This window comes from Phyllobates terribilis, unplaced genomic scaffold (assembly GCF_046119375.1).
Source record: "Phyllobates terribilis strain yellow unplaced genomic scaffold, ASM4611937v1 Scaffold_349__1_contigs__length_1988846, whole genome shotgun sequence".
Taxonomy (NCBI): Eukaryota; Metazoa; Chordata; class Amphibia; order Anura; family Dendrobatidae; genus Phyllobates; species Phyllobates terribilis.
This window is the reverse complement of record NW_027363109.1, coordinates 1,193,515-1,337,693: the sequence shown is the minus strand read 5'-3', so window position 1 is coordinate 1,337,693 and position 144,179 is coordinate 1,193,515. Positions and strand designations below refer to the sequence as shown.

Below are 144,179 nucleotides of genomic sequence, written 5' to 3'. Positions count from 1 at the left end.
TTGTCTGCTGCTATGACAAGGCTTTTTTGCCGCTGCTCTTTTAACCTGACGTAATTGCCTGTAGGAAAGAGTCCTCAATTTTCCCTTATCAGCACGCACACGTGTGTACTGTGAATCAGCTACATACTTCTTGATTGTGCAATGATCACGATGAAGTGTCTTGGCAATGTTGAATGACCTAAACACTCCACAATTTGTTGCTTCTCAGCAGCCGACACATCCTTTTTCTTTCCCATTTTGGCAGAAAATGTAGGCTGCTTAATAATGTGGGACAGCCTTCTTAAGTAGTCTTGCCTTTCATTGGACACACCTGCCAAACTAATTAGCACAGGTGTCTGCAATTGCTTAGAGTGATATAAAGAGCCCTGACACACATCACCATCAATGAGTTTAACTGACAAACAAAAAAATTCTTACCTTATCACTCCTAAACACTTTTTGCATAATAATTTGGAACACAGTGTACATGTGCTTTTCCACAAAGCTCCAGTGGTTCACGTAGTGAATCTTACAGTTCTAACTTGCCAACCGTGGTCTGTATGGAGTTGTTCAATAAAGGGCCCAAAATTAAGATAACATAGACGGGAGAGGTCTCTATGAATAGGAATTCCTAAGTATTTGATACCCTGTGAGGGCCAGGCATGCCAGGAGACTCTATGGAATGCTTTCTCAACATCTAACGAGAGTATCTAATTACAAAATTTTAACTGCATCTTGCCCAGGAAATACTTTGTTCCTAGTAGCAGTGTCTGCTAGTCAGCGGATTATCCCGGCTGTTAAGCAAGCTACACCACCTGTAGTTTGGACACTTAATTTTTTCTAAGGAAATGCTTTGGGCCCCCGGGACACTCAGTGAAGAGCATCGGGAGGCACCCCAAGCCACAGGGGCTGGGACTGGCGGTAGGACGCCTTGAAGTGGACCGCCAAGCTCGATCCTTATAAAAGCTTTTTAACTGCAGCAGCTTTAGTGGACGCTACTGGAGCTGTAATTCCCGCGGCTGCTGGCATCAGACTTGCCCTCCAATAGATACTTGTAAAAGGATTTAAAGTGTACTCATTCAAATTAGAGAGACAATTTAAATTAAAAAGCTTAGACCTGCCTCCACCGCAGGGGGGCTCGCTCGACCCACCAGCGGACAGGCCCCAGTATTGGGAGAAGGGGGCTGGCCATCAGGGTCCACCGCAGCTCTGGCCCAAACCCGGCGACACGGAGGTCGCATGGGCAAGAACGGACTGGCCGTGTCAGCTTCGCACTTTTTTGGTTTTAGAAGGGCATTACATGCCTATATCTGTGTCTCCCCCTCATTTTACTCCTCAACCTCTTTTCTTTTTGCATGACTATATGTACTTGTCACTTTTCCATGTGTTAGTTGTGTCTTCTGAGCAGTTTGTCAGCTTTTGGACACCTTTGAAGTGTTTTCTATGTGTTTTCTATGTGTTTCTATGGGTGGCTCAACTCTAATTATCACTTAATATTTAAGTATGCTGACATTCCCCTATTTACCGTATAAGCCTGAAAACTGCCCCTATATACAGTATGAGCCCCCACACAGCCCCCTACATATAATATAAGACCAACATAGCCCCTCTATATACAGTGTGAGTCCCCATATAGTCCCCTATATACAGTATGAGCCTCCACATAGACTTTCTACATACAATATGAGCCCTCATATAGCCTCCTATTTACATGATGAGCCCCCACATAGCCCCCTATAAACAGTATGAGCCCCCATATAGCCTCTCTATATAGAGTGTGAGCTCTCACATATCCTCCTATAAACAGTATGAGCCTGAACAATTCCTCCTATAAACAGTATGAGCCCCCACATGGACCCTATAAACAGTATGACCCTCACATAGCTTCCTATATCCAGTATGAGCCCCCATATGGCCCCCTATAAACAGTGTGAGCCCCCACATAGCCTCTCTATATAGAGGTTGAGCCTCACATATCCTCCTATAACAGTATGAGCCCTCACTTAGCCACTCTATATACAGTATGAACCCCACATAACCCCATATACTGTATACAGTATGTGCCCACACATAGCCTCCCTATATACAGTATGAGCCCTAGGTAACCTCCTATATACAGTATGAACCCCCACGCAGCCCTATATAAACAGTATGAGCCCCACATAGTCCCTTTATACAGTATGAGCCCCCACATAGCCTCCTAAATACAGTATAAGCCCCCATATAGCCTCCTATATGCAGTATAAGCCCCCACATATTTTCCCATATACAGCATAAGCCCCCCACATAGTCTCCTATATACATTGTGAGCCCCATCATAGCCTCCTACATATACTGTGAGCACCCTCATAGCCTCCTATATACAGTATGAGGCCGCACATAGCCTCCTGTATACAGTGTGAGCTCCACATAGCCTCCTAAATACAGTTTGAGCCACCACGTAGCCTTTGTATATACAGTGTGAGCCCCCACATAGACTCATATATACATGCAGAAAAAACATACTCATCTCGCTCCTGTTCCCCGGGTGTGCTGCTCCGGTCTCCAACACCCTGACTCTCCATACAGCAGACGCGATGAGGTGACGTGAATTACATTTTGCAGAGACTAGTGTTGAGCCACCCCCGTAGTGTTCGGGTTCGGTTCGGCGAACACCGGGATGTTCGAGGAACTGTTCGTCGAACTGTTCGTCGAACACCTTAGAACACCGTCGAACACCGTTAAAACCAATGGCAGGCAAACAAAAACACATAGAAACACATAGAAAACACCTTCAAAGGTGTCCAAAAGCTGACAAACTGCTCAGAAGACGCTCTCTTTAAAAAAGCCGGCCGGCAATTCAGCAGCGGCATACACCGGTACCCGACAATTTAGACAAGAAGGAATAGAGCCTCACACATAGATTAGATAGATAGAAACATGTCAGTCACACATATATGAAGTACAGTGACGGTGTTGCTTACTGTACTTGTCATTTAGTGTAAAGGATTTATTTAAAAAAATAATAGTGTTTTCATGCACCGTCTCTTTAAAAAAGCCGGCCGGCAATTCAGCAGCGGTACCCGACAATTTATAACAGAAAGAATAGAGCATCACACATAGATAGATATAAACATGCCAATCACATATATAATAAGTACAGTGATAGTGTTGGTTACTGTACTTGTCATTTAGTGTAAAGGATTTATTTAAAAAAATAATAGTGTTTTCGTGCACCGTCTCTTTAAAAAAGCCGGCCGGCAATTCAGCAGCGGTACCCGACAATTTAGAACAGAAAGAATAGAGCATCACACATAGATTAGATAGATAGAAACATGTCAGTCACATATATATGAAGTACAGTGACAGTGTTGATTACTGTACTTGTCATTTAGTGTTAAAATAAAGGATTTATTAAAAAAAAAATTGGTGTGGGGTTCCCCGTAATTTTAGGCTCTAGCGGAGGTTAAGCAGACGGCTGTGGCAGATGTTTGAAGCCTGGGAAGGGGGTAATACCCACGGAGCTTCCCTGGCTACTAATATCAGCCCCCAGCTGAATACCTAGCCTTTACTAGCTATTAAAATGGGGGACCCCCCAAAAAAAATGACGTGGGGTCCCCCCTATTTTAATAGCTAGCAAAGGCTAGGCAGACAGCTGGGGGCTGATATTAATAGCCCAGGAAGGGTACCATGAATATTGGCCCCCTCCCAGGCTAGAAACACCAGCCGTCAGCCGCCCCAGAAATGGCGCATCCATAGGATGCGCCAACTCTGGCACTTAGCCTCGCTCTTCCACGCTGCCCTGGTGCGGTGGCAGGGGGTAATAGGGCTGGGGTTCATGTCAGCTTATAATGCCAGCTGACATCAAGCCCAGGTTAGTAATGGAGAGGCGTCTATAAGACACCCCCATTACTAACCCCATAGTCAAAGTTAAAAAAAAAAAACACAAACACCCAGAATAAAGTCCTTTAATTGAAATAAACACACAATTCTTTATTGTTCTAAATTAAACCATACTTACCACCACGCCCATTCCAGCTGAAGCCAACGATCTCCTGCAATAAAAGAAAAATAATAAAGCAACCTCATCCTTACCTTTCCATGGTTCCCATGACAGCTTCAGCTCTGCTACATCGAGATGACAGGCTGGACCGCAGCAGAACGCTGCCATCCAGCCTGTCATCCCGCGGACACTGAGAAGAGCAGGCATGCTTCCGCTCCTCAGTGTCTCTCTGTGACGGCATCCAGATGAGCCGAGGTCATGTCCAATGAACTCAGCTCACCTCATGTACGTCACTGACAGCGTGGGAGAATTCTCACGCTGAAGCGCTGAGTGCAGGAGAATTTTCCCAGGCTGTCAGTGACGTGCATGAGGCTGATATTTAAATTTGGCGCACAAATCGGTGATTGGTCGTGGGCAGCGTCCGCGACCAATCAGCACGGTAGTGTTTAACTTTGGCGGCAAGATCAGTGATTGGTCGCGCGCCAAGACCGCGACCAATCACCGATTTGGGCGCCACATTTAAATATCGGCCGCGACCAATCAGCACAGCGTTGTTTAAATGTGGATCCAAGATCGGTGATTGGTCGCGGCCGATATTTAAATTTGACGCACAAATCTGTGATTGGTCGCGGGCAGTCGCTCATCTCCCGGCTTCTCGCAACGGAAGTATCCGACCAGGCAGCGGCGCTCCCCAGTCCTCACCAATACGATTAGCTGATTGGTCGCGCTCTCCGCACCCGACCAATCAGTGATCTTGGCGCCACATTTAAATAGCGGCCGCGACCAATCAGCGAGCTTGGCGCCAAATTTAAACAACGCTCTGCTGATTGGTCGCGGACGCCAGACGCGTCCAATCAGTGAGATTGGCGCCAAATTTAAACAACGCTCTGCTGATTGGTCGCGGACTCCAGCCGCGACCAATCAGCGAGATTGGCGCCAAATTTAAACCCCGCTCTGCTAATTGGTCGCGGATGCCGGCCGCGACTAATCAGCATTCTTGGCGCCAAATTTAAACACCGCTCTGCTGATTGATCGCGGTCGCCGTCCGCGACCAATCAGTAGTATTGGCGCCAAATTTAAACCCTGCTCGGCTGATTGGTCACTGTTGCCGGCCGCGACCAATCAGCAGTATCGGCGCCAAATTTAAACACCGCTCTGCTGATTGGTCACAGTTGCCTTCCGCGACCAATCAGCGATTTTGACGCCAAATTTAAACACCGCTCTGCTGATTGGTCGCGGCCGGCGGTTGCGACCAATCAGCATTATTGGCGCCAAATTTAAACCCCGCTCTGCTGATTGGTCGTGACCGCCGGCCGCGACTAATCAACATTGTTGCCGCCAAATTTAAACACCGCTCTGCTGAATTGTCGAGGTCGTGACCAATCACCATTATTGGCGCCAAATTTAAACACCGCTTTGCTGATTTGTCGCGACCACAACCTATCAGCATTATTGGCGCAAAATTTAAACCCCGCTCTGCTGATTAGTCGCGACCGCCGGCCGTGACCAATCAGTGATATAGTCGCCAAATTTCAACACCGCTTTGCTGATTGGTCGCGGTTGCTGGCCGCAACCAGTCAGCGATTTTGGCGCCAAATTTAAACACCGCTCTGCTGATTGCGCCGGGTCTGCCGCATACATATTCTAGAATACACGATGCGTTAGAATCGGGCCACCATCTAGTTTCATGAAATAATTTAAAAAAAAATTGACGTAGGCTTCGCACTATATTTGTGTCCAGCCAGGTACAGCAGGCAGGAACGGGCTGCCCCCAACCACCAGCTGCCTATTTGTACCTGGCCGGACACAACAATATAGGGAAGCCCTTTTTTTCTTAATTATTTCATGAATTTCATGAAATAATTTAAAAAAAAAAATACGTGGGGCTTCGCCCTATTTTTGTGTCCAGCCAGGTACAACTAGGCAGCTGGGGGCTGGAATCCGCAGCGCAGGGAGGCCCAAGCTTTCTGGGTCCCCCCAGCTGCAAATTGCAGTCCGCAGCCACCCCGGAAAATGGCGCGTTCATAGAAGCGCCATCTTCTGGCGCTGTACCCAACTCATCCAGGGCCCTGGTGCGGTGGCTCACTGGGTAATAAAGGGGTTAGGGCCAGCTTGGCATTATCAGCAGGCCCTAAGCCCGAAATTCATGGGGTCACGCCAATATTAGACATGACCACCATGAATTTCTAGTAAAGTATTTAAAAAAAACACAACACCCAGAAAAAAGTCCTTTAATTGAAATAAACACACAATTCTTTATTGTTCTAAATTAAACCATACTTACCACCACGCCCATTCCAGCTGAAGCCAATGATCTCCTGCAATAAAAGTAAAATAATAAAGCAACCTCATCCTTACCTTTCCATGGTTCCCAGACAGCTTCAGCTCTGCTACATCGAGATGACAGGCTGGACCGCAGCAGAACGCTGCCATCCAGCCTGTCATCCCGCAGACACTGAGAAGCGCAGGCATGCTTGCGCTCCTCAGTGTCTCGCTGTGACGGCATCCAGATGAGCCGAGGTCATGTCCAATGAACTCAGCTCACCTCATGTACGTCACTGACAGCGTGGAAGAATTCTCCTGCACTCAGCGCTTCAGCGTGAGAATTCTCCCACGCTGTCAGTGACGTACATGAGGTCAGCTGAGTTCAATGGACATGAATGAGCTCACCTCATGCACGTCACTGACAGCGTGGGAAAATTCTCCTGCACTCAGCGCTTCAGCGTGAGAATTTTCCCAGCGCCCGCGACCAATCAGCGATTTTTAACACAAATGTCCGGACCTTTGTAACACCATGCGGATACTGTGGGGACATCAGCGGCTAGGGTGTGAAGGGAGGACCGGGGAGCGGCGCTGCGGGTCGGGATACTTCTGCTGCGAGCGGCCGCTCATGTCCCGGGTTCTCGCAGCAGAAGTAGCCGCACAGGCAGCGCCGCTGAAATCCATGCGGCTAGGGTGTAAAGGGAGGACCGGGGAGCGGCGCTGACATCCAATTGGTCGCGGCCGCTATTTAAATGTGCCGCACAAATCGGTGATTGGTCGCCGTCTTGACCGCGACCAATCACTGATCTTGCCGCCAAAGTTAAACACTACTGTGCTGATTGGTCGCGGACGCTGCCCGCGACCAATCATCGATTTGTGCGCCAAATGTAAATATCAGCCTCATGCACGTCACTGACAGCGTGGGAAAATTCTCCTGCACTCAGCGCTTCAGCGTGAGAATTCTCCCACGCTGTCAGTGACGTACATGAGGTGAGATGAGTTCATTAGACATGAGCTCACCTCATGCACGTCACTGACAGCGTGGGAAAATTCTCCTGCACTCAGCGCTTCAGCGTGAGAATTTTCCCACGCTGTCAGTGACGTGCATGAGGTGAGCTCATTCATGTCCAATGAACTCGGCTCACCTCATGCACGTCACTGACAGCGTGGGAAAATTCTCACGCTGAAGCGCTGAGTGCAGGAGAATTCTCCCACGCTGTCAGTGACGTGCATGAGGTGAGCCGAGTTCATTGTCGGCTCATCTTTATGCCATCACAGCGAGACACTGAGGAGCGCAAGCATGCCTGCGCTTCTCAGTGTCTGCGGGATGACAGGCTGGATGGCAGCGTTCTGCTGCGGTCCAGCCTGTCATCTCGATGTAGCAGAGCTGAAGCTGTCTGGGAACCATGGAAAGGTAAGGATGAGGTTGCTTTATTATTTTACTTTTATTGCAGGAGATCGTTGGCTTCAGCTGGAATGGGCGTGGTGGTAAGTATGGTTTAATTTAGAACAATAAAGGATTGTGTCTTTATTTCAATTAAAGGACTTTATTCTGGGTGTTTGTGTTTTCTTTTAACTTTGACTATGGGGTTAGTAATGGGGGTGTCTTATAGACGCCTCTCCATTACTAACCTGGGCTTGATGTCAGCTGGCATTATAAGCTGACATCAACCCCAGCCCTATTACCCCACTGCCACCGCTACAGGGCAGTGGGAAGAGCGAGGCTAAGTGCCAGAATTGGCGCATCCTATGGATGCGCCATTTCTGGGGCGGCTGACGGCTGGTGTTTCTAGCCTGGGAGGGGGCCAATATTCATGGCACCCTTCCTGGGCTATTAATATCAGCCCCCAGCTGTCTGCCTAGCCTTTGCTAGCTATTAAAATAGGGGGGACCCCACGTCATTTTTTTGTGGGGTCCCCCATTTTAATAGCTAGTAAAGGCTAGGTATTCCGCTGGGGGCTGATATTAGTAGCCTGGGAAGCTCCGTGGGTATTACCCCCTTCCCAGGCTTCAAACATCTGCCCCAGCCGTCTGCTTAACCTCCGCTAGAGCCTAAAATTAGGGGGAACCCCACGCCAATTTTTTTTTAAATAAATCCTTTATTTTAACACTAAATGACAAGTACAGTAATCAACACTATCACTGTACTTCTTATATATGTGACTGACCTGTTTCTATCTATCTAATCTATGTGTGATTCTCTATTCCTTCTGTTATAAATTGTCGGGTACAGATGCTGAATTGCCAGTCGGCTTTTTTAAAGAGACAGTGCATGAAAACACTATTATTTTTTTTAATAAATCCTTTACACTAAATGACAAGTACAGTAAGCAACACTGTCACTGTACTTCATATATATGTGACTGACATGTTTCTATCTATCTAATCTATGTGTGATTCTCTATTCTTTCTATTCCAAATTGTCGGGTACCGCTGCTGAATTGCCGGCCGGCTTTTTTAAAGAGACGGTGCATGAAAACACTATTATTTTTTTTGATAAATCCTTTACACTAAATGACAAGTACAATAAGCAACACTGTCACTGTACTTCATATATATGTGGCTGACATGTTTCTATCTATCTAATCTATGTGTGAAGCTCTATTCTTTCGATTCTAAATTGTCGGGTACCGGTATATGCCGCTGCTGAATTGCCGGCTTTTCATGTTTCACTGTTGGCACTGTTCCCATCGATTTGGGCAATCACTGTAATGCCACAACCACCATGGCTGTGGCATTACAGTGAGTGGCAGACAATCCCTGCATGATTGGTGCTCTAAATAGCGCCAGACATGCAGGACACGCTTTTGGTGCACGAACAGTTATCGAACATAACCTCGAACAGCCGAATTTTTTACAAATCGTTCGGGTTCGTCGAACAACTCGAACACCGCCCAAAACAGCTCGAATTTGAGATTGGCGAACAGTTCTAGTCGAACACCGCTCATCTCTAGCAGATACAAGTCATGGATGGAAGAAGTGGTTATGGTGGTGTGGGCTGAATGAAAAAGAAAAGGGAAAGTGAACAACTATGATCAGAGAGATGGTAGATGACTTAATATACATATATTTGTACAATTACCAGCACACTATGCACATACAGTACAGACCAAAAGTTTGGACACACCTTCTCATTTAAAGATTTTTCGGTGTTTTCATGACTTTGAAAATTGTGCATTCACACTGAAGACATCAAAGCTATGAATTAACACAGTTGTTGTAGAGATGTGTTTGCTTCTAGAACTCTGTGTGGCATTGACCTGGTCTCTAATCTGAGCTGCTGTTAACCTGCGATTTCTGAGGCTTGTGACTCGGATAAACTTATCCTCAGAAGCAGAGGTGACTCTTGGTCTTCCTTTCCTGGAGTGGTACTTTTGGTGAGCCAGTTACTTTGTAGCGCTTGATGGTTTTTACAACTGTACTTGGGGACACTTTCAAAGTTTGCCCAATTTTTCGGACTGACAGACCTTCCTTTCTTAAAGTAATGATGGCCACTCGTTTTTCTTTACTTAGCTACTTTTTTCTTGCCATAATACAAATTCTAACAGTCTATTCAGTAAGACTATCATCTGTGTATCCAGCAGACTTCTGCACAACACAACTGATAGTCCCAACCCCATTTATAAGGCAAGAAATCCCACTTATTAAACCTGACAGGGCACACCTGTGAAGTGAAAACCATTTCCGGTGACTACCTCTTGAAGCTCATCAAGAGAATGACAAGTGTGCAAAGCAGTCATCAAAGCAAAAGGTGGCTACTTTGAAGAAAGTAAAATATAAGACATATTTTCAGTTGTTTCACACCTTTTTGTTAAGTATATAATTTCACATGTGTTAATTCATAGTTTTGATGCCTTCAGTGTGAATGTACAATTTTCATAGTCATGAAAATACAGAAAAATCTTTTAATGAGAAGGTGTGTCCAAACTTTTGGTCTGTACTGTATATAGTATGCAGAGCACTGGAATTGATATATACAATTATACCACTACATGGTTGCTGCACAGTGATAATATCAGTGTTTATACTGTTAATAATCAGTATGGTATATTATCACTACAGTACATGTTGGTGATATGTTGTTATGATCTGGCTGTATTTATTGATTATTGTCTCATATTGTGGTATTGATTGTAATATTGGTCTTAGTACAGTCATGATGGTAATGATCAGTATGGTGGCATTATTTTAGCATTATGTGGTGGCATTATGTGGTCATAACTTGGTAGGATTATTTACTAGTGATGGGCGGACCCGTGGATATCCGAATATCTATTAAAAGTTTGGTTCGGTTACCAGAACAGTACCTGACCCGGAACACGGACCCCATTCATATGAATGGGGCCCCCGAACATCCATGGTTTCCCACGCAGATGACAGCGTGGGAAAAAGGGGCTCTGATCGGTTAGAACTACGGGCTCACTCTGTCAGATGACAGTGTGAGCCCGCAGCTGTGACTGTGACCAGTCGTAAAAAGCTTACCACACGTCACAGGCATCAGCTGATGAGAGTACTACTCCCATCAGCCTATGCCTGCTGTTACAGAGCAGACGCCGCTGTGTAATCACTCCTGCAGTGTATAGCGCTGAGCTGCCGTGAAAGAGTTCACAGGAGTTCATCAGCTGATGAGCTCCAGTGATCTCACTTACGGCACCGCTACGGCGTGAGACAGTTCTCACGCAGCGGCGGTGCCGTAAGTGAGGTTACCGGGTTTCATCAGCTGATGAACTCCTGTGAACTCTCTCACGGCAGCTGATCGCTACACATTACTTGTGTCAGTGTGAGCCTGTTGTCATGTACAATATATTGTATGTCTATATACTGTTGACACATATATATACTGTTGTTATACACATGTAAATATATATATGATGGCTCATTATACCCGTAATATTATTTTGAGGAATGTATTAACATTGTCTGTTTCTCTGACCTAACAACCTTTGACTATATGAGCCTTTTTACTAATCGGGTCACATTGGCCTGTGTATAAATACTATGCTACTTGGATGATCACTTAATATCTACTAGGCTGTACAATTTGGGTCCTGCGTGTCCCATATAGCGGTAGAATTTTTTTACACACTGTATGTTGTTTTGCAACATTTTTTGCACCAATTATCTGCATGTGATAATTTTTAACAAAATTCAATATTTAATAAAACAATTTTTTATGATGTAGATCGGCCTTTGATCGTGGTTGCTTCGGTTGTTTATGTTTATCTTGCGATTTTGCCATTATACCGTCAATAGTTGGCACTCTTCACATTGTAGTATGTGTACATTATGGAGTGGCACCGTTTGAAAATTATACTAGTATAAGTCATCTAGATCATCGTAGGACACTATGGATTATTTCATCACTTTGGATAGGTGAGGGATATGGTTGTTTTTTATTTTTGCTGTTTTACAGTTGACAGCGGCTTCTGGGATTAGGTGTTAGGTGAGTATAAATTAGCTTATTTATTTTCTGTTTTTTACAGGGAACAATGGTGTGAAGATATTCAAGGTAATCCCCTGTCGATCACTGTGCACTGGCAGGCGGGTTTTACGAAGCTCTACATATGAAAATTTGACACTGCAGCTTGCAAAGGAAGGAGCTGAAGAAGCGAAGAGTGAGAATTCTCACAGCAGCTGCAAGCTACACAGGATGTCCCTTCCCCTGACGCCATGTGCCTATTCAAGAAACATAATTCAACAGCGAGTTATGGGGAAAAGATTCATCTCAGTGATACACAAAATAGACCTGAGGGGATGCGGATTGTAACCCTAGTTTTAAACATAGTCCAGCGTAAGGAAAGGAGATACCCAGCACAGCCTTGCAGGGGCCCCTAGGACTCCGATGTTTAGCATCCATGCGTAGCAGGGGCCCGGTTGGGTCCAATGACACCAGAACGGGCTCCCTAGGACTGTCCAGTAAGAACATATGGCCCATTTTAGTTTTGGGAGCTCTTAGCTGGGAAATAACAGGGATGGAGACTTGGGCTCCACCAGGGGTGCAGTAGGGGGAGTGACACAGAGAGTTTGAAGGTCTCTGTAGCTAGAGCCTATTGTCTTTTTCCTGAGGAGGTCGTGATATCAAGTCATCCACCTGATTGTCACTGCTGACACCCGGTGCTATGTGCAAGGAACGTTCCCGCACCGCTCCCTGCACATTAACCCCAGAAATGCTGTGATTGAAATCGATCGCAGCATTCTGGTGGCAAGAGGAGGTTAGCGCGATACTTACCTTCTCTGCCGGCATCCCGCAGTGTCTGAGTCCGGTCCCAGATGTTGTCATGGTGACCCGATGTCATCATGACAACATCCGGGTCATCAGAAGGCAGGAAGTTGCTTTGGTCATGCGCCACGCGTGACCAAAGTAACTTTTCTCTGTGCAGCGCTGACAGGCTGCATAGCACAGGGATGGTGATGAAGTTAACCCCTTTAGTGAACAGGGTAAAAAAATAAAATAAAAAACAAAACATAAAACGATGCTTTATCATCATACCACCAAACAAAAAATGGAATAAAACGAGATCAAAAAGACAAATGTAAATAAAAATGGTACCACTGAAAACGTCATCTTATCCCGCAAAAAACAAGCCACCATACAGCTCCAACGGCAGAAAAATAAAACATTTATAGCTCTCTAGCGATGCATAAACAATTCTTTTTTCTATAAAATAGTTTTCATTGAGTAAAAGTGCCATAACGTGAAAAAAAATATAACTGTGGCACCGCTGTAAACGTACTGACCCGAAGAATAAAGCTTCCTTATCAATTTGACGACACATAGAACGGCATAAAAAAACACCAAAAAACAATTCGTGAATTGTTGGTTTTTGTTTATTCTGCCTTCCAAAAATCGAAATAGAAAGCAATCAAAAAATGTAATGTGCCCAAAAATGGTACCAATAAAAACATCAACTTGTCCCACAAAAAAAAAAAAAAAAAATCACATGACTCTGTCGGCCGAAATATGGAAAAATTATAGCTCTCAAAAAATTGCGATGCAAAAACTAGTCTTTGCAAAAAAAATGGGTTTTTTAGTGTGTGACAGCTCTCAATCATAAAAACCTGATATGAATCTAGTATCCCTGTAATTGCACCGACCCGAAAAATAAAGTTGTCTAATCACTTATACCGCACGAGGAATGGCGTAAAAATAAACTTTAGGGTTAGGGATAGGGTTGTGCTAGGGTTAGGGTTAGTGTTGTGCTAGGGTTAGGGTTGGGCTAGGGTTAGGGTTGTGCTAGGGTTTGGGTTGGGCTAGGGTTAGGGTTGGGCTAGGGTGAGGGTTGAGCTAGGGTGGGGCTAGGGGTAGTGTTGGGGTAGGGTGGAGCTAGGGTTAGGGTTGGGCTAGGGGTAACATTGAGCTATGGGTAGGGTTGTGCTAGGGTTAGGGTTGTACTAGGGCTAGGGTTAGGGTTGTGCTATGGTTAGGCTAGGATTGGGTTAGGGTTGGGCAAGGGTTAGGGTTGAGCTAGGGTTAGGGTTGGGCTAGGGTTAGGGTTGAGCTAAGGTTGAGTTTGGGCTAGGGTTGTGGTTGTATTAGGATTGGGGTTGGGATTTTTTCAGAAGTAAAGAAAAAAATACCGTCTATATGGCAACTAATGTTGAGCACAAGAGCTCGCTACTTGAGTTTGCATCGGGTGCTTGGGTATGCACCGAGTATAGCGGGTGCTCGAGTGACATGCTCAAGTCTCCGCCTCAAATGTTTTGCAGCTGTTATATAGCCAAAAAAACCTTGCTGGGACTGCCTGTCATGCACAAGCGATCCCCACATGTTTTTATTTGGGTGACTAACAACCATGAAACATACGGGCGGGGACTCGAGCATGTCACTTGAGCACCCGCCATACATGGTCCATACCTGAGTACCCGATGCAAACTCAAGTAGCGAGCACTTGCACTCAAGACTAATGACAACTTATTCAATATGATGACCTAATGTTATCAAATTCTGTGTCGTACCTCTGGGTTCAAAATGTTCACTATACCCCTTGATAAAATCCTTCAGGGGTGTAGTTTCCTAAATGGAGTCACTTGGGGGGGGGGGGGGTTCCACTATTTAGGCACATCAGGGGCTCCCCAAACGCAACATGGCGTCCACTAATTCAAGCAAATTTTACATTCAAAAAGTCAAATGGCGTTCCTTCTCTTCCGAACCCTGCCGTGTGCCCAAACAGTGTTTTTTCCCCACATATGGGGTATCGGCTTACTCAGGAAAAATTGCACAACAAATCGCGTGGTGCAATTTCTCCTGTTACCCTTATGAAAATGCAAAATTGGGGTCTGCAAAACATTTTTGTTGGAAAAATGTGAAAATGTTATTTTTACAGCTCCATGATATAAACTTCTGTGAAGCACCTGGGGGTTCAAGGTGCTCACCACACACCTAGATAAGTTCCCTGAGGGGTCTAGTTTCCAAAATGGTGTCACTTGTGGGGGGTTTCCACTGTTTAGGCACATCGGGGGCTCCCCAAACGCAACATGGTGTCCGCTAATTTTTCAAGCAAATTTTACATTCAAAAAGTCGAAAATAAAGAAAATTGCGGTCTAAAGTAACATTTTTGTGAAAAAAGTTAAATGTTCATTTTTTTCTTCCACATTCCAAAAATTACTGTGAAGCACCTGAAGGGTTAATAAACTTCTGGAATGTGGTTTTGAGCACCTTGGGGGGTGCAGTATTTACAATGGTGTCACTTTTGGGTATTTTCTATCATAAAGGCCCCTCAAAGTCACGCCAGATGTGATGGGGTCTCTAAAAAAGTGTTTTTGTAAATTTTGTTGTAAAAATGAGAAATCGCTGGTCAACTTTTAACCCTTATAGCTCCCTAAAAAAAAAAAAATGTGGTTCCAAAATTGTGCTGATGTAAAGTAGACATGTGGGAAATGTTATTTATTAACTATTTAGTGTAACATATCTCTATTTAAGGGCATAAAATTAAAAATTTTGAAAATTGCAAAACTTTCTACATTTTTACCAAATTTCTGATTTTTTCACAAATAAACGCAAGTGATGTCAAAGAAATTTTACCACAATGATGAAGTACAATATGTCACGAAAAAACAGTCTCAGAATCAGCGGGATCCATTTGAAGCGTTCCAGAGTAATTACCTCATAAAGTGACAGTGGTCAGAATTGTAAAAATTGGCCTGGTCATTAACGTGCAAACCACCCTGGGGGTAAAGGGGTTAATACTAGACCTCTGAGCATAAGACGGAAAAGTCGTGGAACTATGGAAATCACAGGTCGGAGAGACGTGTTGGTGATCTGCAAATGATAAAATAATGGATACAACATTTTCAAAACATCTCAATTTATCCAGTATCGAGTATGATCCCCAAGCACAGAAATCCCCGCACTTACAGCCTCGGCTCCTGTTTTTACTTTATTGTATGGTTCGTTTATCCGCATTATCCACATTGTGGTTTTTACAGGTTTTATCTATATATTTTGTCTATGCACATTTTAACCTGAGTGTTACGAATCTGCGAACTCAGATATCCTGTGTTAAGTATTGTGGAATTTTTCAGGCTCAAACTAAGAAACGTAGAGCTCAGAAACGCGTTGCCGTCTGGTTGAAGTACGTTTTGCTGATGGCATTTGTACATTTTTCATGTGCTATTTTTGTACGAAGCCACTTAAATTTGGTTGTGTTTATATGGATTAAATAAAGTGCTGACTTTTATGGAAAAAGGGAGTGTTGGCCTGAATTTCACATTGCTATATCACTTTTCATACTTTTGCATAGACCTGGTCAGAGAGTCTGGACATGTACAGTAACTCTGCTCTACAGACTCCGGCCACAAGGTAAGTTTAGTCTTACAGAGCCGCTATCTATCACCATGCACACTCAGCTTTTATCAGCTCAAATGTCTCCCGTACCCCTAGACTGTACCTGTTATATTTCGCCATCAACTACATGATGACAATTAGCAGCCATAAACTTAATGCATTGTAGGGGTTTTCCAGGTTTACTATATTGACCTCTTCACCGGTGGGGTTCAACATCAACTGACATCCAACAATCGGAATTATTATAAAGACATTTGTAACTGTGGACCATAGCACAGTATTGGAACTCAGTGGTTGCAAAACCACAGATTGATATGGGGGATGGGGGAGGCATTTACAAAACCTAGGTGCCATAGACATTGACTGAAAATAAGTCCCCTTAAGAAATGGAAGTCTGCACATGTGTAGGAGAACAGTGGTAGGCAGGACAAAGATACCAGTCTCCTCCTGGAGGGCAATTTTACAGACTGTGTAAACTAATGGGACGTAGATTGAGAACTGGATCACTAATGATCGACTATTATTGTGATTGTGACAGGTAATCAAATTTTTCACTAGTGGCTACTAGAGGTGAAATGTAATATTGCATCCCAACCAGTTAAAGGATTAGGAACTAGGGATGTCACGGGTGTGTCAGGCTTGACATACAGTCATTCTGGATCCGGCTGTAGAAGGTCGCTGCGCTTGGCCTTGCAGACACCTTCTTGATCCTTTCATCATCCCTCCCACTCTAGCACCCAGCGGTGATCTCCACGATCGCCTGCTAATTAACACACCCTTTCTGGATCTTTAAATATACTCAGTTTCTCAAGAGAGTTGCTGGTGATAGAGTAAATTCCTCTGTTCAGGTCTGGAGTTCTAGCAGTCAGCGATATTCTTCTTGGAGTTCCTTTATGGATTGTAGTTGTGTTCTCTCTGGTGTCTCCTCAAAGCTAAGTGTATCTCCTTGTCTGTTTCCCTTCATTGTCTTTAGTTGCAGTGGGGCCGACTAGTGCTAACTCCTCCCCCTCCCTACCTAGGGCCTAGCTCTAGGGTCAGCCAGGGCTAAGGTATCCTGCTTGGCGATAGGTGTGGAACCTATTTAGGAACGATAAGGGAGTCATGGTGTTGTTAGATCTGCTTAGGGGTCTCCACTCCCCCTTTCCCTAGTTTCTGGGCTTTCCCCCTTTTCCCGTTGTCGTACGCTGGGTTCTTCCCATACCTAGCATGACAAGGGATGAGCAGACCCGTGGAAGTTCAGGTTTTGGTACCCAACTGAACTTTAGTCCAAAGTTTGGTTCGGGTACCAAAACTGTAACCGAACTTGATCCAGTACATGGACCCCATTGAAATCATTGTGAACTCCAACTTTTGAGATGGAAAAATCTCACTCTCCCTCCGCCCTCCTTCTCTTTTCTCTATCTCTCTCCTCCCGCCTCTCTCCTCCCTCTCTCTCTTTCCTCCCTCTCTCTCTCCTCCCTCTCTATCTCTCCTTCATCTCTCTCTCCTCCATCTCTCTCTCTCCTCCATCTCTCTCTCCTCCATCTCTCTCCTCTATCTCTCTCTCTCCTCCATCTCTCTCCCTCGCACTCTTCTCCATTCTGTCACTCTCTCCTCTCTCTTCTCAATCTCTCTCTCGATTGCTCTTTGTCCTCCATCTCTTTCTCTCTCCTCCCTCTATCTCTCTCCTCCCTCTCTCTCCTCCCTCTCTCTCTCTCCTCCTTTGCTCTGTCTCCTCCATCTGTCTCTCCTCCATATCTCTCTCTCATCCATCTCTCTCCCTTACCCTTTCCTCCATCTCTCTCACTCTCTCCTCTCTCTCACTTGCTCTTTCTCCTCCATCTCTTCCTCTCCCCCCCATATAATGCCCCATGCAGGATTTAACGTCTCACCCCCATATAATGCCCCATACAAGATGTCACCTCTCCCCCCATATAATGCCGCATGTAGGATGTCACCTCTCCCCCCATATAATGCCCCATGCAGGATGTCACCTCTCCCCCCCATATATTGTCCTATGCAGGAGGTCACCTCCCCCCCATATAATGCCCCATGCAGTATGTCACCTGTCCCCCCATATAATGTCCTATGCAGGAGGTCACCTATCCCCCCCCATATAATGCCCCATGCAGGATGTCACTTGTTCCCCCCATATAATGCCCCATGCAGAATGTCACTTGTTCCCCCCCCATATAATTCCCCATGACTCCATACATATAAAAAAAATAATCAAGTACTCACCTCTCCTCACTTGCTGCCGTTGCTCCAGACTCTTCAGCATCGCCGGCGTCTTCCCGCTCTGCGCTGTCATGGATCTGGAGCGAGCATGGTGTAAAGACATCACCGCATCCTCTGGCCTGAGACGTCACAGTGCAGCAGCCGCGGAAGAGACCAGAGATGGTGCGGAGGCACGGGGAGAGGGGCCCTGAACAAGCGGGGGTGGGTGGCGGGCGCTGGCACCGGCACCGCACCGCTCACGGGTCCCATAGCGCGCAGGGGTGCCCGACGGTAAGTGGGCCCATCCATCTCCTTAGAGCCCCAGCACTTGCCTGGGTTCTGACGCCAGGCCTGCATATAGGTACTTTACTCAAGCTCTACACAAGTGCACCGTCACTTTTATTATCCCCGCCTTCTTTGGCTTCTCTTATTTTACTCTAGTATTTATTTTGATTTATTTTATTCACTTATGTAGCACCATTAATTCCGCAGCGCTTTACAGACATTATCGACACTTTCCCCATCGGGGCTCACAATCTAAATTCCCTATCAGTATGTCTTTGGAGTGTAGGAAGAAACCGGAGAACCCAGGGGAAACCCACAAGAATACGGGGAAAACATACAAACTCAGTATCACATACAGTATATGGATATATAAAATAGGACTCTGAGAAATGTATCTCATTGTTTTGCAATTTTTCCTTAACGGGGCTCTCTGGGAATAGAAAAAAATAAATAACTAAATGGAATCTTAATGAATACATTTATAAATACCTTTAATTAGCAACTTTAGCTTTTTTGTTTAGGGAGGTAAACACTACACAATTAATATGGTCAGTGTCTTGTTACACAGAAAGAAACCTGTCCTAGAATATTAGCACAGAAACTTGTGAGCATGTGCCATAGGAATATTCCTGATATGACTTAGAGATAACCTATAACAGTGTGAGCAGACTTTTCGTACCTTAATAGCCCTGGTATCTCCAGTATTAGATCATATAGACAGGGTAGACATCAGTGTGAGCCGCCTCTTCTTATTTAAGCACTGCTTGTATCTCCAGCATAATATCAGATAGACATGGTGGACAGCAGTGTGAAGAGCCTCTTCTTACTTCAGCACTCCTGGTATCTCCAGTATTAGATCAGATAGATAGAGTAGACAGCACTGTGAGCAGTCTCTTCTTACCTCAGCATTCGTAGTATCTCCAGTATTAGATCAGATACACATGGTGGACAGCAGTGTGAGCAGCCTCTTCTTACCTCTGCACCCCTGGTATCTCTAGTATAAGCTCAGAAAGACATGGTGGACAGCAGTGTGAGCAGCCTCTTCTTACCTCTGCACCCCTGGTATCTCTAGTATTAGATCAGTTAGACAGGTGTACAGCAGTGTGAGCAACCTCTTCTTACCTCTGCACCCCTGGTATCTCTAGTATTAGATCAGATACACATAGTGGACTGCAGTGTGAGCAGCCTCTTCTTACCTCAACACCCCTGGTATCTCCAGTATTAGCTCAGAAAGACATGGTGAACAGCAGTGTGAGCAGCCTCTTCTTACCTCTGCACCCCTGGAATCTCTAGTATTAGATCAATTAGACAGGTGTACAGCAGTGTGAGCAGCCTCTTCATACCTCAGCAACCATGGTATCACCAGTATTAGCTCAGAAACACATGGCGGACAGCAGTGTGAACAGCCTCTTCTTACTTCAGCACCCCTAGTATCTCTAGTATTAGATCAAATACACATGGTGGACAGCAGTGTGAGCAGCCTCTTCTTACCTCAGGATCTCTGGTATCTCCAGTATTAGATCAATTAGACAGGTGGACAGCAGTGTGAGCAGCCTCTTCTTACCGCTGCACCCCTGGTATCTTCATTATTAGATCAGATAGACAGGGTGGACAGCAGTGTGAGCAGCCTCTCCTTCCCCTAGAACCCCTGGCATGGCCAATATTAGATCATGGGATCAAACGGATACCTATTATATATGTGCTCACTCATCACCTTTTTCTGATGTGGTTGAATCCTAGCCCACGTTAGTCAATGAAAAAACTGGGTAGGTGGGATTTCAAGTACATGAGTGAGTTTTGGTTGCATCTGCTGCCTAAAACGGTCAGTTTACCGCCAGTGAGAGCTATATAGTGACTATGTGGCTGTCACTGGGGTGTCTTTGGTTCGGGTTGGTTGGGTGGCTGCGTCCTTATATAGCAACGTGCACTCACAAGCAGAAGATGAGTTTGCTATAAGAAATCCCAATATAAAATACCGCTTTTATATTTTACTGACTCTAAAACTTTATTTATTTTCAGCCTTAGCTAATAACTGGAACTTTTTTTATATAAAATAAGTATATAACACCGGAGCTGGAGAAAGAACTACATAGAGGAATAATAAGTAATGGACCATTAATGATTAATGACATCAAATCTATAAATACACAAGTTTATAAAATTATAAAAAGAAGTCTACATGCCGCCCAGAGGATCGGGGAGCATCGTGCTTATTTATTTATTTTTTTTCAATAATTTATTTTCCGCTGTTACACTTGGCAATCAATAATTTCAGTAATAGCTGGTATGGGTCTACTGAATTGTGGTGAGGGGTGATGGAGAGCCGTTCCGAAGAAGGTGGCCAGCAAGTAACTGGGCCCAATCTAAACCCTGAAACAAGGCCTCCCAAAATAATAGTGCTGATGCCCTCATATGAAGCACAGACATTTCCCAGGGCATTTACACATGGGTCCCATCAGCCTCCCGCTTCTATATTGGTGCCAGGAATGATTGACAAGGTTATGACCATGACTCAGTCTAAATATTGTATTTTTAGTTAGCCATTGTATAGCACTGTTAGATTATGTATTGGGAACTGTATAGTGATAATATGTGAACAATGTCCGGTACTATTTATTTGTGCCTTGTATTTTGATAATATGTGAGCACTGTATTGTAGTATTTATTTGGGCACTGTATGGTCATAACATGTGAGAACTGTAAAGTGGTATTTATTTGGGCATTTCATAGTGTTAATATGTGAGCACTGTATGACAGTATTTATTTGGGCACTGTATGGTCATAACATGTGAGAACTGTAAAGTGGTGTTTATTTGGGCATTTCATAGTGTTTATATGTGAGCACTGTATTGTAGTATTTATTTGAGCACTGTATGGTCATAATGACGCGCCCCCTGGGCCATATTCTTTAGGGGAATACCCGGAGCCGGATCAGATGGGGGTTGTAGTCTCCGAGTGGCTGTGACCCGGTCCGTGCCCAGGGTGTCAAACTCAGTGTGTGGCAGTTCTTACTGATGTTACTAAAGTTCTTTATGTCGACTACGCCACCCGTTGTATTGCGGTCACTACGGCCGCCGCTGCAGCAGGGTCCGCTGAGGCTGGTGGTGTGTGTGCAGCTTGATAGTAGTATAACCCCCAACGGGAGGGGTATAGCCTCAGGGGGTCATTCGCAGAGGATGGGGGTTGTGGTGGTGCAGAGTAGATGGTATAAAGACTCAGAGTCGGGCTGTGCAGTTCATGGTCTTTACTTACTGCTGTTGTGCTGGCCACTCCGGCCTTGAGTGACCACCCGAGCCGTGCTGCGTCCACCAGGTCCTGGATTCGGCCAACCCCCAAGCAAGTCCGGAGCGTGGCCCTGAGCCCCCCTTCTGTCTTGTCCTTGTCTCTGGCCTTCCCCACCAGGGATCCACCTAAGTCCAGCTCCCTCGGGCCTTTTGTTGGGAAACCCTTGGCCCTGGGTTCCCTGACCCTACTCGTGGTCTGCCTTCCGGGTGGATGTGGTGGGTGGCCGTGGCAGATCCTGCCCACGGCCTCCGGTCTCTGGCTGAGGTATGCTGTAGCCCCCACCAGTTTGGGATCCGGTACCCTGTTGCCAACTCTTCACCCGATGATTTGATTTGGGATCTCAGAGTCCTTTCTTTCTCCCCCTCTGGGTCTTTCTTTCTTTTTCTCCTCTCTCTCTCTGCAGGCTCTTCTGGACCGCTCTTCAGACTCTCTGACTGGCCCTCTGACAACTGACCCTGATCTTAGATGGTTCCCACCTTTTATAACCCTCTATGTGTGAGCTCAGGTGATCAGCACCCAATGAGCTCCTAGCACTACCCAGACTGCTCCCCCTATCTGCCCCTACACTACAGGGATGTTCCACCCCCCTCCCACTCCAGCCAGGGACAGACACGGTCGTACCTGCACATTTCTAAGTGGGAGTACCGTCGGCCTGCCCCTCGGAAATGGGATGTGTGTAGTGCATGCAGCTCTCTGAGCTCAGTCCCACACTCCATCCTTACCCGGGAGTGGAATATCACACCTCTGGGTTGAGGTGCAATACTCCTGTAGCAGCCGAATCCTCAGGGTGCTACAATAACATGTGAGAACTGTAAAGTGGTGTTTATTTGGGCATTTCATAGTGTTAATATGTGAGCACTGTATGACAGTATTTATTTGAGCAATCTATTGTGCTATCTTGAGAACACTATATAGCCGTATTTATTTTGGCTCTGAGTGGCACTGTTATTTTGTTGCTAAAGAATGGCACTCTTATGTGGGCACCATCCTTTATACCTTGTATAATGTAGCACTGTATAATATCTTATTTGTATATAAATTGTTGGCGGGGGAGCTAAGAGAATAAGCCTCACACGGTACCGTGCCTCATTAGTCAGGTCGTGACCCAAGTGCAACCTTTTTCTCTGCACCCCATGTATTGCATGCCTGCTTTTAGACCAACGTATTCTGCACCACGTATCACTCTCATCCTCCCTGCGGAGGTCACGCTAGAATCTCAGATAATTGCACAGTGTGTGCCCTTATGGGCAGGGGCGTACTGGCCCACCGTATGATCGGGAAAACCCCCGGTGAGCTCCGGGTTCCGATGGCCATGCCCCTAAGCCCCGCCCTCACACCCACTGGGCCCTGTACAGAGAACAGAGGACCCCCCGGTTCGCTAATCAGATAGGCAGCACTGCCGATATGATTAGTGATGGGCTCTCTGCAGCAGCACAGCAAGGAGACCGGTCTCCCTGCTCTGCCTGCTGCCGCAGTGCCCCTCTGCCGCCTCTGCCGGCGCGTGCGCAGGAGGTGAGTCTCAGAGCGATGACATCATCGCCCTGGGACTGCTTCCTGTGCGCGCTGTGGAGAACGGATCCGCCGTCGCCCTAGGCAGCGGCTGCAGGCCTGCAGCTCATCTCAACGCTTGAGTATGAAAAGCAGGGGCCGGGAGGGGAGGAAGGGATAGGGGGGAGGAGTGACTGAGAGGACCCCTGGCCGAGGCTGTCAGTAAATGCTACTGGGCAATGGGCATGATTATCATCATGCCCATTGCCCAGCCTGTCCTGCTGCCAACCTCTCGTTACTGTTACTATGCCTAGCAGCATGTGCTACCACCAGTGGCTGGCAGGACATGCTGGGTGGGCATGAAAGTACCAAGGAGGCTGGCAGGACATACTAAGCATGAATCGGGCTATGGGCGGAGGAGAGCGGTGCCAGCGCCCGCCCTTCTCCCCCGCTTGCTCAGGGCCCAGCAGCCGGATACTTACCTCTCCTCCTGCCTCCGCAGATCCGCTGTATTTTTGCTCTGCGCTCCCTGTGACATATCAGGTCAGAGGGTGCGGTGACGTCTTTCCACCGCACCCTCCCCTGAGCCATCACAGGCAGCGCAGAGCGGGAAGACGCCGGCGACGCTGGAGTACGGACCTGAGCAGCGGCAGCAGGTAAGGAGGAGTGAGGTGAGTATTTGATTATTATTTTTTTTAATGTATGGAGGCATGGGGCATTATATGGGGGGGTGATATCCTGCATGGGGCATTATATGGGGGGGTGACATCCAGCATGGGGCATTATATGGGGGGGGTGACATCCTGCATGGGGTATTATATGGGGGGTGACATCCTGCATGGGGCATTTTAAAGAGGGGGGTGACATCCTGCATTGGGCATTTTAAAGAGAGGGGGGTGATATCCTGCATGGGGCATTATAAAGAGGGGGGGTGACATCCTGCATGGGGCATTATATGGGGGGTGACATCCTGCATGGGGCATTATATGGGGGGTGACATCCAGCATGGGGCATTATATGGGGGGGGTGACATCCTGCATGGGGCATTATATGGGGGCGGTGACATCCTGCATGGGGCATTTTAAAGAGAAGGGTGACATCCTGCATTGGGCATTATAAAAGGGGGGGTGTGACATCCTGCATGGGGCATTTTAAAGAGAGGGGGGGTGATATCCTGCATGGGGCATTATATGGGGGGTGACATCCTGCATGGGGCATTATATGGGGGGTGACATCCTGCATGGGGCGTTATATGGGGGAGGTGACATCCTGCATGGGGCATTATATGAGGGAGGTGACATCCTGCATGGGGCATTATATGGAGGGGGGTGACATCCTGCATGGGGCATTATAAGGGGGGGGAAAGCCTGCATAGGGCATTATGTGGGGGGAACAGCCTGCATGGAGCTTTATATGGGGCCAGTATCCTGTACAGAGCATTTTCTGGGGGCCAGTATTCTGTTTGGAGCGTTATATGGGGTCAGTATTCTGTATGGAGCATTATATGGGGGCCAGTATTCTGTATGGAGCATTTTTTGGGGGCCAGTATACGGTGTGGAGCGTTATATGGGGACCAGTATCCTGTATGGAGCGTTTTATGGGGGCCAGTATTCTGTACTGAGCATTTTATGGGGGCCAGTATTCTGTATGGAGCATTATATGGGGACCAATATCCTGTATGGAGCGTTATATGGGGACCAGTATTCTGTATGGAGCGTTATATGGGGACCAGTATTCTGTATGGCGCACTTTTTGGAGGCCAGTATACTGTGTGGAGCGATTCGCCGGTTTCTGAACTATTATAGAATTTACAATAGATATCACTCATGTAATATAAGAAGTGAAATCTTTGCATTGTACTATACTTATATTTCTCTGCGGTATCTGTGCATCATGAATCGTGGTATGTGTTAAAGGGGCCCACTGAGACTCTTTCTCCCAGGGCCCAGAAAAACCTGGAGCCGGCCCTTTGTGGTACTATCATGCTAGTACTACTACCACCAGTGGCTGGCTGGCAGGACATGCCATGTGAGCTTGAATGATAGTACCACAGAGGCTGGCAGTACATACTGGGCAATGGGCATAATAATACCACAAAGGCTGGGAGGACATACTGGGCAATGGGCATGATAGTACCACCAGTAGACTGACTTGGCGGTCTCCAGGGCTCCGTCTCCCCTTCTCGCTGCTGTTAGGCTGGGTTAACATTGCGTTTATACTGTGCGTTACAACGGATCCGTTGTAAATCAGCGCAGACGCAATGTACTGTAGACTTGCATTGCAAAAATAGGCATGTGTTTGAAAGTATGCATTATTTGCAACGCACAGGAAAACATGGTCGGCGGCTGGAGGCCAGCTGAGCACTTCTCTGACAACTGTGTTCTAGTGTCATTCTGTGCCTGCTCATCTCTGTCAGCAGGGGTATTTGTCTGATGGCAAAGATGTAGCAGAGCTGGAGACAGAAGATCCGTGGATTACGTCAGAGCGAGGATTTTGTTTTTTTTATTAAAGATGGAGTCCCTACATGTGTTTTTTTCTGTTTACTAGAAATTCATGGTGGCCATGTCTAGTTTGGCGTGACGCCATGAATTTCAGGCTTACTGCCAGCTGATAATACAAAGCTGGTACTAACCCCATTATTACCCAGCGTGCCACCCCCACCAGGGCCGCTGGAAGAGCCGGATAAAGCGCCTGGAAATGGTGCTATGATGAATGCGCCAGTTCCAGGGGTGGCTGCGGGCTGCCGTCTTCAGCGTGGGGGGCCCAGAATGCTTGGGCCTTACCATGCTGAGAATCCCAGCCCCCAGCTGCCTGGTTTTTACCAGGCTGGCGATCAAAATATGGCGGGAACCCACGTATTTTTTTTTTAATTATTTTTTTAAATAATTTAAAAAAACATTCGGCTTTCCTGACTTTTGATCGCCAGGCAGCTGGAGGTGGCAGCCCATAGCTGTCTGCTTTATCTGCGCTGAGAATCAAAAATTCTGCAGAGCGCTGTCATTTTTGTTTTATTATTTATTTATTTTCACACTTCTATATGTGTGACAGTCCCAACAGCTAATCACAGCCGCTAACACAGAGAACGGGCGTCTGTGATTGGCTGCTTGAGTAACCTGAAAGCAGCCCATACATAGTACCATACTAGAATGTATGGGCTGATTGTAGATTACTCAAACAGCCAATCACAGACGCCCATCCTCTTTGACAGCATCTGTGATTGGCTGTTGGGTCTGTGACATATAGAAGTGTGAAAAGAAATCATTTTTAAAAACGGTGTAGCGCTCTGCAGAATTTTTGATTCTCACCGCAGATAAAGCGGACAGCTACGTACTGCCACCCCCAGCTGCCTGGCTTTACCTTGGCTGCCGATCAAAAGACAGAGAAGCCGAATATTTGTTTTAAACTTATTTAAAATATTTTTTTTTTTAGAAAAAGGTGTGTGCTCCTGCCATATGTTGATCGCCAGCCAGATAAACAAGGCAGCTGGGGGCTGGGATTCTCAGCATGGTAAGGCCCAAGTGTTCTTGGCCCCCCACACTGAAAATCGCAGCCCGCAGCCACCCCTGAAAATTTCCAGGCGCTTTACCTGGCTCTTCCAGCGGCCCTGGTGGTGAGTGGCACCCTGGGTAATAATAGTGTTAGTACCAGGCCAGCTTTGTATTATCAGCCGGTACTAAGCCCGAAATTCATGTTGTCACGCCAAATTAGACATGGCCACCATGAATTTCTAGTAAATAGAAAAAAACACAGAAATTTTTTTTTTAATTAAAAATAAAACACAAAACCCATTTAGGCTCCGTTCATACGCGGCGCAAAAAATCTCTACTGCATGCCGACGTTGCGCTTTTCTCAGCGCGCTTTTCCCGAGGCATGTTAACATGTAGCCTATGGGGAAAGCGCGCCAAAAAAAACGCCAAGAATTGGCATGTCAATTCTTTTTGCGCGGCCGCTTTTGCAGTGAAAGCGCCCACGCAAAAATACGTGGCAAAACACGGCATCTGAACGCTTTTCAGCAAAAGCCATAGCTTTTGCTGGAAGGCGTTTCCAGCTTTCTTTGGCACTTCTTTTACGCGAGCGGTCTAAAGCGCCGCGTAAAAGCAGGAACGTAGCCTAAGGGACTCTATCTTTAATAAAAAAAATCCTCGCTCCGACGTAATCCATGGGTCTTCTTTCTTCAGCTCTGCTACATCTTTGCCATCAGAGATATATGTCTGCTGACAGATGAGCAGGCACAGAATGACACTGGAGCACTGTTACTGTGTAGTGCCGCACTATGTTGCTCTTTTGTCATTTCATGCAGTGTAGAAATCTTGGGAAAAGTGTGGATTATGCTCTGGAAGTGATCAGTTATAGCTAACTATGTTATTTTCTGCAGAGATAAGTCCTGCATAGAAGATGGGATATATCGGTCTGCAGATAAAGAACTTCACCTAGAGACATCACTGGTGAGTATGTGTATTACCTATACACACACACTGACACTATATACAGAGCTCCTGTGTATAATATTAATGGTGATCATTGCATTACCTGTACACTGACACTATATACAGAGCTTCTGTGTATAATGTCACTGGTGATGACTGATAACCTGTACACTATATACAGAGCTCCTGTGTATAATATCACTGGTGATCACTGTATAACCTGTACACTGACCCAATATACAGAGCTTTTTTACATTTTTATTATTTTAGCATTATTTGTCACTATGTTGTGGCATTATGTGCTTTGGTCATGACATGACGATATTTGTCCCTTGTATGTGGTATTATTCAGTCACTATGTGGTGGTAATATGTGGTCTCATGGTGTGTCAGTATTTATACCTTGTATCTGGTAGCATTTGATCACTATGTGGTGGTATTATGTGCTTTGGTCATGGTGTGGCGGTATTTGTGCCTTGTATGTGGCATTATTTGGGCACTATGTGGTGGTAATATGTGATCTGGTCACGGTGTGGTGGTATTTCTGCCTTCTATCTGGTAATATTGGTCTTGGTAGAGTGGATTGTGGTTGGTCATTTGTTTTATCTGATATCAATAAGGGGAAACCTCTTTATTTCCAATAGATATTAAATACTTGGATGTTTAACCCCTCCCTGCCCTGTGACTATTACACAGCAGCAGAGATGCAGTTGCAGAGGTTCACCAGAGAAAGCAAGTTGGCATTTGGTGAGATTTTCACCTCTGTATTTATAAGACAAAACCAGGAGTGGGTGAGAAATTCATAAAACATTACCTCGGATTGCTCCACTCCTGGTTTTGTCTTATAAATACAGAGGTAAAAATCTCACCAAATACTCAAAGTGCCACAATCTTCTGACAGTGCTGATTCCACCAATAAATAAGTGATCACCTTCCCAACCTGTGCATCGCTGATAACTTGTTTTCACCAATAAAAACCCTTTAATGCAAACTACAGTAATTGTACATCGCATTTCTGGTGAGCGCACAGTGATGGGCAGAAGCGGCCAATATAATGGGTATAACGGCTAACAGGTATTTGCAAATAGCTGAAGGGTGGGTGGGCCCCTGGAGTCAATGTCCCTGGTGGGCCCCAGACACCCCAGTCCGGCGCTGTTGACAGCAGTGACCTGGGGGTCTGAAATGCTTCCTGGGGCGATCCCCATGTCATTTGAGCACTGTCACTATCGTTTTGGGCACTTTTTAGGCTTTCTACAGACTGTAGGGGGTGCCGCCGCAAAAATGCTCAGGTCTCCCATAGACTAACATTGGGCTCGTTGCTCGGGCCGAGCACCCGAGTATCACGGTGAGCTCGGCCCGAGCTTCGAGCACCCGAGCATTTTAGTGCTCACTCAACACTAATTGCCACTCTTCGTAATGTGCAAACAATGTCTTCATCAGTTGGATTCCACCTGGATCCCTCATGAAAAGCACTAGATAAAAATGTAAATGATTGAACATATGCACTGCAATATAAAAACAACTTGCTGTGCATTGTGTATTTTTCAGTCTTTTTCAGCTTCTTTTCTCCGCTTCCAGCTTTGAAAATTATGAAGTGGTTAAAGAAAGTGATCGGTTCATTCTGCTGGTGGCTTCTGTTTGGAAGCCGCTCACTATTTTATATGTAGTTAACAAAAACACTGATGTTTTCCTTAAGTGTCTTCTTATAAAATAAAAAATCAGTGGTTTATGCTGGCGTCTATAAGGTGCTGTGTGTACGTACCCTTAGGAATAACAGAATCTCTGGTCATCTCCTCCATTTTTGGCCAGAGTTTAGAGGATTAATGGGAGACATAGAACCGCTATTCTCCAGTTTGGGATCTAACCCTTCAGACATACTATATATGAGGTATAGTATTAATATACCATAAAAGTCACTAATAATCAATTAAATGCGAAAAGACATTAAACAATTTTAATTTTTTATTTCTTTGAATTAAAATTGCATGGAAGGATGAAGACAAGTTCTTGGAGGAGCCTTCAACTTTTGCACGTGTCTCTTGCTGGTCAGGAGGCCACAGGTAGGTGGTACAACTCCTTCCATACAGGTACAGCATTAATGGTGGATGTGCTGTAGTTTCTTCAGAGCGCTAGATTTGGGGGTTTTCTGTCCTCGAGATGTCAATGGTGCGTTGGTGGCAGCAGCCAAAAATGCAGCTTTCTCTGACAGCACGAGCAGCCCTGGATAATCCACGCCGGCAGGATGTTATCATCCGGCGGAAGAGAGAACCTAGGAGAAAAGATGTAAAACTGATGTAAGTAATGGGACTCCATATTAGAGGACACTACTGTGGTGTCACTGTAGCATGACGTTAGAGGAATCTCATCATACAGAGGAGCAGAATCATTGTCAGCCATCATACATGTGACAATCCCACCACTGACGGATAACATCTGCTCCACATGACTTCTTCTCACTGACGTCATACAACATGGAGATTATCGTCACACTTACCTCGCCTAGTTTCCCCCTCTTCAACTTTCTCTGTTTTTAGTTGTTTTCTCAGTGTTAGAAAATATTTTCTTCTCTTCTGAACTGGAGATTCTAATCAAAAAGCCAGAAAGAAATGTTGATTATAAACTCCTAAAAGATGAGCTTTGTATCTTTATAGAGTTATGCAACTGATTAATATGAACCTGTAGCTTTTCTGGGTTCCGGTGGTGTCTCCCCAAAGAACCATGTCCCCATATTAATATGACATTACTTTCAGCAAGCCACGGTGTTATATAATCAGTTGGATAAAACTTCATTGTAACTTTAAAGAAGACCCATCACCAGGTCAAAAGTGTCCAAGATTCGCTCTTATTTTATGTCGGCTTCTCCCCTGAGTATTCTGATATTTGTTTTCCTAAAATCCACAGTACGGTTGTAGAGATATGGGACTTTTTATTTAGTGTTGATTATTATGGTCTTTATCATGTGAGCGTGGTAACCTAAGGGCACGCCCCAGAGGATCCTGTGAACACCGCCCCTTTGTAAAGAATAAAAATTACCACTAATTACAAAGGCCCATAACTCTGGAACCGTATGGGGGATTTTAACAAAACAAAAAATAGAATACTCAGGGGAGTAGAAAGAATAAAGGAAGTAATTTTAGAGCCTTAATATTTAAATTTTGGATCATAGGCTATAATTGGATGGCCTATAAACCTGTACATACCTGACAATGAGGGCGAGGATGACTCACTGTTTTTAGCAGTAAAACACTGATTGTCTCCAACAGTTTTGGAAGGGGAAGATTCTTTCTGCCTGTTGGTAGAAAAAAGACACGTAAATTACAAGGAAAAAACAATAGAATAACGGAAGAACACCTGTCTGTAAGGTCAATTAGGACAACATAGAGGAGATATCCTGCTCAAGACCACATTTTAACAGCAAGAATGGAGTCTAATTAGTAATATTGGCCTGTAGTGAGTTGGAAATGAATGGTTGGTCGCAACAATCAGCTGTTATTGAAGTTATCACAAGTAAGACCCACAGAGATTGTGTAGTCATGGGGTGGTGGATGCTAGATTTAGATTTGTGTTACTCGTATCTTGTATTTGGATCCGACATACAGTACAGACCAAAAGTTTGGACACACCTTCTCATATAAAGATTTTTCTGTATTTTCATGACTATGAAAATTGTACATTCACACTGAAGGCATCAAAACTATGAATTAACACATGTGGAATTATATACTTAACAAAAAATTGAAGGCATACTGAACCAGCATGGCTACCACAGCATCTTGCAGCGGCATGCTATTCCATCCGGTTTGCGTTTAGTCGGACCATCATTTATTTTTCCACAGGACAATGACCCCAAACACACCTCCAGGCTGTGTAAGGGCTATTTGACCAAGACGGAGAGTGATGGGGGGCTACGCCAGATGACCTGGCCTCCAGAGTCACCAGACCTGAACCCAATCGAGATGGTTTGGGGTGAGCTGGACCGCAGAGTGAAGGCAAAAGGGCCAACAAGTGCTAAGCATCTCTGGGAACTCCTTCAAGATTGTTGGAAGACCATTTCCGGTGACTACCTCTTGAAGCTCATCAAGAGAATGCCAAGAGTGTGCAAAGCAGTCATCAAAGCAAAAGGTGGCTACTTTGAAGAACCTAGATTATAAGACATATTTTCAGTTGTTTCACACTTTTTTGTTAAGTATATAATTCCACATGTGTTAATTCATAGTTTTGATGCCTTCAGTGTGAATGTACAATTTTCATAGTCAAGAAAATACAGAAAAATCTTTAAATGAGAAGGTGTGTCCAAACTTTTGGTCTGTACTGTATATCAGGACTAAATCTCATAATAATAATAATCTACTCACATTTCTGAGCGTTTTTCATTGATCTCTGGGGAACACCCTGGAGGTGACATAGGCACTTCATTGCCTTCATCACTGTTCTCTTGGGAACACTGTGGAGGTGACATAGGCTCTTCATTGCCTCCATCACTGTTCTCTTGGGAACACTGTGGAGGTGACATAGGCTCTATATTGGTCATCATCCCAGTATTGGTGATATATAGCTAAAACAGATAAAGAAATATAAAATAAATATATTTAATTTTTTTTTGTAATTATAGGTTTCATACATTTTATTAGCCACATACTTACTTTAGAAGACCTTTGATAAGTTGATGCAAAGTTTTTGATTTCTGGCCAGTCATTGTCCTCACTTGTGTCCCCCTCATCTGAATTTATATGTTTGAAGCTGCTACTTCGAGCTAAAAAATACAAGTGTTATTAGAGATTATTAGTATAATACCCAGACAGTCACCATGTTATCACTAATAATGATGGGAACTGATTTTGACATAAAATGAAAGACAAGACACTCGTCAGTTTTCTGCAGATGACGTCTCATTTTACTTACTGATAAAGTAGCGGGTGTCCTCATCTGACTTTAGGTCAGGAACGAACAGGGGCTTCTGACTTAAAAGGTTGTCAAAGTCTAAGTCACGCATAAATGGATGAATTTTGATCTCATTTGCGCCTCCTGGAAAAGGAAGACAAGAAATAAAGTGATACAGTCATTGTCAGAGAAACTGCTCCATATCTGTAGAATTTATGTTAATCTGAACTGAAGATGTAACAGAGCCGACATAAAGGAAATATATTGAACATTATAGCATGAAGAATGGGTAATAGACAAGTAGGTAGAGTACAGAACCTCAGTGCTGATCCTCATGGAACCCATCATTTGTCTGGTCACGCTGTAATAATTCATTGATAATACTATTAATATTACCTGTTCCAAGTCTCAGTGCTGGAATTTTTCTGAGCAGTTGAGTGATGATGCCTCGAGCATTAGTTGGAGGAAAGTAATTACATCTCCAAGGTATATCATCTGTTATATAAAAAGCAAATATTATAAGAAATAAAACCTCTTCATTTATTTTCATTAAAATAAAATTCCTTAACAAAGCTAGAAAAAACTACAGAACTATTCAAGTCAAATGACAGTGACATCACAAGCATTCAGATTATTTTACTTACCCTGGATGATACTGTGTAAAATATTCCTTCTGCAAGCCCCTGTAAATGGTGGATATCCAAATAGAAATTTATATAGGATGATCCCTATTGACCACCAGTCAACAGGCCTTCCATAGCCTATCTTTAGGATAACTTCTGGGGCCATGTAAGTAGGGGTGCCAGCAGTCTGGAAACCAACAGAAAAAGGAGATGATGATCAATAAATATAATTGCGACACATAACATCAGTGGAAATGTTTTTCTAGAGAAATTATAAATCAGAGAAGGAGAAAGAGATGAGATCTGTAAAGTACAAGACCCTGTAAATAAAGCCTACCTCTTTATCAAGGAACTCTTTGGTGATGTCCTTAGTTGGAGTCTTGTAGAAGTCTGAGTTTGGTCTCATGAGGCCGAGTTTTGAAACCCCAAAATCAGTGACCTTAATATGTCCTGTTGATGTTATCAGGAGGCTGTGAAAGAAAAGATGGTGTCAGCACCAAGTAATAACCCACAGACTGTATAAGAAACTCTAACTTTCTTCCCCTCTAATATGCTAGAGGGGTCACTTACTTCTCAGGCTTCAGATCTCTGTGCACCACACCATAGCTGTGCAGGTATTCCACAGCAAGGACCGTTTCCGCAATGTACATACGGGCCAAGAGGACTGGTAAAGGACCCCTGTGCTTTAGAAGGGTACCACAGTCACCTCCTACAGGAGAAAGCAAATATGAGAACTGAGGGTTTGTTACAATGTAAATTACACATGATGAGTGGGAATGTGAAAAAGGCGGAGACATTGGGACAGGATGGTCTATATATACTGTATAATGTAGTGCGTATACTGTATACTGCAGATAGACCCTATACATAGAGACAGAGCCTCATCTACGAGCCTCTAATTTTTTTCTCTGTGAACGTTCTTATCTATAAAAACTCTTCAAAAAGACCAATCTTCCTTTTACCCATAGTGGAAATTGCTGCCGTGCTCAGCGAGGACATACTGGGGGACTTTCATAGAGATCAATGGTTTTTCAGGCATCTTGGTAACAGATGACTTATAATAATTGCAAAGAGGACATGTAACCGTCCATGTGGGCACATTGTGGTCATATATAGGTGCTAGGATTAAGCAGACGTGGGCTGGATATAGATACAATGGATGTGTCCTACCTGGTACATACTCCATGACCATACATAGATGAAGTTTAGTAGGAAAGGAGCAGAACGTGGAGACCACAAAGGGACAATCTGCGAATGCTGAGATGTCCCTCTCCAGAAAGGCCCATTCAAGCCTCTTTGGCTTTTTCAGGTTCTCCTTGTCCATTTTCTTCATAGCGCAGACTTGGTTTGTGTCTTTATGGCGAACTAAGTGGACGGCCCTGGAGAGGAGAAAAAAACATGATTTACTATAAATTCTTATTAACAATCTATCTATAGATCTCATCAAATGATCTCCTGTATTAATGATTAATGTGGGGCCATCACTAGAAAACCATGTCTATAAATACATAAAATAACACTCCACAAATGATCACCAATGGGGGGTCCTCATCCACGTCACATCCTAACTGACCTGAATAGTGACAGATAGATGTGGACCGTGATGTGAACTCATAATTTGTCCATGGGAACATAACATGAGAAGGACGCAGAGACATCGTCATAAGGAGCCCTGGGAAATATATATAATACCAAAGTAAAGCTCACCCAAAGGCTCCACTGCTGATCAGTTTGATCGGTTTATAGTCGCTCTTACAAGGAATTCTCCCCAGGTTCAATGATCCGATCGTGGCCTAAAAAGGAATAAGAAATGACATTAAGACATAGAAACTGCAGGGGAATAAAAGATGAAGATGCAGGAACGTCTCTCTTCTATATTATGTCCATGATGATTACACTGCAGCAGATGTAGGGGACGTGATACAAGCCGGACCCTGCACAGACACTATTATATTATAGGAGATATCCCCCTTATACAAAGACACAGGCGGAAATACAAACTCCGCACCACTGAGTACAGACTGTCCTCACAGATGATGAAGCCACAGGGACAGGTGGCCATAAAATACCCTGTGTCTGCCTGGAGTGGACATGGAGGCCTCCACCATCATAAATCTGACCTTCTGCTAAATGGCTGGTAATCTGGAGAAGATCAGACAACAAGGACATGAGATGTAGACCTGTGTCTGCCTGGAGAGGACAGGGAGGCCTCCACCATCATGAAACTGACCTTCTGCTATATGATTGGTAATCTGGAGAAGATGAGACAAGGACATGAGATGTAGACCTGTGTCTGCCTGGAGCGGACATGGAGGCCTCCACCATCATAAATCTGAGCTTCTGCTATATGGCTGGTGATCTGGAGAAGATCAGAGAACAATGACATGAGATGGAAACCTGTGTCTGCCTGGAGAGGACAGGGAGGCCTCCACCATCATGAACCTGAGCTTCTGCTATATGGCTGGTGATCTGGAGAAGATCAGACAACAAGGACATGAGATGTAGAAGATGATAGATCCTTACCAGGCGCTCCACTGAGTAGGCCGGATACTCCAGTACAAGCAGGACATTTTGGGCCAGTTGTTTAATAAAGGCCAATTCTCCACTTTGGGATTTTTCTTCAGCCTATAGAGATGAAAACAAAGAAGAAAGGAAAATCATGAGAGAAAAAGCAAAACGGAGGAGGCCATTTATATCACCATGTTACTTATGCTATCTACACTACAAGTACTACATGACAACTGACGAGGGATCCGGTCGCTTGTAAACCTTTAAATCCCCACGTCCTCCCTCCATACCCAATGTATGTATATAAGACACATGGCTGCTTGTGACCTGTGTAAAATGGCCACAGCAGACTCCAACTCAAAACGCGGGGTGACTGCAACAATGATAGCCCCACAATTATATACAGTAGATATCTAATAGGCTTTAAACCAGAAGAAAAACAACACCTAATTAAGAGTTAGACCCTAGCCGCACCACACCGACACCACACCGACACAAGGGTTAAGGCATTAATATCCCACATTAATACCACTATCCTCACAGGACCGAAGTCCACTAGTTATATTGAGATGTAACCAAAGTCACTATTCCCCCAACAGTAACCTCTGTCCAAAGGACATCACATTTATCAAGACTCTGACCCAAACCTATCCCCCACCGCTGTGACCGTCCCAAAACCTCTACTTATCAAGTGCCAGCCTTCAAACTTTCCTCCCATCTCTTTATAAGGGCTGGTTGGATGCTGGAACGTGAAACTCCTACCTTCTTCCTTTTATTGTCCCCCTGTAACCCAGCTCCTCAACTCCTTCCCGCAAATGTACGGGTTATTAACATCCTGGAAGGGTCCTCACATGTGGAGGGGGCTCAGGAGCTGAGCTCCCCAAACATGCGTATATGAAATAGCCAGCATCTGTCCCTAAAAACCGTGGACAACGCAGAATTCTTCTGTTAACCATTTAAATAAAGCTGTCAGTCTGTGACAGTATCATTTCAATTGTGCATGCACCGATGCCTGAGCACTCTTGCTTTCATCGGCCCTCCACAAGGCGATCACAGGGGTCTAATGCATTTCTAGGACAACCAGGGGTCTGCTGAAGACCTCCGTTGCTGAAACCACGGTCCTCCTTGTGAAGCTTAGCTATAGGCTGAGCTCCAGAGGAGATCAAGATTTTCACTATATAGCGCAATACTGTAGTATTGCAATATATAGTATGAGCGATTTGCAGGATTAAGTCCCCTAAGGGAACGAAAAAAAAAAATTAAAAATAAAGAAGAAAAGATTTAAAAAAATGTTAAAATTATAAAAGTTCAAATCACTCCTCTTTTCACCATTTAAAATAAAGAAAGGAAAAAATTAATGATCATATTTGATATTGATGCGGTTGTTAAAGTCTGATCTTTTAAGATAGGGAATTAATTAATACGATCAATAAACACCGAAAAGAGGAAAAAAAATTGGATTTGTGGTTTTTTTTTGTCTTCTCATTTCACTTAAAAACATTAATAATAAACAATCAAAACACCCATAGAATCTATGATTCTATGACACTCTATGTACACAAAGTTCACTGCAAAACTCAAATCTTCACCCATCCCAATCGACAGAAAACTAAAATGTTATGGGTCCCTGAATATAGCGACACAAAGAACCATTGCATCTCACTTGGAATTTTTTTCCCTTGTTTCAGTACAATGTATGGTAAATAGAATGGAGCCACTGAAAGCTACAACTTGTCCTGCAAAAGAATCAAGCCCTCACATGTCTATGTCAATGGAAAAATAACAAATTTATGGCTCTTGAAAGAAAGTGAGGAAAAAATGAAGGCATAACAACTGAAAACTCTGTGGTCCATAATTGGTTAACCAATCCAATTCTCCCCTACCTCCACAACCCTCCCAATAACCCTGTAGATATCACCCTCTCCCTTGTCATGTAGCCTGTATGCCCTATTACTGCTCCCCGGCTATTCTTATCTGGGTATTTGGTACAGGTTAAACTTATATTCCATTATTATTTTCCATTATTACTATATGATTTGTGCAGATTGTCTGCTATTTACCTGTTGTACTAATGTCCATATGTTCTTCTGTAAATGCTCAAGATATTCTGAGCTTATATGACCTCGTTTGTATTTGGTCAGGCAATCTCTCACAAGCTCCATTACCAGCCGGTAAGTGAAGCTGAGGACGCCATCGGGTAGTGGTAGCACAAAGTCAGGGTCATAGGTGGTAAGAATCCCCTGGAGTAGTGCTAACACCTGAAGTCTGTCTGGAGGAATTCCAGACATTTCCAGTAAATCCAAGCGCAGTCTGTATATGACTAGCTATATGGCTTATCACACCGACAACAATGACACCGGAAAGTCAAAGTGACAACTAGAGTGTAATCACTTGTAGAAGTAGTGATGGTTAATTGTGATGTCATAATGGAATCTTGTGTTCTACTCTTAAAGGGGCAGCTTACCTTATAAGGAAGTTGCCTAGCATCCCTTAAGGAGGCAACAATATAGGCTGAGCATCGGTACCATATGCAGACATGGATGATAGAGCTATGGACGCTTTACTCTTCTGAGCAGTTAGAGTATTATTATGTTGTTACATAAATTATTTATATCTGTTCCACACAATAAAAATTACAGTGTTTTGTATCAATAAGAAAGTCATATTCCGGGGCTAAAAGACAATGTATATCTTTGTACCGTGTTAGGGGCTAAAAGAAGTATCTTTACTGAGGGAACAGGGCCGGACTAGGGGCTGCGCCCAGCTCTGGCATAGGACGCACACAGGCCCATGTTACTCTCCCACACCCACTTTCAAAGATGAGGGTCTCTATTACAAATATGACCCTGCCTACCATTGGAGAAAATCTAAATTTACTACTCCCCGTGATACCAATTTATTAGGATGATCATTTAGGTCTCTTTATCACATTAATAGTTCCCCTTGGGCATCCTTATAATAATAAGAGTGCCCCTCTGGGTCTCCTTATAATAATATTAGTGCCCCTCTGGGTCTCCTTATAATAATAATAGTGCCCCTCTGGGTCTCCCTATAATAATAATAGTGCCCCTCTGGGTCTCCTTATAATAATAATAGTGCCCCTCTGGGTCTCCTTATAATAATAATAGTGCCCCTCTGGGTCTCCTTATAATAATAATAGTGCCCCTCTGGGACTCCTTATAATAATAATAGTGCCCCTCTGGGTCTCCTTATAATAATAATAGTGCCCCTCTGGGTCTCCCTATAATAATAATAGTGCCCCTCTGGGTCTCCTTATAATAATAATAGTGCCCCTCTGGGTCTCCCTATAATAATAATAGTGCCCCTCTGGGTCTCCTTATAATAATAATAGTGCCCCTCTGGGTCTCCTTATAATAATAATAGTGCCCCTCTGGGACTCCTTATAATAATAATAGTGCCCCTCTGGGTCTCCTTATAATAATAATAGTGCCCCTCTGGGTCTCCCTATAATAATAATAGTGCCCCTCTGGGTCTCCCTATAATAATAATAGTGCCCCTCTGGGTCTCCTTATAATAATAATAGTGCCCCTCTGGGTCTCCCTATAATAATAATAGTGCCCCTCTGGGTCTCCTTATAATAATAATAGTGCCCCTCTGGGACTCCTTATAATAATAATAGTGCCCCTCTGGGTCTCCCTATAATAATAATAGTGCCCCTCTGGGTCTCCTTATAATAATAATAGTGCCCCTCTGGGTCTCCTTATAATAATAATAGTGCCCCTCTGGGTCTCCCTATAATAATATTAGTGCCTCTCTGGGTCTCCTTATAATAATAATAGTGCCTCTCTGGGTCTCCTTATAATAATAATAGTGCCTCTCTGGGTCTCCTTATAATAATAATAGTGCCCCTCTGGGTCTCCTTATAATAATAATAGTGCCTCTCTGGGTCTCCTTATAATAATAATAGTGCCCCTCTGGGTCTCCTTATAATAATAATAGTGCCCCTCTGGGTCTCCTTATAATAATAATAGTGCCTCTCTGGGTCTCCTTATAATAATAATAGTGCCCCTCTGGGTCTCCTTATAATAATAATAGTGCCCCTCTGGGACTCCTTATAATAATAATAGTGCCCCTCTGGGTCTCCTTATAATAATAATAGTGCCCCTCTGGGACTCCTTATAATAATAATAGTGCCCCTCTGGGTCTCCTTATAATAATAATAGTGCCCCTCTGGGTCTCCCTATAATAATAATAGTGCCCCTCTGGGTCTCCTTATAATAATAATAGTGCCCCTCTGGGACTCCTTATAATAATAATAGTGCCCCTCTGGGTCTCCCTATAATAATAATAGTGCCCCTCTGGGTCTCCTTATAATAATAATAGTGCCCCTCTGGGTCTCCTTATGATAATAATAGTGCCCCTCTGGGTCTCCCTATAATAATATTAGTGCCTCTCTGGGTCTCCTTATAATAATAATAGTGCCTCTCTGGGTCTCCTTATAATAATAATAGTGCCTCTCTGGGTCTCCTTATAATAATAATAGTGCCCCTCTGGGTCTCCTTATAATAATAATAGTGCCTCTCTGGGTCTCCTTATAATAATAATAGTGCCCCTCTGGGTCTCCTTATAATAATAATAGTGCCCCTCTGGGTCTCCTTATAATAATAATAGTGCCTCTCTGGGTCTCCTTATAATAATAATAGTGCCCTTCTGGGTCTCCTTATAATAATAATAGTGCCCCTCTGGGACTCCTTATAATAATAATAGTGCCCCTCTGGGTCTCCTTATAATAATAATAGTGCCCCTCTGGGACTCCTTATAATAATAATAGTGCCCCTCTGGGTCTCCTTATAATAATAATAGTGCCCCTCTGGGTCTCCTTATAATAATAATAGTGCCCCTCTGGGTCTCCCTTTAATAATAATAGTGCCCCTCTGGGTCTCCTTATAATAATAATAGTGCCCCTCTGGGTCTCCTTATAATAATAATAGTGCCTCTCTGGGTCTCCTTATAATAATAATAGTGCCCCTCTGGGTCTCCTTATAATAATAATAGTGCCCCTCTGGGACTCCTTATAATAATAATAGTGCCCCTCTGGGTCTCCTTATAATAATAATAGTGCCCCTCTGGGACTCCTTATAATAATAATAGTGCCCCTCTGGGTCTCCTTATAATAATAATAGTGCCCCTCTGGGTCTCCTTATAATAATAATAGTGCCCCTCTGGGTCTCCCTTTAATAATAATAGTGCCCCTCTGGGTCTCCTTATAATAATAATAGTGCCCCTCTGGGACTCCTTATAATAATAATAGTGCCCCTCTGGGTCTCCTTATAATAATAGTGCCCCTCTGGGACTCCTTATAATAATAATAGTGCCCCTCTGGGTCTCCTTATAATAATAATAGTGCCCCTCTGGGTCTCCTTATAATAATAATAGTGCCCCTCTGGGTCTCCTTATAATAATAATAGTGCCCCTCTGGGTCTCCTTATAATAATAATAGTGCCTGTCTGGGTCTCCTTATAATAATAATAGTGCCTCTCTGGGTCTCCTTATAATAATAATAGTGCCCCTCTGGGTCTCCTTATAATAATAATAGTGCCCCTCTGGGACTCCTTATAATAATAATAGTGCCCCTCTGGGTCTCCTTATAATAATAATAGTGCCCCTCTGGGTCTCCTTATAATAATAATAGTGCCCCTCTGGGTCTCCCTTTAATAATAATAGTGCCCCTCTGGGTCTCCTTATAATAATAATAGTGCCCCTCTGGGTCTCCTTATAATAATAATAGTGCCTCTCTGGGTCTCCTTATAATAATAATAGTGCCCCTCTGGGTCTCCTTATAATAATAATAGTGCCCCTCTGGGACTCCTTATAATATAATAGTGCCCCTCTGGGTCTCCTTATAATAATAATAGTGCCCCTCTGGGACTCCTTATAATAATAATAGTGCCCCTCTGGGTCTCCTTATAATAATAATAGTGCCCCTCTGGGTCTCCTTATAATAATAATAGTGCCCCTCTGGGTCTCCCTTTAATAATAATAGTGCCCCTCTGGGTCTCCTTATAATAATAATAGTGCCTCTCTGGGTCTCCTTATAATAATAATAGTGCCCCTCTGGGTCTCCTTATAATAATAATAGTGCCCCTCTGGGTCTCCTTATAATAATAATAGTGCCCCTCTGGGTCTCCCTTTAATAATAATAGTGCCCCTCTGGGACTCCTTATAATAATAATAGTGCCTGTCTGGGACTCCTTATAATAATAATAGTGCCTCTCTGGGTCTCCTTATAATAATAATAGTGCCCCTCTGGGTCTCCTTATAATAATAATAGTGCCCCTCTGGGTCTCCTTATAATAATAATAGTGCCTGTCTGGGTCTCCTTATAATAATAATAGTGCCCCTCTGGGTCTCCTTATAATAATAATAGTGCCCCTCTGCGTCTCCTTATAAGATTAAAGGGAATCTGTCAGGAGGATCAGCCCTCCCTCCCAAGCCGTCTTTATGGGCATACGTTATACACGTGGTCCCTTTACCAGCGAGGTTGGTCGACTGGGATAAGAAAATCATTCAACGAGAGACTAGATGGATTTTATTATCTAATGGCCTATTGTTATAGTGTGATCACTATTCAGTATGGCCCTATTACATAGACTATCACCATACAGTGTGTAGGCCAATTGTGGCTGCGCTCTTCTATACGGCATAGTCGGCCATTTGGACGGACTTCTTTTCTTTATCTATACTTTTAATCTTGGCTGCACTGAATATTGATTCAGGGTTAAATGATTCTCCTTTGTGTGTGCATCGATTATATCTGGTACATTTACACTATATTAATACATCCTCTATATTTATAATATATCTATACACCTATATTCCCTGTTGTCTTGTTGCCTAGCCATTATGGGAACCAATCTGGACCTATGATGTGATAAATACTTGATGAGATCCATAAAACAGCGCCCCCTATTGGAGCCCACTGTTCGTTTCAAGCATGGTCCTTCTGGTATCTGTATGGGGAGGAAACCTCTCGCTGGAGCGCCGCGTGCCTCCCAATGCGCACTGACGCCCCCTCCGGTCTCATCGCTGGAACACATTTTTATGTAAAGTGTCATTGAATGCAGCAGCCGGGTCTAAGCTCCTAATAAACACAACCCTCCGCCTGCCCCGCTGTGTTATTACAGGCTCTATTCCCCTTCAAGTCTAATCGTCAGAATGCCTGCTCCTCCTCTTACCTCCCCCTTTCACCTGCTGTTATAGTACAGCCTGTCTGGGCTCTGTATTAAAGCCTCTTATTAACCCTCTCCCCCTATGTATCTACTGGTAGACCCCATATTAATATAAGCCCCTTGCATACCATGAGCTGCAATATTATTATTGTAAGAAACCCCATGTGCACTATTATTATCAGGCATAGATGGGGGCATTATTATTCAGTATCGGCACACAGGGGGCATTATTACTATCTAAGGCAAGGGTGGGCAATTAATTTTCCAAAGAGATCACATGAGAGACCATGACTGTTGCGGAGAACGAACCAATAGACAGATATGAATTCTGCTCAATATTCATATCAACATATTAATTACATTTATTATAATATATTAATATTATCACTAGAGATGAGCGGTGTTCGACTCGAACTGTTCGCCAATCTCAAATTCGAGCTGTTTTGGGCAGTGTTCGAGCCGTTCGGCGAACACGAACAATTTGAAAATAATCCGGCTGTTCGAGGTTATCTTCCATAACTGTTCGTGCACCAAAATCATAACTGGATTTTTTCTCAGTAATGCTGAAAATTAATGTTAATACGCAGTTTGAGTGTACAGTGGGGCGGGGGGAGGGGCAGGGGATGGATCTCTGCAGAAATAATGAAGATCTCCATTTTTTTTTCTCTTTCCCCCATTTACAGTGGGGAGATGCAATCTGTCAGCCTATCAGCAGCGCACACACGGAGCGAACTGCTTTTTTCACACAAGCAAAGGCATGTGTCATTGGCAGTGTATGTCACATGTCCTTGCCCTATAAGACCCAGCCATTTTCCACGTAGCCACCATTTTCTCACTGCTGCAGCTGCGTGTTAGACGGCACCGCTGTTGCTGTGTGCGGTATACTTTGAGTGTTCATTTCAAGCCAATTTTCGCACAAATCTACAGATAGCTTGGGAGTAGGGGATAGTTGTGATTGCAGTCCTTTTGAGGACTAGGTTACATCATTTCCTACGACTTTTATCAGGCAGGTCTGTGCTCTTAAATAGATAGGTTGGGAGTAGGGTCTACTTGTAATTGCAGTCCTTTTCTGGACTAGGTTACAGCATTTCCTAGGACTTTTTGCTAGGCAGGTCTGTGCCAGTGCTGTGCAAGTTTTTTTCACAGCATTTGGCTAAATCTAGCTAAGCAAATCCTTTTTGGCCTCTTGCAGTGTGTGTTAGTCAGTGGAGTAGCCTATCTGTGTTGCAAGCTATACCACCTGTGTATAGAATACAAATTTTTTTACTGCACCTAGCCAAGTAAAACCTTTTGGGCATAGCATCATTCTATTAGTCCATCTATACTAACCTCCACCAGGTTGCAAATTAAAAATAATTTTTATCTGCATCTAGCTCTGAAAAAAAAATTGGGCTTGTAGCAGTGTGTGGGACTTGTTCTATTAGTCCATGTATACTAACCACCACCAGGTTGCAAATTAAAAATAATTTTTATCTGCATCTAGCTCTGAAAAAAAAATTGGGCTTGTAGCAGTGTGTGGGACTTGTTCTATTAGTCCATCTATACTAAGCTCCACCAGGTTGCAAATTAAAAATAATTTTTATCTGCATCTAGCTCTGAAAAAAAATTTGGGCTTGTAGCAGTGTATGGGACTTGTTCTATTAGTCCATCTATACTAACCTCCACCAGGTTGCAAATTAAAAATAATTTTTAGCTGCATCTAGCTCTGAAAAAAAAATTGGGCTTGTAGCAGTGTGTGGGACTTGTTCTATTAGTCCATCTATACTAACCTCCACCAGGTTGCAAATTAAAAATAATTTTTATCTGCATCTAGCTCTGAAAAAAAAATTGGGCTTGTAGCAGTGTGTGGGACTTGTTCTATTAGTCCATCTATACTAACCTCCACCAGGTTGCAAATTAAAAATAATTTTTATCTGCATCTAGCTCTGAAAAAAAATTTGGGCTTGTAGCAGTGTGTGGGACTTGTTCTATTAGTCCATCTATACTAAGCTCCACCACCTGTGTATGTAATAAAATTGTTTTACTGCATCTAACCCAGCCAATACTTTTGGGCTAAAACAACAGTTTGGCCACTCAGCTCTGCTCGGTTCCCATCCATTGTTTTTTGTGCAAACAACTCCAGAGTTGTCAATTAGTTAACCACCAAAATGAGTGGAAAAAGGCCTGCTGATGGTGGAAAGGGGAATAGGTGTGTTGGGAAGGGAAAAAAAGGTTGTATCCGTGGGGTAGGTGTTAAAGCAACAGTAACATCTGCAGAAGAAAGACCATCTTCCAGCCAAACTAAGATGTCTACTTCTTTTAGTGGACAATGTGATAAGATCCCTTTCTTACGGCCACGCCAATCGCTACAAATTCCAGATGAGGCACAAAAACAGCAGGTGCTTCAACGGATATCAAGTGCTCCTTCAAGTGGGCTCTCCTCCACCTCAACCATAATGTAGACCCTCGTTCCCAAACTGTATCTCCTGTTGGTGGAGAGAATGAGGAAGGCGATGATGAGACTCAAATACCTGATTGGAACGACAACTTGAGATTTTTGTCAGGGCAGGAAGAGGTTGACTCTGAGGACGACTGGTGTGATAACACACAGGGTGATGATGACGAGGTTGGAGATCCCACTTACTGTCAACCCACAGTCAGCCAGTCGATGAGGTCAGCAGAGGAGGTGGAGGAGGATGCTAGTGACGACGAGGTCAGGTTGCGCCTTCCTGGACAGAGACGTAGTACTGGAAGCACGTCAACAACTGCATCCTCAAACACAACTCTGTCTCTGACCACAAGTCGTAGTGGCTCTTCAGGTCGCATGGGTGCTAAGCCTTGCATAGCTTGGGCATTTTTTCAGATCGATAAGAATGACCCAACTCGTGTTATCTGTAACATTTGTCAGAAAAAGCTAAGTAGAGGCCAAAAAATACATAGTTTGAGTACTTCATACATGAACCGGCACATGGATATGAAGCATAAGTTGCAGTGGGAAGCTCACTGTGCTACAATGCGGCCTAGCCAGCTGGGCCAACCACCATCAGCCACATCTTGTGCATCCGCAGCCTCTTCATCCTCTGTGACTGGGGGACAGCAGTCACACCTGTTTTGGGACGCAGACCGGCCACCTCTTTACCCGCAACAGCCAGTGTGATTGTCAGGTCATCATTTTATTTGGAGGTGGAAACACCAGCTGGTGTTGAGCGCTCTCCGACATCGATAGCACCACCTTTGGATCAAGGCAACCTAACATGTCCGCCTGCATCTTCCTCACAGACCGGCAGTTTGCCGGGGACACCCTTCTCAACCCCGTCTAAGCACAATAGCCAGCCCTCGGTCCCTCAGATGTGGATGTGGCACCCAGGGGAATGGGGATAACTCGGTACCCAGGCCTTTGGCCTGGCCTTAAGGGATGTCGCGGTGGTCGGCTCCCGGGCCCGTACCCTGGGGTCTCTCCTAAAAAGGGGTTGATATTTGTAAAGTTTATAAAAGAAAGAGTTCGTGACGCCACCTGTGGTTTCTGGTGAGGATCACCAGCGCTGCGCAGTCTACTGAGGCTGATGATAAGGCAGCTTGATGGTATAGCTCTCCACAGTTAGAGCTGGGCCTCAGGGCAGTATAGGAACGGGGATGCAGGATATAGAGACTACTCTGGGCCAGAGCAAGAACAGGGACGGACACGATAGTCACTTCAGTACCTTTTACTGGTGGAATTTCAGGCACTCCCCGGAGCACTGTAGGGTGAAGGGTGTATGTCCAGATCCTCCCCAATGAGCAGGTTTTGGGCCTCCTGGTTCTGGCTTCTGCATAATAAGTTTCTGACCTGCCTGGAGCTAGGCCTAACTTTGTCTCTGTCCTGCGCTGGCTGACCTTGTGGTAGGGCCTTCTCTTGGAGTGCACGCTCCCGACCTACGGGGCCTATGTGTCTCCTGGCTCTGGTACGTATCAGCACTTTAGCGATCCTGGGACCTGTAGTTCTCCAGGCATTCCGGTTTATCTTGCTGGGTCGTGGAGTTCCCGGCAAGCTTCGGACCCGGTGTCCGGTAAATTCTTCTTCTCGGGGTGAGCCAGCTAAGCTCCTCTGCTCCCATATGAACTAACTCTCTACTCCTTTGCCTTCGGCCTACTCGAGCCCTCGATAGGCTACTCACACAAACGGCAGCGTGCCACGGTTCACCGATCTTATGGCGCCGGCACACCTACAGCTCACCTCACTGAGCTACACCGAGTCTTGATCTGGATAAGCTCCACTGCAGGGTAGAATGCAGGAGCTGGAACAGGCTTTTGTCCTCTGAGGTAACACGTCTCAGACTGCACTGAACTCACTGCTAAACCAGACTCTGACAGACTAACGGCTGCCTGGCCCCACCTTCCCTTATATATCTCCCTAAGGAGCTCCCTCTGGTGGTCTGAGGTGGAAGGTGCAGATGTGTGAATGGTTATGGGGGCCTCTTGTGGAGGAGTCCTTCAATACACCCTTCTGGGTCTGTGATGCCAAGCACAGCTGGGCTTCACATGGACAAGTAAAAGACCATTTCCTCCTAGCCATGAGAAAGCTAAGAGGTTGAATTTCACCATCTGCAAGCTCTTGGCTACATAAATGCTGCCTTTCCGCCTGGTGGACACAGAGGATTTTCGAGACCTTTTGTCCCGTCACAGTGCCCCAGTACCAGATGCCCAGTCGGCACTACTTCTCAAAGAAAGGTGTGCCTGCACTCCACCAGCATGTCGCACACAACATCACCGCTTCTTTGAGAAACTCTGTGTGTGACAGGGTGCATTTCACCACAGACACTTGGACGAGTAGGCATGGACAGGGGCGTTACATGTCGCTGACTGGGTACTGGGTAACTATGGTGACAGCAGGACAAGGGGCTTCTGTCCAAGTCTTGCCGTCCCCACGAGTTGTGCGTCAATCCTCTTTATCTCGAAGTTCCTCCACTGCTTCTGCCTCCTCAACCTCCTCTCGGTCCTCCACCTGCACCCAAAGCCTGTCTGGTCATGCCACAAGCTTTCTAACTGCGCAGAAGGGATCCTGTACAGCTCCTTACTATGCTGGCAGCAGGGCTCAACGTCATCAGGCGGTTTTTACTTTGAAATGTCTGGGAAATGTGAGTCACACAGCTGAGGAGTTGTGGTCAGCTCTGGAGAACCAGTTTCATGAATGGTTGTCTCCACTGGACCTGAAACCAGGGAAGGCCGTGTGCGACAATGCTGCAAACCTCAGTGCGGCCCTTCGCCGGGGCAATGTCACACACGTGCCTTGTATGGCTCACGTGTTGAACCTGGTGTCCAGCAATTTTTAGGCCACTATCCCGGACTAGATAGCCTTCTGCAGAGGGCACGGTCGCTGTGTGCTCACTTCCGCCGTTCGCATCCCGCAGCTCAGCGACTTACATCTCTACAGAAGTCGTTGAGCCTGCCACTTCACAGGCTAAAACGCGATGTGCCTACCCGGTGGAATTCAACTCTGCACATGTTGCAGCGACTGTGGTAGCACCGACAAGCCCTGGTGCAATATGTTCTGACGTATAGCCTGGGCCAACGAGATCCAGAGGTGGGGCAAATCACGCTGGAGGAGTGGTCTCAGATCAGGGACCTATGCATCCTTCTGCACAGTTTTGAAATGGCGACGAAGATGTTTAGTGCTGACGATGCCATTATCAGCATGACTATTCCGGTGATTCACATGCTGGAGCACATGTTAAACAGAATTCGGAGTCAGGTGGTGGCACAAGAGGAGGTGGAGGAAGTAGAGGAGGAGGAGTTGTATGCGGAAGGGCTAACATCTGCAAAGTCCAGACGGTCGGCAGCACCAAGGCGGCAGGCATGTGAGGGTGGGGGAGATGGTTTTAGCAGGGCGCATGGTAGCAGCCAAACTAGTGAGAAATGTGCAGGAGCCCAGGAAGAAGTGGAGGACGAACTGATGGAAGACTCATCAGATGAGGGAGACCTTGATCACATTTCTGTTGTGCGAGGTTGGGGAGAGAGGGCAGAGGAAGGAAGCATGATTGTTACCTCGCCACCAACACAACAGGGACTTGGTGCTCCTGGATGCGCAAGACACATGAGTGCCTTCTTGCTGCACTACCTGCAACATGACCCTCGAATTGTGAGAATTAGAAATAATCCTGACTACTGGGTTGCCACACTGTTAGATCCCCGGTACAAAAGTAAATTTGCAGAAATTATTCCTGCCATAGAAAGGGATGCACGCATGCAGGAGTATCAGCAGAGACTGTTGCAGAAACTTACATGTGCTTTTCCACAAAACACCAGTGGTGCACGTAGTGAATCTCACAGTTCCAACTTGCCAACTGTGGGACCGTCGAGTGTTCAGCACTCAAACCGTAACAGAAACACAGTATCTGCTGGTAACATCAATTTTGCGGAATCATTTCACCACTTTTTTAGCCCATCCTTTGCAAGGCCACAGGAGACAAGAAGTCTGACACATAGTCAACTCCTAGAGACGATGGTACAGGAGTATCTCCAAGTAAACATTGAAGCCATGACTGTGTCACTGGACCCTTGCTCTTTTTGGGCTTCCAATCTGGATAAATGGCCGGAGCTCGCCACTTATGCCTTGGAGATCTTGTCATGCCCCGCAGCCAGCGTTCTGTCTGAACGTGTGTTCAGCGCTGCTGGTGGTGTGCTGACAGATAAGCGCACGCGGCTCTCCACTGATAATGTAGACAGATTCACGTTCATAAAGATGTACAAATCATGGATCCGAAAGGACTTTTCTACCCCTGTGTCATCCTGGGGAGAGTAAAAGCTTGATGATTTGTTAATATCACCTCACCAACCGTTTTAAGCTTTCAAATTACTAATCATGTTTATCTGTATCTTGCCTGTATAATAATTTTGGCCTTGTAGCACTGTGCAGTACTGATTCTATTAGGCCATCTATACTAAACTCCACCAGATTTCAAATTACTAATCATGTTTATCTGTATCTTGCCTGTATAATAATTTTGGCCTTGTAGCACTGTGCAGTACTGATTCTATTAGGCCATCTATACTAAGCTCCACCAGATTTAAAATTACACTGGTCAATGCAGTTTTTCTGTCAAAAGGTTTTAAAACATATTTTAAGTCAATTTTGGCTGCTGATTACTAATACGAACTCCGTTTTTGGCTATCACATCAGGATTTCGAGATATTTTTGATGGAAATTAATCCTATCGAATGTTTTTTGATAAAAACCTCATGATTTTCGTTACTACATTTTGTATATTTTTAATCAAGGAATAACAAATTACAAAGTCTGTGTACAGCAAATCAAATATACTTACAAAATTAAACTACAAAATATAAAAACACATATATATGGCACACAGATGAATGGCAAATGGCAGTTATTTGAACTTTCTTTTCTTGGCTGATCTGTGATGTACAACTTCTGGGTTGTCTCTCATCAAGCTCCAGCAATAGTCAACCATCATATGTGAGTCCCACCGGCCTTGATACCGTTCTTCCATTGTTTTAATGTCCTGATGAAAACGCTCCCCTTGTTCCTCGCTCACATCCCCAAGGTTCTCTGGAAAAAAGTCCAAATGGCTGTTTAAATAGTGAATCTTGGTACTCATTCTACATCCAAGATTTTGCAGACTCATTAGTAGCTCTTCCACAATCTCTTCATAGTTGTCTGCTTTCTTATTCCCTAGAAAATTCTGCACCACATTACAAAATGCATTCCGAGCTCTTTCTTCTGTCTCATTCATTGATGTGATAAAGTTTGGGTCTCTCATAAGTGTTCTTATTATACAATATTCCAGCCTTTTTCTTCTCTTCACTAAGACCTGGAAAAGTTGAACATATATATAGTTAAAGCATTCTCCACTGTGATTGAGAGCTTTGACGAACTGCTTCATCAATCCAAGTTTTATGTGCAAGGGAGGAAAGACAATGTTCTTCCTATCCACTAGTGAATCATGGATGACATTCTTATCGCCAGGTGCCAAACTCTGTCGCTGAGGCCATTCAGTTTTCACCCAATGCTCTGCTGTAGCTCTACTGTCCCAGTAGCACAGAAAACAAGGGTGTTTGAAAACTGTTTTTTTACTTTATTATCATAACAAATGGGAATTATGCATGTTCAAAGAAAACAAAGATATTCTCACATTTATTGGGAGACTAAATGAAAACTAAATTTACCTTAGTGAACCGTATAAAACGGCACTTTTCATACACTGCTTATATTTTTCTTGGAATTATTGAAAATGGGCTATATACCTATAGCGCAAAAACGTGATGTGATAGAGAAATTATAAGATCAGATTTGAATTCAGCACCCTCAAATTAGTCTAAAACTGTTCTTAAAGTCCATGCCAGAATTTTTTTTTTTTTTTTGTACACCAGTGTTATTAATAATCATGTTTATCTGCATCTTGCTTGTAAAATAATTTTGGCCTTGTAGCAGTTTGCAGTACTGATTCTATTAGGCCATCTATACTAAGCTCACCAGATTTCAAATTATTACTAATCATGTTTATCTGTATCTTGCCTGTAAAATAATTTTGGCCTTGTAGCAGTTTGCAGTACTGATTCTATTAGGCCATCTATACTAAGCTCCACCAGATTTCAAATTAATAATAATTTTTGTTCTCTCTGAACGTGTGTTCAGCGCTGCTGGTGTTGTGCTGACAGATAAGCGCACGCGGCTGTCCGCTGACAATGTAGACAGACTCAGGTTCATAAAGATGAACACATCATGCATCAGCAAGGACTTTTCTAGCCCTGTGTCATCCTGGGGAGAGTAAAAGCTTGAGGATTTGGTAAAATCACCTCACCAACCGTTTAAAGCTTTCAAATTAATTATCATTTTTATTTGTATCTTGCCTGGAAAATAATTTTGGGCATAGTAGCAGTGTGGAGTACTGATTCTATTAGGCCATCTATACTAAGCTCCACCAGATTTCAAATTATTACTAATCATGTTTATCTCTATCTTCCCTGTAAAATAATTTTGGCCTTATAGCAGTTTGCAATACTGATTCTATTAGGCCATCTATACTAAGCTCCACCAGCTTTCAAATTAATAATAATTTTTAGCTGCATCTAGCCCGGAAAATAATTTTGGGGCTCCTAGATGCGCAAGACACATGGGTGCCTTCTTGCTGCACTACCTGCAACATGACCCTCAGATTGTCAGAATTCGAAATAATCCTGACTACTGGGTTGCCACACTCTTAGATCCCCCACACTCTTCGATCAACCTTTTCATTTTAATAAAGAACAAAAAAATGGTCATTTTTGAAATTATAAGCATTAGCAGGTTATGAGAAACTTAAATCAAACAGTTTTCAACTCAAAGCTTTATTCTAGGTGATGTTACATTTGCACATAGGACCCCTTGTTCGAAAGGAGCTTCTGAACTCTCTCGTCCATTGAATTTGTCAGGTTTTGGATGGTTTCTGCTTCAATTGTTTTGCATGAGAACAGAATACCCTCCCAGAGCTGTTGCTTAGATGTGAACTGCCTCCCGCCATCATAGACACTCCTTTTGATGATGTTCCAGAGGTTCTCAATGGGTTTGAGGTCAGGGGAACATGGAGGTCACACCATAAGTTTGTCCCCTTTTATGCCCATATCAGCCAGAGATGCAGATGTGTTATGTGCATCATGAGACGGTGCATTATCATGCATGAAAATGATCTTGCTGTGGAATACATGGTTCTTCTTCTTGAACCATGGCAGGAAGTGCTGTTTGAGAAACTCCACATACATCATGGAGTTCATCTTTACCCCTTCAGGGATCCTAAAGGGGCCAACAATCTCTCTCCCCGTGATTCCAGCCCAAAACATTACTCCACCTCCTCCTTGTTGGCGCCGTAGCCATGTTTGCATGGGGTGTCCATCAACCAGCCATCCTCCACTCCATCCATCTGGACTATCGAGCGTTGCACAGCACTCATCGGTGAATAAAACAGTTTTGAAGTCAGTCTTCATGTATTGTTTGGCCCACTGGAGCTGTTTCTGCTTGTGTACAGTGGATAGAGGAGGTCAACAGGATGGCTTATGCACAGCTGCAAACCTCTGAAGGGCCCTGCATCTTGTTGTTCGGGGGACTTTGGAGGCACCAGCAGCTTCAAAAACTTGTCTGCTGCTATGAGAAGGCTTTTTTGCCGCTGCTCTTTTAACCTGACGTAATTGCCTGTAGGAAAGAGTCCTCAATTTTCCCTTATCAGCACGCACACGTGTGTACTGTGAATCAGCTACATACTTCTTGATTGTGCAATGATCACGATGAAGTGTCTTGGCAATGTTGAATGTAGTCATGCCTTGACCTAAACACTCCACAATTTGTTGCTTCTCAGCAGCCGACACATCCTTTTTCTTTCCCATTTTGGCAGAAAATGTAGGCTGCTTAATAATGTGGGACAGCCTTCTTAAGTAGTCTTGCCTTTCATTGGACACACCTGCCAAACTAATTAGCACAGGTGTCTGCAATTGCTTACAGTGATATAAAGAGCCCTGACACACATCACCATCAATGAGTTTAACTGACAAACAAAAAAATTCTTACCTTATCACTCCTAAACACTTTTTGCATAATAATTTGGAACACAGTGTACATGTGCTTTTCCACAAAGCTCCAGTGGTTCACGTAGTGAATCTTACAGTTCTAACTTGCCAACCATGGTCTGTATGGAGTTGTTCAATAAAGGGCCCAAAATTAAGATAACATAGACGGGAGAGGTCTCTATGAATAGGAATTCCTAAGTATTTGATACCCTGTGAGGGCCAGGCAAAGGGAAAGTTGGACTGGATGGAATCCTGTATGGATTTGGGGAGGGAGACATCGAGGGCCTCAGACTTCGCTGCATTGATTTTAAAATTGGACCATGTAACAAAGTGATCTATTTCAGTCATAACAGCAGGGATGGATATATGTGATTGAGTGATATATACTAGGACATCATCAGAAAATGTAGAGCATTTGTACTCGGTGCCTCCCACCTCAATCCACCTAATATTGGGGTTATGGCGAATTGATGAGAGCAGGTGCTCCATCACTAGGATGTATAAGAGAGGGGACAGAGGACATCCCTGCCTTGTCCCATTGGTGATTATGAAAGGTGATGAAAATGTTCCATTTATCTTCAGCCTAGGTGACGTATTGCTATACAGGGCCGTGATTTGGGCTATAAAAGGGTCCCCTAGACCCCTACCCCAAGCTTTTTAAGAGAATAATATATGGCGTGCCAGGAGACTCTATGGAATGCTTTCTCAGCATCTAATGAGAGTATCTAATTACAAAATTTTAACTGCATCTAGCCCAGGAAATACTTTATGCCTAGTAGCAGTGTCTGCTAGTCAGCGGATTATTCCGGCTGTTAAGCAAGCTACACCACCTGTAGTTTGGACACTTAATTTTTTCAAAGCAAATGCTTCGGGCCCTCGGGACACTCAGTGAAGAGCATCGGGAGGCACCCCAAGCCACAGGGGCTGGGACTGGCGGTAGGACGCCTTGAAGTGGACCGCCAAGCTCTATCCTTATAAAAGCTTTTTAACTGCAGCAGCTTTAGTGGACGCTACTGGAGCTGTAATTCCCGCGGCTGCTGGCATCAGACTTGCCCTCCAATAGATCCTTGTAAAAGGATTTATAGTGTACTCATTCAAATTAGAGAGACAATTTAAATTAAAAAGCTTAGACCTGCCTCCACCGCAGGGGGGCTCGCTCGACCCACCAGCGGACAGGCACCAGTATTGGGAGAAGGGGGCTGGCCATCAGGGTCCACCGCAGCTCTGGCACAAACCCGGCGACACGGAGGTCGCATGGGCAAGAACGGACTGGCTGTGTCAGCTTCACACTTTTTTGGTTTTAGAAGGGCATTGTAACGGGTCTGGGAGGCGGAACCTCTGAGCTACTATACAAGGGGGCGGCCCTTGTAAGGGAGCGGGTGGCAGTCTCTGGATGAACGGACAGGGAGTTACGGCAAGTGATCAGGGCAGTCTCTGGGTAAAGGGTAGGTACGACCTGTGATGGCAGAGCCTCCGGGTAGGCTAGCAGGCAGACGGTAGATGTGTGCTCCCAGGTGAGCAAGCGAGAGTCTCTGGAATAGCAGGTGGTCACGGCACGTGACGGCGGAGCCTCCGGGCTGGCAAGCAGGCAGGTAACGGAGAAGCGCTCCCAAGTGAGCGGGCAAGAGTCTCTGAAATAGTTGGTGGTCACAGCACGTGACGGCGGAGCCTCCGGGCTGGCAAGCAGGCAGGTAACGGAGAAGCGCTCCCAGGTGAGCGGGCAAGAGTCTGAAGTAGCTGATGGTCACAGCACGTGACAACGGAGCCTCCGGGCTGGCAAGCAGGCAGGTAACGGAGAAGCGCTCCCAGGTGAGCGGGCAAGCTGGTCCATAGACAGACTGACCGGAGTTGTAAGGCAGACCGTCGGACCTCAGGCAAGCAGGCAGGTAGCTGATGTGCGCTCCCAGGTGAGCGGGCAGGCTGGTCCTTAGACAGACTGACAGGAGTAGTAAGGCAGACCGTCGGACCTCAGACTGGCAGACAGGTAACGAGTATTCAGGCAGGAATCAGGCAGGTAACTGGCAGGTAACTGGCAACGGGACCTGAGGGCTGAAGCACAGGTGAGACACAGGTGCAAACAACATTGCTCGGGCACCTCCATTTTGGAGGAGGTGCCTTATATATGATGAAGTCCTCCGGCCATTGGCCGGGGACTCCTTAGGACGGCGCGCGCGGCCCCTTTAAGAGGAGGGGAGCGCGCGCGCGCGCGCCCTAAGCACAGGGGCCGGGAAGGAGCGCGCGCTGAGAGCAGAGCGGGAGGAGGACGCCGGGAAGGAGCGCGCGCTGACAGCAGAGCGGGGAGAGGACGCCGGGCACGGAGCAGAGCGGTGAGGGGAGCAGCGTCCCTGCCTAGCAGAGGGCAGGGACGCCAGCGCTACAGTACCCCCCCCTTTAGGCCCCCCCTTTTTTAGGCCAGACAGAAATTTAGCTAGGATGAGAGGGGCATGGATGTTCTCCTGGGGCTCCCACGTTCTCTCCTCAGGACCAAACCCCTTCCAATCTACCAGAAAAAAAGGTCTTTCCTCTTACCCTTTTGGTGGCAAGAATGTTCTCTACCTCAAACTCGTCCTCAGCAGAAACCGGAGCAGGAGGCGTACCTGTAGACTTGGAAAAAGAGTTAAGTACCACAGGTTTGAGGAGAGATACATGGAAGGAGTTAGGGATCCGTAAGTTGGCCGGGAGTTTCAATTTATAGGCCACCGGGTTGATCTGACTGATGACCTCCAGTGGGCCGATGAACCGAGGCCCTAACTTATAGGAAGGGATCTTGAGCCGGACATATTTGGACGAGAGCCAGACTTTATCCCCAGGACGGAATTGAGGAGGGTCCAGACGTTTTTTGTCAGCGTGTCTTTTCATACGCTCGGAAGACAGAAGGAGTGCGGATCGGGTACTCTCCCATATGGAGGAAAATTTGTTAACAAGAGATTCCGCAGCCGGATTGTCCACCGAGGTGGAGACGGGAAACGGGATCCGAGGATGCTGACCGTAGACTACAAAAAACGGGGATTTGGAGGAAGATTCGCTCTCGTGGTTGTTGTACGAGAATTCGGCCCATGGCAGGAGATCCACCCAGTCAGAATGGTGGGCATTAACGAAGTGCCGGAGGTAACTGGTCAGGTTTTGATTGATCCGCTCCACTTGACCATTAGACTGTGGGTGGTAAGCGGATGAGAAGTCCAGGGTGACGTCCAGCAATTTACAAGTGGCTCTCCAGAAACGAGAAGTGAACTGTACTCCTCGATCCGACACGATGTGACGGGGCAGACCATGAAGACGGAAGATGTGGCGGATAAAGTCTTTAGCCAGCTCGGGTGCAGACGGAAGGCCTGGCAGGGGAATGAAGTGAGCCATCTTGGAAAAGCGGTCAGCGACCACCCAAATGACCGTACAACCGGCAGAGACGGGCAGGTCAGTTACGAAGTCCATCGCTATATGCTGCCAGGGGGCAGCAGGTACTGGCAGAGGAAGAAGGCGGCCGGCCGGCAGGTGTCTCGGAACTTTGTTGCGGGCGCAGGACGCACAGGCAGAAACAAAGTCTATTACATCCTTGTGCAGGTTAGGCCACCAGTAGTGCCGGGTAATAAGCTGGAGGGTCTTTTTCTGACCGGCGTGGCCAGCTAGTTTAGACGAATGACCCCAGTGTAGGATCTTCTCCCGATCAGGTACTGATACGAACGTCTTACCGGGAGGGAGACGATTTAGACTCACGGGAGCCACCTGCATTACTCTGGCGGGATCGATGATGTGTTTCGGATCCTCCTAGAGATCAGACACCAGAAAGGATCGAGACAAGGCGTCCGCCTTGACGTTTTTGTCAGCCGGGCGAAAATGAAGGACAAAATCAAAACGAGCAAAAAACAAGGACCACCGGGCTTGGCGCGGGTTAAGTCTCTGGGCATGCTGGAGGTAAGCCAAGTTCTTGTGGTCAGTGTAAATTATTACCGGGTGAAGAGCCCCCTCGAGCAGGTAACGCCACTCCTCCAATGCCAGTTTGATGGCCAATAACTCTCGGTCTCCTATGGAATAGTTGCGCTCTGAGGAGGAGAAGAGTTTAGAGAAGAAGCCACAAGTTACCATCCTCCCGGAAGATGATTTTTGAGTAAGTACCGCTCCGGCTCCAGAGGAGGAGGCGTCAACTTCCAGGAAGAACTGCTTGTTGCCATCTGGGCGATGCAGCACCGGGGCGGAAGAGAAGGCCTGTTTTAGGGAAAGAAAGGCCTCCTCTGCTTCGGGTGGCCACTCTTTGGGATTAGTACCTTTACGGGTGAGCGCGGAAATTGGGGCCGTCCGGGAAGAGAAGTGTGGTATGAAGAGGCGGTAGTAGTTGGCGAAGCCCAGGAATCGCTGAATGGCCTTCAACCCCTCCGGTCGGGGCCATTTCTCGATGGCAGACAGTTTCTCAGGATCCATTTGTAGGCCGGTCTGAGAGATAATGTAGCCCAGAAACGGAAGCGAGGTCTGCTCAAAGAGGCACTTCTCAAATTTAGCGTAGAGATGGTTCTGCCTGAGCCTGAGCAGGACCTGACGAACGTCCCTCCGGTGAGTCTGGAGATCCGGAGAGAAGACCAAGATGTCGTCCAGGTACACCACTACGCAGGAGTAGAGAAGGTCCCGGAAGATGTCATTGACCAACTCTTGAAAGACGGCAGGAGCGTTACAGAGACCAAAGGGCATTACCAGGTATTCATAGTGGCCGTCCCGGGTGTTGAATGCCGTCTTCCATTCATCCCCTTGACGAATACGAACCAGGTTGTACGCCCCACGAAGGTCTAGTTTGGTGAAGATCCTAGCCCCCCTCAGACGATCAAATAATTCTGGAATGAGCGGAAGGGGGTACTTATTCTTCACCGTGATCTGGTTTAGGCCTCTATAGTCTATACAGGGACGGAGAGAGCCGTCCTTCTTCTTGACGAAAAAGAAGCCTGCTCCCGCCGGGGAGGTAGATTTCCGGATGAATCCTCTGGCCAGATTCTCCTCAATATATTCGGACATTGACCGGGTCTCAGCAGCGGATAAAGGATAAATACGCCCACGGGGAGGAGTAGTACCGGGTAGCAGATCGATGGGGCAGTCGTATGGTCTATGAGGTGGTAATGTCTCTGCCTCCTTTTTATTAAAGACATCAGCAAAAGACCAATAAGGAATCGGAAGTCCAGGTAGATTAGCTGGGGTAGGAGAGGGACGGACGGGATGGACGGGAACCAGGCAGGTTTTATGACAGTCTTGTCCCCAGCGAAGGACCTCTCCGGTTTGCCAGTCAAGCACGGGTGCATGTCTCTGGAGCCAAGGCAGACCTAGCAAGAGGGCGTGAGAAAGTCCAGGCAGAACATGAAAGGAGATACTTTCAGAATGCAGCATTCCCACCTGCAGGGTAATGGATTCGGTGATGAGTTGAATGGGGCGAGGTAAGAGACCCCCATCCACGGCAGCGACAGACAAGGGTACAGCCAGAGGTTTGGTGGGGATGCGGTATTTCTCAACCAGGGACTGTGAAATAAGATTCCCGGCTGCTCCAGAGTCAAGTTGGGCTAGTTCGAAATAACGGTTCTCCCCAAAGACGATCGAAACTGACAACAGCAGGGATGGAGAGGATTTATTCTTGTCTAGGTGGACCTCTCTGAGCGAACCTAGACACAGGCGTTTCCCGACCTCTCTGGGCAGGCACGGATCCGGTGCTCCTTACTGCCACAGTAGAAGCAGCTCCCCTCGGCACGGCGTGAGTCCTGACGGGTTTTGACCATCTTGGTCTGGTCGACCTGCATAGGCTCAGGAGAGTGTACCTGGGGAGAGACGGAGGGAATGACGGGTTTCTGAAAAGTAGGAGCTAAACGTGGAATCCTCCTCTCACGGGTGACCTCTTTGGAACGCTCCTGGAACCGTAGATCAATCCGGGTGGCAAGAGTTATTAAATCATCGAGGGTGGTTGGAATGTCCCGACCAGCAAGTTCATCTTTAATACGGCCGGACAGACCCTCCCAGAAAACGGATACCAGAGCGTCGTTATCCCAGGCCAGCTCCGAGGCAAGGGTACGGAACCGTATGGCATATTGGCCCACGGAGAGACCCTCCTGACGGAGGCGTAGCAGCGAGGATGCGGATGAGGTCTTCCGTCCGGGTTCGTCGAAGACTTTCCGGAAAGCCGAGAGAAAAGCAGGCAAGTTGGACACCAGGGGGTCTCCTCTCTCCCATAGAGGATTTAGCCAGGCCAGGGCCTCCCCGGTGAGATGGGACATGATAAAGGCAATTTTGGCCCGGTCGGAGTTAAACTGATGGGACAAAAGTTCAAAGTGCAGGGTGCACTGATTTATGAAGCCCCGAGCCTGGGCGGAGTCGCCTCCGAAGCGAGGAGGTGCAGACAGCCGGGGTCCGGGGTAGGAAACCATAGTATTAGTGGGTAGCGGAGCTGCCGGGTTGCGAGTCATGGTACTGGCAGTGGTTGCAGGTGGAGCAGTCAGAGTGTCCAGGCGAGAATTAACATTCCGTAGGTGACCCAGGATGGACTCCTGTTGGGACCTCTGACGGGACAGTTCATGACACAGGTCCGAGAGCGAGGGAGCTTGGGTGCCACCGGGTTCCATGGCCCGAGCAAACTGTAACGGGTCTGGGAGGCGGAACCTCTGAGCTACTATACAAGGGGGCGGCCCTTGTAAGGGAGCGGGTGGCAGTCTCTGGATGAACGGACAGGGAGTTGCGGCAAGTGATCAGGGCAGTCTCTGGGTAAAGGGTAGGTACGACCTGTGATGGCAGAGCCTCCGGGTAGGCTAGCAGGCAGACGGTAGATGTGTGCTCCCAGGTGAGCAAGCGAGAGTCTCTGGAATAGCAGGTGGTCACGGCACGTGACGGCGGAGCCTCCGGGCTGGCAAGCAGGCAGGTAACGGAGAAGCGCTCCCAAGTGAGCGGGCAAGAGTCTCTGAAATAGTTGGTGGTCACAGCACGTGACGGCGGAGCCTCCGGGCTGGCAAGCAGGCAGGTAACGGAGAAGCGCTCCCAGGTGAGCGGGCAAGAGTCTGAAGTAGCTGATGGTCACAGCACGTGACAACGGAGCCTCCGGGCTGGCAAGCAGGCAGGTAACGGAGAAGCGCTCCCAGGTGAGCGGGCAAGCTGGTCCATAGACAGACTGACCGGAGTTGTAAGGCAGACCGTCGGACCTCAGGCAAGCAGGCAGGTAGCTGATGTGCGCTCCCAGGTGAGCGGGCAGGCTGGTCCTTAGACAGACTGACAGGAGTAGTAAGGCAGACCGTCGGACCTCAGACTGGCAGACAGGTAACGAGTATTCAGGCAGGAATCAGGCAGGTAACTGGCAGGTAACTGGCAACGGGACCTGAGGGCTGAAGCACAGGTGAGACACAGGTGCAAACAACATTGCTCGGGCACCTCCATTTTGGAGGAGGTGCCTTATATATGATGAAGTCCTCCGGCCATTGGCCGGGGACTCCTTAGGACGGCGCGCGCGGCCCCTTTAAGAGGAGGGGAGCGCGCGCGCGCCCTAAGCACAGGGGCCGGGAAGGAGCGCGCGCTGAGAGCAGAGCGGGAGGAGGACGCCGGGAAGGAGCGCGCGCTGACAGCAGAGCGGGGAGAGGACGCCGGGCACGGAGCAGAGCGGTGAGGGGAGCAGCGTCCCTGCCTAGCAGAGGGCAGGGACGCCAGCGCTACAGGCATTACATGCCTATATCTGTGTCTCCCCCTCCTTTTACTCCTCAACCTCTTTTCTTTTTGCATGACTATATGTACTTGTCACTTTTCCATGTGTTAGTTGTGTCTTCTGAGCAGTTTGTCAGCTTTTGGACACCTTTGAAGTGTTTTCTATGTGTTTCTATGTGTTTTTGTTTGCCTGCCATTGGTTTTAACGGTGTTCGATGGTGTTCCATGAACAGTTCGACGAACAGTTCGGCGAACATACGGGCGTTCGACGAACCGAACTCGAACCTTACGGGGTATGCTGACATTCCCCTATTTACCGTATAAGCCTGAAAACTGCCCCTATATACAGTATGAGCCCCACACAGCCCCCTACATATAATATATAAGACCAACATAGCCGCTCTATATACAGTGTGAGTCCCCATAAAGACCCCTATATACAGTATGAGCCTCCACATAGACTTTCTACATACAATATGAGCCCTCATATAGCCTCCTATTTACATGATGAGCCCCCACATAGCCCCCTATAAACAGTATGAGCCCCCACATGGACCCTATAAACAGTATGACCCTCACATAGCTTCCTATATCCAGTATGAGCCCCCATATGGCCCCCTATAAACAGTGTGAGCCCCCACATAGCCTCTCTATATAGAGGTTGAGCCTCACATATCCTCCTATAACAGTATGAGCCCTCACTTAGCCACTCTATATACAGTATGAACCCCAGATAACCCCATATACTGTATACAGTATGTGCCCACACATAGCCTCCCTATATACAGTATGAGCCCTAGGTAACCTATATACAGTATGAACCCCCACGCTGCCCTATATAAACAGTATGAGCCCCACATAGTCCCTTTATACAGTATGAGTCCCCACATAGCCTCCTAAATACAGTATAAGCCCCCATATAGCCTCCTATATGCAGTATAAGCCCCCACATATTTTCCCATATACAGCATAAGCCCCCCACATAGTCTCCTATATACATTGTGAGCCCCATCATAGCCTCCTATATATACTGTGAGCACCCTCATAGCCTCCTATATACAGTATGAGGCCGGACATAGACTCCTGTATACAGTGTGAGCTCCACATAGCCTCCTAAATAAAGTTTGAGCCACCACATAGCCTTTGTATATACAGTGTGAGCCCCCACATAGACTCATATATACATGCAGAAAAAACATACTCATCTCGCTCCTGTTCCCCGGGTGTGCTGCTCCGGTCTCCAACACCCTGACTCTCCATACAGCAGACGCGATGAGGAGACGTGAATTACATTTTGCAGAGACAAGTCATGGATGGAAGAAGTGGTTATGGTGGTGTGGGCTGAATGAAAAAGAAAAGGGAAAGTGAACAACTATGATCAGAGAGATGGTAGATGACTTAATATACATATATTTGTACAATTACCAGCACACTATGCACATACAGTACAGACCAAAAGTTTGGACACACCTTCTCATTTAAAGATTTTTCTGTATTTTCATGACTTTGAAAATTGTACATTCACACTGAAGACATCAAAGCTATGAATTAACACAGTTGTTGTAGAGATGTGTTTGCTTCTAGAACTCTGTGTGGCATTGACCTGGGCTCTAATCTGAGCTGCTGTTAACCTGCGATTTCTGAGGCTGGTGACTCGGATAAACTTATCCTCAGAAGCAGAGGTGACTCTTGGTCTTCCTTTCCTGGGGTGGTACTTTTGGTGAGCCAGTTACTTTGTAGCGCTTGATGGTTTTTACAACTGTACTTGGGGACGCTTTCAAAGTTTGCCCAATTTTTCGGACTGACAGACCTTCATTTCTTAAAGTAATGATGGCCACTCGTTTTTCTTTACTTAGCTACTTTTTTCTTGCCATAATACAAATTCTAACAGTCTATTCAGTAAGACTATCATCTGTGTATCTGCACAACACAACTGATGGTCCTAACCCCATTTATAAGGCAAGAAATCCCACTTATTAAACCTGACAGGGCACACCTGTGAAGTGAAAACCATTTCCGTTGACTACCTCTTGAAGCTCATCAAGAGAATGACAAGTGTGCAAAGCAGTCATCAAAGCAAAAGGTGGCTACTTTGAAGAACGTAAAATATAAGACATATTTTCAGTTGTTTCACACCTTTTTGTTAAGTATATAATTTCACATGTGTTAATTCATAGTTTTGATGCCTTCAGTGTGAATGTACAATTTTCATAGTCATGAAAATACAGAAAAATCTTTAAATGAGAAGGTGTGTCCAAACTTTTGGTCTGTACTGTATATAGTATGCAGAGCACTGGAATTGATATATACAATTATACCACTACATGGTTGCTGCACAGTGATAATATCAGTGTTTATACTGTTAATAATCAGTATGGTATATTATCACTACAGTACATGTTGGTGATATGTTGTTATGATCTGGCTGTATTTATTGATTATTGTCTCATATTGTGGTATTGATTGTAATATTGGTCTTAGTACAGTCATGATGGTAATGATCAGTATGGTGGCATTATTTTAGCATTATGTGGTGGCATTATGTGGTCATAACTTGGTAGGATTATTTACTAGTGATGGGCGGACCCGTGAATATCCGAATATCTATTAAAAGATTGGTTCGGTTACCAGAACAGTACCTGACCCGGAACACGGACCCCATTCATATGAATGGGGCCCCCGAACATCCATGGTTTCCCACGCAGATGACAGCGTGGGAAAAAGGGGCTCTGATTGGTTAGAACTACGGGCTCACTCTGTCAGATGACAGTGTGAGCCCGCAGCTGTGACTGTGACCAGTCGTAAAAAGCTTACCACGGGTCACAGGCATCTGCTGATGAGAGTACTACTCCCATCAGCCTATGCCTGCTGTTACAGAGCAGACGCCGCTGTGTAATCACTCCTGCAGTGTATAGCGCTGAGCTGCCGTGAAAGAGTTCACAGGAGTTCATCAGCTGATGAGCTCCAGAGATCTCACTTACGGCACCGCTACGGCGTGAGACAGTTCTCACGCAGCGGCGGTGCCGTAAGTGAGGTTACCGGGTTTCATCAGCTGATGAACTCCTGTGAACTCTCTCACGGCAGCTGATTGCTACACATTACTTGTGTCAGTGTGAGCCTGTTGTCATGTACAATATATTGTATGTCTATATACTGTTGACACATATATATACTGTTGTTATACACATGTAAATATATATATGGTGGCTCATTATACCCGTAATATTATTTTGAGGAATGTATTAACATTGTCTGTTTCTCTGACCTAACAACCTTTGACTATATGAGCCTTTTTACTAATCGGGTCACATTGGCCTGTGTATAAATACTATGCTACTTGGATGATCACTTAATATCTACTAGGCTGTACAATTTGGGTCCTGCGTGTCCCATATAGCGGTGGAATTTTTTTACACACTGTATGTTGTTTTGCACCATTTTTTGCACCAATTATCTGCATGTGATAATTTTTAACAAAATTGAATATTCAATAAAACAATTTTTTATGATGTAGATCGGCCTTTGATCGTGGTTGCTTCGGTTGTTTATGTTTATCTTGCGATTTTGCCATTATACGGTCAATAGTTGCCACTCTTCACATTGTAGTATGTGTACATTATGGAGTGGCACCGTTTGAAAATTATACTAGGATAAGTCATCTAGATCATCGTAAGACACTATGGATTATTTCATCACTTTGGATAGGTGAGGGATATGATTGTTTTTTATTTTTGCTGTTTTACAGTTGACAGTGGCTTCTGGGATTAGGTGTTAGGTGAGTATAAATTAGCTTATTTATATTCTGTTTTTTACAGGGAACAATGGTGTGAAGATATTCAAGGTAATCCCCTGTCGATCACTGTGCACTGGCAGGCGGGTTTTACGAAGCTCTACATATGAAAATTTGACACTGCAGCTTGCAAAGGAAGGAGCTGAAGAAGCGAAGAGTGATAATTCTCACAGCAGCTGCAAGCTACACAGGATGTCCCTTCCCCTGACGCCATGTGCCTATTCAAGAAACATAATTCAACAGCGAGTTATGGGGAAAAGATTCATCTCAGTGATACACAAAATAGACCTGAGGGGATGCGGATTGTAACCCTAGTTTTAAACATAGTCCAGCGTAAGGGAAGGAGATACCCAGCACAGCCTTGCAGGGGCCCCTAGGACTCTGATGTTTAGCATCCATGCGTAGCAGGGGCCGGGCTGGGTCCAATGACACCAGAACGGGCTCCCTAGGACTGTCCAGTAAGAACGTATGGCCCATTTTAGTTTTGGGAGCTCTTAGCTGGGAAATAACATGGATGGAGACTTGGGCTCCACCAGGGGTGCAGTAGGGGGAGTGACACAGAGAGTTTGAAGGTCTCTGTAGCTAGAGCCTATTGTCTTTTTCCTGGGGAGGTCGTGATATCAAGTCATCCACCTGATTGTCACAGCTGACACCCGGTGCTATGTGCAAGGAACGGTCCCGCATCGCTCCCTGCACATTAACCCCCGAAATGCTGTGATTGAAATCGATCGCAGCATTCTGGTGGCAAGAGGAGGTTAGCGCGATACTTACCTTCTCTGCCGGCATCCCGCAGCGTCTGAGTCCGGTCCCAGATGTTGTCATGGTGACCCGATGTCATCATGACAACATCCGGGTCATCAGAAGGCAGGAAGTTGCTTTGGTCATGCGCCAAGCGTGACCAAAGTAACTTTTCCCTGTGCAGCGCTGACAGGCTGCATAGCACAGGGATGGTGATGAAGTTAACCCCGTTAGTGAACAGGGTAAAAAAATAAAAAACAAAACATAAAACGATGCTTTATCATCATACCAGCAAACAAAAAATGGAATAAAACGCGATCAAAAAGACGAATGTAAATAAAAATGGTACCGCTGAAAACGTCATCTTATCCCGCAAAAAACAAGCCACCATACAGCTCCAACGGCAGAAAAATAAAACATTTATAGCTCTCTAGCGATGCATAAACAATTCTTTTTTCTATAAAATAGTTTTCATTGAGTAAAAGTGCCATAACGTGAAAAAAAATATAACTGTGGTACCGCTGTAAACGTACTGACCCGAAGAATAAAGCTTCCTTATCAATTTGACGACACATAGAACGGCATAAAAAAAACACCAAAAAACAATTCGTGAATTGTTGTTTTTTATTTATTCTGCCTTCCAAAAATCGGAATAGAAAGCAATCAAAAAATGTAATGTGCCCAAAAATGGTACCAATAAAAACATCAACTTGTCCCACAAAAAAAAAAAAAAAAATCACATGACTCTGTCGAACGAAATATGGAAAAATTATAGCTCTCAAAAAATTGCAATGCAAAAACTAGTCTTTGCAAAAAAAAGGGTTTTTTAGTGTGTGACAGCTCTCAATCATAAAAACTTGATATGAATCTAGTATCCCTGTAATTGCACCGACCCGAAAAATAAAGTTGTCTAATCACTTATACCGCACGAGGAATGGCGTAAAAAATAAACTTTAGGGTTAGGGATAGGGTTGTGCTAGGGTTAGGGTTAGTGTTGTGCTAGGGTTAGAGTTGGGCTAGGGTTAGGGTTGTGCTAGGGTTTGGGTTGGGCTAGGGTTAGGGTTAGGGTTGGGCTAGGGTGAGGGTTGAGCTAGGGTGGGGCTAGGGGTAGGGTTGAGCTAGGGTTAGGGTTGGGCTAGGGGTAGCATTGAGCTATGGGTAGGGTTGTGCTAGGGTTAGGGTTGTACTAGGGTTAGGGTTGTGCTATGGTTAGGCTAGGATTGGGTTAGGGTTGGGCAAGGGTTAGGGTTGAGTTAGGGTTGGGCTAGGGTTAGGGTTGAGCTAAGGTTGCGTTTGGGCTAGGGTTGTGGTTGTATTAGGGTTGGGGTTGGGATTTTTTCAGAAGTAAAGAAAAAAATACCATCTATATGGCGACTAATGTTGAGCACAAGAGCTCGCTACTTGAGTTTGCATCGGGTGCTCGGGTATGCACCGAGTATAGCGGGTGCTCGAGTGACATGCTCAAGTCTCCACCTCAAATGTTTTGCAGCTGTTATACAGCCAAAAAACCTTGCTGGGACTGCCTGTCATGCACAAGCGATCCCCACATGTTTTTATTTGGGTGACTAACAACCATGAAACATGCGGGCGGGGACTCGAGCATGTCACTTGAGCGCCCGCCATACATGGTCCATACCTGAGTAACCGATGCAAACTCAAGTAGCGAGCACTTGCACTCAAGACTAATGACAACTTATTCAATATGATGACCTAATGTTATCAAATTCTGTGTCGTACCTCTGGGTTCAAAATATTCACTATACCCCTTGATAAAATCCTTCAGGGGTGTAGTTTCCAAAATGGAGTCACTTGGTGGGGGGGGGTTTCCACTATTTAGGCACATCAGGGGCTCCCCAAACGCAACATGGCGTCCACTAATTCAAGCAAATTTTACATTCAAAAAGTCAAATGGCGTTCCTTCTCTTCCGAACCCTGCCTTGTGCCCAAACAGTGTTTTTTCCCCACATATAGGGTATCGGCTTACTCAGGAAAAATTGCACAACAAATCGCGTGGTGCAATTTCTCCTGTTACCCTTATGAAAATGCAAAATTGGGGTCTGCAAAACATTTTTGTTGGAAAAATGTGAAAATGTTATTTTTACAGCTCCATGATATAAACTTCTGTGAAGCACCTGGGGGTTCAAGGTGCTCACCACACACCTAGATAAGTTCCCTGAGGGGTCTAGTTTCCAAAATGGTGTCACTTGTGGGGGGTTTCCACTGTTTAGGCACATCGGGTGCTCCCCAAACGCAACATGGTGTCCACTAATTTTTCAAGCAAATTTTACATTCAAAAAGTCTAAAATAAAAAAAATTGCGGTCTAAAGTAACATTTTTGTGAAAAAAGTTAAATGTTCATTTTTTTCTTCCACATTCCAAAAATTACTGTGAAGCATCTGAAGGGTTAATAAACTTCTTGAATGTGGTTTTGAGCACCTTGAGGGCTACAGTTTTTACAATGGTGTCACTTTTGGGTATTTTCTATCATAAAGGCCCCTCAAAGTCACGCCAGATGTGATGGGGTCTCTAAAAAAGTGTTTTTGTAAATTTTGTTGTAAAAATGAGAAATCGCTGGTCAACTTTTAACCCTTATAGCTCCCTAAAAAAAAAAAATGTTGTTCCAAAATTGTGCTGATGTAAAGTAGACATGTGGGAAATGTTATTTATTAACTATTTAGTGTAACATATCTCTATTTAAGGGCATAAAATTTAAAATTTTGAAAATTGCAAAACTTTCTACATTTTTACCAAATTTCTGATTTTTTCACAAATAAACGCAAGTGATGTCAAAGAAATTTTACCACAATCATGAAGTACAATATGTCACGAAAAAACAGTCTCAGAATCAGCGGGATCCATTTGAAGCGTTCCAGAGTAATTACCTCATAAAGTGACAGTGGTCAGAATTGTAAAAATTGGCCTGGTCATTAACGTGCAAACCACCCTGGGGGTAAAGGGGTTAATACTAGACCTCTGAGCATAAGACGGAAAAGTCGTGGAACTATGGAAATCACAGGTCGGAGAGACGTGTTAGTGATCTGCAAATGATAAAATAATGGATACAACATTTTCAAAACATCTCAATTTATCCAGTATCGAGTATGATCCCCAAGCACAGAAATCCCCGCACTTACAGCCTCGGCTCCTGTTTTTACTTTATTGTATGGTTCGTTTATCCGCATTATCCACATTGTGGTTTTTACAGGTTTTATCTATATATTTTGTCTATGCACATTTTAACCTGAGTGTTACGAATCTGCGAACTCAGATATCCTGTGTTAAGTATTGTGGAATTTTTCAGGCTCAAACTAAGAAACGTAGAGCTCAGAAACGCGTTGCCGTCTGGTTGAAGTACGTTTTGCTGATGGCATTTGTACTTTTTTCATGTGCTATTTTTGTACGAAGCCACTTAAATTTGGTTGTGTTTATATGGATTAAATAAAGTGCTGACTTTTATGGAAAAAGGGAGTGTTGGCCTGAATTTCACATTGCTATATCACTTTTCATACTTTTGCATAGACCTGGTCAGAGAGTCTGGACATGTACAGTAACTCTGCTCTACAGACTCCGGCCACAAGGTAAGTTTAGTCTTACAGAGCCGCTATCTATCACCATGCACACTCAGCTTTTATCAGCTCAAATGTCTCCTGTACCCCTAGACTGTACCTGTTATATTTCCCCATCAACTACATGATGACAATTAGCAGCCATAAGCTTAATGCATTGTAGGGGTTTTCCAGGTTTACTATATTGACCTCTTCACCGGTGGGGTTCAACATCAACTGACATCCAACAATCGGAATTATTATAAAGACATTTGTAACTGTGGACCATAGCACAGTATTGGAACTCAGTGGTTGCAAAACCACAGATTGATATGGGGGGTGGGGGAGGCATTTACAAAACCTAGGTGCCATAGACATTGACTGAAAATAAGTCCCCTTAAGAAATGGAAGTCTGCACATGTGTAGGAGAACAGTGGTAGGCAGGACAAAGATACCAGTCTCCTCCTGGAGGGCAATTTTACAGACTGTGTAAACCAATGGGACGTAGATTGAGAACTGGATCACTAATGATCGACTATTATTGTGATTGTGACAGGTAATCAAATTTTTCACTAGTGGCTACTAGAGGTGAAATGTAGTATTGCATCCGAACCAGTTAAAGGATTAGGAACTAGGGATGTCACGGGTGTGTCAGGCTTGACATACAGTCATTCTGAATCCGGCTGTAGAAGGTCGCTGCGCTTGGCCTTGCAGACACCTTCTTGATCCTTTCATCATCCCTCCCACTCTAGGACCCAGCGGTGATCTCCACGATCGCCTGCTAATTAACACACCCTTTCTGGATCTTTAAATATACTCAGTTTCTCAAGAGAGTTGCTGGTGATAGAGTAAATTCCTCTGTTCAGGTCTGGAGTTCTAGAAGTCAGCTAGATTCTTCTTGGAGTTCCTTTATGGATTGAAGTTGTGTTCTCTCTGGTGTCTCCTCAAAGCTAAGTGTATCTCCTTGTCTGTTTCCCTTGTTTGTCTTTAGTTGCAGTGGGGCCGACTAGTGCTAACTCCTCCCCCTCCCTACCTAGGGCCTAGCTCTAGGGTCAGCCAGGGCTAAGGTATCCTGCTTGGCGATAGGTGTGGAACCTATTTAGGGACGATAAGGGAGTCATGGTGTTGTTAGATCTTCTTAGGGGTCTCCACTCCCCCTTTCCCTAGTTTCTGGGCTTTCCCCCTTTTCCCGTTGTCGTACGCTGGGTTCTTCCCATACCTAGCATTACAAGGGATGAGCAGACCCGTGGAAGTTCAGGTTTTGGTACCCAACTGAACTTTAGTCCAAAGTTTGGTTCGGGTACCAAAACTGTACCCGAACTTGATCCAGTACATGGACCCCATTGAAATCATTGTGAACTCCAAATTTTGAGATGGAAAAATCTCACTCTCCCTCCTCCCTCCTTCTCTTTTCTCTATCTCTCTCCTCCCGCTTCCCTCCTCCCTCTCTCTCTTTCCTCCCTCTCTCTCCTCCCTCTCTCTCTCTCCTCCATCTCTCTCTCCTCCATCTCTCTCTCCTTCATCTCTCTCTCCTCCATCTCTCTCTCCTCTATCTCTCTCTCTCCTCCATCTCTCTCCCTCGCACTCTTCTCCATTTCTGTCACTCTCTCCTCTCTCTTCTCAATCTCTGTCTCCCTTGCTCTTTGTCCTCCATCTCTTCCTCTCTCCTCCCTCTATCTCGCTCCTCCCTCTCTCTCTCTCCTCCCTCTCTCTCTCTCCTCCTTTGCTCTGTCTCCTCCATCTGTCTCTCCTCCATATCTCTCTCTCTCATCCATCTCTCTCCCTTACCCTTTCCTCCATCTCTCTCACTCTCTCCTCTCTCTCACTTGCTCTTTCTCCTCCATCTCTTCCTCTCCCCCCCATATAATGCCCCATGCAGGATTTAACGTCTCACCCCCATATAATGCCCCATACAAGATGTCACCTCTCCCCCCATATAATGCCACATGTAGGATGTCACCTCTCCCCCCATATAATGCCCCATGCAGGATGTCACCTCTCCCCCCCATATAATGTCCTATGCAGGAGGTCACCTCCCCCCCATATAATGCCCCATGCAGGATGTCACCTGTCCCCCCATATAATGTCCTATGCAGGAGGTCACCTATCCCCCCCCATATAATGCCTCATGCAGGATGTCACTTGTTCCCCCCATATAATGCCCCATGCAGAATGTCACTTGTCCCCCCCATATAATTCCCCATGACTCCATACATATAAAAAAAATAATCAAGTACTCACCTCTCCTCACTTGCTGCCGTTGCTCCAGACTCTTCAGCGTCGCCGGCGTCTTCCTGCTCTGCGCTGTGATGGATCTGGAGCGAGCATGGTGTAAAGACATCACCGCATCCTCTGGCCTGAGACATCACAGTGCAGCAGCCGCGGAAGAGACCAGAGATGGTGCGGAGGCACGGGGAGAGGGGCCCTGAACAAGTGGGGGTGGGTGGCGGGCGCTGGCACCGGCACCGCACCGCTCACGGGTAAGTGGGCCCATCCATCTGCTTAGGGCCCCAGCACTTGCCCGGGTGCGCTGGGTTCTGACGCCAGGCCTGCATATAGGTACTTTACTCAAGCTCTACACAAGTGCACCGTCACATTTATTATCCCCGCCTTCTTTGGCTTCTCTTATTTTACTCTAGTATTTATTTTGATTTATTTTATTCACTTATGTAGCACCATTAATTCCGCAGCGCTTTACAGACATTATCGACACTTTCCCCATCGGGGCTCACAATCTAAATTCCCTATCAGTGTGTCTTTGGAGTGTAGGAAGAAACCGGAGAACCCAGCGGAAACCCACAAGAATAAGGGGAAAACATACAAACTCAGTATCACATACAGTATATGGATATATAAAATAGGACTCTGAGAAATGTATCTCAATGTTTTGCAATTTTTCCTTAACGGGGCTCTCTGGGAATAGAAAAAAATAAATAACTAAAGGGAATCTTAATAAATACATTTATAAATACCTTTAATTAGCAATTTTAGCTTTTTTGTTTAGGGAGGTAAACACTACACAATTAATATGATCAGTGTCTTGTTACACAGAAAGAAACCTGTCCTAGAATATTAGCACAGAAACTTGTGAGCATGTGCCATAGGAATATTCCTGATATGTCTTAGAGATAACCTATAACAGTGTGAGCAGACTTTTCGTACCTTAATAGCCCTGGTATCTCCAGTATTAGATCATATAGACAGGGTAGACATCAGTGTGAGCCGCCTCTTCTTATTTAAGCACTGCTTGTATCTCCAGCATAATATCAGATAGACATGGTGAACAGCAGTGTGAAGAGCCTCTTCTTACTTCAGCACTCCTGGTATCTCCAGTATTAGAGTAGACAGCACTGTGAGCAGTCTCTTCTTACCTCAGCATTCCTAGTATCTCCAGTATTAGATCAGATACACATGGTGGACAGCAGTGTGAGCAGCCTCTTCTTACCTCTGCACCCCTGGTATCTCTAGTATAAGCTCAGAAAGACATGGTGGACAGCAGTGTGAGCAGCCTCTTCTTACCTCTGCACCCCTGGTATCTCCAGTATTAGATCAGATAGATAGAGTAGACAGCACTGTGAGCAGTCTCTTCTTACCTCAGCATTCCTAGTATCTCCAGTATTAGATCAGATACACATGGTGGACAGCAGTGTGAGCAGCCTCTTCTTACCTCTGCACCCCTGGTATCTCTAGTATTAGATCAGTTAGACAGGTGTACAGCAGTGTGAGCAGCCTCTTCTTACCTCTGCACCCTTGGTATCTCCAGTATTAGATCAGATACACATAGTGGACTGCAGTGTGAGCAGCCTCTTCTTACCTCAACACCCCTGGTATCTCCAGTATTAGCTCAGAAAGACATGGTGAACAGCAGTGTGAGCAGCCTCTTCTTACCTCTGCACCCCTGGTATCTCTAGTATTAGATCAATTAGACAGGTGTACAGCAGTGTGAGCAGCCTCTTCATACCTCAGCAACCATGGTATCACCAGTATTAGCTCAGAAACACATGGCGGACAGCAGTGTGAGCAGCCTCTTCTTACCTCAGCACCCCTAGTATCTCTAGTATTAGATCAAATACACATGGTGGACAGCAGTGTGAGCAGCCTCTTCTTACCTCAGGATCTCTGGTATCTCCAGTATTAGATCAATTAGACAGGTGGACAGCAGTGTGAGCAGCCTCTTCTTACCGCTGCACCCCTGGTATCTTCATTATTAGATCAGATAGACAGGGTGGACAGCAGTGTGAGCAGCCTCTCCTTCCCCTAGAACCCCTGGCATCGCCAATATTAGATCATGGGATCAAACGGATACCTATTATATATGTGCTCACTCATCACCTTTTTCTGATGTGGTTGAAACCTAGCCCACGTTAGTCAATGAAAAAACTGGGTAGGTGGGATTTCAAGTACATGAGTGAGTTTTGGTTGCATCCGCTGCCTAAAACGGTCAGTTTACCGCCAGTGAGAGCTATATAGTGACTATGTGGCTGTCACTGGGGTGTCTTTGGTTCGGGTTGGTTGGGTGGCTGCGTCCTTATATAGCAACGTGCACTCACAAGCAGAAGATGAGTTTGCTATAAGAAATCCCAATATAAAATACCGCTTTTATATTTTACTGACTCTAAAACTTTATTTATTTTCAGCCTTAGCTAATAACTGGAACTTTTTTTATATAAAATAAGTATATAACACCGGAGCTGGAGAAAGGACTACATAGAGGAATAATAAGTAATGGACCATTAATGATTAATGACATCAAATCTATAAATACACAAGTTTATAAAATTATAAAAAGAAGTCTACATGCCGCCCAGAGGATCGGGGAGCATCGTGCTTATTTATTTATTTTTTTTCAATAATTTATTTTCCGCTGTTACACTTGGCAATCAATAATTTCAGTAATAGCTGGTATGGGTCTACTGAATTGTGGTGAGGGGTGACGGAGAGCCGTTCCGAAGAAGGTGGCCAGCAAGTAACTGGGCCCAATCTAAACCCTGAAACAAGGCCTCCCAAAATAATAGTGCTGATGCCCTCATATGAAGCACAGACATTTCCCAGGGCATTTACACATGGGTCCCATCAGCCTCCCGCTTCTATATTGGTGCCAGGAATGATTGACAAGGTTATGACCATGACTCAGTCTAAATATTGTATTTTTAGTTAGCCATTGTATAGCACTGTTAGATTATGTATTGGGAACTGTATAGTGATAATATGTGAACAATGTCCGGTACTATTTATTTGTGCCTTGTATTTTGATAATATGTGAGCACTGTATTGTAGTATTTATTTGGGCACTGTATGGTCATAACATGTGAGAACTGTAAAGTGGTGTTTATTTGGGCATTTCATAGTGTTAATATGTGAGCACTGTATGACAGTATTTATTTGAGCAATCTATTCTATCTTGAGAACACTATATAGCCGTATGTATTTTGGCTCTGAGTGGCACTGTTATTTTGTTGCTAAAGAATGGCACTCTTATGTGGGCACCATCCTTTATACCTTGTATAATGTAGCACTGTATAATATCTTATTTGTATATAAATTGTTGGCGGGGGAGCTAAGAGAATAAGCCTCACACGGTACCGTGCCTCCTTAGTCAGGTCGTGACCCAAGTGCAACCTTTTTCTCTGCACCCCATGTATTGCATGCCTGCTTATAGACCAACGTATTCTGCACCACGTATCACTCTCATCCTCCCTGCGGAGGTCACGCTAGAATCTCAGATAATTGCACAGTGTGTGCCCTTATGGGGCTTAGGAAAAAAACTAAGGTTCTTGAGGAACACGGGGGGCTACATTCATGAGCTGACATGTGGTGCTTTCATAGCCGGGCACAGTGCAGAATATTTGTGTTTTCTGTCTGCAGAAAGGTGACCGAAATGCTCTGCGTAATGAAAACGCCCGGTGGAAGTTTCCTATTCCGTATATATTGGCTGATAACTTAGGTAATATCAATGCACAATCTGTCTGTAGAATCGGCGTCTCTGCCCCGTTCTAGGCAGAGAAGCCGTCCCTCTCACCTCCCCGCTCCTGGCGCGGCGTCCTCCAGCGCTGCTCTCCCCGCTGCTTCCGGCGCGCGCTTCTTCCCCGGCAGTGTGCTTAGGGCGCGCGCGCGCGCTCCCCCTCTCTTAAAGGGACCGCGCGCGCTGTCCTAAGGAGTCCCCGGCCAATTGCCGGAGGACCTCCCATATAAAAGGCACCTCCTCCAAAATGGAGGTGCCCAAGCAATGTTGTTTGCACCTGTGTCTCACCTGTGCTTCAGCCCTCAGGTCCCGTTGCCAGTTACCTGCCAGTTACCTGCCAGATTCCTGCCAGCTTGCTGTCTTTGTCCTGCTTGATATCCAGTCACCTGCCTGCTAGCCTGAGGTCCGACGGTCTGCCTTCCTACTCCTGTCAGTCTGTCTATGGACCTGCTTGCCCGCTCACCTGGGAGCGCACATCAGTTACCTGCCTGCTAGCCTACCTGGAGGCTCCGCCGTCACGTGCTGTGACCATCTGCCTTTCCAGAGACTCCAGCCCGCTCACCTGGGAGCGCCCACCTGTTACCTGCCTGCTAGCCTACCCGGAGGCTTCACCGTCACGTGCTGTGACCATCTGCCTTTCCAGAGACTCCTGCCCGCTCACCTGGGAGCGCCCACCTGTTACCTGCCCGCTAGCCTACCCGGAGGCTTCGCCGTCACGTGCTGTGACCACCTGCCATTCCAGAGACTCTTGCTTGCTCACCTGGGAGCACACATCTACTATCTGCCTGCTAGCCTACCCGGAGGCTCTGCCATCACAGGTCGTACCTACCCTTTACCTAGAGACTGCCCCGGTCACTTGCCGTAACTCCCTGCCCGTTCATCCAGAGACTGCCCCGATCTCTTGCCGTAACCTCCTGCCCGTTCTTCCAGAGACTGCCCCGATCCCTTGCCGTAACCTCCTGCCCGTTCTTCCAGAGACTGCCCCGATCCCTTGCCGTAACCTCCTGCCCGTTCTTCCAGAGACTGCCCCGATCACTTGCCGTGACCCCCAGCCCGTTCATTCAGAGACTGTCCCGGTCACCTGCTGTGACTGCCTGCCCGTCATCCCTGGTTGCCACCCGCTCCCTTACAAGGACCGCCCCCTTGTATAGTAGCTCAGAGGTTCCGCCTCCCTGACCCGTTACACTGTCTATCTATGTATCTATCTATTATCTATCTACCTATCTATCTATCTACTGTATATATCTATATATCTATCTATCTATCACCTATCTATCTATCATCTATCTATATCTATTATCTATCTATCATCTATTATCTATCTATCTTTCTATCTATCATCTATCTATCATCTATCTATCATCTATCTATCATCTATCTATCTATCTATCATCTATTATCTATCATCTATCAATCATCTGTCTTTCTATCTATCATCTATTATCTATCTCTCTATCTCATATCTATCATATATCTTTCTATCCATCCATTCATAAAACTTTTAACTTCATCTACTAACCAATCTGTATTTGATTTTCGTTGATGATTTTAGACCTGAACGCTAAGGGAGCCATTCTTAAAGGATTTAAGTTTTTCCATCTGAAATCTTCCGTGGATTTTAAACCTTATGCAGGAGATTTCACTTCTCTACAATTTCAGAAATTTGGAGGTTAAGTCACAATCCATATAGATGTCTATGCATAATAATTTATAATTAGTTTCATATTTGCGCTTTTGTCCTCTCCCTCCCCCCTCAATTTCTAAGAGCCATGATTTTTTTCTTCTACATAGGCATATGAGGGCTTGCTTTCTCCAGGACCAGTTGTACTTTGGAATGACACCATACATTTAATTATATGATGTACTGGAAAGCAGGAAAAAAATTCCAGTTGCGGCGAAATTGTGATAAAAGCGCAATTCCACAATTGTTTTAATAGCGTTCAATATCAGTCAACACCAAAAAGAGAGCAATAAATTGATGCCCAAGAATAAAATTGCAAATACTTTATTTCACTACATGTAAAAACAACGTATACATAATAAAGGGGGAAGAAAAGAAACACCACAGACGAAAAAATGGGTGAGTGAACCTGAACCATAAAATACACTGTGTTCCAAATTATTATGCAAATAATATTTTCTCAGATTTTCCCAAATTACCTATATGAATTGCAGTCATTGTAATTTTCCAGTCAAATAACTATTAGAGTACAATTGAAAGTTTTTTGTACAAACTGCCTATGATAACAGTATATTTTTTAAAAAAATAAAACACAGAAGAGTTTTCAACCTTTTCATTTTAATAAAGAACAAAAAAATGGTCATTTTTGAAATTATAAGCATTAGCAGGTTATTACAAACTGAAATCAAACAGTTTTCAACTCAAAGCTTTATTTTAGGTGATGTTACATTTGCACGTAGGACCGCTTGTTCGAAAGGAGCTTCTGAACTCTCTCGTTCATTGAATTTGTCAGGTTTTGGATGGTTTCTGCTTCAATTGTTTTGCATGAGAACAGAATACCCTCCCAGAGCTGTTGCTTAGATGTGAACTGCCTCCCGCCATCATAGACACTCCTTTTGATGATGCTCCAGAGGTTCTCAATGGGGTTGAGGTCAGGGGAGCATGGGGGCCACACCATAAGTTTGTCCCCTTTTATGTCCATATCAGCCAGAGATGCAGATGTGTTATGTGCAGCATGAGACGGTGCATTATCATGCATGAAATGATCTTGCTGCGGAATGCACGGTTCTTCTTCTTGAACCATGGCAGGAAGTGCTGTTTGAGAAACTCAACATACATTATGGAGTTCTTCTTTACCCCTTCAGGGATCCTAAAGGGGCCAACAACCTCTCTCCCCATGATTCCAGCCCAAAACATTACTCCACCTCCTCCTTGTTGGCGCCGTAGCCGTGCTTGCATGGGGTGTCCATCAACCAGCCATCCTCCACTCCATCCATCCATCTGGACCATCGAGCGTTGCATGGCACTCATCGGTGAACAGAACAGTTTTGAAGTTAGTCTTCATGTATTGTTTGGCCCACTGGAGCCGTTTCTGCTTGTGTGCAGTGGATAGAGGAGGTCGACAGGATGGCTTACGCACAGCTGCAAACCTCTGAAGGACAGTGCATCTTGTTGTTCGGGGGACGTTGGAGGCACCAGCAGCTTCAAAAACTTGTCTGCTGCTATGACAAGGCTTTTTTGCCGCTGCTCTTTTAACCTGACGTAATTGCCTGTAGGAAAGAGTCCTCAATTTTCCCTTATCAGCACGCACACGTGTGTACTGTGAATCAGCTACATACTTCTTGATTGTGCAATGATCACGATGAAGTGTCTTAGCAATGTTGATTTTAGTCATGCCTTGACCTAAACACTCCACAATTTGTTGCTTCTCAGCAGCCGACACATCCTTTTTCCTTCCCATTTTGGCAGAAAATGTAGGCTGCTTAATAATGTGGGACCGCCTTCTTAAGTAGTCTTGCCTTTCATTGGACACATCTGCCAAACTAATTAGCGCAGGTGTCTGCAATTGCTTACAGTGATATAAAGAGCCCTGACACACATCACCATCAATGAGTTTAAACACTTTTGGAATAATAATTTGGAACACAGTGTATAGAGGTAATATATGTATATTTACCACAAGATATCGATATATAATTATATAAATGGGTATAACAAACACCAGCAGTAATCAGGGGACACTAATATATAATCAATTATCCTATGCACAATAAAGAAAGGGGCTGGAAGCAAGAGAAACTAGACGGAAGCCCCACATGACCGGGATGGGCCAGGAGGGTGCAATTTTTTGAAATAAAGAGATCCGGATTGGGTACAAGAGTGGTGGGGCGGGCATTTGGTGGGGGGGGAGGGGGAGTATATGAGGGAAAAGTGCGGGAAATAGTCAGTCCAGCAGGGGAGTCATAGGAGAAAGTTCACAGAAACAGACATAAAAAAAGAAGCAAATAACCACTCACCCATTAATTCTGGACACTGACCGGGAGTAATGGAGATGGTGGAATCCCTGATTAGCAGGCTGCGGGATGCAGCTCGATCCAGGCGTGGAGGGTGGCTGGAGTCACAACTTGCAGAGTTGCTGAATGTCTCATCCGAAGAATCGCCAGCGGGGTCAGGAAGGAGAACAAGGAGAACGCGACCCCCCAAGAAGCTCTCACCCGAGATGTCCACGTTCAGCAGGTGCAGGCTGCGGAGCCCCTCAGGGGACCCTGAGTCAGGTGAGCATGGCGGCAGAATCCCCCGCCGCGCTCGCCACTGCAGGAATCCGCCCAGCCGGCCTGCTGGTGCTGCCGTCAGTGGCTTGCAGTCCGGGACCAAAGCGAGGGCCCCACCGGAAGTGCGGCCTGTGTCGCAGAGTGCATCTTCTTACAGTCATCACTGTACTTACGAGAGCTTCAATCAGCAAGATATCTTGAGTAGACAGTATTTACTTCATACTGGTTAAACATGAGATACAATTCAGTGTCACACAGTCCGTGTGTTTCTGATATAACACATTCAGGAAAAAAGGAAAAAACACAGGAAGTAAAAACAACCAACAATTGAGAGCTTTCCTCCCACCATTACAGCAAGCATATAACTTTACACACTATCGCCATCTGCTGTCTGGTTTGTATAAAGTCCTCCTTTCACTTATAATAAGTCCTAATCTGTTGCAAATGCCAACACCCTTTCTCAAAAGTAAGGACTTATTCAATGAAACCCAACTTTTTTATTAGTCTGGTGTTTATCAGCATTCAACGCCTTCGTGAAGATGTCTGCTGTCATTTCATCAGTAGGACAATACTCTAACTTCAAGACTCCTTGTTCCTGATGACTCATGTTCAGTCTATGATCTATTAGTATAACTGAGTCTTTTTTAGATATTTAGCTCAATTTTTTTGAGCAGGTGACAGGTCCTCTGTAATCTTGCGGAATGAAACACTTGTCCTAATAAATCTCCTCCTACGTTCTCCGATCACCACCATATTTGTATTCCAAGAGCCACAAAGCACCGGAAAGAGAAAATAACTGAAGAAACAGGTGTATTCTAATCTGTAACCATGGAGACACATAGGTCTGCATAAGAGCTGTATACACTACACAAGATTTACAAATTTGTTTCATTGTTTTATTTTAATGGACCAACTAAAAAAAAATACTGTAAAAGATCTTCTAACATCTAGAAATGATTCCAGGATTGTCTTTCCACTATATATACAGTATATACTCACAACACAAAGGTTAACTAATAGTTTTAATGATTTTCTGTAATAGATATTTGTATCAATATGAGAAACATTTATATAAAAATACAACAACTAATAATAAATAATTCAATTATAAAGCAAGAAATACGTCTTATAATAATATTACTCAGCGATTTATAAAAATAACAAAGTTCTTGTCGCTGCTGCTCCTGACGACCAATCAGATTTCTGCCGTTTTGCCTCTTGCAGTGCGGAATCGATGGCTGGAATCTGACTGGTTGCTACGGGCAACACTTTCATTATTCTCTACATTGTATAAATAATCCTTGAACTCTCGTTGCCGATAGCAACCGATTAGAATTCAGCTTTTACATTTGTAAATTACACAAGAAAAATAAACGTGATTTCTGATTGGTCGTTAGGGGTAACAAAGACGCTACATGACAGCTGAGGCTCCGTGACAATGGCGTCTGTTACTCCAGGTACTGGATGATGGGCCGGACACAGGTGCAGCCCACCGTCACCAGCTGCTTCTCCAGCCTATAGGTGGGGACACATCCTCTCATCTCACCACGCAGGACCAGGATCTCCTGTCTGATGGGGACTGAGTTCATGCTGAGGTCCACATGACCCTCCGGGGCCAAACATCCGCGGTGGAGACATCGGGCCTCGCTGATGACCGCAGGGAATCTGTTACTGTCCACATTAGAGCTGGTGGAAGGAGATGAGAGAGATCAGGACACAGCAGTAACCATGTTTAGTCCCCCATACTCCGGCCTGCTGACCCCCATATATCATTATTATTATTTCTGCCATTACTCCATGTACATTCACCTGTATTCCCATGGAGAGATGGAGCGGCTCCTCACACTGTCCGCCATTACTTGTGCAGAACTCCGACTGCCGACCTTCATATCCACCTTCACACGTGGAGGAAATGTGGTGTCCGGTGTGAAGAGACATCCCCCGCCGGACCCTAGAGGGGCCTCCCAGCCATCAGCGCCAGGGACCTGCTCTTCTCTTCCATGGACACAAGAGATGAAGATCAGAAGAAGCAAAGTGGAGAAAACCTGAGGACAGAAGATGTCACACATGTGATAGGGGACATTGTGGAAGTGTCAACATTATGTAGTGGTATAAGTAAGGGTTAAATAATGGATCAATAATATACACTAATAATATTCATACTCGTATGGACCTATCCCAAAGATATGCAACAGCGCTCAAGCCAAAAGCAACCAGATATGACTATATAACACATAGAAGAAATTCCAACATTCTAAGTGGAATTCATTCACCAATATATTATATTGTCATGTCATTGTATCATAACACAGGATAACAAACAAAATGGTGGTGGCCCCATGCAAGTGCTGCACTCACTATTCTGCTGGTGCAGTCACTGTGTACATGCATTACATTACTGATCCTGAGTTACATCCTGTATTATACTCCAGAGCTGCACTCACTATTCTGCTGGTGCAGTCGCTGTGTACATACATTACATTACTGATCCTGTACTGATCCTGAGTTACATCCTGTATTATACTCCAGAGCTGCACTCACTATTCTGCTGGTGCAGTCACTGTGTACATGCATTACATTACTGATCCTGTACTGATCCTGAGTTACATCCTGTATTATACTCCAGAGCTGCACTCACTATTCTGCTGGTGCAGTCACTGTGTACATGCATTACATTACTGATCCTGTACTGATCCTGAGTTACATCCTGTATTATACTCCAGAGCTGCACTCACTATTCTGCTGGTGCAGTCACTGTGTACATGCATTACATTACTGATCCTGTACTGATCCTGAGTTACATCCTGTATTATACTCCAGAGCTGCACTCACTATTCTGCTGGTGCAGTCACTGTGTACATGCATTACATTACTGATCCTGAGTTACATCCTGTATTATACTCCAGAGCTGCACTCACTATTCTGCTGGTGCAGTCACTGTGTACATGCATTACATTACTGATCCTGTACTGATCCTGAGTTACATCCTTTATTATACTCCAGAGCTGCACTCACTATTCTGCTGGTGCAGTCACTGTGTACATGCATTACATTACTGATCCTGTACTGATCCTGAGTTACATCCTGTATTATACTCCAGAGCTGCACTCACTATTCTGCTGGTGCAGTCACTGTGTACATGCATTACATTACTGATCCTGTACTGATCCTGAGTTACATCCTGTATTATACTCCAGAGCTGCACTCACTATTCTGCTGGAGCAGTCACTGTGTACATGCATTACATTACTGATCCTGTACTGATCCTGAGTTACATCCTGTATTATACTCCAGAGCTGCACTCACTATTCTGCTGGTGTAGTCACTGTGTACATACATTACATTACTGATCCTGAGTTACATCCTGTATTATGCTCCAGAGCTGCACTCACTATTCTGCTGGTGCAGTCACTGTGTACATACATTACATTACTGATCCTGTACTGATCCTGAGTTACATCCTGTATTATACCCCAGAGCTGCACTCACTATTCTGCTGGTGCAGTCACTGTGTACATACATTACATTACTGATCCTGTACTGATCCTGAGTTACATCCTGTATTATGCTCCAGAGCTGCACTCACTATTCTGCTGGTGCAGTCACTGTGTACATACATTACATTACTGATCCTGTACTGATCCTGAGTTACATCCTGTATTATACTCCAGAGCTGCACTCACTATTCTGCTGGTGCAGTCACTGTGTACATGCATTACATTACTGATCCTGTACTGATCCTGAGTTACATCCTATATTATACTCCAGAGCTGCACTCACTATTCTGGTGGTGCAGTCACTGTGTACATATATTACATTACTGATCATGAGTTACATCCTGTATTATACTCCAGAGCTGCACTCACTATTCTGCTGGTGCAGTCACTGTGTATATACATTACATTACTGATCATGAGTTACATCCTGTATTATACTCCAGAGCTGCACTCACTATTCTGCTGGTGCAGTCACTGTGTACATACATTACATTACTGATCCTGTACTGATCCTGAGTTACATCCTGTATTATACTCCAGAGCTGCACTCACTATTCTGCTGGTGCAGTCACTGTGTACATACATTACATTACTGATCCTGAGTAACATCCTGTATTATACTCCAGAGCTGCACTCACTATTCTGCTGGTGCAGTCGCTGTGTACATACATTACATTACTGATCCTGTACTGATCCTGAGTTACATCCTGTATTATACTCCAGAGCTGCACTCACTATTCTGCTGGTGCAGTCACTGTGTACATACATTACATTACTGATCCTGTACTGATCCTGAGTTACATCCTGTATTATACTCCAGAGCTGCACTCACTATTCTGCTGGTGCAGTCACTGTGTACATGCATTACATTACTGATCCTGTACTGATCCTGAGTTACATCCTGTATTATACTCCAGAGCTGCACTCACTATTCTGCTGGTGCAGTCACTGTGTACATACATTACATTACTGATCCTGAGTAACATCCTGTATTATACCCCAGAGCTGCACTCACTATTCTGCTGGTGCAGTCGCTGTGTACATACATTACATTACTGATCCTGTACTGATCCTGAGTTACATCCTGTATTATACTCCAGAGCTGCACTCACTATTCTGCTGGTGCAGTCACTGTGTACATACATTACTGATCCTGTACTGATCCTGAGTTACATCCTGTATTATACTCCAGAGCTGCACTCACTATTCTGCTGGTGCAGTCACTGTGTACATACATTACATTACTGATCCTGAGTAACATCCTGTATTATACCACAGAGCTGCACTCACTATTCTGCTGGTGCAGTCACTGTGTACATACATTACATTACTGATCCTGAGTAACATCCTGTATTATACTCCAGAGCTGCACTCACTATTCTGCTGGTGCAGTCGCTGTGTACATACATTACATTACTGATCCTGTACTGATCCTGAGTTACATCCTGTATTATACTCCAGAGCTGCACTCACTATTCTGCTGGTGCAGTCACTGTGTACATACATTACATTACTGATCCTGTACTGATCCTGAGTTACATCCTGTATTATACCCCAGAGCTGCACTCACTATTCTGCTGGTGCAGTCACTGTGTACATACATTACATTACTGATCCTGTACTGATCCTGAGTTACATCCTGTATTATACTCCAGAGCTGCACTCACTATTCTGCTGGTGCAGTCACTGTGTACATACATTACATTACTGATCCTGAGTTACATCCTGTATTATACTCCAGAGCTGCACTCACTATTCTGCTGGTCAGTCACTGTGTACATACATTACGTTACTGATTCTGTACTGATCCTGAGTTACATCCTGTATTATACTCCAGAGCTGCACTCACTATTCTTCTGGTGCAGTCACTGTGTACATACATTACATTACTGATCCTGAGTTACATCCTGTATTATACTCCAGAGCTGCACTCACTATTCTGCTGGTGCAGTCACTGTGTACATACATTACATTACTGATCCTGAGTTACATCCTGTATTATACTCCAGAGCTGCACTCACTATTCTGCTGGTCAGTCACTGTGTACATACATTACATTACTGATTCTGTACTGATCCTGAGTTACATCCTGTATTATACTCCAGAGCTGCACTCACTATTCTTCTGGTGCAGTCACTGTGTACATACATTACATTACTGATCCTGAGTTACATCCTGTATTATACTCCAGAGCTGCACTCACTATTCTTCTGGTCAGTCACTGTGTACATACATTACATTACTGATCCTGTACTGATCCTGAGTTACATCCTGTATTATACTCCAGAGCTGCACTCACTATTCTGCTGGTGCAGTCACTGTGTACATACATTACTGATCCTGTACTGATCCTGAGTTACATCCTGTATTATACTCCAGAGCTGCACTCACTATTCTGCTGGTGCAGTCACTGTGTAAATACATTACATTACTGATCCTGAGTAACATCCTGTATTATACTCCAGAGCTGCACTCACTATTCTGCTGGTGCAGTCGCTGTGTACATACATTACATTACTGATCCTGTACTGATCCTGAGTTACATCCTGTATTATACTCCAGAGCTGCACTCACTATTCTGCTGGTGCAGTCACTGTGTACATACATTACATTACTGATCCTGTACTGATCCTGAGTTACATCCTGTATTATACCCCAGAGCTGCACTCACTATTTTGCTGGTGCAGTCACTGTGTACATACATTACATTACTGATCCTGTACTGATCCTGAGTTACATCCTGTATTATACTCCAGAGCTGCACTCACTATTCTGCTGGTGCAGTCACTGTGTACATACATTACATTACTGATCCTGTACTGATCCTGAGTTAAATCCTGTATTATACTCCAGAGCTGCACTCACTATTCTTCTGGTGCAGTCACTGTGTACATACATTACATTACTGATCCTGAGTTACATCCTGTATTATACTCCAGAACTGCACTAACTATTCTGCTGGTGCAGTCACTGTGTACATACATTACATTTCTGATCCTGAGTTACATCCAGTATTATACTCCAGAGCTGCACTCATTATTCTGCTGGTCAGTCCCTGTGTACATACATTACATTACTGATTCTGTACTGATCCTGAGTTACATCCTGTATTATACTCCAGAGCTGCACTCACTATTCTTCTGGTGCAGTCACTGTGTACATACATTACATTACTGATCGTGAGTTACATCCTGTATTATACTCCAGAGCTGCACTCACTATTCTTCTGGTGCAGTCACTGTGTACATACATTACATTACTGATCCTGAGTTACATCCTGTATAATACTCCAGAGCTGCACTCACTATTCTGCTGGTCAGTCACTGTGTACATACATTACATTACTGATTCTGTACTGATCCTGAGTTACATCCTGTATTATACTCCAGAGCTGCACTCACTATTCTTCTGGTGCAGTCACTGTGTACATACATTACATTACTGATGCTGAGTTACATCCTGTATTATACTCCAGAGCTGCACTCACTATTCTTCTGGTGCAGTCACTGTGTACATACATTACATTACTGATCCTGAGTTACATCCTGTATTATACTCCAGAGCTGCACTCACTATTCTGCTGGTGCAGTCACTGTGTACATACATTACTGATCCTGTACTGATCCTGAGTTACATCCTGTATTATACTCCAGAGCTGCACTCACTATTCTGCTGGTGCAGTCACTGTGTAAATACATTACATTACTGATCCTGAGTAACATCCTGTATTATACCCCAGAGCTGCACTCACTATTCTGCTGGTGCAGTCACTGTGTACATACATTACATTACTGATCCTGAGTAACATCCTGTATTATACTCCAGAGCTGCACTCACTATTCTGCTGGTGCAGTCGCTGTGTACATACATTATATTACTGATCCTGCACTGATCCTGAGTTACATCCTGTATTATACTCCAGAACTGCACTCACTATTCTGCTGGTGCAGTCGCTGTGTACATACATTACATTACTGATCCTGTACTGATCCGGAGTTACATCCTGTATTATACCCCAGAGCTGCACTCACTATTTTGCTGGTGCAGTCACTGTGTACATACATTACATTACTGATCCTGTACTGATCCTGAGTTACATCCTGTATTATACTCCAGAGCTGCACTCACTATTCTGCTGGTGCAGTCACTGTGTACATACATTACATTACTGATCCTGAGTTACATCCTGTATTATACCCCAGAGCTGCACTCACTATTCTTCTGGTGCAGTCACTGTGTACATACATTACATTACTGATCCTGAGTTACATCCTGTATTATACTCCAGAGCTGCACTCACTATTCTTCTGGTGCAGTCACTGTGTACATACATTACATTACTGATCCTGAGTTACATCCTGTATTATACTCCAGAGCTGCACTCACTATTCTGCTGGTGCAGTCACTGTGTACATACATTACATTTCTGATCCTGAGTTACATCCTGTATTATACTCCAGAGCTGCACTCACTATTCTGCTGGTGCAGTCGCTGTGTACATACATTACATTACTGATCCTGAGTTACATCCTGTATTATACTCCAGAGCTGCACTCACTATTCTGCTGGTGCAGTCACTGTGTACATACATTACATTACTGATCCTGAGTTACATCCTGTATTATACTCCAGAGCTGCACTCACTATTCTGCTGGTGCAGTCACTGTGTACATACATTACATTTCTGATCTTGAGTTACATCCTGTATTATACTCCAGAGCTGCACTCACTATTCTTCTGGTGCAGTCACTGTGTACATACATTACGTTACTGATTCTGTACTGATCCTGAGTTACATCCTGTATTATACTCCAGAGCTGCACTCACTATTCTTCTGGTGCAGTCACTGTGTACATACATTACATTACTGATCCTGAGTTACATCCTGTATTATACTCCAGAGCTGCACTCACTATTCTGCTGGTGCAGTCACTGTGTACATACATTACATTACTGATCCTGTACTGATCCTGAGTTACATCCTGTATTATACCCCAGAGCTGCACTCACTATTCTGCTGGTGCAGTCACTGTGTACATACATTACATTACTGATCCTGTACTGATCCTGAGTTACATCCTGTATTATACTCCAGAGCTGCACTCACTATTCTGCTGGTGCAGTCACTGTGTACATACATTACATTACTGATCCTGAGTTACATCCTGTATTATACTCCAGAGCTGCACTCACTATTCTGCTGGTCAGTCACTGTGTACATACATTACGTTACTGATTCTGTACTGATCCTGAGTTACATCCTGTATTATACTCCAGAGCTGCACTCACTATTCTTCTGGTGCAGTCACTGTGTACATACATTACATTACTGATCCTGAGTTACATCCTGTATTATACTCCAGAGCTGCACTCACTATTCTGCTGGTGCAGTCACTGTGTACATACATTACATTACTGATCCTGAGTTACATCCTGTATTATACTCCAGAGCTGCACTCACTATTCTGCTGGTCAGTCACTGTGTACATACATTACATTACTGATTCTGTACTGATCCTGAGTTACATCCTGTATTATACTCCAGAGCTGCACTCACTATTCTTCTGGTGCAGTCACTGTGTACATACATTACATTACTGATCCTGAGTTACATCCTGTATTATACTCCAGAGCTGCACTCACTATTCTTCTGGTGCAGTCACTGTGTACATACATTACATTACTGATCCTGTACTGATCCTGAGTTACATCCTGTATTATACTCCAGAGCTGCACTCACTATTCTGCTGGTGCAGTCACTGTGTACATACATTACTGATCCTGTACTGATCCTGAGTTACATCCTGTATTATACTCCAGAGCTGCACTCACTATTCTGCTGGTGCAGTCACTGTGTAAATACATTACATTACTGATCCTGAGTAACATCCTGTATTATACCCCAGAGCTGCACTCACTATTCTGCTGGTGCAGTCACTGTGTACATACATTACATTACTGATCCTGAGTAACATCCTGTATTATACTCCAGAGCTGCACTCACTATTCTGCTGGTGCAGTCACTGTGTACATACATTACATTACTGATCCTGTACTGATCCTGAGTTACATCCTGTATTATACCCCAGAGCTGCACTCACTATTTTGCTGGTGCAGTCACTGTGTACATACATTACATTACTGATCCTGTACTGATCCTGAGTTACATCCTGTATTATACTCCAGAGCTGCACTCACTATTCTGCTGGTGCAGTCACTGTGTACATACATTACATTACTGATCCTGTACTGATCCTGAGTTACATCCTGTTTTATACTCCAGAGCTGCACTCACTATTCTTCTGGTGCAGTCACTGTGTACATACATTACATTACTGATCCTGAGTTACATCCTGTATTATACTCCAGAGCTGCACTCACTATTCTGCTGGTGCAGTCACTGTGTACATACATTACATTTCTGATCCTGAGTTACATCCAGTATTATACTCCAGAGCTGCACTCACTATTCTTCTGGTGCAGTCACTGTGTACATACATTACATTTCTGATCCTGAGTTACATCCTGTATTATACTCCAGAGCTGCACTCACTATTCTTCTGGTGCAGTCACTGTGTACATACATTACATTTCTGATCCTGAGTTACATCCTGTATTATACTCCAGAGCTGCACTCACTATTCTGCTGGTCAGTCCCTGTGTACATACATTACATTACTGATTCTGTACTGATCCTGAGTTACATCCTGTATTATACTCCAGAGCTGCACTCACTATTCTTCTGGTGCAGTCACTGTGTACATACATTACATTACTGATCCTGAGTTACATCCTGTATTATACTCCAGAGCTGCACTCACTATTCTTCTGGTGCAGTCACTGTGTACATACATTACATTACTGATCCTGAGTTACATCCTGTATAATACTCCAGAGCTGCACTCACTATTCTGCTGGTCAGTCACTGTGTACATACATTACATTACTGATTCTGTACTGATCCTGAGTTACATCCTGTATTATACTCCAGAGCTGCACTCACTATTCTTCTGGTGCAGTCACTGTGTACATACATTACATTACTGATGCTGAGTTACATCCTGTATTATACTCCAGAGCTGCACTCACTATTCTTCTGGTGCAGTCACTGTGTACATACATTACATTACTGATCCTGAGTAACATCCTGTATTATACTCCAGAGCTGCACTCACTATTCTTCTGGTGCAGTCACTGTGTACATACATTACATTTCTGATCCTGAGTTACATCCAGTATTATACTCCAGAGCTGCACTCACTATTCTTCTGGTGCAGTCACTGTGTACATACATTACATTACTGATCCTGAGTTACATCCTGTATTATACTCCAGAGCTGCACTCACTATTCTGCTGGTGCAGTCACTGTGTACATACATTCCATTTCTGATCCTGAGTTACATCCTGTATTATACTCCAGAGCTGCACTCACTATTCTTCTGGTGCAGTCACTGTGTACATACATTACATTACTGATCCTGAGTTACATCCTGTATTATACTCCAGAGCTGCACTCACTATTCTGCTGGTGCAGTCACTGTGTACATACATTACATTTCTGATCCTGAGTTACATCCTGTATTATACTCCAGAGCTGCACTCACTATTCTTCTGGTGCAGTCACTGTGTACATACATTACATTACTGATCCTGAGTTACATCCTGTATTATACTCCAGAGCTGCACTCACTATTCTGCTGGTGCAGTCACTGTGTACATACATTACATTACTGATCCTGAGTAACATCCTGTATTATACTCCAGAGCTGCACTCACTATTCTGCTGGTGCAGTCGCTGTGTACATACATTACATTACTGATCCTGTACTGATCCTGAGTTACATCCTGTATTATACTCCAGAGCTGCACTCACTATTCTTCTGGTGCAGTCACTGTGTACATACATTACATTACTGATCCTGAGTTACATCCTGTATTATACTCCAGAGCTGCACTCACTATTCTGCTGGTGCAGTCACTGTGTACATACATTACATTTCTGATCCTGAGTTACATCCTGTATTATACTCCAGAGCTGCACTCACTATTCTTCTGGTGCAGTCACTGTGTACATACATTACATTTCTGATCCTGAGTTACATCCAGTATTATACTCCAGAGCTGCACTCACTATTCTGCTGGTGCAGTCACTGTGTACATACATTACATTACTGATCCTGAGTTACATCCTGTATTATACTCCAGAGCTGCACTCACTATTCTGCTGGTGCAGTCACTGTGTACATACATTACATTACTGATCCTGAGTTACATCCTGTATTATACCCCAGAGCTGCACTCACTATTCTTCTGGTGCAGTCACTGTGTACATCCATTACATTACTGATCCTGAGTTACATCCTGTATTATACTCCAGAGCTGCACTCACTATTCTTCTGGTGCAGTCACTGTGTACATACATTACATTACTGATCCTGAGTTACATCCTGTATTATACTCCAGAGCTGCACTCACTATTCTGCTGGTGCAGTCACTGTGTACATACATTACATTTCTGATCCTGAGTTACATCCTGTATTATACTCCAGAGCTGCACTCACTATTCTGCTGGTGCAGTCGCTGTGTACATACATTACATTACTGATCCTGAGTTACATCCTGTATTATACTCCAGAGCTGCACTCACTATTCTGCTGGTGCAGTCACTGTGTACATACATTACATTACTGATCCTGAGTTACATCCTGTATTATACTCCAGAGCTGCACTCACTATTCTGCTCGTGCAGTCACTGTGTACATACATTACATTTCTGATCCTGAGTTACATCCTGTATTATACTCCAGAGCTGCACTCACTATTTTGCTGGTGCAGTCACTGTGTACATACATTACATTACTGATCCTGAGTAACATCCTGTATTATACTCCAGAGCTGCACTCACTATTCTGCTGGTGCAGTCGCTGTGTACATACATTACATTACTGATCCTGTACTGATCCTGAGTTACATCCTGTATTATACTCCAGAGCTGCACTCACTATTCTGCTGGTGCAGTCACTGTGTAGATACATTACATTACTGATCCTGTACTGATCCTGAGTTACATCCTGTATTATACCCCAGAGCTGCACTCACTATTCTGCTGGTGCAGTCACTGTGTACATACATTACATTACTGATCCTGTACTGATCCTGAGTTACATCCTGTATTATACTCCAGAGCTGCACTCACTATTCTGCTGGTGCAGTCACTGTGTACATACATTACATTACTGATCCTGAGTTACATCCTGTATTATACTCCAGAGCTGCACTCACTATTCTGCTGGTCAGTCACTGTGTACATACATTACGTTACTGATTCTGTACTGATCCTGAGTTACATCCTGTATTATACTCCAGAGCTGCACTCACTATTCTTCTGGTGCAGTCACTGTGTACATACATTACATTACTGATCCTGAGTTACATCCTGTATTATACTCCAGAGCTGCACTCACTATTCTGCTGGTGCAGTCACTGTGTACATACATTACATTACTGATCCTGAGTTACATCCTGTATTATACTCCAGAGCTGCACTCACTATTCTGCTGGTCAGTCACTGTGTACATACATTACATTACTGATTCTGTACTGATCCTGAGTTACATCCTGTATTATACTCCAGAGCTGCACTCACTATTCTTCTGGTGCAGTCACTGTGTACATACATTACATTACTGATCCTGAGTTACATCCTGTATTATACTCCAGAGCTGCACTCACTATTCTTCTGGTGCAGTCACTGTGTACATACATTACATTACTGATCCTGTACTGATCCTGAGTTACATCCTGTATTATACTCCAGAGCTGCACTCACTATTCTGCTGGTGCAGTCACTGTGTACATACATTACTGATCCTGTACTGATCCTGAGTTACATCCTGTATTATACTCCAGAGCTGCACTCACTATTCTGCTGGTGCAGTCACTGTGTAAATACATTACATTACTGATCCTGAGTAACATCCTGTATTATACCCCAGAGCTGCACTCACTATTCTGCTGGTGCAGTCACTGTGTACATACATTACATTACTGATCCTGAGTAACATCCTGTATTATACTCCAGAGCTGCACTCACTATTCTGCTGGTGCAGTCGCTGTGTACATACATTATATTACTGATCCTGTACTGATCCTGAGTTACATCCTGTATTATACCCCAGAGCTGCACTCACTATTCTGCTGGTGCAGTCACTGTGTACATACATTACATTACTGATCCTGAGTAACATCCTGTATTATACTCCAGAGCTGCACTCACTATTCTGCTGGTGCAGTCGCTGTGTACATACATTATATTACTGATCCTGCACTGATCCTGAGTTACATCCTGTATTATACTCCAGAACTGCACTCACTATTCTGCTGGTGCAGTCGCTGTGTACATACATTACATTACTGATCCTGTACTGATCCTGAGTTACATCCTGTATTATACCCCAGAGCTGCACTCACTATTTTGCTGGTGCAGTCACTGTGTACATACATTACATTACTGATCCTGTACTGATCCTGAGTTACATCCTGTATTATACTCCAGAGCTGCACTCACTATTCTGCTGGTGCAGTCACTGTGTACATACATTACATTACTGATCCTGAGTTACATCCTGTATTATACCCCAGAGCTGCACTCACTATTCTTCTGGTGCAGTCACTGTGTACATACATTACATTACTGATCCTGAGTTACATCCTGTATTATACTCCAGAGCTGCACTCACTATTCTTCTGGTGCAGTCACTGTGTACATACATTACATTACTGATCCTGAGTTACATCCTGTATTATACTCCAGAGCTGCACTCACTATTCTGCTGGTGCAGTCACTGTGTACATACATTACATTTCTGATCCTGAGTTACATCCTGTATTATACTCCAGAGCTGCACTCACTATTCTGCTGGTGCAGTCGCTGTGTACATACATTACATTACTGATCCTGAGTTACATCCTGTATTATACTCCAGAGCTGCACTCACTATTCTGCTGGTGCAGTCACTGTGTACATACATTACATTACTGATCCTGAGTTACATCCTGTATTATACTCCAGAGCTGCACTCACTATTCTGCTGGTGCAGTCACTGTGTACATACATTACATTTCTGATCCTGAGTTACATCCTGTATTATACTCCAGAGCTGCACTCACTATTCTTCTGGTGCAGTCACTGTGTACATACATTACATTACTGATCCTGAGTAACATCCTGTATTATACTCCAGAGCTGCACTCACTATTCTGCTGGTGCAGTCGCTGTGTACATACATTACATTACTGATCCTGTACTGATCCTGAGTTACATCCTGTATTATACTCCAGAGCTGCACTCACTATTCTGCTGGTGCATTCACTGTGTACATACATTACATTACTGATCCTGTACTGATCCTGAGTTACATCCTGTATTATACCCCAGAGCTGCACTCACTATTCTGCTGGTGCAGTCACTGTGTACATACATTACATTACTGATCCTGTACTGATCCTGAGTTACATCCTGTATTATACTCCAGAGCTGCACTCACTATTCTGCTGGTGCAGTCACTGTGTACATACATTACATTACTGATCCTGAGTTACATCCTGTATTATACTCCAGAGCTGCACTCACTATTCTGCTGGTCAGTCACTGTGTACATACATTACGTTACTGATTCTGTACTGATCCTGAGTTACATCCTGTATTATACTCCAGAGCTGCACTCACTATTCTTCTGGTGCAGTCACTGTGTACATACATTACATTACTGATCCTGAGTTACATCCTGTATTATACTCCAGAGCTGCACTCACTATTCTGCTGGTGCAGTCACTGTGTACATACATTACATTACTGATCCTGAGTTACATCCTGTATTATACTCCAGAGCTGCACTCACTATTCTGCTGGTCAGTCACTGTGTACATACATTACATTACTGATTCTGTACTGATCCTGAGTTACATCCTGTATTATACTCCAGAGCTGCACTCACTATTCTTCTGGTGCAGTCACTGTGTACATACATTACATTACTGATCCTGAGTTACATCCTGTATTATACTCCAGAGCTGCACTCACTATTCTTCTGGTGCAGTCACTGTGTACATACATTACATTACTGATCCTGTACTGATCCTGAGTTACATCCTGTATTATACTCCAGAGCTGCACTCACTATTCTGCTGGTGCAGTCACTGTGTACATACATTACTGATCCTGTACTGATCCTGAGTTACATCCTGTATTATACTCCAGAGCTGCACTCACTATTCTGCTGGTGCAGTCACTGTGTAAATACATTACATTACTGATCCTGAGTAACATCCTGTATTATACCCCAGAGCTGCACTCACTATTCTGCTGGTGCAGTCACTGTGTACATACATTACATTACTGATCCTGAGTAACATCCTGTATTATACTCCAGAGCTGCACTCACTATTCTGCTGGTGCAGTCGCTGTGTACATACATTACATTACTGATCCTGTACTGATCCTGAGTTACATCCTGTATTATACTCCAGAACTGCACTCACTATTCTGCTGGTGCAGTCACTGTGTACATACATTACATTACTGATCCTGTACTGATCCTGAGTTACATCCTGTATTATACCCCAGAGCTGCACTCACTATTTTGCTGGTGCAGTCACTGTGTACATACATTACATTACTGATCCTGTACCGATCCTGAGTTACATCCTGTATTATACTCCAGAGCTGCACTCACTATTCTGCTGGTGCAGTCACTGTGTACATACATTACATTACTGATCCTGTACTGATCCTGAGTTACATCCTGTTTTATACTCCAGAGCTGCACTCACTATTCTTCTGGTGCAGTCACTGTGTACATACATTACATTACTGATCCTGAGTTACATCCTGTATTATACTCCAGAGCTGCACTCACTATTCTGCTGGTGCAGTCACTGTGTACATACATTACATTACTGATCCTGTACTGATCCTGAGTTACATCCTGTATTATACCCCAGAGCTGCACTCACTATTTTGCTGGTGCAGTCACTGTGTACATACATTACATTACTGATCCTTAGTAACATCCTGTATTATACTCCAGAGCTGCACTCACTATTCTGCTGGTGCAGTCACTGTGTACATACATTACATTACTGATCCTGTACTGATCCTGAGTTACATCCTGTATTATACCCCAGAGCTGCACTCACTATTTTGCTGGTGCAGTCACTGTGTACATACATTACATTACTGATCCTGTACTGATCCTGAGTTACATCCTGTATTATACTCCAGAGCTGCACTCACTATTCTGCTGGTGCAGTCACTGTGTACATACATTACATTACTGATCCTGTACTGATCCTGAGTTACATCCTGTTTTATACTCCAGAGCTGCACTCACTATTCTTCTGGTGCAGTCACTGTGTACATACATTACATTACTGATCCTGAGTTACATCCTGTATTATACTCCAGAGCTGCACTCACTATTCTGCTGGTGCAGTCACTGTGTACATACATTACATTTCTGATCCTGAGTTACATCCAGTATTATACTCCAGAGCTGCACTCACTATTCTTCTGGTGCAGTCACTGTGTACATACATTACATTTCTGATCCTGAGTTACATCCTGTATTATACTCCAGAGCTGCACTCACTATTCTTCTGGTGCAGTCACTGTGTACATACATTACATTTCTGATCCTGAGTTACATCCTGTATTATACTCCAGAGCTGCACTCACTATTCTGCTGGTCAGTCCCTGTGTACATACATTACATTACTGATTCTGTACTGATCCTGAGTTACATCCTGTATTATACTCCAGAGCTGCACTCACTATTCTTCTGGTGCAGTCACTGTGTACATACATTACATTACTGATCCTGAGTTACATCCTGTATTATACTCCAGAGCTGCACTCACTATTCTTCTGGTGCAGTCACTGTGTACATACATTACATTACTGATCCTGAGTTACATCCTGTATAATACTCCAGAGCTGCACTCACTATTCTGCTGGTCAGTCACTGTGTACATACATTACATTACTGATTCTGTACTGATCCTGAGTTACATCCTGTATTATACTCCAGAGCTGCACTCACTATTCTTCTGGTGCAGTCACTGTGTACATACATTACATTACTGATGCTGAGTTACATCCTGTATTATACTCCAGAGCTGCACTCACTATTCTTCTGGTGCAGTCACTGTGTACATACATTACATTACTGATCCTGAGTTACATCCTGTATTATACTCCAGAGCTGCACTCACTATTCTTCTGGTGCAGTCACTGTGTACATACATTACATTACTGATCCTGAGTAACATCCTGTATTATACTCCAGAGCTGCACTCACTATTCTTCTGGTGCAGTCACTGTGTACATACATTACATTTCTGATCCTGAGTTACATCCAGTATTATACTCCAGAGCTGCACTCACTATTCTTCTGGTGCAGTCACTGTGTACATACATTACATTACTGATCCTGAGTTACATCCTGTATTATACTCCAGAGCTGCACTCACTATTCTGCTGGTGCAGTCACTGTGTACATACATTACATTTCTGATCCTGAGTTACATCCTGTATTATACTCCAGAGCTGCACTCACTATTCTTCTGGTGCAGTCACTGTGTACATACATTACATTACTGATCCTGAGTTACATCCTGTATTATACTCCAGAGCTGCACTCACTATTCTGCTGGTGCAGTCACTGTGTACATACATTACATTTCTGATCCTGAGTTACATCCTGTATTATACTCCAGAGCTGCACTCACTATTCTTCTGGTGCAGTCACTGTGTACATACATTACATTACTGATCCTGAGTTACATCCTGTATTATACTCCAGAGCTGCACTCACTATTCTGCTGGTGCAGTCACTGTGTACATACATTACATTTCTGATCCTGAGTTACATCCTGTATTATACTCCAGAGCTGCACTCACTATTCTTCTGGTGCAGTCACTGTGTACATACATTACATTACTGATCCTGAGTTACATCCTGTATTATACTCCAGAGCTGCACTCACTATTCTGCTGGTGCAGTCACTGTGTACATACATTACATTACTGATCCTGAGTAACATCCTGTATTATACTCCAGAGCTGCACTCACTATTCTGCTGGTGCAGTCGCTGTGTACATACATTACATTACTGATCCTGTACTGATCCTGAGTTACATCCTGTATTATACTCCAGAGCTGCACTCACTATTCTTCTGGTGCAGTCACTGTGTACATACATTATATTACTGATCCTGAGTTACATCCTGTATTATACTCCAGAGCTGCACTCACTATTCTGCTGGTGCAGTCACTGTGTACATACATTACATTTCTGATCCTGAGTTACATCCTGTATTATACTCCAGAGCTGCACTCACTATTCTTCTGGTGCAGTCACTGTGTACATACATTACATTTCTGATCCTGAGTTACATCCAGTATTATACTCCAGAGCTGCACTCACTATTCTGCTGGTGCAGTCACTGTGTACATACATTACATTACTGATCCTGAGTTACATCCTGTATTATACTCCAGAGCTGCACTCACTATTCTGCTGGTGCAGTCACTGTGTACATACATTACATTACTGATCCTGAGTTACATCCTGTATTATACCCCAGAGCTGCACTCACTATTCTTCTGGTGCAGTCACTGTGTACATACATTACATTACTGATCCTGAGTTACATCCTGTATTATACTCCAGAGCTGCACTCACTATTCTTCTGGTGCAGTCACTGTGTACATACATTACATTACTGATCCTGAGTTACATCCTGTATTATACTCCAGAGCTGCACTCACTATTCTGCTGGTGCAGTCACTGTGAACATACATTACATTTCTGATCCTGAGTTACATCCTGTATTATACTCCAGAGCTGCACTCACTATTCTTCTGGTGCAGTCACTGTGTACATACATTACATTACTGATCCTGAGTTACATCCTGTATTATACTCCAGAGCTGCACTCACTATTCTGCTGGTGCAGTCACTGTGTACATACATTACATTTCTGATCCTGAGTTACATCCTGTATTATACTCCAGAGCTGCACTCACTATTCTTCTGGTGCAGTCACTGTGTACATACATTACATTACTGATCCTGAGTTACATCCTGTATTATACTCCAGAGCTGCACTCACTATTCTGCTGGTGCAGTCACTGTGTACATACATTACATTTCTGATCCTGAGTTACATCCTGTATTATACTCCAGAGCTGCACTCACTATTCTTCTGGTGCAGTCACTGTGTACATACATTACATTACTGATCCTGAGTTACATCCTGTATTATACTCCAGAGCTGCACTCACTATTCTGCTGGTGCAGTCACTGTGTACATACATTACATTACTGATCCTGAGTAACATCCTGTATTATACTCCAGAGCTGCACTCACTATTCTGCTGGTGCAGTCGCTGTGTACATACATTACATTAGTGATCCTGTACTGATTCTGAGTTACATCCTGTATTATACTCCAGAGCTGCACTCACTATTCTTCTGGTGCAGTCACTGTGTACATACATTACATTACTGATCCTGAGTTACATCCTGTATTATACTCCAGAGCTGCTCTCACTATTCTGCTGGTGCAGTCACTGTGTACATACATTACATTTCTGATCCTGAGTTACATCCTGTATTATACTCCAGAGCTGCACTCACTATTCTTCTGGTGCAGTCACTGTGTACATACATTACATTTCTGATCCTGAGTTACATCCAGTATTATACTCCAGAGCTGCACTCACTATTCTGCTGGTGCAGTCACTGTGTACATACATTACATTACTGATCCTGAGTTACATCCTGTATTATACTCCAGAGCTGCACTCACTATTCTGCTGGTGCAGTCACTGTGTACATACATTACATTACTGATCCTGAGTTACATCCTGTATTATACCCCAGAGCTGCACTCACTATTCTTCTGGTGCAGTCACTGTGTACATACATTACATTACTGATCCTGAGTTACATCCTGTATTATACTCCAGAGCTGCACTCACTATTCTTCTGGTGCAGTCACTGTGTACATACATTACATTACTGATCCTGAGTTACATCCTGTATTATACTCCAGAGCTGCACTCACTATTCTGCTGGTGCAGTCACTGTGTACATACATTACATTTCTGATCCTGAGTTACATCCTGAATTATACTCCAGAGCTGCACTCACTATTCTGCTGGTGCAGTCGCTGTGTACATACATTACATTACTGATCCTGAGTTACATCCTGTATTATACTCCAGAGCTGCACTCACTATTCTGCTGGTGCAGTCACTGTGTACATACATTACATTACTGATCCTGAGTTACATCCTGTATTATACTCCAGAGCTGCACTCACTATTCTGCTGGTGCAGTCACTGTGTACATACATTACATTTCTGATCCTGAGTTACATCCTGTATTATACTCCAGAGCTGCACTCACTATTCTTCTGGTGCAGTCACTGTGTACATACATTACATTACTGATCCTGAGTAACATCCTGTATTATACTCCAGAGCTGTACTCACTATTCTGCTGGTGCAGTCGCTGTGTACATACATTACATTACTGATCCTGTACTGATCCTGAGTTACATCCTGTATTATACTCCAGAGCTGCACTCACTATTCTGCTGGTGCAGTCACTGTGTACATACATTACATTACTGATCCTGTACTGATCCTGAGTTACATCCTGTATTATACCCCAGAGCTGCACTCACTATTCTGCTGGTGCAGTCACTGTGTACATACATTACATTACTGATCCTGTACTGATCCTGAGTTACATCCTGTATTATACTCCAGAGCTGCACTCACTATTCTGCTGGTGCAGTCACTGTGTACATACATTACATTACTGATCCTGAGTTACATCCTGTATTATACTCCAGAGCTGCACTCACTATTCTGCTGGTCAGTCACTGTGTACATACATTACGTTACTGATTCTGTACTGATCCTGAGTTACATCCTGTATTATACTCCAGAGCTGCACTCACTATTCTTCTGGTGCAGTCACTGTGTACATACATTACATTACTGATCCTGAGTTACATCCTGTATTATACTCCAGAGCTGCACTCACTATTCTGCTGGTGCAGTCACTGTGTACATACATTACATTACTGATCCTGAGTTACATCCTGTATTATACTCCAGAGCTGCACTCACTATTCTGCTGGTCAGTCACTGTGTACATACATTACATTACTGATTCTGTACTGATCCTGAGTTACATCCTGTATTATACTCCAGAGCTGCACTCACTATTCTTCTGGTGCAGTCACTGTGTACATACATTACATTACTGATCCTGAGTTACATCCTGTATTATACTCCAGAGCTGCACTCACTATTCTTCTGGTGCAGTCACTGTGTACATACATTACATTACTGATCCTGTACTGATCCTGAGTTACATCCTGTATTATACTCCAGAGCTGCACTCACTATTCTGCTGGTGCAGTCACTGTGTACATACATTACTGATCCTGTACTGATCCTGAGTTACATCCTGTATTATACTCCAGAGCTGCACTCACTATTCTGCTGGTGCAGTCACTGTGTAAATACATTACATTACTGATCCTGAGTAACATCCTGTATTATACCCCAGAGCTGCACTCACTATTCTGCTGGTGCAGTCACTGTGTACATACATTACGTTACTGATCCTGAGTAACATCCTGTATTATACTCCAGAGCTGCACTCACTATTCTGCTGGTGCAGTCGCTGTGTACATACATTACATTACTGATCCTGTACTGATCCTGAGTTACATCCTGTATTATACTCCAGAGCTGCACTCACTATTCTGCTGGTGCAGTCGCTGTGTACATACATTACATTACTGATCCTGTACTGATCCTGAGTTACATCCTGTATTATACCCCAGAGCTGCACTCACTATTTTGCTGGTGCAGTCACTGTGTACATACATTACATTACTGATCCTGTACTGATCCTGAGTTACATCCTGTATTATACTCCAGAGCTGCACTCACTATTCTGCTGGTGCAGTCACTGTGTACATACATTACATTACTGATCCTGAGTTACATCCTGTATTATACCCCAGAGCTGCACTCACTATTCTTCTGGTGCAGTCACTGTGTACATACATTACATTACTGATCCTGAGTTACATCCTGTATTATACTCCAGAGCTGCACTCACTATTCTTCTGGTGCAGTCACTGTGTACATACATTACATTACTGATCCTGAGTTACATCCTGTATTATACTCCAGAGCTGCACTCACTATTCTGCTGGTGCAGTCACTGTGTACATAGATTACATTTCTGATCCTGAGTTACATCCTGTATTATACTCCAGAGCTGCACTCACTATTCTGCTGGTGCAGTCGCTGTGTACATACATTACATTACTGATCCTGAGTTACATCCTGTATTATACTCCAGAGCTCTACTCACTATTCTGCTGGTGCAGTCACTGTGTACATACATTACATTACTGATCCTGAGTTACATCCTGTATTATACTCCAGAGCTGCACTCACTATTCTGCTGGTGCAGTCACAGTGTACATACATTACATTTCTGATCCTGAGTTACATCCTGTATTATACTCCAGAGCTGCACTCACTATTCTTCTGGTGCAGTCACTGTGTACATACATTACATTACTGATCCTGAGTTACATCCTGTATTATACTCCAGAGCTGCACTCACTATTCTGCTGGTGCAGTCGCTGTGTACATACATTACATTACTGATCCTGTACTGATCCTGAGTTACATCCTGTATTATACCCCAGAGCTGCACTCACTATTCTGCTGGTGCAGTCACTGTGTACATACATTACATTACTGATCCTGTACTGATCCTGAGTTACATCCTGTATTATACTCCAGAGCTGCACTCACTATTCTGCTGGTGCAGTCACTGTGTACATACATTACATTACTGATCCTGAGTTACATCCTGTATTATACTCCAGAGCTGCACTCACTATTCTGCTGGTCAGTCACTGTGTCCATACATTACGTTACTGATTCTGTACTGATCCTGAGTTACATCCTGTATTATACTCCAGAGCTGCACTCACTATTCTTCTGGTGCAGTCACTTTGTACATACATTACATTACTGATCCTGAGTTACATCCTGTATTATACTCCAGAGCTGCACTCACTATTCTGCTGGTGCAGTCACTGTGTACATACATTACATTACTGATCCTGAGTTACATCCTGTATTATACTCCAGAGCTGCACTCACTATTCTGCTGGTCAGTCACTGTGTACATACATTACATTACTGATCCTGTACTGATCCTGAGTTACATCCTGTATTATACTCCAGAGCTGCACTCACTATTCTTCTGGTGCAGTCACTGTGTACATACATTACATTACTGATCCTGAGTTACATCCTGTATTATACTCCAGAGCTGCACTCACTATTCTTCTGGTGCAGTCACTGTGTACATACATTACATTACTGATCCTGTACTGATCCTGAGTTACATCCTGTATTATACTCCAGAGCTGCACTCACTATTCTGCTGGTGCAGTCACTGTGTACATACATTACTGATCCTGTACTGATCCTGAGTTACATCCTGTATTATACTCCAGAGCTGCACTCACTATTCTGCTGGTGCAGTCACTGTGTAAATACATTACATTACTGATCCTGAGTAACATCCTGTATTATACCCCAGAGCTGCACTCACTATTCTGCTGGTGCAGTCACTGTGTACATACATTACATTACTGATCCTGAGTTACATCCTGTATTATACTCCAGAACTGCACTCACTATTCTGCTGGTGCAGTCACTGTGTACATACATTACATTACTGATCCTGTACTGATCCTGAGTTACATCCTGTATTATACTCCAGAGCTGCACTCACTATTCTGCTGGTGCAGTCACTGTGTACATACATTACATTTCTGATCCTGAGTTACATCCTGTATTATACTCCAGAGCTGCACTCACTATTCTGGTGGTGCAGTCGCTGTGTACATACATTACATTACTGATCCTGAGTTACATCCTGTATTATACTCCAGAGCTGCACTCACTATTCTGCTGGTGCAGTCACTGTGTACATACATTACATTACTGATCCTGAGTTACATCCTGTATTATATTCCAGAGCTGCACTCACTATTCTGCTGGTGCAGTCGCTGTGTACATACATTACATTACTGATCCTGAGTTACATCCTGTATTATACTCCAGAGCTGCACTCACTATTCTGCTGGTGCAGTCGCTGTGTACATACATTACATTACTGATCCTGAGTTACATCCTGTAGATCTTTTATTATAAAAATGAAAAACATAACAAAATTAATAACCAGAAAATAAACAATGTAATGAACTGGTCCAGCCGCCCCCTCTCTCCTCACACACATATTATACATATATACAGAATAATAACTATCTACACCATGACATCTGGTCCGGTTACCAAACAAAAAATAACAATATAATAAACAATAACCGACAAATTATATACAAACTAATATATACATTCTTTTTTTTTTTTTTTTTTTTTTTATAAATAAAATAAATACTAACTAAACAAATATATACAAGACAAAACAAAACCCCCCACACTGGAGCCCACCAGTCCCTCCCCGGCACTGACCTGAGAGCTGGTCCTGCGCCTCATGCCTCAGTCCAACGTCCATAGGCCAGATCAGGCAGTGCCAGTTTTTCACCCAAATAACCAGTGTCCCACAAGATGAACCCACCTCCCCCCTTTTCCCTCCACCCAACCTAACACCTACACCCAAACCCATATATACAATATATACAGAAACAAACAATACAATAACCACAACTGACAAAGCCCAAGTTCGGCGCCTGCAGCCCTACATCACTGTCTACTGATCAATAAAACAAAAATCTATGGTGTCAGCAGCAGCCCACCACCAGGAGAAGAGATGACCAGACTAGGGCACACTAAAAGAAAAGCCCCTCCGGAGGAGAGCGGCCCTCCGTGTACCCAGTCTCTCATACTCCAGAGAACGCACCTTCACCAGGTCACCGAGTATGGTCCTAAACACATCGTCCACTGGGAGGATTTTCCGCTGCGTCGATACTAAGCACCGTGCATTCCACGTGTGATACCTAACCACTGCGCTAACTAGAAATAAGGTGCAGCGGTCCCGACCACCCAGGTCCCCGAATGCTCCATAGGCCCATTCCGCATAAGAGAGACCGGCCAGCCGGGGCCAGCCAATGGAGGCGCCCACCCTGTTGTACACCTCTGTGTTAAAGGGACAACGAAGCAGGAAGTGGTCCATGCTTTCAAGCATGGTACCACAATGCTCCCGAGGACAGTTCCTGTCCTCAGAGCTCCTACACTTCAGATTGTCCCTCACACACAGTTTCCCATGGAAGCAGCGCCAAGCCAAGTCCCAAACCTTCGAGGGGATCCTGATAGAATTCAAAAGATGCAGACCCACCCCAAGATCCCGACTTGGGCAATCCCTGAGCGCCAGAGGCCTCTGAAAATGGGTCAACAGAACCCTTTTGTCAAGGAGCTTCCTTGGCAGAGTCCTGACCTCCCACATTCCCAGACCCCACCGGCGAATTACCTTCAGAACCACGGTAGCGTAAGCCGGGAGATGTCCATGCGGTGTGCGGAGATCCTTCACTTGCCCTCCTGTCTCCCATTCCTGGAAGAAAGGCTGAAACCATCCCTTACAGGAGAATACCCACGGAGGAGCCCTCTCTTTCCAGAGGTTTGCAATATTGATCTTAATGAAGGTATTCACAAGGAATACCACAGGGTTGACCATACCCAACCCTCCTAGTCTCCTCGTACGGTAAGTAACCTCCCTCTTGACCAGGTTCAGTCTATTCCCCCATAACAGTTGAAAGAACAAACTGTAGACCCGAGTCCAGAGAGGCTCTGGCAAGATGCACACACTGCCCAGATAGATCAGCAAAGGGAGCAGGTAAGTTTTGATCAGGTTTACCCTTTCCCTTAGGGTCAAAGACCAACCCTTCCATTGGTTCACCTTCTGAGTGGCGATCTCTAGCCTGCTGTCCCAATTTTGTTTGGGGTAATCCCCCTGGCCAAATTCGATGCCAAGAACTTTTGCAGAGACTCTGGGTTCTGGAAGGGTGTCCGGGAGATCAAAACCAGGATCTCCTCCTCCCAGCCAGAGACTCTCACACTTATCCCGGTTGATCTTAGACCCGGATGCCTCCGAGTAGCGATTTACCTCTGACATCAGCCATTCTGCCTCCCCATCAGAGGAAACAAAAACGGTGACGTCATCGGCATACGCCACCACTCTCAGAGTGGCTTCCGGTGCTGCCCGGTCCATCCCGATCCCAGCTAACGGTCCACGCTCCACCCTCCTAAGAAGTGGGTCAATCGAAAACGCGTACAGTAGCGGGCTCAAGGGACAACCCTGGCGAACACCACACCCAACCTCAAAAGAGCTGCCAATCCAACCGTTCACAAGCGGGAAACTCTCTGCCCCAGCGTACAAGGTCTTAAGCCAATCAACGAACCCCCCCGGCAGGCCATACCTCAGAAGGACAGACCAGAGGTACTCATGATTAACCCGATCAAACGCTTTTGCCTGGTCCAATGACAGCATGTACCCCTTCCAGTGGCCAGCCCTACCCTGCTCCACCGCCTCTCGGACACAGAGTACAGCACTAATTGTACTGCGGCCCGGAACAGAGCAATGCTGGGCCCCCGAAAGGAGCAGGGGTGCAAATTTCACGAGCCGATTAAACAGCACCTTTGCCAAAACCTTCCTGTCTGCATTGAGAAGCGCTATGGGACGCCAATTCTCAATGCAAGATGGGTCCTTACCCTTTGACAAGATGATCAGGGCAGACCTCCTCATTGACTTTGGCAGAGTGCCCGAGGAAAGACACTCATTGAATACCTCAGTCAAGAGGGGAACCAAGGCGTCCTTAAAGGTCTTATAGAATTCAGATGTTAAGCCATCCGGACCGGGAGATTTCTTCAGGGCAAGCCCTTCAATCGCCAACTTAACTTCCTCTTCCCTGATCATCTCTGTCAAAACGCCAAGAGAGGGGTCTACCCCTGGTTCGGGGACGTCTTCAGCCAGAAAAGCCGACATCTCATCCCAATCCAGATCCCTCTTCCCCAAGAGGTGCGAGTAGAAGGATCTGACGACCTCCAGGATCCCCGATCTGGATCTTTTCAGGGACCCCGTAGTGTCAACCAGTCCTGTAACAACTTTACTATTCACTGACATCTTGCAGTTTCTGTAAGGGTCGGGCGAGCGGTACTTCCCGTAATCCCTCTCAAAAACCAAAGATGCGTGTCTATCATACTGACACCTCATTAGCAAAGATTTCACTCTGGAGATCTCCTCGCGGCTACCTCCAGTTGAGACAAGATGCTCGAGTTTCCTCCTCAGGCCCTGATACAGGCGATACCTGTCCAGGCTCCTGAGGCTCGAGAGCTGGCGGAAGAATCTCGCCACCCTTTTCTTGAACATCTCCCACCACTCTGACTTACTACTACAAAGATCCAGTAAGGGTACCTGGCTCTGAAGAAAATCCTCAAAGGACTGTCTTATCTCCACTTCTTCCAAGAGAGACGAATTTAGCCTCCAAAAGCCTCTTCCCATCCGGGGGGTCTCTGTAACATTCAGGGAAAACAAAATCATACAGTGATCGGAGAACTCCACCTCAACAACAGATACTGCTGAAGAGACGGCTTCCTCCTTTAAATAAAACCTGTCTATCCTGGACCTACAGTTACCTCTATGATAGGTGAACCCCTCGTGGCCTGGGGTGTGCCGGATGTGGACATCCACCAGGCGAGCCTCACTAGCTATACTATTAAGGGCGACGCTATCATAAGTCAGCTTGTCTCTGGAACCTCCTCTATCCCGGGGCCTCGTGACAGTGTTGAAGTCCCCTCCAAAGACGACCTGCCGACTCGTAAAAAGGTAGGGCTTGATCCTCGTAAAGAGACACTTCCGGTCCCACTTAGATTGGGGACCATAAATGTTAATGAGCCGAAGCTCCTGTCCCTTCATGAGGACATCTAATATCAGGCACCTCCCCATTTCTAACTCAATAACCCGTCGGCATTCTACCGGTGCGGTAAAAAGGACCGCCACTCCGCTATACGGCTCGGCCGCAAGAGACCAATAGGAGGGCCCGAGTCTCCACTCCCTCTTAGCTATAAACACCTCTGCCATATTTGGCAGCCTGGTCTCTTGCAAAAAGAAAATGTCAGCTTCAACCCGGCTGAGAAAATCAAAGGCCGCAAATCTAGCCATATTTGACTTAATGCTGGCGACATTAATGGACGCCAGCGTCAACGGAGTGGGTACCGCCATCATTGGTGATTGAGTTAGATGGCTTTCTTCTTCCCACTCCCCTTACCCTCTGCCTCAGAGGAGGAATCCTTCCCCCTCTTTAATGACACAGAGGTGTCCATTCCCACATTTTTCCTTCTTTTCTCGTCCTCGCCTCCGGACTCTGGGCCAGTCCCTCCCCCCAAGGACCCTGCATCCCCAGGAGAAGGAGACTCGGCGCCCCCTGTAAGCTCCGCTGAAGCCGGAACCTCACCCTCGGCCTCCTCCTCAGAGGAAGAGATGTTATCAAGGGCTTGGAACCGGTTAGAAAGACCAACCAGAGGGGAGTCAGTTTTACCTTCCTTAGGTACCTTGGTCAGAGCGGGAGAAGATGTTTTATCTCCCTTCTTTTTCTTCTTTTTGGTGCCGAGCTTACGCTTGTTCTCTAGCCACCGCTTATTATCCTCATCCATACTTTCATAATGGGAGGATTCTGAGGCAGAGGCAGTTTCCTCCCTGTGGATCCTCCTGACCTCCTCATCCAACTCATCATCCCTCGGGGCCTCAGCAGCAAGACTGGCATCCAGGACAGGGGCTGCCCCGGTAGTCTGGGGCTCGCCCCGCTCCCTCTCCTGTCTGCGCTTGTCTAGACGCCTCAGCTGGGCAGGCGTCTTTTTATTGCTTTTCTTCCCTGGCCCCTCGGCTCCCCCACCCCTGCTAGTCCCCTCCCCAGCAGAATCGGCCTCACGGCTTACTCCCACCGGGGTCTCGACTGCATTAGCGAAGGAGCGAGGACAACGGCTGAATGGGTGACCTAACTCACCACACAGGTGGCACCTAATCTCCACACAAGAGGCGGCAAGATGGCCGACACCCCCACACAACGCACATTTCTGCACGGTGCAGTTTGCACTAAAGTGTGTGGGGTCGCCGCACCTGTGACAGAGCTTCGGTTGCCCCTGGTAGAAGACCAGGATACGATCCCTACCCAGGAAGGCAGACGATGGAATGTGGGCAACCGTACCACCTGAACGCTGAAGTTTTACCATAAACGTCCAGGCCCCTGACCAGATACCAAACTCGTCGCGGTTTTTCTTTGGCATCTCCACCACCTCTCCATACCGACCAAGCCACGTCATGATGTCATAGCAAGAAAGCGACTCGTTACGAGTCATCACGGTCACTTTCTTGATCTGGTTTTGGCGAGACACTGCCTGAACGGCAAAGTCTCGCCAGCCGGGCTCATTTTTTGCCAGCTCATAATTCGCCCAGAAGAGCTCAAGCCCCTCCGGCCGAACAAAGCTGATATCAAACTCAGGCGTGGAATAGGGATGTATCAAGGCATAGATGTCAATCGCCTTGAAGCCCATCCTCAGCAGGAGCTCCACAACTTTAGACCTTGGAGGACATGCATCACTGCCCCTCCACCGAAGACGGACCACATTCCTACGCACACTGCCTGGCCCGGCTGGTGGGAGGGACCACACTGTATCCCCCCCTTTTTGCTCTCGGAAGGCCCCGAGACCATGCCTCTCTATCCAGAAGGATAGATCAACCTCTCGACCCTCTACCATTAGTGATCTCTCCCCCTTCTTTAGAGCCTCCAGAAGGCGCCGTTGCAACATGCCGTCCCCAAAGCCCGGAGACAAGGAGGATGCCCTATTTGCCCCGGAGGTGACACTGGCATAACTCTGGACAGGTGTTGCCACCCCCGGGGGGGCAACCGGACCAGTGACCACATCAGCCCGAACAGCAACACCATTACCCACCTCCATCTCACCCTCCACCAAACCAGCAACCACACCACTAGATAATGAATTAGCCTCATTCACCCCCACCACCACATTCATTCCTGCTGGACCAGTAACAATGGCGGATGACATTTTGACCTCTGCATCAGGCACAAGGGGCTCAGTCACCTCCATAGAACTGGAGGCGACCTCACCCCCGGTCTTATGTGTGCCCTCCACATCATTGGTCGGTAATTTCCGCTGTTTGGCATTCGGAATAATGTGCCGCTGATCTTTAGATGCTGTTAGGCGCCGCTGATCTTTAGCATCAGGATCTTCCGGACCAGCGACGCCAACACAAAATAGCACTTTCGTGGGAGGACCGGAACGCTCTGCCCCGACAGCCCCCTCACACTGCCGTCGCTTCTCAACTAAGTGATCAGCGGCAACAGCATTCAGAGGTGCCGAGGCTACCGGAGCTGCCCCCGACACCGGGCTGCTTCCCCCTCCCACTGAGGAGCGCACCACAGCATCGTGGCCTGATGGAACGCCCGCCGCCGGGCCGCCCTCACTGTCCAGCCTCTCGGCTGATGCACCTCCTGCTGCGTCCCCGCTACTACAAGCAGAGACGGAGCTCTGCGCCTCACTACCGCGCTCTGTAATCTCCCCGCGCCTTTGCACCGGATCCACAGCAGAACCCGGGCTGGGCTGGGCAACGGGGCTTATACAGCGAGCTGAGCCTGCCGCCGACTCAGGGGGTACAGGGAGGGGGGCATATACGTATCTTACCGCCTACTGCAGCTTTGGCTTGGTCTTCTTTGCCTTTTTGTGGCCCCCAGGTGCCTCTTCTGGTAGATCGTCACCAAGATGGAAGTTTTGGAGGCACACTGGGGACTCCAGGAGCTTAATCTCCGCCATTAGCGCCCCTCCCTGGCCGCTGCTGTCACTGTCCTCCCCAGAGCCGGCAGAACTGCGACCGGATGTCACTGTCGCCTGTCCTGCAGGGAGCTCGCTGCACGTGGCCTGCGGGTGACTTTGCAGGCTGCCAGGTGGGGCTTCCTGCTGGTCAACATCACTCTCATCATCCACCTGGCTCTCAGGCTGCAGCCCCATCTGCCTTTGCTCTCTGCTATCAGCCATTTCTCTAAAGCGGTCTTCATTTATTAGTTTTTCTTTGAAATGACCACTCTGCTCCCTGATGTCAGCTTTCCTCAGTTCCAGCAGGTGAATCTCGCTGGTCAGTCGCTTTACCTCGGCCTGGAGTTTAGCCTTGCTCTGTTTGGAGGCCCCCGCAGCTTTGGCGCTTGTGCAGCGCAGCTCCTCCCGGAGCCTCCTGATGAGCTTACTGGCATCTTCATACTCACGGAGGCGGATCATGACCCGGGAGGCATAGGTGGACACAGACTCCCGGGGTCCCTGCAGCGCCCAACCTCCCTCAGGGAGGTCGGCCTCACCTCCGTGAGCACTCCGCTTTCCTCCGGAAGGAGCACCATCTTGCACGCCGCTGTCAGGCTTTACCTCCATGCTGGAAGCCTTGCGGCTTCTGGGGGTCTCCACAATCCCGGGGGGAGTAGGAGCCACATTGCTGCGACTCCTGGTGCAGCGTCTCACCCCCGAGTCCTCTGATGTGCAGGCCGGTTGCTGGTTTCTTCTGCCCCCCGCCGGCCTGGTTCGGGAAGCAGAAGCCTGGGGCTTGGCTCCTTCACTCATCCCAGAAACGAGCTCTCCCTCCGGGAAAGAGAGAGAGCAGGTCCCCAGGTGGAGAGGTGTTGGTTCTCAGAGATCAGGAGCTCACAGCAGGATCTGCAGCCACCACACCCGTAATCAGCACACTGACTAGCAGCTGATCAGAGCTGCACCCAGTATGCTACTGGTGGAGTCACTGTGTGCATACATTACATTACTGATCCTGAGTTACATCCTGTATTATACTCCAGAGCTGCACTCACTATTCTGCTGGTGCAGTCACTGTGTACATACATTACATTACTGATCCTGAGTTACATCCTGTATTATACTCCAGAGCTGCACTCACTATTCTGCTGGTGCAGTCACTGTGTACATGCATTACATTTCTGATCCTGAGTTACATCCTGTATTATACTCCAGAGCTGCACTCACTATTCTTCTGGTGCAGTCACTGTGTACATACATTACATTTCTGATCCTGAGTTACATCCTGTATTATACTCCAGAGCTGCACTCACTATTCTTCTGGTGTAGTCACTGTGTACATACATTACATTACTGATCCTGAGTTACATCCAGTATTATACTCCAGAGCTGCACTCACTATTCTGCTGGTGTAGTCACTGTGTACATAGATTACATTTCTGATCCTGAGTTACATCCTGTATTATACTCCAGAGCTGCACTCACTATTCTGCTGGTGCAGTCGCTGTGTACATACATTACATTACTGATCCTGAGTTACATCCAGTATTATACTCCAGAGCTGCACTCACTATTCTTCTGGTGCAGTCACTGTGTACATACATTACATTTCTGATCCTGAGTTACATCCTGTATTATACTCCAGAGCTGCACTCACTATTCTTCTGGTGCAGTCATTGTGTACATACATTACATTACTGATCCTGAGTTACATCCAGTATTATACTCCAGAGCTGCACTCACTATTCTTCTGGTGCAGTCACTGTGTACATACATTACATTTCTGATCCTGAGTTACATCCTGTATTATACTCCAGAGCTGCACTCACTATTCTGCTGGTGCAGTCACTGTGTACATACATTACATTACTGATCCTGAGTTACATCCTGTATTATACTCCAGAGCTGCACTCACTATTCTTCTGGTGCAGTCACTGTGTACATACATTACATTACTGATCCTGAGTTACATCCAGTATTATACTCCAGAGCTGCACTCACTATTCTTCTGGTGCAGTCACTGTGTACATACATTACATTTCTGATCCTGAGTTACATCCTGTATTATACTCCAGAGCTGCACTCACTATTCTTCTGGTGCAGTCGCTGTGTACATACATTACATTTCTGATCCTGAGTTACATCCTGTATTATACTCCAGAGCTGCACTCACTATTCTTCTGGTGTAGTCACTGTGTACATACATTACATTACTGATCCTGAGTTACATCCAGTATTATACTCCAGAGCTGCACTCACTATTCTGCTGGTGTAGTCACTGTGTACATAGATTACATTTCTGATCCTGAGTTACATCCTGTATTATACTCCAGAGCTGCACTCACTATTCTGCTGGTGCAGTCGCTGTGTACATACATTACATTACTGATCCTGAGTTACATCCAGTATTATACTCCAGAGCTGCACTCACTATTCTTCTGGTGCAGTCACTGTGTACATACATTACATTACTGATCCTGAGTTACATCCTGTATTATACCCCAGAGCTGCACTCACTATTCTTTTGGTGCAGTCACTGTGTACATACATTACATTACTGATCCTGAGTTACATCCTGTATTATACTCCAGAGCTGCACTCACTATTCTTCTGGTGCAGTCACTGTGTACATACATTACATTACTGATCCTGAGTTACATCCTGTATTATACTCCAGAGCTGCACTCACTATTCTGCTGGTGCAGTCACTGTGTACATACATTACATTTCTGATCCTGAGTTACATCCTGTATTATACTCCAGAGCTGCACTCACTATTCTGCTGGTGCAGTCACTGTGTACATACATTACATTACTGATCCTGAGTTACATCCTGTATTATACTCCAGAGCTGCACTCACTATTCTGCTGGTGCAGTCACTGTGTACATACATTACATTTCTGATCCTGAGTTACATCCTGTATTATACTCCAGAGCTGCACTCACTATTCTTCTGGTGCAGTCACTGTGTACATACATTACATTTCTGATCCTGAGTTACATCCTGTATTATACTCCAGAGCTGCACTCACTATTCTTCTGGTGTAGTCACTGTGTACATACATTACATTACTGATCCTGAGTTACATCCAGTATTATACTCCAGAGCTGCACTCACTATTCTGCTGGTGTAGTCACTGTGTACATAGATTACATTTCTGATCCTGAGTTACATCCTGTATTATACTCCAGAGCTGCACTCAATATTCTGCTGGTGCAGTCGCTGTGTACATACATTACATTACTGATCCTGAGTTACATCCAGTATTATACTCCAGAGCTGCACTCACTATTCTGCTGGTGCAGTCGCTGTGTACATACATTACATTTCTGATCCTGAGTTACATCCTGTATTATACTCCAGAGCTGCACTCACTATTCTGCTGGTGCAGTCGCTGTGTACATACATTACATTTCTGATCCTGAGTTACATCCAGTATTATACTCCGGAGCTGCACTCACTATTCTTCTGGTGCAGTCACTGTGTACATACATTACATTTCTGATCCTGAGTTACATCCAGTATTATACTCCGGAGCTGCACTCACTATTCTGCTGGTGCAGTCACTGTGTACATACATTACATTTCTGATCCTGAGTTACATCCAGTATTATACTCCGGAGGTTGACCTGCTATGTTAGCTGCCATAGGGGACAGGATTCCGGTACGAAGCCAAATGCCAAGATTCAGGGTCCTCTGGGACGCTGCTGCTCTCACAGACCAGATTTCTGGGTCCTCGCGCTACTAAGTAGCTTGGTTAAGGTTTTTGTGGACAGAGTCTGGTCTCGAGGACGAAATTCTGTCCCGGCTGTTAACCGGATTATCTCATTTCCATAGGCTTCCATTATAAACCGTTACAGTGCAGTGATAATTATTTTCCCTATACTTATAATGGGGTTGCGGCGGACGCGCATCGCGGCGCTAAGCGTGGTTTTCAGGTCTCTTCTTCATACCTGTGGGTGGGGATGCGCTCCCGTTCGCTGCGGGGCCCGTTAGGCGACCCTTTTGGCGCGTTGCGACATAAAACGGACAATTGCGCGGTCGTGCGGACGATTTGGCGCTACTTTCTTGGGGACCGTACGTTGCGACAAGGCTCCCGTTCGCTCTAGGACCTGAAATAACGTTCTAGAACAGATTTATGCGGACAAAATGCGCGTTTGCGTAAAAAAATGGCGTAACATTTTTCGCCCAAAAACTGTTAATTGACCATTGAAAATGTATGATCTTAATCAGATTAGCACTTGGACTGCACCACTGGACATCCGTCACTAGATGGAGCTCTAACACTGTCAATTTGTAACAGGGGGTAAATCCGGTTAAAGAGTGGACTATATGCTATATTTTAACCAATGGCATGCAGTAACAAATTTCCGTCACCAGGTGGAGCACGGTCACTATAAATTTGTAATGAGGTTAAATCCGGTTAAGACTGCATTATATGCTACTACTTTACCGGATTAGGGTTATGCATGCACTAACAAATTTCCGTCACCAGGTGGAGCACGGTCAATGGAAATTTGTAATGAGGGTATATCCAGTTAACATCTGCACCATGTGCTGCTAAATAACCGGATTTACTCAAAATGAAGGGACTTTGCTGTATTTTAGACCCTGGGTCACTTCCACTATCAGAGGTGCGGGCATCCAGGTGTCTCCAGGGGTTATGGCCCATTACCGCCCCCCTGACAGTGCTGGACATTATATGTGATTAGCCTCAGATTGATTAGTGTAATTTTCTGACTTTTTTGAAAATTTCATTTTTTGTGAAAATATCTGCTAAATGAGGTTATAGTATGTTAGAGGGCATCCCAGGAGGGTCCCAAATGTGTGGGTAAAATATATATCCCACGAGGGGAAAATTGAAAAAAAGTTGGAAAAATTTTTTTTTGTGGACTTAGAAAATTTTGCAACTTGTGTCAGACTTCCAGAGAGGGGAGCATGTCTGTAAGCGCATCCGATTTCAGTTCCAGAGCGTTTCACCCGATGAGTCCTTCATACTTAGTTGTTTTTGCCAATTTTCTGATATTTGTCTGGAATGGGGTCAATAAACTTTGGGTAAATCCGGTTATCATCTGTACTATGTTCTGCTAATTACCCGGATTAGGGTGAATAAACTTTGGGTAAATCCGGTTAACATCTGTACCATGTTCTGCTAAGTAACAGGATTAGGGTGAATAAACTTTGGGTACATCCGGTTAACATCTGTACCATGTTCTGCTAAGTAACAGGATTTACTCAAAATGAAGGGACTTTGCCGTTTTTTAGACCCTGGGTCACTTCCACTGTCAGAGGTGCGGGCATCCAGGTGTCTGATGCCCAAAATGACCTCCAGGGGTTATGACCCATTACCCCCCCCTGACAGTGCTGGACATTATATGTGATTAGCCTCAGATTGATTAGTGTTCACCATTGGTCCCCGGGACCTGCTAAGTCCTTATCATACATACGACACTCGGCAACTGGTAATGTTTTAATATTTGACACTAGCTTAGGACCAAGCTGAATGGGTCACCTTGACGCAGTGGGATGGCTTTCACATTTATTTCGATCAACATAATGTTACCAAGTACCCTATCTTTATTTCCATGCTCTGTGCCATGTATTGTTTCCTTTTTTAAAGCTACTTGCTCATTTTTTTTTCTTTTTTCTCCCTTTGGTTTTGCTCTTTTGAGGCCTTGGTAAACATGCACCTATACTGCATGTTCATATATATATATATATATATATATTTTGCTGTCATTGCTAAGTAGGGTGTGGCCTGCCTTTATATGAGCTGGACAGTGTATGTGAACTTGAAATGGGCCAGATGCTATTGCGTCGGGAGGGCGGTGAAATTGCCCTGTGACGTCTCCCCCGTCTCTGCTCCTTCTCCCCCTCTGCCTCCCTGTGTGCTGTGTTTTGGTGTCCTGTGCTCGGTGTTTTGAGCTGTGTGCCTCATGTGCTCTCCCCCCGTCTGCTCTCTCACACACACTCCCAGGTCCTCCACGGTCGTCGCTGTATTCTGGGCGGCTGACGGTCTGGGCTGACGTAGCGTACATGTACCTACCGTATCATACGTGTACGTTATGGTAAGCTCAGACCAATGAAAGGAAGCATCCGGCGCTCAATCAGAGGGAGTATCCGGCACCCAATCAGAGGGACGGCTGTAACATCACGTGCCGACGTTAGCTGCTGGTCTGTGATTGGCTGGCGGCTGCTTCCTGTGATTGGGCGGAGCTTACCGTAATGTACGGGACGCTGCATGTAGGGTACAGCAGCGGAGAGAGACCGGCGGTCGGGCGGAATCCAGCGCGGAGCCACAGAGCACCGATGAGTGTGTGTGTTCTGGCGGGTCTGCCAGTGGCATGGGGTTATTTGGTGGTGGATCCAGCGGCGACCCCAGGGGCGGCTCTGGCAGCGGTGGCGTCTCTGGCGGTGTGTCTGGCTGTGCTTGCAGCAGCGTTTGAAGTGGCGGGTGCAGCCAGGGTGTCCTGTGCCATCTTGGGGCACTCATGTGCTTCCTGCCGGGCACGGCCGCGGTGCCTTATGGGATTCGTGCACCGCGCGAACTGCCAATTATGTAAGTAGATAGCCTCCCATTGCTTAGTGTTCTTGATTGTCTCTGTGGCCACACTCTCCTCCGTAGTGTAAAAACATGGCAGCAGCGCAAGTGCGTATGCTCGCTGGGTTATGTCGTCATCTTTGCATCTGTGTCAGTGATGGTGCATCGGAGACCAGAGCTGTGGAGTCAAAGTCGGAGTCAATTTTGGTGGAGTCGGTATAAAAAGGACCGACTCAGACTCCAAAAATATATAATAAATTGGGTACGGTAGTTCAATGCAATATTTTCAAATTATTATGTTCTACATATCTTGATTGTTACAATAATGATTAAAAGGCTTATGTTCACATGATGCTAGAATAAATGTATCACCTAAACATCAGCAATGTAGGAAGGAGTCAGAGTCATGGAGTCGGAGTCAGTGCTTTGGCTTACCGACTCCACAGCCCTGGAGACGGCCAGGCAAGTGGCGCTGCTGCAGTTGTGGGCGCCTTTCCCAGAATTTCACGCAGGATCCTAGATGCCAAATTGCAGCATCGGTATCCAGGATCGTGCATCTTCCTAACAATAATGCATGTTGCAGCAGCCTCCAAGATGCATTATCAGTAGGAATAGATATATTCAGATGCTGAATATGGAGAAATATTTTCTATTAACCCTACCCCACCACTATACCAGAGAAGCAAACAAAACCATCTCAAACTTTTATTTAAAACATTTTATTTACTGGAAAAAGGAATGAGGCAGAGGGCAAAAACATTTAGTACCAAAAAGAAATAAATTCATATATGTACTTTTGTAAAAACAAAGGAAAGAAATTCTGCATGAATGAGCCTTGTCATTTATTCATAACTCTGTCAATCCAGCACAAATGCCATCCAGACAGGACATCCACATTTGGAAATCTCAATCCCCTTTATTTGCCAAGAAACATCTAAAGGAGTTATTGAAGTCTCCAACGCTTGGTTACCTAAATAGAAAAAAATAAATAATATAATAAATATATATTAGATGGTGGCCCGATTCTAACGCATCGGGTATTCTAGAATATGTATGTAGGCTGCTGGGGTGTATATAGAGGCTGCTGAGCTGTATATAGAGGCTGCTGGGGTGTATATAGAGGCTGCTGAGCTGTATATAGAGGCTGCTGGGCTGTATATAGAGGCTGCTGGGCTGTATATAGAGGCTGCTGGGGTGTATATAGAAACTGCTGGGGTGTATATAGAAACTGCTGGGGTGTATATAGAAGCTGCTGGGGTGTATATAGAAGCTGCTGGGCTGTATATAGAGGCTGCTGGGCTGTATATAGAGACTGCTGGGCTGTATATAGAGGCTGATGGGCTGTATATAGAGGCTGCTGGGCTGTATATAGAGGCTGCTGGGCTGTATATAGAGGCTGCTGCTGGGGTCTATATAGAGGCTGCTGGAGTATATATAGAGGCTGCTGGGCTGTATATAGAGGCTGCTGCTGGGGTCTATATAGAGGCTGCTGCTGGAGTCTATATAGAGGCTGCTGGGCTGTATATAGAGTCTGCTGCTGGGGTGTATATAGAGGCTGCTGGAGTATATATAGAGGCTGCTGCTGCTGGACTGTATATAGAGGCTGCTGGGCTGTATATAGAGGCTGCTGGGCTGTATATAGAGGCTGCTGGGGTGTATATAGAGGCTGCTGGGGTGTATATAGAGGCTGCTGGGGTGTATATAGAGGCTGCTGCTGGGCTGTATACACAGGCTGCTGGGCTGTATATAGAAGCTGCTGGGCTGTATATAGAGGCTGATGGGCTTGTATATAGAAGCTGCTGGGGTGTATATAGAGGCTGCTGCTGGGCTGTATATAGAGGCTGCTGCTGGGCTGTATATAGAGGCTGCTGCTGGGCTGTATATAGAGGCTGCTGGGCTGTATATAGAGGCTGATGGGCTGTATATAGAGGCTGATGGGCTGTATATAGAGGCTGCTGGGCTGTATATAGAGGCTGCTGCTGGGGTCTATATAGAGGCTGCTGGAGTATATATAGAGGCTGCTGGGCTGTATATAGAGGCTGCTGCTGGGCTGTATATAGAGGCTGCTGGGCTGTATATAGAGGCTGCTGGGGTGTATATAGAGGCTGCTGCAGTATATATAGAGGCTGCTGCAGTATATATAGAGGCTGCTGCAGTATATATAGAGGCTGCTGCAGTATATATAGAGGCTGCTGCAGTATATATAGAGGCTGCTGCAGTATATATAGAGGCTGCTGCAGTATATATAGAGGCTGCTGGGCTGTATATAGAGGCTGCTGGGGTGTATATAGAGGCTGCTGGGGTGTATATAGAAGCTGCTGGGGTGTATATAGAAGCTGCTGGGGTGTATATAGAAGCTGCTGGGCTGTATATAGAGGCTGCTGGGCTGTATATAGAGGCTGCTGGGGTGTATATAGAAGCTGCTGGGCTGTATATAGAGGCTGCTGGGCTGTATATAGAGGCTGCTGGGCTGTATATAGAGGCTGCTGCTGGAGTATATATAGAGGCTGCTGGAGTACATATAGAGGCTGCTGGGCTGTATATAGAGGCTGCTGCTGGGGTCTATATAGAGGCTGCTGGGCTGTATATAGAAGCTGCTGGGGTGTATATAGAGGCTGCTGGGGTGTATATAGAGGCTGCTGGAGTATATATAGAGGCTGCTGCTGGGCTGTATATAGAGGCTGCTGGGCTGTATATAGAGGCTGCTGGGCTGTATATAGAGGCTGCTGAGCTGTATATAGAGGCTGCTGGGCTGTATATAGAAGCTGCTGGGCTGTATATAGAGGCTGCTGGGCTGTATATAGAGGCTGCTGGGCTGTATATAGAGGCTGCTGGGGTGTATATAGAGGCTGCTGGGGTGTATATAGAGGCTGCTGGGGTGTATATAGAGGCTGCTGGGGTGTATATAGAGGCTGCTGGGGTGTATATAGAGGCTGCTGGGGTGTATATAGAAGCTTCTGGGGTGTATATAGAGGCTCCTGCTGCTGGGCTGTATATAGAGGCTGCTGGGCTGTATATAGAAGCTGCTGGGCTGTATATAGAGGCTGCTGGACTGTATATATAGAAGCTGCTGGACTGTATATATAGAAGCTGCTGGGCTGTATATAGAGGCTGCTGGGCTGTATATAGAGGTTGCTGGGGTGTATATATAGAGGCTGCTGGGCTGTATATAGAGGCTGCTGCTGGGCTGTATATAGAAGCTGCTGGGGTGTATATAGAAGCTGCTGGGCTGTATATAGAGGCTGCTGGGCTTGTACATAGAGGCTGCTGGGGTGTATATAGAGGCTGCTGGGCTGTATATAGAAGCTGCTGGGCTGTATATAGAGGCTGCTGAGCTGTATATAGAGGCTGCTGGGTATATATAGAGGCTGCTGGGCTGTATATAGAGGCTGCTGGGCTGTATATAGAGGCTGCTGGGGTGTATATAGAGGCTGCTGGGGTGTATATAGAGGTTGCTGGGGTATATATATATAGAGGCTGCTGGGCTGTATATAGAGGCTGCTGGGCTCTATATAGAAGCTGCTGGGCTGTATATAGAGGCTGCTGGGCTGTATATAGAGGCTGCTGAGCTGTATATAGAGGCTGCTGAGCTGTATGTAGAGGCTGCTGGGCTGTATATAGAGGCTGCTGGGCTGTATATAGAGGCTGCTGGGCTGTATATAGAGGCTGCTGGGGTGTATATAGAGGCTGCTGAGCTGTATATAGAGGCTGCTGGGGTGTATATAGAGGTTGCTGGGGTGTATATATAGAGGCTGCTGGGCTGTATATAGAGGCTGCTGGGGTGTATATAGAGGCTGCTGGGCTGTATATAGAGGCTGCTGGGCTGTATATAGAGGCTGCTGGGCTGTATATAGAGGCTGCTGGGCTGTATATAGAGGCTGCTGGGCTGTATATAGAGGCTGCTGGGCTGTATATAGAGGCTGCTGGGGTGTATATAGAGGTTGCTGGGGTATATATAGAGGTTGCTGGGGTATATATATATAGAGGCTGCTGGGCTGTATATAGAAGCTGCTGGGCTGTATATAGAGGCTGCTGGGCTATATATAGAGGCTGCTGAGCTGTATATAGAGGCTGCTGAGCTGTATATAGAGGCTGCTGAGCTGTATATAGAGGCTGCTGAGCTGTATATAGAGGCTGCTGAGCTGTATATAGAGGTTGCTGGGGTGTATATATAGAGGCTGCTGGGCTGTACATAGAGGCTGCTGGAGTGTATATAGAGGTTGCTGGGGTGTATATAGAGGCTGCTGGGCTGTATATAGAGGCTGCTGGGGTGTATATAGAGGCTGCTGGGGTGTATATAGAGGCTGCTGGGCTGTATATATAGAGGCTGCTGGGCTGTATATAGAGGCTGCTGCTGGGCTGTATACAGAAGCTGCTGGGGTGTATATAGAAGCTGCTGGGGTGTATATAGAGGCTGCTGCTGGGCTGTATATAGAGGCTGCTGGGGTGTATATAGAGGCTGCTGGGCTGTATATAGAGGTTGCTGGGGTGTATATATAGAGGCTGCTGGGCTGTACATATAGAGGCTGCTGCAGTATATATAGAGGCTGTTGGGCTGTATATAGAGGCTGCTGGGCTGTATATAGAGGTTGCTGGGGTATATATATATAGAGGCTGCTGGGCTGTATATAGAGGCTGCTGGGCTGTATATAGAGGCTGCTGCTGGGCTGTATACAGAAGCTGCTGGGGTGTATATAGAGGCTGCTGCTGGGCTGTATACAGAGGCTGCTGGGCTATATATAGAAGCTGCTGGGCTGTATATAGAGGCTGCTGGGCTGTATATAGAGGCTGCTGGGCTGTATATAGAGGCTGCTGGGCTGTATATAGAAGCTGCTGGGCTGTATATAGAAGCTGCTGGGCTGTATATAGAGGCTGCTGGGCTGTATATAGAGGCTGCTGGGCTGTATATAGAGGCTGCTGGGCTGTATATAGAGGCTGCTGGGCTGTATATAGAGGCTGCTGGGCTGTATATAGAGGCTGCTGGGCTGTATATAGAGGCTGCTGGGCTGTATATAGAGGCTGCTGGGCTGTATATAGAGGCTGCTGGGCTGTATATAGAGGCTGCTGGGCTGTATATAGAAGCTGCTGGGCTGTATATAGAAGCTGCTGGGCTGTATATAGAAGCTGCTGGGCTGTATACAGAGGCTGCTGGGCTGTATATAGAAGCTGCTGGGCTGTATATAGAGGCTGATGGGCTTGTATATAGAAGCTGCTGGGCTGTATATAGAGGCTGCTGCTGGGCTGTATATAGAGGCTGCTGCTGGGCTGTATATAGAGGCTGCTGCTGGGCTGTATATAGAGGCTGCTGCTGGGCTGTATATAGAGGCTGCTGCTGGGCTGTATATAGAGGCTGCTGCTGGGCTGTATATAGAGGCTGCTGGGCTGTATATAGAGGCTGCTGGGGTGTATATAGAGGCTGCTGGGGTGTATATAGAGGCTGCTGCAGTATATATAGAGGCTGCTGCAGTATATATAGAGGCTGCTGGGCTGTATATAGAGGCTGCTGGGCTGTATATAGAGGCTGCTGGGGTGTATATAGAGGCTGCTGGGGTGTATATAGAGGCTGCTGGGGTGTATATAGAGGCTGCTGGGGTGTATAAAGAAGCTGCTGGGGTGTATATAGAAGCTGCTGGGGTGTATATAGAAGCTGCTGGGCTGTATATAGAGGCTGCTGGGCTGTATATAGAGGCTGCTGGGGTGTATATAGAGGCTGCTGGGGTGTATATAGAGGCTGCTGGGGTGTATATAGAGGCTGCTGGGGTGTATAAAGAAGCTGCTGGGGTGTATATAGAAGCTGCTGGGCTGTATATAGAGGCTGCTGGGCTGTATATAGAGGCTGCTGGGCTGTATATAGAGGTTGCTGGGGTGTATATATAGAGGCTGCTGGGCTGTATATAGAGGCTGCTGCTGGGCTGTATATAGAGGCTGCTGGGCTGTATATAGAAGCTGCTGGGCTGTATATAGAGGCTGCTGGGGTGTATATAGAGGCTGCTGAGCTGTATATAGAGGCTGCTGGGGTGTATATAGAGGCTGCTGGGGTGTATATAGAGGCTGCTGGGGTGTATATAGAGGCTGCTGGGGTGTATATAGAGGCTGCTGGGGTGTATATAGAGGCTGCTGGGGTGTATATAGAGGCTGCTGGGGTGTATATAGAGGCTGCTGGGGTGTATATAGAAGCTGCTGGGGTGTATATAGAAGCTGCTGGGCTGTATATAGAGGCTGCTGGGCTGTATATAGAGGCTGCTGGGCTGTATATAGAGGCTGCTGGGCTGTATATAGAGGCTGATGGGCTGTATATAGAGGCTGATGGGCTGTATATAGAGGCTGCTGGGCTGTATATAGAGGCTGCTGCTGGGGTCTATATAGAGGCTGCTGGAGTATATATAGAGGCTGCTGGGCTGTATATAGAGGCTGCTGCTGGGGTCTATATAGAGGCTGCTGCTGGAGTCTATATAGAGGCTGCTGGGCTGTATATAGAGTCTGCTGCTGGGGTGTATATAGAGGCTGCTGGAGTATATATAGAGGCTGCTGGAGTATATATAGAGGCTGCTGGAGTATATATAGAGGCTGCTGCTGGGGTGTATATAGAGGCTGCTGGGCTGTATATAGAAGCTGCTGGGGTGTATATAGAGGCTGCTGGAGTATATATAGAGGCTGCTGCTGCTGGACTGTATATAGAGGCTGCTGGGCTGTATATAGAGGCTGCTGGGCTGTATATAGAGGCTGCTGGGCTGTATATAGAGGCTGCTGGGCTGTATATAGAGGCTGCTGGGGTGTATATAGAGGCTGCTGCTGGGCTGTATACACAGGCTGCTGGGCTGTATATAGAAGCTGCTGGGCTGTATATAGAGGCTGATGGGCTTGTATATAGAAGCTGCTGGGGTGTATATAGAGGCGGCTGCTGGGCTGTATATAGAGGCTGCTGCTGGGCTGTATATAGAGGCTGCTGGGCTGTATATAGAGGCTGCTGGGCTGTATATAGAGGCTGCTGGGCTGTATATAGAGGCTGCTGGGCTGTATATAGAGGCTGCTGCTGGGGTCTATATAGAGGCTGCTGGAGTATATATAGAGGCTGCTGGGCTGTATATAGAGGCTGCTGCTAGGCTGTATATAGAGGCTGCTGGGCTGTATATAGAGGCTGCTGGGGTGTATATAGAGGCTGCTGCAGTATATATAGAGGCTGCTGCAGTATATATAGAGGCTGCTGCAGTATATATAGAGGCTGCTGCAGTATATATAGAGGCTGCTGGGCTGTATATAGAGGCTGCTGGGGTGTATATAGAGGCTGCTGGGGTGTATATAGAAGCTGCTGGGGTGTATATAGAAGCTGCTGGGGTGTATATAGAAGCTGCTGGGGTGTATATAGAGGCTGCTGGGGTGTATATAGAGGCTGCTGGGGTGTATATAGAAGCTGCTGGGCTGTATATAGAGGCTGCTGGGCTGTATATAGAGGCTGCTGGGCTGTATATAGAGGCTGCTGCTGGAGTATATATAGAGGCTGCTGGAGTACATATAGAGGCTGCTGGGCTGTATATAGAGGCTGCTGCTGGGGTCTATATAGAGGCTGCTGGGCTGTATATAGAAGCTGCTGGGGTGTATATAGAGGCTGCTGGAGTATATATAGAGGCTGCTGGAGTATATATAGAGGCTGCTGCTGGGCTGTATATAGAGGCTGCTGGGCTGTATATAGAGGCTGCTGGGCTGTATATAGAGGCTGCTGAGCTGTATATAGAGGTTGCTGGGCTGTATATAGAGGCTGCTGGGCTGTATATAGAAGCTGCTGGGCTGTATATAGAAGCTGCTGGGCTGTATATAGAGGCTGCTGGGGTGTATATAGAGGCTGCTGGGGTGTATATAGAGGCTGCTGGGGTGTATATAGAGGCTGCTGGGGTGTATATAGAGGCTGCTGGGGTGTATATAGAGGCTGCTGGGCTGTATATAGAAGCTTCTGGGGTGTATATAGAGGCTCCTGCTGCTGGGCTGTATATAGAGGCTGCTGGGCTGTATATAGAAGCTGCTGGGCTGTATATAGAGGCTGCTGGACTGTATATATAGAAGCTGCTGGACTGTATATATAGAAGCTGCTGGGCTGTATATAGAGGCTGCTGGGCTGTATATAGAGGTTGCTGGGGTGTATATATAGAGGCTGCTGGGCTGTATATAGAGGCTGCTGCTGGGCTGTATATAGAAGCTGCTGGGGTGTATATAGAAGCTGCTGGGCTGTATATAGAGGCTGCTGGGCTTGTACATAGAGGCTGCTGGGGTGTATATAGAGGCTGCTGGGCTGTATATAGAAGCTGCTGGGCTGTATATAGAGGCTGCTGAGCTGTATATAGAGGCTGCTGGGTATATATAGAGGCTGCTGGGCTGTATATAGAGGCTGCTGGGGTGTATATAGAGGCTGCTGGGGTGTATATAGAGGTTGCTGGGGTATATATATATAGAGGCTGCTGGGCTGTATATAGAGGCTGCTGGGCTCTATATAGAAGCTGCTGGGCTGTATATAGAGGCTGCTGGGCTGTATATAGAGGCTGCTGAGCTGTATATAGAGGCTGCTGAGCTGTATATAGAGGCTGCTGGGCTGTATATAGAGGCTGCTGGGCTGTATATAGAGGCTGCTGGGGTGTATATAGAGGCTGCTGAGCTGTATATAGAGGCTGCTGAGCTGTATATAGAGGCTGCTGGGGTGTATATAGAGGTTGCTGGGGTGTATATATAGAGGCTGCTGGGCTGTATATAGAGGCTGCTGGGCTGTATATAGAGGCTGCTGGGCTGTATATAGAGGCTGCTGGGCTGTATATAGAGGCTGCTGGGGTGTATATAGAGGTTGCTGGGGTATATATAGAGGTTGCTGGGGTATATATATATAGAGGCTGCTGGGCTGTATATAGAAGCTGCTGGGCTGTATATAGAGGCTGCTGGGCTATATATAGAGGCTGCTGAGCTGTATATAGAGGCTGCTGAGCTGTATATAGAGGCTGCTGAGCTGTATATAGAGGCTGCTGAGCTGTATATAGAGGCTGCTGAGCTGTATATAGAGGCTGCTGAGCTGTATATAGAGGTTGCTGGGGTGTATATATAGAGGCTGCTGGGCTGTACATAGAGGCTGCTGGAGTGTATATAGAGGTTGCTGGGGTGTATATAGAGGCTGCTGGGCTGTATATAGAGGCTGCTGGGGTGTATATAGAGGCTGCTGGGCTGTATATATAGAGGCTGCTGGGCTGTATATAGAGGCTGCTGCTGGGGTGTATACAGAAGCTGCTGGGGTGTATATAGAAGCTGCTGGGGTGTATATAGAGGCTGCTGCTGGGCTGTATATAGAGGCTGCTGGGGTGTATATAGAGGCTGCTGGGGTGTATATAGAGGTTGCTGGGGTGTATATATAGAGGCTGCTGGGCTGTACATATAGAGGCTGCTGCAGTATATATAGAGGCTGTTGGGCTGTATATAGAGGCTGCTGGGCTGTATATAGAGGTTGCTGGGGTATATATATATAGAGGCTGCTGGGCTGTATATAGAGGCTGCTGGGCTGTATATAGAGGCTGCTGGGCTGTATATAGAGGCTGCTGCTGGGCTGTATACAGAAGCTGCTGGGGTGTATATAGAGGCTGCTGCTGGGCTGTATACAGAGGCTGCTGGGCTATATATAGAAGCTGCTGGGCTGTATATAGAGGCTGCTGGGCTGTATATAGAGGCTGCTGGGCTGTATATAGAAGCTGCTGGGCTGTATATAGAGGCTGCTGGGCTGTATATAGAGGCTGCTGGGCTGTATATAGAGGCTGCTGGGCTGTATATAGAGGCTGCTGGGCTGTATATAGAGGCTGCTGGGCTGTATATAGAGGCTGCTGGGCTGTATATAGAGGCTGCTGGGCTGTATATAGAAGCTGCTGGGCTGTATATAGAAGCTGCTGGGCTGTATATAGAAGCTGCTGGGCTGTATACAGAGGCTGCTGGGCTGTATATAGAAGCTGCTGGGCTGTATATAGAGGCTGATGGGCTTGTATATAGAAGCTGCTGGGCTGTATATAGAGGCTGCTGCTGGGCTGTATATAGAGGCTGCTGCTGGGCTGTATATAGAGGCTGCTGCTGGGCTGTATATAGAGGCTGCTGCTGGGCTGTATATAGAGGCTGCTGCTGGGCTGTATATAGAGGCTGCTGCTGGGCTGTATATAGAGGCTGCTGGGCTGTATATAGAGGCTGCTGGGGTGTATATAGAGGCTGCTGGGGTGTATATAGAGGCTGCTGCAGTATATATAGAGGCTGCTGCAGTATATATAGAGGCTGCTGGGCTGTATATAGAGGCTGCTGGGGTGTATATAGAGGCTGCTGGGGTGTATATAGAGGCTGCTGGGGTGTATATAGAGGCTGCTGGGGTGTATATAGAGGCTGCTGGGGTGTATAAAGAAGCTGCTGGGGTGTATATAGAAGCTGCTGGGGTGTATATAGAAGCTGCTGGGCTGTATATAGAGGCTGCTGGGCTGTATATAGAGGCTGCTGGGCTGTATATAGAGGCTGCTGGGGTGTATATAGAAGCTGCTGGGCTGTATATAGAGGCTGCTGGGCTGTATATAGAGGCTGCTGGGCAGTATATAGAGGCTGCTGCTGGGGTCTATATAGAGGCTGCTGGAGTATATATAAAGGCTGCTGGGCTGTATATAGAGGCTGCTGCTGGGGTCTATATAGAGGCTGCTGCTGGAGTATATATAGAGGCTGCTGGGCTGTATATAGAGTCTGCTGCTGGGGTGTATATAGAGGCTGTTGGAGTATATATAGAGGCTGCTGGAGTATATATAGAGGCTGCTGCTGGGGTGTATATAGAGGCTGCTGGGCTGTATATAGAAGCTGCTGGGCTGTATATAGAGGCTGCTGGGCTGTATATAGAGGCTGCTGGAGTATATATAGAGGCTGCTGGAGTATATATAGAGGCTGCTGCTGCTGGGCTGTATATAGAGGCTGCTGGGCTGTATATAGAGGCTGCTGGGGTGTATATAGAGGCTGCTGGGGTGTATATAGAGGCTGCTGCTGGGCTGTATACAGAGGCTGCTGCTGGGCTGTATATAGAAGCTGCTGGGCTGTATATAGAGGCTGATGGGCTTGTATATAGAAGCTGCTGGGGTGTATATAGAGGCTGCTGCTGGGCTGTATATAGAGGCTGCTGCTGGGCTGTATATAGAGGCTGCTGGGCTGTATATAGAGGCTGCTGGGCTGTATATAGAGGCTGCTGGGCTGTATATAGAGGCTGCTGGGGTGCATATAGAGGCTGCTGGGGTGCATATAGAGGCTGCTGCAGTATATATAGAGGCTGCTGCAGTATATATAGAGGCTGCTGGGCTGTATATATAGAGGCTGCTGGGGTGTATATAGAGGCTGCTGGGGTGTATAGAGGCTGCTGGGGTGTATAGAGGCTGCTGGGGTGTATATAGAAGCTGCTGGGGTGTATATAGAAGCTGCTGGGGTGTATATAGAAGCTGCTGGGCTGTATATAGAGGCTGCTGGGCTATATATAGAGGCTGCTGGGCTGTATATAGAGGCTGCTGGGCTGTATATAGAGGCTGCTGCTGGAGTATATATAGAGGCTGCTGGAGTATATATAGAGGCTGCTGGAGTATATATAGAGGCTGCTGGGCTGTATATAGAGGCTGCTGCTGGGGTCTATATAGAGGCTGCTGCTGGAGTATATATAGAGGCTGCTGGGCTGTATATAGAGTCTGCTGCTGGGGTGTATATAGAGGCTGCTGGAGTATATATAGAGGCTGCTGGAGTATATATAGAGTCTGCTGCTGGGGTGTATATAGAGGCTGCTGGGCTGTATATAGATGCTGCTGGGCTGTATATAGAGGCTGCTGCTGGAGTGTATATAGAGGCTGCTGGGGTGTATATAGAGGCTGCTGCTGGAGTGTATATAGAGGCTGCTGGAGTATATATAGAGGCTGCTGGAGTATATATAGAGGCTGCTGCTGCTGGGCTGTATATAGAGGCTGCTGGGCTGTATATAGAAGCTGCTGGGCTGTATATAGAGGCTGCTGGGGTGTATATAGAGGCTGCTGGGGTGTATATAGAGGCTGCTGGGGTGTATATAGAGGCTGCTGGGGTGTATATAGAGGCTGCTGGGGTGTATATAGAGGCTGCTGGGGTGTATATAGAGGCTGCTGGGCTGTATATAGAAGCTTCTGGGGTGTATATAGAGGCTCCTGCTGCTGGGCTGTATATAGAGGCTGCTGGGCTGTATATAGAAGCTGCTGGGCTGTATATAGAGGCTGCTGGACTGTATATATAGAAGCTGCTGGGCTGTATATAGAAGCTGCTGGGCTGTATATAGAAGCTGCTGGGCTGTATATAGAGGCTGCTGCTGGGCTGTATATAGAGGCTGCTGGGCTGTATATAGAGGCTGATGGGCTGTATATAGAGGCTGCTGGGCTGTATATAGAAGCTGCTGGGCTATATATAGAGGCTGCTCGGCTGTATATAGAGGCTGCTGGGCTGTATATAGAGGCTGCTGGGCTGTATATAGAGGCTGCTGGGCTATATATAGAAGCTGCTGGGGTGTATATAGAGGCTGCTGGGCTGTATATAGAGGCTGCTGGGCTGTATATATAGAGGCTCCTGCTGCTGGGCTGTATATAGAAGCTGCTGGTGTGTATATAGAGGCTGCTGGGCTGTATATAGAGGCTGCTGGGGTATATATAGAGGCTCCTGCTGCTGGGCTGTATATAGAGGTTGCTGGGCTGTCTATAGAAGCTGCTGGTGTGTATATAGAGGCTGCTGGGCTGTCTATAGAGGCTGCTGGGGTATATATAGAGGCTCCTGCTGCTGGGCTGTCTATAGAGGCTGCTGCTGGGCTGTCTATAGAGGCTGCTGCTGGGCTGTCTATAGAGGCTGCTGCTGGGCTGTCTATAGAGGCTGCTGCTGGGCTGTCTATAGAGGCTGCTGCTGGGCTGTCTATAGAGGCTGCTGCTGGGCTGTCTATAGAGGCTGCTGCTGGGCTGTCTATAGAGGCTGCTGCTGGGCTGTCTATAGAGGCTGCTGCTGGGCTGTCTATAGAGGCTGCTGCTGGGCTGTCTATAGAGGCTGCTGCTGGGCTGTCTATAGAGGCTGCTGCTGGGCTGTCTATAGAGGCTGCTGCTGGGCTGTCTATAGAGGCTGCTGCTGGGCTGTCTATAGAGGCTGCTGCTGGGCTGTCTATAGAGGCTGCTGCTGGGCTGTCTATAGAGGCTGCTGCTGGGCTGTCTATAGAGGCTGCTGGGCTGTATATAGAAGCTGCTGCTGGGCTGTATATAGAAGCTGCTGCTGGGCTGTATATAGAGGCTGCTGCTGGGCTGTATATAGAGGCTGCTGCTGGGCTGTATATAGAGGCTGCTGGGGTGTATATAGAGGCTGCTGCTGGAGTGTATATAGAGGCTGCTGGAGTGTATATAGAGGCTGCTGGAGTGTATATAGAGGCTGCTGGAGTGTATATAGAGGCTGCTGGAGTGTATATAGAGGCTGCTGGGCTGTATAGAGGCTGCTGGGCTGTATATAGAAGCTGCTGGGGTGTATATAGAGGCTGCTGGGCTGTATATATAGAGGCTCCTGCTGCTGGGCTGTATATAGAAGCTGCTGGTGTGTATATAGAGGCTGCTGGGCTGTATATAGAGGCTGCTGGGGTATATATAGAGGCTCCTGCTGCTGGGCTGTATATAGAGGTTGCTGGGCTGTATATAGAAGCTGCTGGTGTGTATATAGAGGCTGCTGGGCTGTATATAGAGGCTGCTGGGGTATATATAGAGGCTCCTGCTGCTGGGCTGTATATAGAGGCTGCTGGGCTGTATATAGAAGCTGCTGCTGGGCTGTCTATAGAGGCTGCTGGGCTGTATATAGAGGTTGCTGGGCTGTATATAGAAGCTGCTGGGCTGTATATAAAGGCTGCTGGGCTGTATATAAAGGCTGCTGGGCTGTATATAAAGGCTGCTGGGCTGTATATAGAGGCTGCTGCTGGGGTGTATATAGAGGCTGCTGCTGGGGTGTATATAGAAGCTGCTGGGGTGTATATAGAAGCTGCTGGGGTGTATATAGAAGCTGCTGCTGGGGTGTATATAGAAGCTGCTGCTGGGGTGTATATAGAGGCTGCTGCTGGGGTGTATATAGAGGCTGCTGCTGGGGTGTATATAGAGGCTGCTGCTGGGGTGTATATAGAGGCTGCTGCTGGGGTGTATATAGAGGCTGCTGCTGGGGTGTATATAGAGGCTGCTGCTGGGGTGTATATAGAGGCTGCTGCTGGGGTGTATATAGAGGCTGCTGCTGGGGTGTATATAGAGGCTGCTGCTGGGGTGTATATAGAGGCTGCTGCTGGGCTGTTTATAGAGGCTGCTGCTGGGGTGTATATAGAGGCTGCTGCTGGGGTGTATATAGAGGCTGCTGCTGGGGTGTATATAGAGGCTGCTGCTGGGCTGTATATAGAGGCTGCTGCTGGGGTGTATATAGAGGCTGCTGCTGGGGTGTATATAGAGGCTGCTGCTGGGGTGTATATAGAGGCTGCTGCTGGGGTGTATATAGAGGCTGCTGCTGGGGTGTATATAGAGGCTGCTGCTGGGGTGTATATAGAGGCTGCTGCTGGGGTGTATATAGAGGCTGCTGCTGGGCTGTATATAGGGGCTGCTGCTGCTGGGCTGTATTTAGAGGCTGCTGCTGCTGGGCTGTATATAGAGGCTGCTGCTGCTGGGCTGTATATAGAGGCTGCTGCTGCTGGGCTGTATATAGAGGCTGCTGCTGGGCTGTATATAGAGGCTGCTGCTGGGCTGTATATAGAGGCTGCTGCTGCTGGGGTGTATATAGAGGCTGCTGCTGGGGTGTACTGACCAGAAAATGTGACTGCCTCAGCCAATCACAGGCCATAGTTAACCGGATTTACCCAAAGTCCATTTTCCCTAAACTGGGTAAATCCAGTTAATTTGTAGCATATAGCGCAGGCGGTAACCGAAGTCCATTCTTCCCCAATCCGGTGAACATCTGCACTATATGATACTACTTAACCGCATTTACTCAAAATTAAGGGAGTTTGTCATTTTTTAGACACTGGGTCACTGCCCCCCTGTGCTGGATCTGTCCCCACAGTGTTCGCTTTTTGACCTACATCCCACATGCTTGCTCTCACCACCACCAGCAGCCAAGTCCCAGCTGGCCAGGGGGGACGACACCACCACCCGCGTCCCAGCTGGCCAGGGGGGACGACACCACCACCAGCAGCCGCGTCCCAGCGGGCCAGGGGGGACGACACCACCATCAGCAGCCGCGTCCCAGCTGGCCAGGGAGGGGGGGGGGGGGACACACCTCCACCAACAGCCGCGTCCCAGCTGGCCAGGGGGGACGACACCACCACCAACAGCCGCGTCCCAGCCGGCCAGGGGGAAGACGGTCTCTGCTGGCTCACACCATACACATACACACATATACATATATACTCAAACCAAGAAAGAAGAGGGTAGCCGGGTTGCGTTATACTACTTAACCAGAATTACTCAAAATGAAGGGACTTTGTTGTTTTTTAGACCCTGGGTCACTCCCACTGTCAGAGGTGCGGGCATCCAGGTGTCCGGAGTGGGGTCAATAAACTTTGGGTACATCCGGTTAACATCTGCACCATGTTCTGCTAAGTAAAGGGATTAGGGTGAATAAACTTTGGGTACATCCGGTTAACATCTGTACCATGTTCTGCTAAGTAACGGGATTAGGGTGAATAAACTTTGGGTACATCCGGTTAACATCTGCACCATGTTCTGCTAAGTAACGGGATTAGGGTCAATAAACTTTGGGTACATCCGGTTAACATCTGCACCATGTTCTGCTAAGTAACCGGATTTACTCAAAATGAAGGGACTTTGCCATTTTTTAGACCCTGGGTCACTCCCACTGTCAGAGGTGCGGGCATTCAGGTGTCTGTCCCCGGTGGTCAGGGGGGGCCACACCACCACCAGCAGCCGCGTCCCAGCTGGCCAGGCGGGACGACACCACCAGCAGCCGCGTCTCAACGGGCCAGGGGGGACACTACCACCAGCAGCCGCGTCCCAGCTGGCCAGGGGGGACACCACCACCAGCAGCCGCGTCCCAGCTGGCCAGGGGGGACGACACCACCACCAGCAGCCGCGTCCCAGCTGGCCAGGGGGGACGACACCACCACCAGCAGCCGCGTCCCAGCTGGCCAGGGGGGACGACACCACCACCAGCAGCCGCGTCCCAGCGGGCCAGAAGGGACGACACCACCACCAGCAGCCGCGTCCCAGCGGGCCAGGAGGCACGACACCACCACCAGCAGCAGCGTCCCAGCGGGCCAGGAGGCACGACACCACCACCAGCAGCAGCGTCCCAGCGGGCCAGGGGGGACGACACCACCACCAGCAGCAGCGTCCCAGGGGGGACGACACCACCACCAGCAGCCGCGTCCCAGCGGGCCAGGGGGGACGACACCACCACCAGCAGCCGCGTCCCAGCGGGGACGACACTACCACCAGTAGCCGCGTCCCAGCGGGGACGACACCACCACCAGCAGCCGCGTCCCAGCGGGGACGACACCACCACCAGCAGCCGCGTCCCAGCGGGCCAGGGGGGACAACACCACCAGCAGCAGCCGCGTCCCAGCGGGCCAGGGGGGACAACACCACCACCAGCAGTCGCGTCCCAGCTGGCCAGGGGGGACGACACCACCACCAGCAGCCGCGTCCCAGCAGGCCAGAGGTGACGACACCACCACCAGCAGAAGCGTCCCAGCTGGCCAGATGGGACGACACCACCACCAGCAGCCGCGTCCCAGCTGGCCAGAGGGGACGACACCACCACCAGCAGCCGCGTCCCAGCGGGGACGACACCACCCACCACCAGCAGCCGCGTCCCAGCGGGCCAGGGGGGACAACACCACCACCAGCAGCCGCGTCCCAGCGGGCCAGGGGGGACGACACCACCACCAGCAGCCGCGTCCCAGCGGGCCAGGGGGGGGGTGACACCACCACCAGCAGTCGCGTCCCAGCTGGCCAGGGGGGACGACACCACCACCAGCAGCCGCATCCCAGCAGGCCAGAGGTGACGACACCACCACCAGCAGAAGCGTCCCAGCTGGCCAGACGGGACGACACCACCACCAGCAGCCGCGTCCCAGCTGGCCAGAGGGGACGACACCACCACCAGCAGCTGCGTCCCAGCGGGCCAGGGGGGACGACACCACCACCAGCAGCCGTGTCCCAGCGGGCCACGGGGGAGGACACCACAACCAGCAGCAGCGTCCCAGCGGGCCAGGGGGGACGACACCACCACCAGCAGCCGCGTCCCAGCGGGACGACACCACCACCAGCAGCCGCGTCCCAGCTGGCCAGGCGGGACGACACCACCACCAGCAGCCGCGTCCCAGGTGGCCAGGCGGGACGACACCACCACCAGCAGCCGCCGCGTCCCAGGTGGCCAGTGGGTGCGACACCACCACCAGCAGCCAAGTCCCAGCTGGCCAGGGGGGACGACACCACCACCAGCAGCCGCGTCCCAGCTGGCCAGGCGGGACGACACCACCACCAGCAGCCGCGTCCCAGGTGGCCAGGCGGGACGACACCACCACTAGCAGCCACGTCCCAGCTGGCCAGTGGGTGCGACACCACCACCAGCAGCCAAGTCCCAGCTGGCCAGGGGGGGGCGACACCACCACCAGCAGCCGCGTCCCAGCGGGGACGACACCACCACCAGCAGCCGCGTCCCAGCGGGGACGACACCACCACCAGCAGCCGCGTCCCAGCGGGCCAGGGGGGACAACACCACCACCAGCAGCCGCGTCCCAGCGGGCCAGGGGGGACAACACCACCACCAGCAGCCGCGTCCCAGCGGGCCAGGGGGGGGCGACACCACCACCAGCAGTCGCGTCCCAGCTGGCTAGGGGGGACGACACCACCACCAGCAGCCGCATCCCAGCAGGCCAGAGGTGACGACACCACCACCAGCAGAAGCGTCCCAGCTGGCCAGACGGGACGACACCACCACCAGCAGCCGCGTCCCAGCTGGCCAGAGGGGACGACACCACCACCAGCAGCCGCGTCCCAGCGGGCCAGGGGGGACGACACCACCACCAGCAGCCGCGTCCCAGCGGGCCACGGGGGAGGACACCACAACCAGCAGCAGCGTCCCAGCGGGCCAGGGGGGACGACACCACCACCAGCAGCCGCGTCCCAGCTGGCCAGGCGGGACGACACCACCACCAGCAGCCGCGTCCCAGGTGGCCAGGCGGGACGACACCACCACTAGCAGCCACGTCCCAGCTGGCCAGTGGGTGCGACACCACCACCAGCAGCCAAGTCCCAGCTGGCCAGGGGGGACGACACCACCACCAGCAGCCGCGTCCCAGCTGGCCAGGCGGGACGACACCACCACCAGCAGCCGCGTCCTAGGTGGCCAGGCGGGACGACACCACCACTAGCAGCCACGTCCCAGCTGGCCAGTGGGTGCGACACCACCACCAGCAGCCGCGTCCCAGCTGGCCAGGCGGGACGACACCACCACCAGCAGCCGCGTCCCAGCCGGCCAGGGGGGAGACGGTCTCTGCTGGCTCACGCCATACACATACACACATATACATATATACTCAAACCAAGGAAGAAGAGGGTAGCCGGGTTGCGTTATACTACTTAACCAGAATTACTCAAAATGAAGGGACTTTGTCATTTTTTAGACCCTGGGTCACTCCCACTGTCAGAGGTGCGGGCATTCAGATGTCTGTCCCAGCTGACCAGGGGGGGGCGACACCACCACCAGCAGCCGCGTCCCAGCTGGCCAGGGAGGACACCACCACTAGCAGCCGCGTCCCAGCTGGCCAGGAGGGGGGGTGGGATACCACCACCAGCAGCCGCGTCCCAGCTGGCCGGGAGGGGGGGGGGGGGGGGATACCACCACCAGCAGCCGCGTCCCAGCTGCCCAGGGGGGACGACACCACCACCAGCAGCCAAGTCCCAGCTGACCAGGGGGGACGACACCACCACCAGCAGCCAAGTCCCAGCTGGACAGGGGGGACGACACCACCACCACCAGCCAAGTCCCAGCTGGCCAGGGGGGACGACACCACCACCACCAGTCAAGTCCCAGCTGGCCAGGGGGGACACCACCACCAGCAGCCGCGTCCCAGCGGGCCAGGGGGAACGACAGCACCACCAGCAGCCGCGTCCCAGCTGGCCAGGGGGGATGACACCACCACCAGCAGCCGCATCTCAGCGGGCCAGGGGGGACGACACCACCACCAGCAGCCGCGTCCCAGCTGGCCAGGAGGACGGCCTCTGCTGGCTCACGCCATACACATACACACATATAAATATATACTCAAACCAAGGAAGAAGAGGATAGCCGGGTTACGTTATCATGGAGGCTGGTGAGCCACGTCTCCACAATGCTTCGTTATCTAACTGAAGAAAAAAAAAAGGGAAATTAATTTGCCATAATATAAATATATAATGATACAATAAATACATATAAGACCACCAGCAGCCGCGTCCCAGCTGGCCAGGGGGGACGACACCACCACCAGCAGCCGCGTCCCAGCTGGCCAGGGGGGACGACACCACCACCAGCAGCCGCGTCCCAGCTGGCCAGGGGGGACGACACCACCACCAGCAGCCGCGTCCCAGCTGGCCAGGGGGGACGACACCACCACCAGCAGCCGCGTCCCAGCTGGCCAGGGGGGACGACACCACCACCAGCAGCCGCGTCCCAGCTGGCCAGTTGGGACATACACAAAGAAACACACATACATATGGAGTAACGCACACAGGAGGAAGACAGCACACATATATATATATATAATCTTAGATGGTTGCCCGATTCAAACGCATCGGGTATTCTAGAATATGTATGTAGTTTATTTATGAAGATTTAAGAATAATGCAATACATGCGGGCGTGCGGCGGTGTCTGCTTGCGGCGGTGTAGGTGTGCAGTGGTGTGTGTGAGCGGTGGTGTGGTTGTGTCTGTCACCCTGTGGCTTTGTACTCCTGTAGCTGTGTCCCTCTGTAGCTGTGTCCCCCTGTGCCTGCTGTCTCCCCCGTGTGCGGTGTCTGTCTGTACCTGCTCCCCATGTCCCCCTGTCTCTGGCTCTCCCCCGTGTCCCCCTGTCTCTGCCTGTGGCCCATATCCCCCTGTCTCTGCCTGTGGCCTATATCCCCCTGTCTCTGGCTGTCCCCCATGTCCCCCTGTCTCTGGCTGTGGCCCATATCCCCCTGTCTCTGGCTGTCCCCCGTGTCCCCCTGTCTCTGCCTGTGGCCCATATCCCCCTGTCTCTGGCTGTCCCCCGTGTCCCCCTGTCTCTGGCTGTCCCCCGTGTCCCCCTGTCTCTGGCTGTCCCCCGTGTCCCCCTGTCTCTGGCTGTCCCCCGTGTCCCTCTGTCTCTGGCTGTCCCCCAGTCTCTGGCTGTCCCCCGTGTCCCCCTGTGGCTATGGCTGTCCCCCGTGTCCCCCTGTGTCTCTGGCTGTCCCCCGTGTCCCCCTGTGTCTCTGGCTGTCCCCCGTGTCCCCCTGTGTCTCTGGCTGTCCCCCGTGTCCCCCTGTCTCTGGCTGTCCCCATGTCCCCCTGTCTCTGGCTGTCCCCCTGTCTCTGGCTGTCCCCCATGTCCCCCTGTGGCTCTGCTGCAGGCACCACCCCCCGTCCTCTGCTCCTGTCCTGTGAGCCTCTGCGTCCCTCTAGCCTCGTCCTCTGGCCCTGTCCTGTGTGGCCCTGTGCCCCCGTCTCTGGCTGTCCCCCGTGTCCCCCTGTCTCTGGCTGTCCCCCGTGTCCCCCTGTCTCTGGTTGTCCCCCGTGTCCCCCTGTCTCTGGCTGTCCCCCAGTGTCTGCCTGTCCCCCTGTGGCTATGGCTGTCCCCCATGTCCCCCTGTCTCTGGCTGTCCCCCTGTCTCTGGCTGTCCCCCGTGTCCCCCTGTCTCTGGCAGTCCCCCGTGTCCCCCTGTCTCTGGCTGTCCCCCGTGTCCCTCTGTGGCTATGACTGTCCCCCATGTCCCCCTGTGGCTATGGCTGTCCCCCATGTCCCCCTGTGGCTATGGCTGTCCCCCATGTCCCCCTGTGGCTATGGCTGTCCCTCATGTCCCCCTGTGGCTATGGCTGTCCCCCATGTCCCCCTGTGTCCTGGCTGTCCCCAGTGTCCCCCTGTCTCTGGCTGTCCCCCGTGTCCCGCTGTCCCCCTGTCTCTGGCTGTCCCCCGTGTCCCCCTGTCTCTGGCTGTCCCCCGTGTCCCCCTGTCTCTGGCTGTCCCCCGTGTCCCCCTGTCTCTGGCTGTCCCCCGTGTCCCCCTGTGTCTCTGGCTGTCCCCCGTGTCCCCCTGTCTCTGGCTGTCCCCCATGTCCCCCTGTCTCTGGCTGTCCCCCGTGTCCCCCTGTCTCTGGCTGTCCCCCGTGTCCCCCTGTCTCTGGCTGTCCCCCGTGTCCCCCTGTCTCTGGCTGTCCCCCGTGTCCCCCTGTATCTCTGGCTGTCCCCCATGTCCCCCTGTCTCTGGCTGTCCCCCTGTCTCTGGCTGTCCCCCGTGTCCCCCTGTGGCTCTGGCTGTCCCCCGTGTCCCCCTGTCTCTGGCTGTCCCCCGTGTCCCCCTGTCTCTGGCTGTCCCCCGTGTCCCCCTGTGGCTCTGGGTGTCCCCCGTGTCCCCCTGTCTCTGGCTGTCCCCCGTGTCCCCCTGTGGCTCTGCTGCAGGCACCACCCCCCGTCCTCTGCTCCTGTCCTGTGAGCCTCTGCGTCCCTCTAGCCTCGTCCTCTGGCCCTGTCCTGTCCTGTGTGGCCCTGTGTCCCCCCTGTTGTGGTCCTTTGCCCCAGTCCTGTTGGGACATAGGATCGTTGAGTGTACCTAAGTTAAGGATGACAGCAGCCGGCGGGTATCCGCTGCTGCCATTTTCTTCAGTCTCAGCCAATCCGGGAAGGCAGGAAGGGAGAGTTCCGTTCTCCCGCGGAGGCTCTTGGGAGCTGTAGTTCTCCAGGCACTGTCACTGACTCTTCTGGCCTGGGCGTGGACTACATCTCCCAACATGCTGTGCGGCTGCGGCCTCAGCCAGGCAGCTGGCTTCCCAGTAGCGTAACGTCCTCCCGCCCCCAGCCATTCACACAGGGACGGGGAAAGGAGATAACAGTGCAGGCTGGAACATAGAGCTGGCGCCCCCCCTCCCCCACGGCCATTCTACATTGTGCTCCGGACGGGGTCACAAGCAGTTCACACTGTACACGGCCCACCACATCGAGCCCGCAGCCCGTGCGCGTCCCCTACCGGCCGTTCACATATTGTACATGGCACCATGAGTGACAAGCCAGCCGGCTCCGAGTCAAACACCCGGACCCCGCCCCCGCCGTGCAACATCCCCGTTTTACGCGATTTGAGGGTCTTTTTAAGTACTTTTATTGCGGCGGCCATCATCCGGGGGAGGGGCTGATGATACCACACGCACTTAAAACTCAATCTGCAGGAAAAAAGTCACTGACCCCGTTTTTCACATGAAATTCGCAAAATAAAAATAAGCGTACGTGCGGACGCGGCTCCGTTCAGCGCAGCGTCCGTTATCACGCTGAATTACGCCAAAAACCGTGAACTTTATCGTTTTTTTGGCGCGCTTATTTCGTCGCCCGTTCCTCCGCGCCTCCGTTCAGCGCAGCGTCCGTTATCACGCTGAATTACGCCAAAAACCGTGAACTTTATCGTTTTTTTGGCGCGCTTATTTCGTCGCCCGTTCCTCCGCGCCTCCGTTCAGCGCAGCGTCCGTTATCACGCTCATCGGACGAATTACAGCAAAAAAACGTAAACTTTCTCTATTTTTGAGCGCACTTTTTTTTCCACCCCATTGGCCTAACTAAAGGCAAAACTGTCCACGGACAGCAGCACCATCTGCTGCTCGTTCGCTGCATTGCTTCTCCTAACCCAGATAATGGTGTTTGAGGGTTCCGTGGTCTCCTGCGCCATCTGCCTGTGGTCGGTAGACCGCATATGCTAATCCGGTTAAGGTGTGCATTTCTTGAATTTTGGGTCATGCTAATACGGTTAAAGTGATTTTGGGGTCATCTTTTCCATGAAAAGTGGGCGTGGTCCCAGAGGCGCGGGAGAGGCGGCATATCGTTCGGCCTGCCTAGGTGGTCGGGCAGGCAAAGTCCTCGCGACCGCCGGGGCGACGGAACGGCCGCGGCGGCCCAAAGAAACGCCACGGCGAGGGGAAAAAAGACACCGCAAAAGCGGAGATGCTGCCCTCGCGGGCCTTGTCACGGGGCCCGGCGTACCGATTTTCGAGGCGATCGGCCAAAATTTTCGTTTTCCGCGAGTCAGGCTGTTGAGCTGCACTCACTATTCTGCTGGTGCAGTCACTGTGTACATACATTACATTACTGATACGGTACTGATCCTGAGTTACATCCTGTATTATACTCCAGAGCTGCACTCACTATTCTGCTGGTGCAGTCACTGTGTACATACATTACATTACTGATACGGTACTGATCCTGAGTTACATCCTGTATTATACTCCAGAGCTGCACTCACTATTCTGCTGGTGCAGTCACTGTGTACATACATTACATTACTGATCATGAGTTACATCCTGTATTATACCCAGAGCTGCACTCACTATTCTGCCGGTGCAGTCACTGTGCACATACATTACATTTCTGATCCTGTACTGATCCTGAGTTACATCCTGTATTATACTCCAGAGCTGCACTCACTATTCTGCTGGTGCAGTCACTGTGTACATACATTACATTACTGATCCGGTACTGATCCTGAGTTACATCCTGTATTATACTCCAGAGCTGCACTCACTATTCTGCTGGTGTAGTCACTGTGTACATACATTACATTACAAATCCTGAGTTACATCCTGTATTATGCTCCAGAGCTGCACTCACTATTCTGCTGGTGCAGTCACTGTGTACATACATTACATTACTGATCCTGTACTGATCCTGAGTTACATCCTGTATTATACTCCAGAGCTGCACTCACTATTCTGCTGGTGCAGTCACTGTGTACATACATTACATTACTGATCCTGTACTGATCCTGAGTTACATCCTGTATTATACTCCAGAGCTGCACTCACTATTCTGCTGGTGCAGTCACTGTGTACATACATTACATTTCTGATCCTGAGTTACATCCTGTATTATACTCCAGAGCTGCACTCACTATTCTTCTGGTGCAGTCACTGTGTACATACATTACATTACTGATCCTGTACTGATCCTGAGTTACATCCTGTATTATACTCCAGAGCTGCACTCACTATTCTGCTGGTGCAGTCACTGTGTACATACATTACATTACTGATCCTGAGTTACATCCTGTATTATACTCCAGAGCTGCACTCACTATTCTGCTGGTGTAGTCACTGTGTACATACATTACATTACTGATCCTGAGTTACATCCTGCATTATACTCCAGAGCTGCACTCACTATTCTGCTGGTGTAGTCACTGTGTACATACATTACATTACTGATCCTGAGTTACATCCTGTATTATACTCCGGAGCTGCACTCACTATTCTGCTTGTGTAGTCACTGTGTACATACATTACATTACTGATCCTGAGTTACATCCTGTATTATACTCCAGAGCTGCACTCTTTATTCTGCTGGTGCAGTCACTGTGTGCATACATTATATTACTGATCCTGTACTGATCCTGAGTTACATCCTGTAGATCTTTTTATCATAAAAATGAAAAACATAACAATAATAATAACAGAAACAAAACAAAATTAATAACCACAAAATAAACAATGTAATGAAACTGGTCCAGCCGCCCCCTCTCTCCTCACACACATATTATACATATATACAGAATAAACAACTACTTACACTATGACATCTGGTCCGGTTGCCAAACAAATAACAATATAGTAAGTAAAATAAACAATAGCCGACAAAATTATATACAAACTAATATATATATATACACTTTTTTTAAAAAATATATAAAATAAATACTAACTATACAAGACAAAACAAAACATCACACACTCGAGCCGACCAGTCCCAACCCCGGCACTGACCTGAGAGCTGGTCCTGCGTCTCATGCCTCAGTCCATGTCCAACGTCCATAGGCCAGATCAGGCAGTGCCAGTTTCTCACCCAAATAATCATTGTCCCACAAGATGAACCCACCTCCCCCCTTTTCCCACCACCCAACCTAACACCTACACCCAAATCCGTATCCTTATATACAATATATACAGAAACAAACAATACAATAACAAACAATACAATAACCACAACTGACAAAGCCCAAGTTCGGCGCCTGCAGCCCTACATCACTGTCTACTGATCAAAACAAAACAAAAATCTATGGTGTCAGCAGCAGCCCACCACCAGGAGAGGAGATGACCAGACTAGGGCACATTAAAAGAAAAGCCCCTCAAGAGGAGAGTGGCCCTACGTGTGCCCAGTCTCTCATACTCCAGAGAACTCACCTTCACCAGGTCACCGAGTATGGTCCTAAACACATCGTCCATTGGGAGGATTTTTCGTTGCGTCTATACTAAGCACCGTGCGTTCCACGTGTGATACCTAACCACTGTGCTAACTAGAAATAAGGTGCAGCGGCCCCGACCACCCAGGTCTCCGAATGCTCCATAGGCCCATTCCGCATAAGAGGGCCAGTCAAAGGAGGCGCCCACCCTGTTGTACACCTCTGTGTTAAAGGGACAACGAAGCAGGAAGTGGTCCATGCTTTCAAGCATGGTACCACAATGCTCCCGAGGACAGTTCCTGTCCTCAGAGCTCCTACACTTCAGATTGTTCCTCACACACAGTTTCCTATGGAAGCAGCGCCAAGCCAAGTCCCAAAACTTCGACGGGATCCTGATAGATTTCAAAAGATGCAGACCCACCCCAAGATCCCGACTTGGGCAATCCCTGAGCGCCAGAGGCCTCTGAAAATGGGTGAACAGAACCCTTTTGTCAAGGAGAGCTTCCTTGGCAGAGTCCTGACCTCCCACATTCCCAGACCCCACCGGCGAATTACCTTCAGAACCACGGTAGCGTAAGCCGGGAGATGTCCATGCGGTGTTCATAGATCCTTCACTTGCCCTCCTGGCTGAAACCATCCCCTACAGGAGAATACCCACAGAGGAGCCCTCTCTTTCCAGAGGTTTGCAATATTGATCTTAATGAAGGTATTCACAAGGAATACCACAGGGTTGACCATACCGAACCCTCCTAGTCTCCTCGTACGGTAAGTAACCTCCCTCTTGACCAGGTTCAGTCTATTCCCCCATAACAGTTGGAAGAACAAACTGTAGACCTGAGTCCAGAGAGGCTTCGGCAAGATGCACACACTGAGCAGATAGATCAGCAAAGGGAGCAGGTTGGTTTTAATCAGGTTTACCCTTTCCCTTAGGGTCAAAGACCAACCCTTCCATTGGTTCACCTTCTGAGTGGCGATCTCTAGCCTGCTGTCCCAATTTTGTTTGGGGTAATCCCCCTGGCCAAATTCGAAGCCAAGAACTTTTGCAGAGACTTTGGGTCCTGGAAGGGTGTCCGGGAGATCAAAACCAGAATCTCCTCCTCCCAGCCAGAGACTCTCACACTTATCCCGGTTGATCTTAGACCCGGATGCCTCCGAGTAGCGATTTACCTCTGACATCAGCCACTCTGCCTCCCCATCAGAGGAAACAAAAACGGTGACGTCATCGGCATACGCCACCACTCTCAGAGTAGCTTCCGGTGCTGCCCGCTCCATCCCGATCCTAGCCAACGGTCCACGCTCCACCCTCCTAAGAAGTGGGTCAATCGCAAACACGTACAGCAGCGGGCTCAAGGGACAACCATGGCGAACACCACACCCAACCTCGAAAGAGCTGCCAATCCAACCGTTCTCAAGCGGGAAACTCTCTGCCCCAGCGTACAAGGTCTTAAGCCAATCAACAAACCCA

The 144,179-nt window shown here is 46.7% G+C and overlaps 1 long non-coding RNA gene across 1 annotated transcript; it reads right to left on the bottom strand.

Annotated features, from left to right (window-relative positions):
- Positions 1–80,438: 80,438 nt before the first annotated feature.
- Positions 80,439–139,211, bottom strand: LOC141222242 (uncharacterized). Its single transcript, XR_012290080.1, has 3 exons — positions 139,115–139,211; positions 81,123–81,358; positions 80,439–80,999 (listed from the first exon to the last, which is right to left on the bottom strand). It is a non-coding gene; the product is annotated as an uncharacterized lncRNA (long non-coding RNA).
- Positions 139,212–144,179: the final 4,968 nt, after the last annotated feature.